The sequence below is a fragment of the Rhyacophila brunnea genome, unplaced genomic scaffold (genome assembly GCF_057557595.1).
Source record: "Rhyacophila brunnea isolate RB1 unplaced genomic scaffold, BYU_Rbru_1.0 scaffold_21, whole genome shotgun sequence".
Classification (NCBI taxonomy): Eukaryota; Metazoa; Arthropoda; class Insecta; order Trichoptera; family Rhyacophilidae; genus Rhyacophila; species Rhyacophila brunnea.
The window spans coordinates 21929469-22073647 of record NW_028232871.1 but is presented as its reverse complement, the minus strand read 5'-3'; the positions used below and the strand labels follow the sequence as shown (position 1 = coordinate 22073647).

General features: G+C 34.8%; 8 protein-coding genes and 1 long non-coding RNA gene across 12 annotated transcripts; 2 read left to right on the top strand and 7 right to left on the bottom strand.

Annotated features, from left to right (window-relative positions):
* Positions 1 to 8446: 8446 nt before the first annotated feature.
* LOC147070846 (Golgi resident protein GCP60) lies at positions 8447 to 21290 on the top strand. The gene is made up of 10 exons (XM_085948960.1): positions 8447 to 8657; positions 8753 to 8966; positions 13871 to 13939; positions 14968 to 15072; positions 15295 to 15540; positions 16323 to 16417; positions 17278 to 17475; positions 18536 to 18649; positions 18961 to 19082; positions 21028 to 21290. Exons 1-10 carry the CDS (start codon positions 8513 to 8515, stop codon positions 21142 to 21144), a joined length of 1425 nt encoding a protein of 474 aa, XP_085805086.1. The 5' UTR covers positions 8447 to 8512; the 3' UTR covers positions 21145 to 21290.
* A 9097-nt stretch (positions 21291 to 30387) lies between these two features.
* mRpL17 (mitochondrial ribosomal protein L17) lies at positions 30388 to 34124 on the bottom strand. The gene is made up of 2 exons (XM_085948968.1): positions 33838 to 34124; positions 30388 to 31902 (listed from the first exon to the last, which is right to left on the bottom strand). The coding sequence occupies exons 1-2, from the start codon at positions 34033 to 34035 to the stop codon at positions 31492 to 31494; spliced, it is 609 nt and encodes a 202-aa protein (XP_085805094.1). The 5' UTR covers positions 34036 to 34124; the 3' UTR covers positions 30388 to 31491.
* A 2409-nt stretch (positions 34125 to 36533) lies between these two features.
* arg (arginase) lies at positions 36534 to 47654 on the bottom strand. Its single transcript, XM_085948966.1, has 6 exons — positions 47438 to 47654; positions 46680 to 46871; positions 43245 to 43431; positions 42077 to 42187; positions 41401 to 41528; positions 36534 to 39234 (listed from the first exon to the last, which is right to left on the bottom strand). The coding sequence occupies exons 1-6, from the start codon at positions 47598 to 47600 to the stop codon at positions 39014 to 39016; spliced, it is 1002 nt and encodes a 333-aa protein (XP_085805092.1). The 5' UTR covers positions 47601 to 47654; the 3' UTR covers positions 36534 to 39013.
* Positions 47655 to 58033: 10379 nt separating this feature from the next.
* On the bottom strand, positions 58034 to 67156 carry LOC147070843 (uncharacterized). Its single transcript, XM_085948716.1, has 6 exons — positions 66868 to 67156; positions 65035 to 65893; positions 63618 to 63779; positions 62542 to 62698; positions 60337 to 60483; positions 58034 to 59417 (listed from the first exon to the last, which is right to left on the bottom strand). Exons 1-6 carry the CDS (start codon positions 67030 to 67032, stop codon positions 59216 to 59218), a joined length of 1692 nt encoding a protein of 563 aa, XP_085804842.1. The 5' UTR covers positions 67033 to 67156; the 3' UTR covers positions 58034 to 59215.
* Positions 67157 to 69328: 2172 nt separating this feature from the next.
* Positions 69329 to 111139, bottom strand: LOC147070842 (uncharacterized). The gene is made up of 14 exons (XM_085949257.1): positions 111022 to 111139; positions 101507 to 101647; positions 100094 to 100236; positions 95117 to 95466; positions 89513 to 89682; positions 87990 to 88126; positions 87383 to 87533; positions 83991 to 84157; positions 77324 to 77460; positions 76613 to 76844; positions 75463 to 75649; positions 71878 to 71996; positions 71096 to 71152; positions 69329 to 69751 (listed from the first exon to the last, which is right to left on the bottom strand). Exons 1-14 carry the CDS (start codon positions 111137 to 111139, stop codon positions 69329 to 69331), a joined length of 2532 nt encoding a protein of 843 aa, XP_085805383.1.
* An 8899-nt stretch (positions 111140 to 120038) lies between these two features.
* Positions 120039 to 121505, bottom strand: LOC147070841 (uncharacterized). 4 transcript variants are annotated; one of them, XM_085948888.1, is made up of 4 exons: positions 121362 to 121505; positions 120791 to 120902; positions 120553 to 120696; positions 120039 to 120316 (listed from the first exon to the last, which is right to left on the bottom strand). In XM_085948888.1, the coding sequence occupies exons 1-4, from the start codon at positions 121370 to 121372 to the stop codon at positions 120269 to 120271; spliced, it is 315 nt and encodes a 104-aa protein (XP_085805014.1). In that variant the 5' UTR covers positions 121373 to 121505; the 3' UTR covers positions 120039 to 120268. The 4 variants fall into 4 exon arrangements, 1 of the variants encoding a protein (XP_085805014.1); XR_015070877.1 differs by having other exon boundaries at positions 120039 to 120902; positions 121283 to 121505; XR_015070878.1 differs by lacking the exon at positions 120791 to 120902 and having other exon boundaries at positions 120039 to 120696; positions 121283 to 121505.
* Positions 121506 to 122485: 980 nt separating this feature from the next.
* Positions 122486 to 126722, top strand: LOC147070840 (uncharacterized). The gene is made up of 4 exons (XR_015070895.1): positions 122486 to 122619; positions 122734 to 122921; positions 123811 to 123899; positions 124534 to 126722. It is a non-coding gene; the product is annotated as an uncharacterized LOC147070840 (long non-coding RNA).
* A 567-nt stretch (positions 126723 to 127289) lies between these two features.
* Positions 127290 to 127697, bottom strand: LOC147070839 (uncharacterized). Its single transcript, XM_085949256.1, has one exon. It carries the CDS (start codon positions 127695 to 127697, stop codon positions 127290 to 127292), a length of 408 nt encoding a protein of 135 aa, XP_085805382.1.
* Positions 127698 to 134708: 7011 nt separating this feature from the next.
* Positions 134709 to 137765, bottom strand: LOC147070838 (zinc finger CCCH-type antiviral protein 1-like). The gene is made up of 2 exons (XM_085949255.1): positions 137456 to 137765; positions 134709 to 134980 (listed from the first exon to the last, which is right to left on the bottom strand). The coding sequence occupies exons 1-2, from the start codon at positions 137763 to 137765 to the stop codon at positions 134709 to 134711; spliced, it is 582 nt and encodes a 193-aa protein (XP_085805381.1).
* Positions 137766 to 144179: the final 6414 nt, after the last annotated feature.

The window sequence follows — 144179 nt, the reverse complement described above, 5'->3', positions numbered from 1 at the left end:
ACAAAAATTTGCAAGTTATCGAGACACTTGTTTTCATAACAAACATCTTATAATACGACAATATAATATGATTCTTTCAAAAGATAGACGTGTTTCTGTGAATATTAAGATTTTTTTTTATATATGTATTTGTCCAATTTTCAGTAATTGTGCAGCAGATGTCGTCATGAGCTTTTATAATTTTTTTTTACAAAAACAGTATACCATGTAGACAATTATAACAAATATCTTTTTCTGTCAGCGCATAGACTTTTCGATCCAATAATTTAAAATTTGAAATTTTCATACATTTTGATGCATCATTATCACAAACTAAGATTATATTAGGTTGGGGTAGGTTTGGTTTGGTTTGGTCTAGTCTAAAAAGAAAGTTATAAAATCTCATGACGGCAACTGCGGCACATTTACCAAAGTTTGCATCGAATTATAGAGGCAATTGAAAGAAAATGGTAAACAGGTCTTGGTCAGATTATTTAATTCTACCTACGACCAAGCTGTTAGATTGTTTAAAGTCGACATTTATCACAATAGGTAGATACCTAAAAAAACCAATGCCAAAGAATGTAGTAAACACTATGTTCAACTACGTAGGTAAGTGGACAGAAACAATCCATTTTGTTAAATGGGAAACTTTCAAGTGACGATATGTCAAAAAATATTTGACAGGTACCAAATGACACTACCTAACTAAGTACTGAAATTCATACTGCAAGTTAGATAATCAACCTGTATATTAGGTATGAACACTTACATGGTTTAAATGCCTTATTTTTGGGGAAGGGGTGGTTGTGCAAAAAATATAAGTAGATTTTAATAATTTATAATAATCCATTAATGTTACTAATAGGTACATACTATTATGTACTGTTTCTAATTTGTAATTTTTTTGCCAATATTAGCCGTTCATATGTCGCCCATTATTATTTTATTTTTTAGGTTTTTAGCATGTAATCATAAAAGGGTTCACCATCGCTGGTCTAGGGATTAAATAGGCTTTTTTTAGCATACCGGTTCTCATACGACAATGCCGATATGTTAACTTGAATGAAAATTGGAAAGTTTACATACTTTGGCCACATCATGCGGCATCCTGAGAGATATCAAAATTCTGCATCTTATTATTCAAGGGAAAATCTTCGGTAACCAGAGGAAGAAGAAAAATACCCTTACTCAAACATCTCGGAGATTCGTATTCGTTTGAGCTCAGCACACCATCTTTATTTAGAGCAGCAGTGACACAGGGAAAAATAATTGACGTTTGATAACCAATATGGCACAGAATGAAGAAGATCGAAGAAATAAAAGCGGTAATCGTCTAGTTTTTTATACCTACCATATCATAGTAATATTTTTTGTTTCATAAAATATGCTGTAATGATTTCAGTAACTTACAATATAAATATTACTCTGCGAGGTGTCTGTTCAATCATCTTAGATTCATCAATCATGCGACGTCTCGTCAAGTTGCATGATGTTGATTCGACATGCATTTTTATGTGTCTGATAGTAATTTTGAAACAGAGTTACTAAATGAACATAAAATCGCCTTTCTTTATTAAATAAAAATATATAGCCACAGCATGGCCCCCACATGCTGAAGCGGCCCCCCTACATATCACTAAGGATAAAGGCAGTGTGACACTACTTTTTCAGCGTTTTCCAAAATGGTGTACGCGGTAAAATTAATGTGTATATTTAGTATATTTTAATACATTCATTTGAATTATGGAGTTGTCGAGTATTGACACAATTAAAAATTGTATCGTACAACCACATTAATTACACGTACAACACATAATTTAAAATAAAAATATTATTGAAGGAGAATAGCACCGCAGGCGACTTTTTTTACTATTCTACCAAATTTGTGATGTGTGTTTATCTCGCTTATCTGGCGACTCGCAACATTGATGATCACTCGACTTGCTAGCAGTACCACATAGAATGAGCATTACTAGAGTTGTCGCGGCACGCAGAACAGATTGATGAGATAGAAATGCAAAGCGCAGTTGCCATGAGTCAAGGCTTTGAAACCCGATTCAGTTTACGAATTGATGATGGTCAGGCCACACAAAGCCCGCCTGGATGTTCTCAAAATTTTATACGCATTTTGTTTACATGACAAACTAATGCATTTTATGATATAGACATTATGTACGAAAATAACATTCTTTTTTTAACACATGTTTCAGTTTATCCCATATTTCTCCACAGAAAAATTAACCCTTGTTACAGCCTCACCAATAAGGCAACCCACCCATTATTTTCATTTTCCCTGTCACAGCTTTATAATTAACTTCGTTTTCTTAATTCTTTGTTATTTACCTACACCAATAGTAATCTACTTCCTGTATTTGTTCCACATGAATAAATAATATACTAAAAAAGACTCTTGTTTTATTTTGACATTTGGAAACAACTATATTACAGTGGTGTAGCTACCATATTCCAGGGGAACCCGAATAAGTGGCCCTTTTCTCAGGTCGATGGATATTAATGAATTTTCTATGTTATACAGTTAGTAAAAATATAGATTAAAAACAAATCACATGGAAATCTAAAAAATAGATCAGGAAAAGCTAAAAAACTGTCTCAAAATTGATCTTGGGTGTTTTTTATTGGGAACACTGAGGGGGCCCTTGCGTGATTTTTGCATGGGGTTCTAATATTTCTAGCAACACCCTTGATACATGAAGCCTGAAAACAACTCGGTATGAAGAGTTATTGAATGGGTAAACAGACCAGCTATACATCAGTGGCGAGGGGTGGAGGTAGGCTGTTAAGAATAAATAGTACTACCTACACCTTTTGCCACTGCTATACCCAGGGCTTTTTTTTGAAAAATAAAGGTGTCGGAACTCACTCATTGCCAAACTTCTTACCTACTGAAGAAAATTATGTTCGAATTCCAAAAACCAAATCCTGAAACGGTCCCCCAGTCCAGGATCTTTGGCAGGCCCCCTACCTATCACTAAGATTAAAGGCAGTGTGACGCTATATAGTAGCGTTTTTCAAATGGTGTTCGAGGTAAAATTAAGGGTGTTCAGTGTATTAACAATCATTAACCAAAAAATGCAATTACACAACCATATATTTTAAAATGTTAATACGCCTGAAGGAAATTAGCGCCGCAGGCGATTTTTTTACGTTTAGAGCAAATTTGTGATGTGCGTTTATATCACTTATCTAGTCGATCCCCCAGGCTAGAGCCCTGTCAGCCCCCCTTTGTGGTGGCAATGGTGATTTCCAAAGTTCAGTCCAATTCTCGTCTGGCAATTTGTCTCGATTCCTTTTATTAGTGTTAGAGTCTATGGTCGAATGTCTTCCACTGAGTAACCACCGATCAACGTATTTTGATAGGATCGAAAAGTATCAAGGGTGGTCTGACGAGTTCGATAAACAAAAGTACCGAAACTGTTTTGGTCTTCAACGAAGCTCTTAATGGGGTAATAATTAAATTCATTTCCGAAAATTCGCATACACATTCACTTGAAGAAATGGTAATGGAATTCAATGCATATATCAAACAAGATAGTTTTTCAGGATATGTTTTTTCAAGAGATGATTCAGGAAAATTAACTTGTACTATGTAAGCGCGAACATTGTTTCGTCTAATTGCTTTTGAAACATTAAAAATAAGTACCATGAAAAAAGGTGCCGGGACGCCGTTCCACCGCGTTACATTACAAAAAAGCCCATGCTGTACCCATATCACTGGTTTTAGGATAGATCAATTGACTTAATAAAGCCTAAAAATAAAGATTGGCTGTGTAGCAGATATTCACATTTGGAGTTGTGATAATAATTGTATGTAGGTACAGAGTGTGTAATAATCCTGACAATAAAATTGGTGTAAGTATGCCTATTGTGGATGCATATTATCGTTCATTAATTACAACATATTTGCCTCTTGATCAGTGTTTTAACTATTTAATTTCTAAGCTCTTAATATAAAAATCTAGTATTTTTTTGAATTCTTGTCCAGTGTCCTGTTACCTATAACTCGAAAACTACTATTGTATGAAACTTGCACAGCTTACTAAGATTTTTTTAAAGGTCTTCCAGGTCTATGGCGCCATAACCGCCTTGCTCGGAGGTTGGCGGTATCTTAATATCGCCGCCTTCAGATCTTGGGTCCATGGGTCGGTGCGCTTGAATAGTTATTGTACGCGATCTGGCGTATGAGACCACGCTACGTGCATGGCAGGGGCGATGGACCTCCTCTTCCAGGGGCTGATAAACGCATTTGTCTTTTACAAATATAAAGTGGCGCATGGAGATAACCAGATTGACACCATTGGACTTGTCAGTTCTTTATTGGACACGGAGGTTTTGCCTCTAAGCTCTGTCAGCTTGACCTAATAGAAGCTCCGGTTTGTGTATGTGGCGAATTGCAGGATGCTGATCACATCCTCTGGGAGTGTCCCCATATGTCGATTGAAAGGGAAAAGCTTCTCAGGTCGGTCCGATCCTCAGTTGGACTGGTCGCCCATTGCGACTTAGTAATTACGAGGGGAAATTTCTTAGCCTTTAAAAAGTTTGCGTAATTTTATAGCGAGCGATCGCATCTCATCAAGAATTGACCGTAGTACATTATATCGAAGTAGGAGTCACGCACACTCTAGTGCATGCCAACCAAGGTCTTAGGAAGTTGCTCCTGGGACACCTGTTACACCATGGTATATGCTTGCATAATGAATCTGGAGACGTGGCAGCGGGTGGTGGAAGGAAAAGCAAGTTCCTCTAATTATTATTGCTCGGTGTATAAATAATGCTATGATTATTTGTATTTGGTACGATGCAGAGCATGCTGAATTTCCATGCTTTAAAAAATCAATAAACTCGCAAAATGCCGCCCTTAGACAGACTGAAAATGCTGTCCCCGCCGATATTCATATATTGGTTGAATTATTGATTGTTTTATTGATTTCATCAGTTTTCAACTTTTAGTAGGTAACATAAGTACCTACCTACCTTAATAACAAAATTATTGAACATTGCTGCTGAAATTCGTATTTTGCACTTTTTTTTAAATCACAAATGTTCTAATGCAATGAAAAAATACACTTCCATAGATTTAGTAAACACTTTTTATTTTATTAGTCAGGGAACATAATATCCTATTTCAGAATAATTATACTTGGAACGGTCAATATTTTTTGTACACATAACAGAAGCCTGTAAAAGTACCTATGTAATAAACCACTTGCTAAGCCGACCCTAAGTTAGTCATTCTATCTATACAATATCGTCAACACCTGGATGCATTTTATTTTCATTTAATGAATGCATTTACTGGAGTAGTCTATTTCACCAAAACAAAAAGGCTTTGAGTTATCGTATTCATTTCCAGTAGTACCTACCCAAAAGGTACGCTGGATCGACGAAATAGTTAAGTTATGCGTGGTAAGTACATGGCAAAGGACCGAGAGAAGTTTAATCAGCTTGGAGAGGACTTTATTCAGCAGTGGACTGGGTAGATTCAGGCTGATGATGATGATTCATTTCAAAATACCATATGCGTTATTAATTATATTTTAATTTTATTTAGGACTTGCTGTTTTGCACAGAAGATTATTTAAAAATCAGAGCTACCTACCTACTCTACCAGTAAACTGAATTTATTTTTTAATCAAAAAATATTTAATTTTATATAATATGTAATTTAAATAAACCGATTCACTCCTCGGGTGTACCGCCTTTTGGATAACTGCCGCCCTTGCAGGTCGCATAGACTGCCTGTCCCCACGGGACGTCACTGAGTTGGCGAGACAATAGGTAATTACACCATACATATTTTTAAGATAAATTTTATTGATATGCAGTGAATCAGTGGCGCACCCAGGATTTAATATTGGGGGGGGCCCAAGGAGGAGAATGTAAATTAGTCCCATAGGCTCTTTTTCTTCTTCACAGCCTAATTTCTTGTTGTCTATTGCACTTAGTGTACCTACACCATGGTCCCTACATCCTGAAACGGGCCCTCAGGCTAGGATATTTGGCGGGCCCCCTACCTACCGCTAAGATTAAAGGCAGTGTGAAACACTACATTAACGTTTTTCAAATTGTGTTTTAGTTCAAATTAAGGGTACTTATACAGTGAATTATTGGCGATTTTCAATACATCCACTTTAATAATGGAGCTGTCGAGTATCGACACATAATAATCAAAAATATATTTCACAAGTAATTGAAAATGTTCATGGACATGAAGTATAATAGCGCCGCAGGCGACTTTTTTTACTGTTAAAGCTAATTTATGATGTGTGTTTATCTCACTTAGCTCGTCAACCCGACACGCCGGGTACCCCACAGCCCGGGCCCCCAGGCAAGAGCCCTGTCAGCTCTCCCCAGCTATGACCTATACCACTCCGGAATTCGGGGAATTTCGACACCGAGAATTTCTTGACAGTTCCATTAGGGATTGGGTCTCTTAAAAAACCTGACATTAGTGTTTCGAAATTTTTGTGTTAGAAAATAAAATCTAAGAAATTGTTCTAAAAAGGGTGCTGGAGAATTACAAATCATTTTTTTGCCAGTGTTTTTATTTGTCTAAGCCCAAAGGTTTATTGGCTTTCAATTTCAATGGTAAAAATCATTCTGATAATTTTCATGTTTGGGGGGTGTCAGGGCCCCTTGCCGCCCCTGGGTGCGCATCTGTAACCACCTCACTTCAGTGTGAAAAAGCAAACATTCGTACTTAGCTTCCATAGAAATGCAAAGTTTTTTTTAAAAAATGCCTGTTTTTACAGGTCTGGATTTAATGAAATTTACCATATTGGTCTAGTACAGGTTTTAGCACTGCGGTAATGTTTTCGAAACTATAGATTCCTGTGTAAATAAAACAGTGCGAAGATATAATGTTAGGGTTTCTTGTCTTTGCGAGGGTAACAAATCGTTTAAATGAGCCTAACATTGACGGAGCACCATCCATACAAATTCCTTCAAGATATTTTAGATTGTTCTAAATATGAAGAAATACAATCAAAAACATCTTGTCATGTCGTACGCTTGGTGAGTTCTTTGCAGCATAGATATTGATCCACTATTTTGTTTTCATTTATGAAACGAAAACCTGTGAGGCCAACGGTAGACGCGTGCGATCGATTCGGCAACATAGAAATCACATTAGATCTTTCATAATTTCACGAAGGACTTTTTCGGTTTTCGCTATTTCGCGGATTTTTCTGCTTTTATCATTATTTTCGCGGTGCACTTGCAACAAGCCAGCGGTGCACCGGTTAAGAACCACTGGTCTAGAGCCACAATATTTATGCTGAATTCCACGGAAAAAAATGATTTTTTTAAATTTACACCACCACCGACTGTGGTGGGCATGGCCCCCACATCATGAATGTTTGGCGGGCCCCCTTACCTATCACCAGGGTTAAGGGGAATGTGATGTTCTACAGTAGTGTTCCCAAATGGTATTCCGTGAATTTATCTATATTGTTAAATAATTCCCTTGAATTCTTAATTTGTCGGACCTCATATCATATTATCGATCGTTATCATACTATGAACCACTGGTCGCGACCCCCTCTTGTGGTAGCCAAATAGCATTCGACCCTTCAATATTGGATAAATAATAACCATTTTTATTTTTCTATGAACACTAAAAATAATTGTAATATAAAATGATACACGTGAATTATTATCATGTAGTTACGTATATCATATTTTCATCATACTTCATATTTTTTATGTTAATTTTGATGAAGTAGTATAGCGCCACATGCGATTTTTTTATGATATAACAAATTTCTGGTGTGTGTTTATCTCACAATTAGACGAGCCGCCACGCCGGGCCCTCTTAAGCCCGGGCCCCCAGGTTGTAGCTCTGTCAGCCATGCTGGTGGGTGTAGTCGTACTTTTCGCCGAATTTTTATCGTCGATTTTGGGTTTTTTAATAGTGAAGTTCCAAAATATTAATTGAAAATAGAAAATAAAGTATTATTGCATTTAACTTATAGGCACACAAACCTACCCAACAGAACACAGCCTAATTTCTCGTTTATCGGACTTTTGTCTATTACACTCGGTGTACACCACTCCGAAATTCGGGTGGACACCGAGAATTTTTTGACATTTCCATCAGAGATTGAGTTTCTAAAAAAACCCGACATTAGTGTTTCGAAATTTTTGTGTTAGAAATTAAAATCTAAGAAATTTTTCTGGAGGGTGCTGGAGAATTTCAAATCATATTTTTGCCGTGTTTTTATTTGTCTATTGGCTTTCAATTTCAATATTTTTGGGGGGGCCAAGGCCCCTTGGCCCCCCCCCTGGGTGCGCCACTGCAGTGAATGTTTGTACGTGAAAGAGATAATATTTAATTGAAAATATTTTTATTTATTTATTAAAATTTTACGCAACCGTTTCGAAATGCACTCAGTAGCAGTATAATAGTCTGACAAAGGTAGTTTGTTTTGTTGACGTTTCTGTTTGACACCGCAGACCGCTTGTGCCTTCGCTCAATCGGCTTTACAGTCTACGGTCAATTTATTTGTCAAAGATGGCTGTAACCGCGGATAGCGGTGTCAAAGTCAGATTAGAAAAATTATCTTTGGACACTGACCAGGGAATATTAGAGAGCGAGAGACAGAAATGGGGTTTAACACTCAAAGAAGTATACAGACTGAGTCTTACTTTTTACAAAGGTACTCGAAATTATTCGTTTTAACTGTTGCCATTTTCCAGTGAGTGAACTGTCACTCGACATGTTTCGATCTTAAAAACCGATGTTTCTTTTTAGATAAGGAAGGAAAGGCGCTTCATTTGAGCTATGAAGATAAATTGAAATTAATCGCTTATACCCAACAAGCTTCTCACGGAGCCTTTAATGAAAAAACTGCCCCTCCGTTGGGTGTATTAGACGTCATAGGCAGGGATCGACGCTCGGCATGGTTGGAATTAGGCAACATGTCCCAAACGCAGGCTATGGTGGGATTTATTCACATGTTAGATAGGTAAGCATACATTTGCAACGTGATTTTTATACTAATCATGCGAAGTTCATAAATTGTTCAATACTTTCGACACCATTGACGTGGACGTACTTAAGTTGCTATATTTAGTTTTTACTGTCGTGTACTAGCAGGTAGTTGAATTGTGTCCGTTTGTGGCATGTGGTTTTTGTCATCAGAAAGGGATAATATGTCAGTGTTGCGCATAAACATGGCATGAGCGACTAATCCAGACAACCTTGGTTTTATCAATCGAATTTTTTACAAAAATTATTCGTACTTAGTGTTTACTTGTGTACGATTGCTAAAATGCTAAAATGATTGAAATGGTTACAATACTCACGCATAGAGTTTACCTTACGGGTGTGTAGGGTAAATATTCAGTTATGCAGCGTTGGAACTCGAACAGAGAGACATACAGCCGCCTGTGCGCGGAAAAAAATGGTGCCCTGTGTTGAAAATAGTCTACTAATTAACAAAATAGGTATGTGTGTGTGGCATGCAGATGGCGGAAATCAGGACACTCAGAAATAATGGGAACTGAAATACCTAATGGGTAAGGAAAAGCAGGCAACCAATCTCGGGTAAGGAAGAATACGGGATAAATTTAAACACATGTCAAGAATACGTCATACATCGAATGAATACTGACAACTGCTCTCGTTTTATGCATTGACGCTCATTTAATATTAATGTATTACACACACTTGCGCGTCTATAATGCATGGTTCATTTTTGTAGGACACTCACACATTCAAAACACTGCGTCAAAATTTACAGTATTAGTAGGTATATAGCCTATCGGAATTCTATTTATTATCTGTTCTGTGGTAGAAGTGTTTTCATTCTCAGACTTGCTGTTGTCCTCTTTTTCTGAGTTTTAGAAGGTGCTTTCACACATTTTTTACGCAATACACTCTCAATTGTTGTGCGGCAGATTTTACCATTATCAAATAGAACAAAACTTAACAGTCGACACAGAAAATAATTTCGTATAAGGAAATGTAGTCTGCTTACTGGCGTATTTCAAATTCAATTTTTTTTTATTTAGGAACATAATTATTGTCCACTTTACAAATTACAAATTCAAGACGTTCCTAACATTACATTTAAAAACATGGAGATAATATTAAAACAATATTGTTTTACAAAGAAATGCGGTATTAGAAAAATAGTATAAAGAGTAAGTACAGAAATTATAAAGTAGATACATGGAAGTACACCGAATGAGCCCTATTTTAAGAATTTATAAAATAATGCACACCTAATAATCATCGTAATTTAGTTGGAATATATCGTCACTGTTCTGGCAGAAGACACTAATTCGAAAAAATGACATATTGAGTTAATTATACCAAAATGTTCCTTATTTCAAACTTTACCGTCTGGAAAAACACACTAATTTTTATAAAATATACATTTACTTAAAAACAGTTTTGTGCAAACGCACTAAATGAAAAATTGCGAAATGTTGCCTGAAATAACAACTAATTGAGTTAGTGTTTTCTGCCAGAACCATTTTTGCTTTTTACCTTATACTGGCAAGCGACTTAGTGTCTATAGTCTCTAAAACAATATGATCTGAGAGATTGACAGAGCCTGATTAGCAATTATTAATATTGCTTGTAATCATCACTGTCCTTTTATTTATTCATTTATTGTTTTATAATCAAAATCGACAACAAGCTACTGATGTATAAAATATATTAAAAAGATTATTTACATGTAGTCCAGGTGCGTTACCTAACAACCCGTATACATAATCAGAGAGACATACTTTCTTCTGTGATTTGTCTACTTGAGATGATAGTATACACGAAAAGTCATGGTACCAGGTCGGGAAGTGGTCGTGACTCCCAATCCTCACCTCCGTAACTTAGTACTTGATGAGAATCCCGCGCGTACACCGGATTCGTCGGAATCATATAAAGTTTGTTTTGCAATTTGTCTACCTGAGACGACAGTATACACGAAAAGATATAGCACCATGCCAAGGAGTCGACGTGGCTCTCACTTCTCACATCCTCGATGGGCACCGCGAGCGCGCCTCTGATCCACCTGCACAATATGATATACCTACATGGTCTATTTTGTCATTCGTCTACCTAAGACGATAGCAAGTAATATACGAAAAGTCACGGTAGCAGCATCGGAAGTAGTCGTGAATCCAAGTCCTCACTACTTAACTTGGAACTACAATTACACTGTGTGAGCATCTTAGTTTCGTATGCATATGAGAGACGCAGTATGACTTTGTATATTATTTAACGCTGGCCATTGTTTTCAAGAATATAGGCATGGTGCCATTGTATCCAGCCAGTGTATTGGTTACTTTGGTGTTAGCATCATTCTTTTTCTTCATAGTAGGAACCTCATGGCCTAAGATCGTGACTCGTATGGGCTCCACCCCTCTGTATACCCAACTTCGTGTTCGAATTAACTACAAATTCAATATGTGCTTCTACTAATAAAGCTCACGTGACTCTTCTAACATGAAAGACGGAATTGTTTCATTTGTGATATATCTACCCGAGGCAATAGGAAACCAGGAAAGTCATGTTTCTAGTCGTAGAAGTGGTCATGCCTTTCACGAATCACCACCTAACTTGACTACATGCACATGGTTAATTTTCTATTAAGCCACTGTTGAAACACTTTTTTGAAGCTGGGCTGAAAAACTTTTGACCATCTGAATAATGTCTTCAAAAATGACCCGTGCCTTAAGCGCAAAATGTTAAACCAGTGTGTGCTTCCCGTAATCACAAGTGCGTGTGAAACATGGACCCTAAGTTAAAGAGAGACCCAGAAACTTATAGTAGCACAGCGTGGTATAGATAGGTGCATGCTGGGCATAACGCGAAATGACAAAAAGCGGAATGATTGTATAAGAAAACAGACAAGGGTTTGTGATGTAATAGTGTTTTGGTGGTGTGGTTTCTTTGTGATGTAGAAATGGGCTGGATACATAGCTCGAAAAAGGGACAACCGATGGACAATTGTAGTCATCCAGTGGTACCCAAGAGGTACAAAACGTACGCAAAATAGACCTATCGGATGAAATGGTTAAGTACTGCGGAAGTACGTGACAACGCAACGCACAGAACCGAGAGAAGTGGAATCAGCTTGGAGAGGGCTTCATCCAGCAGTGTATTGATTCAGACTGATGATGATGACTCTAACGATGCTACTTTTCCACCATGATAGTTACTTTGAAATTCCCTCTATTAATATGTCTTCTATTTGTCATTATTTACACATATACCTACTTATAATCTCTACGCTCTATAAGAATATACTATGCAGTATGTATCTATCTCATTTCTTTTATAAAAATACGTAGATAATTTTACGTACTAAAATTTTACCCTAAAACTATGACAATGGCTTTAGATTATTCTGCATTTTTCTCCTGGCAGAAAACACTAAATAACACTTAGTATAATCAGTACCGCTGAAAAAGACAAAATGTGTTCTGGCAAAAAACACTAATTCGTTTTTTTATAAACAAATAAGAAAATAAACATAAAAAAAGAAAATTTTACTTTATTTTTTACTTTAACCTTCTAAATAAATAAACAAGTCTTTATTTTAAAGTCATCCTTTTAACGATTACTTAATAAACTCACATGATAGACCATTTTAAACATTTTAAAAACTTCAAAGTCAAATTACTCGAAATTAGTATTCTCCAATTAGTGTATTTTGCCAGAACAGAGACGATATTAACATCCAAAGTGATTTGGTTGAACAGAGTTATCGCCTTCTCAATTGGCATCACCAATGACAGGTTAGTTCTGCACCTCGGGAGAAAAAACAATTGATGCTCGCAATTTCTAAGATAGTTATCAGGTACACAGGTCAATACTAGTCTGTATCAGTGGCGAAGGGTGGAGGTAGGCTGTTAAGATCCGCCATAAATAGTGCACATTAAACTTTTTCAGACATACATATTTTTTTTCATTGAAATAAGACTACAATTCACAGAAAGTGTTGGTTAGTTTTTAAAATTAAATTAAGCCCTGAGAAACCAAGCGATATTAGATAATAGTCAAAAAATACATGTCTATCTATAAAATATCTAAAATTATGCAATTAAATCATACATAACTTTGAATATTTTATAGATAGAATAATATTTTTTATTTATTATAGTTTGGTTTAGGCAGGGCTTAATGAAATAAAAAAAATGAACCAACAATATGTGTAATATGTATTTTTAATCCAACGAAAACAAATAACTATGAATGAAAAAGTGTGCACAATTTTGTCGTATCGACCAAATTAGGCCAAAACTATTATGGTTTCGTTTGGGCAGGGTTTAATTGATTTTCAAAAACTAACTAACACCATCTGTAAATTGTAGTCTTAGTTCAATAAAAACAAATACATATGACTAACAAAGTTTAGTGTGCACTATTTATAGCGAATCTTAACAGCCTACCTCCACCCTTCGCCACTGGTCTGTATGAGCGTGTCCACAGCCATACTATATATGTTTACTGGCCGGGTGCCGAATAGCGTATACCGATGGTTGTAGCGTCTATTTTGTAAGAAATTTTCGTGTCAAACTTCATAACTTTTAATTAAATATAATAAATCTTCCCAAAAAATTTATTAAAATAAAAGTAGTAATTGCAAATTTTTATTTACGGCGAACTGTATATTAGGTACCATTCAAAGTTAACAATGAAAATTTGTACAAACAGAAGACACTATTCGGCACCGGTATGTAGTATGACTGTGGAGGCACCGTACGCGAGGCAGTGATGTAAATCAGCGGAATTCATTCTACTGTACATGATTATATGTATGTATCATGACATCATTGATAGCGTGCTTGGGTGTGCTCTTATAGTACAAACCTGTTTGAGTTCATAAAATATTATGGTTTATTTTTATTTTTTCAGATTGTGTCCTCTGTTCACACCGTATGTGGAAGCTAATAGGAAAGATAGTGATGATAAAAATAATAAAAAGTAAGTAAAATCTTCGTAACTTTAAACTATTCATTTATTCCGCTTTCTCTCTTAATACTTCTATTTTCATACCTAGACAGTATACACTACGCGAACTACAGCTGTGTGAATGTCCACCCATTAGCCGTTGCAATGTATTGACTTGTTGCATCTAACGCGAGCTGCTGGAATAAGTCTGTTACTAGATGTTGTAAAAACATGAATGTTAAATTTTCAATATACAGTAGAACCTCGAAATAACACGATATTTCCGGTCAAATGTGAAAATTATTAAGAACATCCTGTTAATGTTATAGATGTTATCATGTCATACCTGTCACACTCGAAATCGAGTCATAATGCCGCCCTGCTCGTAGCACTGACGTTTGCAACGCTGGCCGCTAATTCACACAGCTGCACAGCAGTTTAATTTGTTTACTCGAATTGAATGGATGCATTTATTACTCCATTCAATTCCATTCTGTGGTTAGAAGGAGATGAAGGTGACCCTGGGTATCATATCACGACTGAAAGTGAAATAGTAGATGAAGTTATGATCTTGGAAAATGAGGATATAAGTGAAGATAGCGAGGAAGAAGAAAAACAATGTTATCAGTGATAAGATCGCATCTTGACGATATAATAACATTTATTGACTATTCATCAGATATTGAAATTGAACTATATTAATTTTAGAGAGTTGATTATAAAAAAACAGCAGACTTCAAAAATACAAACAAAACTTAATCCTTATTTCAAAACAGTATTACCGAAACCAAGTGCGTCGACATCGAACATTAACATCACTCCACAATTTGGTGTGTCCGGATATATCATCTTAGGCGAATAAACAGGATTTTGTTTGTGTTTTTCTATACCTAACGTATTTTCGGGTTTAACGGACACTTCCTCATTCGCATTAGTCTGTTATATCGAAGTTCTACTGTACATCGTTTTGCAATAATTAATGCCTTGATTCTTTTTTTAACATCGAAGATATGTATTAATTGAGTATAGAATTTACTTCATGTGTATTTTTGTATATATAGGCAAAAAGAAGAAGCCGAGTTCAAAGAGTATGAAGAATTGCAAAGGCATGCGGAAATAGAACAGAGAAAAGTCCAGCAACAAAGAGCTACCGAAGAGGAGCATGTGTATGTATATTTCAAGTCAATTGGTCATGTCGAAATTCAAATAATCTCTCCGCAAAGAAAAACATTGTCAGTTCAAGAGTAAAGGGACATTCTCTACAAGGTTTTGTATAATATGTACCAATTTGTATAATTTTTTTAAAATTTTAAATTTACGTTTTCTCTTTTCTGTCAGTCCTTTCAAATGTAAAATCGAGGTTTCACTGTATTTAAATTTCATCTCAGGCGGCGTATCAAAGATGCCCTGAACGAGCAAACGTATGAGCAGTTCCTGCAGTACGCTCGGCAACAGCTGCCCGGCAACCCTGATCAGCAGGGAGTGCTGGTGCGACAGCTGCAAGACCAGCACTACCACCAGTACGTGCAGCAGCTCGCCATCAACAGGGAAGCCGCCAGACACAACGCCGACAACAGACTTAGTGAGAAACAGACCGCCACTGACCAGCACGATCCTGTCATATTAGACAAAGGGTAAATAATTTATTTTTCAATAATTCAAAATTTCATTCATTGCTGAAACACCTTTGCATACGTACTGAAGAATGTCTTAAAAATTAGTAAATTTTCAGTTAAATTAATTAAGTTCTGTTTCATTTTCAAATGTAAGCATGTGTAATAACGTATTATAGACCTCCGCAGAGTGGGTGGTGAATTAACAGATTTTTTAATGAAAAATGGTTGCAAGCAATTCACCCTACCTATTGGAGTCCTCGCACTGGATCAGAAACATATTGGGAAAAACGACATGCATTTTTACAGCAGTATTGAACCAATAACTCACGACTTCGCAGACCGTCACTCTACCAACTTAACTACCGTCGGTGTAGGTAAAATTAATTTTAACTACATAGTGTGATATGTATTTTTCTTGGTCGCAGTCAACCATAGACTGAGATTGGGGAATATGACAATAACAATATTAAGACATGTACACAGATTTGTCCTGTAGCTCTGCCCCACACATAACTTAAAAAAAAAACCTCAGAAATATACCCATTAGGAAAATAGGATTCAAACACACGTCCTCAACTTGCATGAATGGCTCTAATTACTGAGCTGCTGACCCGGGTATCTTGCGCATTTTTTAATACCCACAATAACTGAGGAAGAGTCATCTAGGTACATCACTATTAAATAATTTGAAGCCTTAAATCTCTAGATAAACTTTTCATATTCCGTGAGAAAAGAGCGGCAAATGAATGCAAGTCAATTCTTTACTGATATATTTTGTTTTAATATTACTTAAATTACAGAAATGACGACTTCTCGTCAGAAAAACATGAGAATGAACCGAATGAAGAGAGCTCGCAAGACCAAGCTGACGACAGTCAATCAGAGGAAGGGGAAGGTCGGTTACATGTGAATCATTTTCTTGTGTTTTGGATATTAAACATGTTTACCTGCAGTGATGGCCCTGTTACTCTGTTTGTAAAAAATGATCATTTTGTTTTATATAATACATCTTCACGATTGGAGACTAATTAGGATATAATCAAAGATTTTTGACAGTACGTGTACATTCGACAATTAACAAAATTAAATGATTGAATCAATCAATTAGTATATGTATTAAAAACAAAGATGTTGAAAAAATCTTGTCTAAAAGATGAAAGTTGAGCTGAAAAGTTACTAAAAAATCATAAGTGGCCCATCCCAATCCAGTATCCTAGTATCCTCCAAGAAGTTCCTCCATCTCCGTCTTTCCTGGGGCAGTGGTCTCCAGGTGTCCAACATTCTGATCAGTATTGGTCGGATTAGCGTCTTGTACATTTGTTGGATTTTTGTGCGATAGAGAGGATGTGAGACTTTAGCTGATTTTTTAGACCAAATTATCACCCGTTCGCGCCTATGACCGTCTGTTTTATTTCCTCACTTATAACATTCTTGTTGGTTACCAAGAAGCCAAGGTCAACAAAATTAACGACACACTCAAAGAGGTTGTCGTTGATTTGGAGATCTGGGGTATTATGTACATGGTTGCTCGGAATGGGCATATACTTTGTTTTTGTCTCATTGATCTTCAATCGTATGTTTTTGCGGATGCCTCCAGAATGGTGAAAGCTTCTGCTAGCAGATATCTGGATCCAGCAATTATGTCTATGTCATCCGCATAGGCAAGAATCTGTACTGGTTTACTAAATATATTTCGCTTCACTCTGTTTTGTGTGACTTCATCTGCATAGGAAATATTTGTTTATTTGATAACAGACGGCTTCCCGTCGATGGGCTCAGCCAGTATGTGGACGCGGGGCGGAGCGACGCAGTTTAAACAATCCATCCGAAGTGCCAATGGCAGCGGGGGAGTATTACAGGTGGGGCACGGCGAAACTCTCACTGTCCGGGTGCCCACGCACGACGGAGGGCGCTGCCTCTTCTGGGAGTTTGCCACTGATAATTTTGATATAGGTAAGACAAGTATGTTTATTAAGAATTCTGTACATCGCACAGTGTGGATGCACCAAGGATGTTGAAAAAATATTCTGTTATCGAGATGAACCCTACATGTATGAAATTGAAAAATTGACTTCAGCAGGCCTATGTTATAACTGGTGATAAGAAGTCACCCGACGACATGACGTAATTGTGACGTAAGCCAATACACGCTCGAGGCAAGCCGCCCAACGCACACTGCTTACCATAGATATTATTATGCTGAAACACCTATTTGTGTATGGGGACAATGGATAACGCCAGTATATTAGTAGCGTTAATTTCTCGAATGCTATTATCACTCCGGTAGTACATCACAATGATGTCATATGACGTCATGTCGACCGGGCGACTTCAACTCGCAAGTTCTAACATAAGGCCCCTGGTATACTGATTAAGTTAGCTACAAGTGACCGCATTGTTCATAGATATATTTAAAGAGAACTTCACATCATTACTATGATATTCCACTATAATTTTAGATTCACCCAATTATTTAGTTACATACACGATTCTTTGCGCAGATATTTCCTAAACAACCCTTGAATAGTTAAATTCATAGAATTGGGTAGTGTATAGTTAAATTTGACATTTCACGTATCTCACATATTGCCGTATCAAAGCAGTAGACATTTGAAAATAAAATTTATTTATAAATACCTATGTAAAGATACTCCCTCGTCAAATGTATGTAGGCAACCAAAAGCAATACATTGATCATTACTTTTAAGGTGAATAATCATATGAATCATCGAGTAATGCATACGTAGGTTTTTTAAACAAAGTAACAGACATAAAACCAGAATGCGAGCTGCCATTTTATTTTTAGGGCTGCCAATAGAAGAAGATAATAATGAACTTGTTACCAATAAAACCACACATACAGTTGTTTGATTCGAAAATGAACTGCCTTCAAAATTCCTAATACAAAATGTGTACAAGACTCCTAGTTAGAGTCCAAATTCTTTTGGCCGGACTTGAAATCTCTAATTTCTAATGCTATTTTATATATCATAATATCATTTTCATTTTGCAGGATTTGGGGTATATTTTGAATGGGCTAAGTCTCTGACGAATCAGGTGACCATCCACGTGGCCGAAAGTGACGAGGAAGCAGATATTGAAACTTTTGACTTTGAAGATGATGAAGGTATGTAATTGCATTCTCATCCATATTACAACACTCTTTCTAGATTGCAAGCTTGTATGTTAATTTTATATTAAAGATTCACTACTAAATCCAGTATACAATCAAGGCATAATATTTGAATTAATTATTCCAGTAAAGCACATAAGTGTATTATATTTCACATTAACTTCATTGGGATAGGGAAGTGATAGTATATATAGTGTTCTAGAGACGCATAGCTACTGTCGCAGTTGTATGATGTTAAAGATGTTTTGTCCGTATTTGTGTGAAATATTAATTTAACTGATATTGTCACTGTTGATCAAAAATAGTTGGCGGAGACGACCTAGAGAGTGGTTCCGGCATGGAAGGCACCAGTCCGTCGGCCATATCGATGCTGAAGCCCCCCACAAGCATAGTCATTCCAATATATAGAAGAGACAGTCATCTGGAGGTGCGTAATATACTTGTTAATTACTGTATTTCATCAATAATTATAGGATGCTATCCATTAAAGCAACCGACAATGTTTTCTTTAGAGAAATTATTTGAACGGGTGTAAACAAAAAATAAACACAAAAAACTTATACAATCGCATTGTTTAACCTTGGTCTTGGGCACTGCAGACATGTCTATAAATAAAAATGCATACATGCGTCTGGAATTCATTAAATGAATGAATTTGAATGTCTTTAAATAAATTGGATTTTTAATTTTAATATAAGTTTTTGACTTTTGAATATTTTAGATGTAAATTATGTGATTTAAATACTGTAAATTAAATGTACTAAAATGAAACAGAACTGCAGAATCTACATGCAAATACAGTAGAACCGTTGTTAATCTGGACCTCGATATTCCAGATTTCTTTTTGATTTTGTATGATTGTATGAAAAATGTACAATTTAAAATACATGATCAGTAAAAAATGTGAATTTTTTTAAAAGTTGGTGTCAAAAAAGTTTTTCGATTATCCGGATTACCCAATGACATTAATATGGACGAAGCATCTAGAAAATAAAATGACACTCACTTTGTGTCGGGTCTGCCAAATTCATATTTTAATATCGGTATCCTACGCTCAAATGAACATTCTGCTTGCAAGCGGTCTGGCGACACCGCTGGGTCTGCCCGTACAAAATTTCTGACTGTCAGGTTTCGACTCCACCGTTATTATTGTGTTACAAAATGCCAATGTGCCTAGTTAAAAATTGTAAAAAAAATCTACTAAACACTCCAAGAAAGATGGGATATCACTTTTCATGTGTTAGTATTATTTATTATTTATAAAATGCCATTTTAAGATAATGTTTATTCAATGCAATTGAATGACAGAAACCATTGGACAGTCGCCTGTGATGCGCTGGGCTCACTTGCGTCTAATCTCCGAAAAGTCGCAAGTAACCGAGAATCTGTTTCTAACGCAATGAGTCATGATACTAATACACCATTACAATAAAGGTTATATTACTATAAATTCTCGAAGCTTGTAACGCATAATGGAAATGGATACGTCATATGGTCACGTGACATCTACCTATACATCTGTGAATGACTTTCATGCACAATTTCTCGTGCGCGCCGGTATGAAGTGAGTTGTCCATTTAATATGTCATTGGGATTACCCATCACCAATTAGTAGGATAATCAAGATTCTACTGTAGCAGGAAAATGTGAATTCCGGGCACGTACAATCAGGATTCCACTGTATTGGCTTAGTAACGGACAAGCATGTGAAGAATAAATAGGCCGTCATAAATGAGTCTGGTCATAGTCATATGACAATGACAAATTTCATTCTTTTATAAACAGATAAAACAGATGAATATGATTGAAAAATCAACTGTGTACATACAATACTACTACTACATTGCGATAAGAGTGTACAAATTCACTTTCATGTCTTTGACATATTCTGCTAATGTGTCCACTTTAATATTGAAATTTTTATGAGTCAAAATATTTATTGGTGAAAATTATCTTATTTTTGTAGGCATGTTTTATATGCAATTTCAACTTTAAAATTTATGGATGTTTAATTACAGCGCGACAGCTGTTGTGTCCTGATTAGGGGGCCATTAGACATAATTAGAATGTTATTTAAATGTGGTAATTAGAAAGTAATCAAATGCTTCGCAGTGAATTGGTTAATAAGCCGTCATTCAGATCACCTTTTGAGCAGAGTTTACATTCGTCCATCTAACAGTTTACCACTCTTGTCTCTTGTGAACCATCCGAAATGTTGAGAAAGTAGGAAGGGATATCAACATGGCAACAAGTCTATTATAAAGGAACACAAGAAAGATTTAAGGACATAGGTGGCGTGTTCTGAGATATTCAATTATAAAGTTGTTGAAGTCTCAAGCGATATGTAATATATATATATATTTTCCTTTCAGGTATACGCCGGATCGCACACATATCCTGGCGAGGGAGTGTATCTTCTTAAATTCGACAATACCTTCAGTCTGTGGAGATCAAAAACATTATATTATAGAGTATATTACACCCGTTAAAAAATATGTTTATTCAATACAATATATAAACATTATATATATGATTATATTTATATTATGTAACTGTTTGTGTCCTATAATTAAAATAAATTATTTTATCTACCTTGTAATGTAAAAAAAATGATAGCAATGTATTCAGAAGCCGAATCATATTGCAGATTAACCACAGATATGTATAGACAATATGCCTTTACCCGGAATATAGCATGCCAGGGGCCTATTCTAGCACTTGCATTAACTACTGTTAAAGGAAACTTTAGCAAGTATCTATTCTCTACATCTTACTATGGTTGTGCGTGAAATGGTGGTACTTTTAACTTTAACTGTAAATGCTCTAGAATAAGCTTATAGTATCTGTTATTTTGTACATCAGAAACACATGCGTCATGTCACTATTTTAATCCCAAATATGTCAAAAATACTATAATTTTGAAAGATTCAAAACCAAAAGTGTTCCGTGTACTATAGTTTTTCAAAAATGCTATAATTTATACCATGGCCCCCCACATCCTGAAGCGGGCCCCCAGGCTAGGATCTTTGACGGCCCCCTACCTATCGCTAAAGATAAAGGCAGTGTGACGCTCTACAGTAGCGTTTTCCAAATGGTGTATGTGGTAAAATTAATGTGTATATTAAGTGTTTTTTGTGTATCTAAATTCATCTATTTGAATTATGGAGTTGTCGAGTACTTATCGATATACAATTAAAAATTGTATCGTACAACCACATCATTTTAAATAATAATATTGAAGATAAATAGCGCGCAGCCGACTTTTTTTTTTACTATTCGAGGGAATTGGTGATGTGTGTTTAAACTTATCTGGTCAACTCACCACGCCGGGCCCTTCCTGAGCCCGGGCCCCAGGGTAGAGCCCTGTCAGCCCCCCCCTTTGTGGGGGCCATGATTTATACACTTTCATTGTATAATCAACACAGAAAAGTATGGTAAAACTGATTAGTTTACGGTTACTGGTTTTCTGAAGTCAGGTGTAGTGGATATAATATATTGACCATCGTGTACTTCAGTCTTCCGGATGGAAATATCTGTCATCCAAACTCGGATTGGTCCGTGGAAAAATGCCGTAATCAGGAATAAAATGCTACATAATAACTTTTCGTACAAAGCAGTTGCATATCTGAATCTCTTTTTATTTGTTGCTTGTAATCCTTTGGTCCTAGCAAGTCAATTATCATTTTCACAATGGCCAACCATATTGATGTGAAAGATTTTCAAAAAATAGCACACCTTCCTATTCTTAGTGTTGCTATTCAGATTTTTCAACCACCATTTGACAGTTGTAAATCAGTCTTCATAATAAGTGCATTCTCATAGTCTGTTATGCGAGTAGGTGATAGTCCAGGTACTCATTACTGTCATGCTTTTTCACGGGTATATATTTCAGCTGCATTATTGTTTTGTGCCAGTCTTATAGTTTTTACACGCAATATATAAATGTTAGTCATTTTATTTATTGTGCGTGTCCCCTATTCGCACAAATTTTAATGAATTAAAAAAAATCATTTTTTAATTTTTTAAACATTGTAACAATTCAAAAAAATCTGATGTATGGTGTCTACTGTTAATGGTCATAATCAATGTTCCCTCTAATTTTTATTTGTGTGTATGAATTATTTTGTACAAAATTATGTGTGGAAATATTCACCATCGTCCTTGCTTAGATAAATGTACTTGTCAAATTATTGTACCGCTAAGTAAGTAATTATTTTTATGTAAAAATTTCTATATGCGGAGATTGTGAACATTTTTGAGGATTTTTTCAAAAGCATGCGTATGCACACTTATTTACCCTAGAGGGAGCCTTGATAATAATAATTATGTATGCGTTTGTGTGATTTTTTTAATGCCGGTGATTTGGTTATTAATATTTATAATTTTGCTAAATATTGTTACGTGAACTAATGTACCACGACACCTTAACCTGCACTGCTTGTTTCTAAACCAACATTGTGATGGACTTGTAGCCAATATAACAACAAAAACTGCGGTGAATAGTTGATGGGTGCATCCTTACATCCACAACTTGACATAGCATAGATTTTGATGAATGCTATGATAATCATTGTACCGAACTGAACATTCTCACCTCATTAGATAAACCTCTAAGAATATAGTATTTTTTAAATGGATTATTTTTATCTCTTTATGTTATGTTTGTAAAATTTTGATTGGACACGGTCCGTGTTACGCTAAATATAGACTGGGGCGCATTTTTGTCATGTTGAGATTATTAGCTTTATTTTTTTTTTGTTTTCTGCAATTGGTGCAATGGCGCTTGATCCACAATTATTATCTCAAAGAAACATGAACCAATATTTTGAGCTGCGTAAATGTTTCTTGTTTATTCCGACTCTTATACTAGTGGTTGTCAATCAAAATATATTTTTTTGGATCGATATGTTTTGTTTTTAATGTTAATGCACGGGATTCCCAACCCTTGGGTTGAGACCAGCAGGATAATAATTATATTGCAGTCGAACTCGGTTATTATGCAATTTATACTTTTTGCAATTTCACTATTTAGCAATAAAATCTGACCGGACAGGGTGCCGCCGGGATCGGATTACGTTTATGACACTAGTTTAAGTACCTATCTAATTAGTGTTTTCGCCGACAATTTTGAAAAAGTATACACGCATATGGTTGAAATTGCATGTAAAAAATCCAAGGTTTGTGAAGTCAGTAGGTACCTACCAGCGTTCATTACAATAAACAACTTCTTTTGTAGTTTATGAATGCCATTTTTGTTTCGGGGAAAAATTCTAATTGTATATTTTTTTTTGAATTGCGACTTTTTGTGTTATGACGTGACCGCTCATTTAAAAATACCTATTCTCTGATATAACGAGTAACGCTTATAACGAGCAAAGTCAGTCGGTCCCATCTTCCATGTAATAACCAAGTTCGACTGTACTAATAAATTATTGACTATGATACAAAATTCACTTTTAATTGAACGTAGTTATGCAGAATGTACATGTCCTAATAGTACTAATAAGTACTTATATCACATGAAAAAAAACAGTGGTACAATGTGATGATTGTGATTTCACTTGTAAATATTATAGACAATGTTAGTGTGAACACTTCGCACCGTGAGTGTAAAACCAAGGCATCTGCAAAAGACATATTTTGGATATATTAGGGTTTGAAGTCTTCGTTTTGTTAGGAGAAATAGTTTCTAAAAAAAAAACCATAATAGTATTTGGTTTATATCTACATTATATTGCATGTTCTTTCAGTTACTTCACTTTTACATTATCAAGTTCACAACTTTTGCAGTGCATTTAATCTCGAAATTGAAAAATTTGCAGATGCCTTGGTTTTACACGCACGGTGCGACTTGATGACTCCATAGATAATCCACTTCAAAAATGACTTATGTTTTTTTGTATTTTCTTCACATTCAAAAATGCCTTTTTTATGTAAATGTGGGTCACTGGTTATTTGGCTATTATAAAAAAGGATAGTGACTCAAATAAGGTTGGGAACCCGTGTATGCATAACCTAGGCAACATGTTAATTAAAAATTAATATGTTTGTGTTAATTATTATTTATACTTACATATATATTTGTCTCATAAAGTTTTGATAACATAACTGTTTATTATGATGTGAGGAATGCAGTTAGGAGTTGGGGATGCTGACAGGCTGTCACAACTGTCAACATCACCTGCTGTGTGAAGTTAACAATGAAGTTTGTTTCATACAATTTTGATGGACTTATACCACAAACACTCAATAGTTGAATCAATAATAATTATTCATGTGCATACATCGCAAAGTAAAGGGATTGGTGTTTAGCAATCAATTGTTGAGTATATTCAGTATTGCAATAAATGTTAAAGTCAAAGTTGTCAGTGTTGACTATGAAATAAGTTATTTTCCCAATAAATAAGTGCAAATAAAAATTATTTATAAATTTAAGTATTGAGGGTCTGTCTACACTGTGCGGAATTTGGCTGCAATGTCCATACCAGCTAAGGATTTTCAGAATTTCCAAACGACAGAATCACAGTAGTCCTGTCAGTAACTGCAGAGCAGTTTAAGACTATTTGGCAATAGCCGCACATTCAAAATGTCTTTGATGTTGCTCCTCAGTACACTACAGAAGCAAGCAGGAACCCAGTCCGGCAGCTTCGTGTCTTCGGGACAGAAGGATCGATATCGTCGTTGAGTTAATCTGTCTTGCTTGCTTGATTTAGTTTCCCAATATTTGAGACGACAATATCGCTTTTTGCAATTAATTATTGAAAGTGCTGCCATCTTTAAAATTGCCAAATTATGAAAAGTACGCTTTGAATAATTTAATGGTTATATTTGTCAGTGGTGTTATAATTGTATAAATAAGTACACACACTGCAGAGAGCTTGCTTCTTCTTCCAATCCAATGCTCCATCTTCAATTGAAGGTTGGTGATCAACTTGCAGTACATTTCCCTATCCTGGGCCAGTATTATCAGATCTCAGCCACTTATGAAGGTTGCATAAGCAAGAGGATCTATTTCTACCTACACTTCTGCTGCCTCTATCTTCCCCTGCATTATGAGTTGAAGTAATTCACACTTCTCATTGTGGAAAATTTGGCTGAAATATGTAGATTTTCTGCGCTTTATGGTAGTTCTAAGTTGTCTTGTCTTGTCTTATTGGCTCATCTTAAAACCTGATCAGCCAACGATATCTTCATGGCACGCCGATACAGCCACATCTCAAAAGCCTTCGGTCTTTTTATTATCCATTTATTTAACATCCAGACTTCGTAGACCAGTACGTGAGTGATTTAGCATCTGATTGCCCAGACCTATGTCGGATAGAAAAGAATGTTTCATTTTTTGTTTATTGACAACCATTAAAACAGTTTAAATAAACACAACACTGATGACAAGCCTTCGTCAATCATGCTGACACTGGCGATCACTTTTATTTACAAATATTATACGGCTGCGATTGATATATAGAATCGGATTGAACGCGTCTGTATCGATAATTTTTACTCAATACAATTTTCTTTTTCTGTGACTCAATTATTTTGGCAGCTGCTACTCAAATTTTTATATTCTGACATCAAGTGTCGTGGTGCTGTCACTATATTACCGATTTCGGCTGCCTAAGTATGCAATGGGCCCTTAGACATTCCGTCCCGGAGTAATTTGATATTGTCCATATCAATCTGCAGAAAAACAACAATTATTCCGTTTTCGCAGTGTGGCTGGACCCTAAAAGATGACCATTTTAATTCAGTATTATGTATGTTTTTGCTACAATCATTATAATAATTAGGAAACATGTACAAATCACATTTTGTCAAAATAAGATGTTCTGATGTAACTATCCTTAATTGGAACGCTTTGTGCAATAATGGTTCACGTATCATAAAGAAGGTGTTCTATTTTAAAGAGCATGTTGATACTTTTTGCTATAAAATTAGTTTTGTCCAATATCTGCTAACTTCATAAATAAGACAAAAAAATGTAGTTTTTTAATGGTTCACGTATCATAAAGAAGGTGTTCTATTTTAAAGAGCATGTTGATACTTTTTGCTATAAAATTAGTTTTGTCCAATATCTGCTAACTTCATAAATAAGACAAAAAAAATGTAGTTTTTTGGTTTCATGTCTCCGGGCAGAATAGGAGTATTTATTTATTTCATTCCTGAATACGTTAAGCTCAACAAAAATGACTGATACTTTTTGAGTTATTCCAAGTCTTTTCATTCGTTGCCCCATTGAGGATCGTGGTCTTCTTGAGCTGTTCACGATTCCGATTCCCCTCCAGCTGTTCCCGGACTCACCTGCCGACACCGATTGAGTCGTGTTGCATTGTTGATTTGATCGGTCCAGCTTGCGGTTATTCCTCTTCCTATTTACTACCAACCAATATAACCCAAAAAGATCACAAAGTGACTGTTTGTGAAGTTTGCAGGTATTAGAAATAGATAATTATTCATATAATACTACACCAATACTATAAAAAAAGTAATTTTCTGTACTGATTATATACATATATAGCAGGAAGCTTTCATACCAAACTACGTTCCATATTGATAATCTTACAATATTTCTATTCATCGGTATAATTTTTTTCCTCTGGTCTAGAATTATTCACACCCACGATGGCCGCGTGGCTTAAATGCCGGCCTATAGAGTCGAGGGTCCCAGGTTCGAATCCTGGGTCTGGCAAGTACACATATTGTTTTTCAATTTGTGTATGAGTCAGAGTATGGACCTAATAGGTTGAGCAAGTGGCTGACATCCATTTCTCGTAAAAATAAAATCTGTTAATACAAACTTCCACTCTGTGGAGGCCCATATGATCCTATTAGGATCGGACATGGTCGAAAGAAAAGAAGAATTATTAACTTTTGAAACTTGGCGACTGCGACATGCGACAACACCAGACTCTAGCAATAGGAAAAATGTATCAATATTTTCAGCATCTATATTTAAGGATACTTTTTCCTTGTTGGAATTTTTAAACATCGATTGTCAATTATTACCCTCCACGAAAATATTTTCATCTAGTTTGTTTTTTGACATGTTTGCTCCAAATGTAGTGTGTGTTTTTTTACTTCTTTGTTCGCCAATAAATAAATGTAGGTAAATAATATCGATCAATAAACACACCGTTTTGAAGTAAATAATTCGACAGTTATTTTGTGTGGAAGTGTCAAAATCATCCAACTGTGTGATCAGTAACATGGATCATTTTATTCAATGCATAACAAAATAAATTAAATATCTACCATGAAATGTGGTGAGATTAGACCAATGCTATTGTTAAAACCTTTTGTACCTAATTAAAATTTTAAACCTCAAATTTTGTCAAATATCCACCTATATTTAGGATTTGTCATAAAAATACTACATTTTTTATGATATTCAATACTTTTTCTTTCAATGACAACCGTGATCGGTGTATAGTCAATAGTGAGCCCTATATTTTGTCACTTGCTACAATATATTTATAAAATTCTAACACAGTGAAAAGTAGGTGGACTAGGTAGGGTGTTATCTCCATTAAAGCAATTTGAAGCCATTTTCAAACAAAATTACGTTGTTGATCATCTAACGCTAGTGATACTACTCAAGAGGCGTAGTCATTCAACTCAAAATTGATGGCAACTGGCCTAGCCAGGGAACACAAAATTAACCTCTTTTCCGTGAAGTATTTCCTCCCATACACTGACTCATGCGCGTTGTGATTTTTACGATTCATAAATCATATTGAAACGTCATTAAAACTGTACCTAAAAATCCAGAGTGGCTCTAGGGTTCATAAAACATTCCTTCTAATTTTAAAGCATGTGAAAATAAACAAAATGATCGTAAATTAAGCAACAGGGCTTTAATGGGAGCTGGCTTACCCTACTGGGTAAGTGGTAAAACAGGCTAAATATCTCGAGTGGAAAAATATGGGATAAACTTAAACACGTGGTTAAAGAATATACTATTTTCAATTGTTAATAATATGCATTTTAGTTTGTCACATGCTTTCAATCTTTGGGAACAATTTATGCGGTCAGGCCATAAACTACCCTGCTTCAGAACTTTGGTCCATGACAATGGCTTCTACATTTCTATTTATTAATCTGTTCTGTGGGCTTACCCTGCTGGATGTGGTATAATAGGCTACAGATTTCTAGTGTGGAATAAACTGACGGAAAAATGTTATTTTCAATAGTTACGTCTGTATCAAAATAATGTGCATTATAGTTTGTCACGTACTTTCCATATTTGGGGATAGTCGGGTGCACCTTTTTTGCACCTGACCGTCATAAAGTACCCTGCTTCAAAATATATGTCCATGCGATGGCTTTTACATTAATTTTTATGCAGTGTCATTACAAATGTCGTGTGACCCATTTCTAACTGACTCACATTCAATTACGTTAGGTCAGTGTGTATGAGACCTGCCGCTGTCGTATGTCACGGTCACCTAGTTCAAATGACTTGTTCCTGTTTTTGGCAGCAAAATTATTTTCTTTTTGCCCCTAATTAATTTGTCGCTTAGCATGGCCGGTAGATGCCAAGTTTATTGTATGACTAAAAAAATATTATTGCTTGTCAAAATGGAACCAATTTTCTATATTGTGCGTGGTAAAATATAACCTAAACTAACTACGTATTATGTACTAGTATCTAGATGAGCTCGTAGAGTATCAAGATCATTGTATTATGATAATAATATGTTTACAAGTGCAATTTCTCGCAGGCAGCATGATAATATAACAATAAAATAGACACCAGTTAATACGAAGGCTCTATAAACTGTTAACTAGGCATAGTCGGGCTTATAGAATATTATTAATTTCCCAGTACGCCAGGTGTATAGCAGAATTCATCGATGAATTGATAATGTTATATGTTTTGAAAAATTTTAATAAAAGATTTATTACATATCAGCTTTTATTTATTCTCCAGAGATGGTGATATACTTAACCATGTTACTTTTATTATATTATGCAATTTATATAATATACTATAAATTTTGTCATTGTGTTTGTCCTACAAAAACTCATAAATGGCAACCTTTGCTCGTGGTGTGGTCTATTCATGAACTACAGATATTTAAAGGTGCCAACAATTCAACTTATCACAAAAAACAGTGAATTGGAATCAAATAGAGTTTAACTTTATTGATGTACTCATATTTATATTTATTCATCATTGAGCATTGCAAATAACAGTACATACATAATTTGGAAATAGTTCAGAAGCAATACTGCATTTCAGTTGCTTGACTACTAGTTAATTTCGCCGTAGGTAGGGTTATACATATTGGTAAAACACAAATTGTATGCATTTGACCATGGGATAAGTTATTTTTTGTGCACCGGGACACCTGCCCATCTATTCTATACACAAGGCTCTGCTATCGAGGGTAGTTTATCATATTTATTTATTGAGGAAGTTAATTATCACAATAAGTTAACCGTCTAAACTGTCAAAGTGCCATGTTTTAACAGCACCTCTCTTGGCTGCATTAACTTTTAGAGCGAGATTAGATGGCCAACAATTATAAAACATAAATAATATGATAAACTACTCTCGATAGCAGCTTTGCGGATAGAATAGATGCGCTGGGCTATAGTCCACTTAAATCCAGTAATCATGGTAAATCTGGCTCTGCCTAACTCCATTGTTTAAACTGCATATAGCCTTGATCTTCTGGTCCATCTATCTATCTATGAGTATATATATAGGAGATTTAATAAAACACAATAGATATATTTCATAACAATAAATAATATATTATTACGAAATTTATACAAATCTAGTCGTTACACAATTTCTAAAAATACAACAATATGAGGTACACATTCCCTTTACTACGATCAGAAACATTTCCGCTAATTGGTGATCTACGGTTAAAATAAATGCAATATAAAAGCTACTACAGAAGCGGCACTGAAGTATATTTTTTACATCTCATTCTGTACATTTGATGCTACATTTTGCACTTACGATTATAGGCGTTCAGTGAAACTTAATTGAATAGAAGCAATTCATAGATTGCTTTTGATCAGGTATGAGGTTCTGTTATAGAATGATGATTGACCAATGTTGTGTATTTATTGTTTGACTGACTTATCCAAAAGAGGTTTGATGTAAGTGCAGTCGAACAATAGCAACCGTATTTCAACCGATATTCACATTCACCTTTCCTACTTGGTTCGGACTGGAAGAAGTTGTATCTCCACATAGTCAAACGTAAATTGTTTCAATATAATAGCATCAATCGATTTTATTTTTACCTAAGTTGAATGCTTCACTAGAATTTATAACAATTTGTTTTGGATATGTTATGTTGGTAGGTCTGCAATACAATTATCTCAAAAACCATCTGCCTTATAAAAGTCAAGTAATATTTTCACAATAAATTGAACCAGGATCCACTGTACACCTATGATAGATTATTAATATGTGTGTAAGCTTATAATAATACAGTAAAACCCCGTTAATTCGAAATCAATAAAACAAAATCTAAAAAAGAATTTAATTACTAAATACAAAATGTATGGTAAAAAACTTTTTTTTGTTCCAATTTTGTAAAACTGTTTGAAATCACTATAAATAGATTTTATGAATTTTCGCGAAAACTTTTGACTTACGGCGAATTTCAAATTAACCGTGTTCGTATTAACGGGATTTTACTGTATAATTATGGAAAACAAGTTAGTCAATACATTAGACTGATATTACGGCGAATTTCAAATTAACCGTGTTCGTATTAACGGGATTTTACTGTATAATTATGGAAAACAAGTTAGTCAATACATTAGACTGATATCCCTCTTCATACGAAGTATAGAATATCAGTTTTTCTAAATCAAGAAGTAGGCTCTTCAGTCTTAGGTTTCTGTTGTGATTCTGTCGCATCTATTAATGTACTGCCGCCTTCGGCAATTTCTTTCGCCATTTCTGCGTACTTCTGCTGTCTAAACTCATATTTGGCCGCATTCAATAACACGTTGTGAATTAAATATTTGTTTGCTGACGTCTTCGATGTGAGATCCGGGTACGGGTTTCCTCTGAGTTCGAGGACTGCCACTTCGTAAGTGGGGCCAGGATAAGGCTTGGGCGCTTTGAACATTCTTGTGTATGAGACTTCATAGTTTTCGAAGCGTGGTACGAGAACTTTGAATAGTTTATGGACCAGTTGTTTTTCGAGGAGCCAAAAGTCTGCGACTTCCATGGTAGTTGTGTGACGGTCTCCATAGCGAATAGCATCCGATATTAACTAAAATCATAAGACACCACCATTTAAGTCAGTTAGAGAGACTCTCATCATAAAATTGAAGTCATCAATGGCGGTTTTATATATGCAGAGCACCGAGGCACTGACAGGTTTTGAGACCCCCTACGAAAACATTGACTACTTAGTGTTAAAAGTACAGCAATAGATATATCAAGAGGATTGAAAATGTGAACATTGATTGTGGGCACCATGTCCCGAAGAAGCGACCGGCTCATTTGTCTCATGAAAAACCGCTATTCGATAAAAAAAACTCGCACAGATTACAATAATTAATATAAGTACAACAAAAAATAATATACTAATGTACTTGAGCTGCATAATTATTATGATCGGTTTGTCCACTCAGAGCAGTAATTTTCTCATGTTTGAGTTGCTCATTCAATTCAATTTATTTATTTTACATATTGTGGACATTACAAATTATAAGTTTAAGACGTTCACAACATGACATGAAACAGTATTATAAAGAAGAAAGAATAATAAAAGGGATAACAATGAAAATATAAAAAGAGAACATAATATAAACATACAAATGTAATGAAAATACAATTATACATCTATAGTAGAGTTTGCGAAGGAGACCCTATTTTAAGAATTTATAAAATAACGTCCACCTAACTCACCTCACGCAAGTGGAATATATCAACACCCGAAGCAATTTAGTTGAACATAGTTATCACCCTGCCAATTGGCATTACCAGTGGCAGGTTGGTTCTGCACCTTGGGAGAATAAACTGATGCTACCTATTTCTAAGATAGTTATCAGGGACACAGAGGTCAACACTGCTCAGAATGGCAGAGTTCTCATTTAATGGTTACATTACAGATAACCCTCATTTACTGCTACACCAGCGAGTGTGAATTCGTCAATTGTCCCGTACTTATTTTGACATGTGCCACATATCATTATAGTGCAGATTATTTACTACGAACGGGTGACGTGTCGGCCTATGTTGTGGGTCTTGGGTCCGGCAACAAAAACATCACATGTTGTTTTTCAATGTGTGTTTGGAGCCAGAGTAAGGACCTAATAAGTTAACTGAGTGTCTAACATCCATGTATCGTAAAAAACCATTAATACAATGTTCACTTCGTCAAGACCCATTTGATTTTCTTTGGGTTGGATATGAATAAAAAAAATACAGTCATTGACAATTTAAAATTTAGTTACCAGCATAATAAGTACTGACAGGGCAAAGTGATATTTTATGCATGACATTTATTTTGTTTTTTATTGGCCCATCAATAAATCAACATAATTATGGAGTATTTTGAAAGTTTAGTTTAGATATTCGCATGATAGTTATTATTGAAAAACTTTATTCAAAACAATTAATATATAAACATAAAATTGTTAAAAAACACATATAGGTATATATAAATACTTGTTGAAACTTTTGATAAAGATACATTAAACATAGAACTACATAAAACCAAATCAAAACACCTAAAACAACCTTGTTATTTTTGGATTACATATTTTACCAGTTTTTTTTTTTTTTGATAATTCTGATATATGAATAAATGCCCATGAAAACTCAAAACAGGCAAACAAAGCATGGAAATCTGCTACCGTGGATGGATGAAGACTGGTGTCGTCCCGTGGGGATAGGCAGGTCATGACATGTAAGTATGCACCCAACAGTTTTGCACAAAATTTGAGACTAAAAATGAAAGGCGACGTAGAATTGGAGATCAGTCAACAAAATAATATAAGTATTAAGTCCGAAAACAGCTAATTAATCTATAACTTCACATCATTTTTTATCTAAATAAAAAGCATAAAAGGTATTAACCATACCGATTTCTCGATAAGAGTGGTGTTTTTCATCTCTACGAAATCATCTGGAAATTTCATTTCCAAGTATCTTTGACATACTAGAAGTTTTATACAAATATAATTAACGAAAATATTACCCTTTCTGCATACTGTCTTGCTTCGTCTGCTCTGTTATAATATAATTCTATTCTTTCGTGTTTGATTAAGGCTGTAACAGTCTTGCGTAGTTTATTCATGCGGCCTTCGGGTCCATCAGGATTCTTTAATCTCCTATGGGTATCAGGGATTTTTATTCTCAGTTTAGACACTACTTTTGATACATTTGCTTGGTTCATTTTGAAATTGATCTATATTACGTCAAATTAGTACAATACAACCATTCAAAATTTAGAGGTTATGATCATATCATAGACTATAAAAGTATACTATATTCCCATAGACCAATATCACTTCCAGTCAGTGTTGCCATATTTTGAAAGTGGAATTATAGTAGGTACAGAGCCTCTAAAATTATAGTATTTGGGGATAAAATATAGTACGCGTTGTCATCAGCTGTTGAAAATGTATGGGTTTTTTGTTTCTCAGAAAAAAATAACGGACAATTTAGTAGAATGTGTAGCGCCGCGTGCCGTCGGCTTGTTTTTTTTAGAAGAAATATTTCACCGCGGGCCGCATGTTCCCTATTTTTCATGGTCGGCTAGTAAAATTTCAGATTCCCAAATTTTTCAAAAAGACGGCTCGTTTTTAGAAAATGAAGTTTTACGGAATTTTGTAGAATGAAGAAATATCAGTAGATTCCAGAAAATATCAGTAGATTCAGTATATTGCCAAAATTATCAAAAAATATCAGTAGACATGGCAATTACGAAATTATAGTACTTTTTACATATTTTTTCCGAAATTCAAAATTATAGTATTTTGGGCGTACTATACTTATTTTATATCGTACATAGTACGCGGACCAAAATTATAGTACAAATACTATAATAATACTACATACAATTAGGCTACCAAGTAAGGACCTGTCCACATGGGGCGTTTTTACACGCGAGTGACAAATCGCGCGTTCTCCAGGTACATGTGATCCAATTCAGCTGTCCACAAGCATTGGCGCGTGACGATTCTCGCGCAACGATCGCCTACAAACGCCAGACTCTGGACAATCGCGGCGTTTACAGCCATTGCAAAATGAAATACGACCGCTTGGCCCTCGAACGCAAGACTTTTTATTGCTACTCCCAAATAAATTACGTCACCTAGCTTGTAAAGTGCCGAGAATAGCTATGGGAAGTAATCGCAAAATACAAAATCTCTTAGAATCTGACTATTACCATCGAGTTGTGCTTTTTTCTACACTAGCGTTTATTTTTGTATCCCGATTCAAAAATAAATTACGTCACCTAAGAGCCTGTCCACATGGCGCGATTCCCACCGCGATTTACGCTCGAGAACCAGAATGTCATCCGTCCAAATGCGGCGTAGTTTGCGCGTTTGAAACAATTAGAGCCTGTCCACATGGCGCGTTTTTACGCGCGAGTGACAAATCGCGCGTTCTCCAGGTACATGTGACCCAATTCAGCTGTCCACAAGCACTCGCGCGTGACGACTCTCGCGCAACGATCGCCTGCAAACGCCAGACTCTGGACTTTTGTTTTTCGCGATTACTTCCAATACCTATTCTCGGCACTTTACAGCCTAGGTGACGTAATTTATTTGGGAGTAGCAATAAAAAGTCTCGCGTTCGAGCGCCAAGCGGTCGTATTTCATTTTGTAATGGCTGTATACGCCGCGATTGTCCAGAGTTTGGCGTTTGCAGGCGATCGTTGCGCGAGAATCGTCACGCGCGAGTGCTTGTGGACAGCTGAATTGGATCACATGTACCTGGAGAACGCGCGATTTGTCACTCGCGCGTAAAAACGCGCCATGTGGACAGGCTCTTAGGCAAGTTAGAATGTACAAAATAGACCAGGCTAATAAGGGAGAAGTGCTTTTCTCTGTGCTGTGAGATATTCAATTTAGTGAAAAAAAATCAAATGCTAGTCACAGTTTTATTTAAAACACCATACTATGATGGCTTAATTCCAATGAAAGGAGCTAAGAAAAAAGTTATTTTAAAATTAACTTAATAGGTATTTACAAAACCCAACAAATGCATTATTTTATGAAAATTTGCCTTATGACAATAATACGAATGATAACCTTGAAGAGGATAATGAAGGTGTGAGTGACGAAGACTAATCAGTATGAACCTGCACATGATTGAAAACATTTTTTTAAATATTTAGTTCCAGATTTTTTAAAAATATGAAAATAGTTGGATAATTGTTTACCTTACATATTAATAATTAATGTTGCATTATGATTAAAAAATAATAGAAATATAATATATTCTTTATTTTATTTACTTAATAAAATTATAATTTTAGTCATATTACTTATTTGCTTTTCCATGTTTTCAATTTTGCAATAAAAACAAAAAAAAGGCAATTATGCCACAGATGCCCGCATGAGCTTTCATAATATTTTTTTACGAAAACAGTTATTCCATGTAGACAGTCATATTTAATATCTTTTTCTGTCAGCGCAGATGCTTTTTGATCCAATAATTGTTAATTTAAAATTTGAAATTTTCATTCATTTTTATGCATCATTATCAGAAACTAAGAGTATTAAGTTGGGATAGGTTAGGTTTGGTCTAAAAAGAAAGTTATAAAATCTTATGCGGGCATCTGCGGCATATTTACCCAAAAATGGTCCACACATTCTGTAAAAATAGCAAATGTCACACCCAGTGGCGGCGGGTGGTCTTCAAAATAGCATTTTCTGTTAGTGCGCAATGGTTTACCTTCTATAAAGAGAAGATCTTCTACTTTCACCCTGTCACGACCCAGCATTGGAGCATAGGGCAAGCACAAGTTTGTGCCACTACCCTCGGTCCATCGCCAACTCTTGCGCCTCCCGCCATGTCAGACCTGCAGCACGTAGGTCGCTTTTGTGGCACCGCTGCAGGGTGAGGGAGGGCCGGCCATGACAACGGAACCCTTGAGGCTGTGCCATAAGGGTACGAAGTGTCACACTCTTTGGCGGCATCAGGAACACGTGTCCTAGCCACGTAGAGGTCGTAAAGCGTCTCTTCATGATTACCTTAATTATAGAAGGCCATAAGCTAAGATAATATCTTAGTGTTAAAAGACTGAAACGTCGAACTTCTCAGAAGGTGAATTAAATATGTCTTTGTTTATTTATTCTATTTCTGAAAAAAGTTTTTCAACACTTAATGATTTAATATCAATAAAGAAATATAAATATCACCGTTTATGGCTTTACGCTCCGCACAATGCGTCAGCCAAACGTCTGGGTAATTCACTTTGTTAAAAGTGGATAGCAGTATGTTTATTTTTTAAATCTCACATTATTATTAATTTATGTGAAATTATAAAATGAACTAACATTACGTGGGTAATATTTATATTGTAAATCAACGTTCGTTCGAACTCAGTTTTATTTCTGATGTATTTATATGGCATTAAAAGTATGTTTCTCTTATATTATCATTCTTATTTAATATTCAGCTACGACCTACTACTCATGTAGTGCTGTTGTGTTTTTTTTTATTATATTGAATGTATTTGAGTGGTTTAGAAATAAATGCGGTGGTTCGTATTTTCGTAAAATGTTGGCGATTCATTAAATTTTAAATGTAAAAATGTTAAAAATTAACTCGTCAACATTGTTATAAAATAGAAACTTTCGTAAAGTGTGTAAAAAATGCTACACAAAACGCTACTACAGGAATATTGGACCACGGTTTAAGAAGTATACAATAACCTCATTGTAATCCTGTGCAAACTGAAAATGTATTTGGATCGCAATCGCTTTGCGCCCATGAACGTAGTATTGTTCATAATACTGCTACATGTTCTACTTCGCGAAGTGAGTGATACACATATGAATAGCAATGACAAGTTGAGCGATGTCTTCAAAAGTGCAGGCAGTGCGTAGCACTTGCATGGTATTAGAGGTATTCTTTTAAATACTTATCTATTTAACCGAAATAAATTTAATATTTTTTATACTCATATAGTGCATATTATAAAGCTTATCCATGATTCCTCATTGTCAAATTAATAAAAATGCATTTTACAACCTAGATTATGTTTTTACCCTCTCCTGAAAAAAATAAGTTTTGTGACATTTGTTGTTTTTATGCCAAGGTCTTCAATTATAATTATCGACGGAATTACAACGTCTGATTGAACGATATCGATCAATGTGATTTTAGGTTTACCTCTTCTAACCAAAAAAAATCTAGACTTCAGAGTAATAATATGAAGAGAGTGTGTATTATTCAGCTATATGAAGCTGTGTTTCTTGCGTATAACACACAGTAGAACCTCAATTTTATTATTCTTAACTTAACTATGAAACGTTATACCGTCATGTTGCTTCTCAGTACGGTTACCAAATTTAAACACAACATAGTTAACCATATTTATATTAAATTAACTAAAAATAATTACCACTAACTAATACAAAAAAAAATTAATTCAATCGTAGAAATTCTATCTTACTCTATTAATGTATGTCTGATGAGATTGCTCGCAGAACCAAACTGGTATGGAGTGAATTTAGATGCCTGAATAGTATCTTCAAAAGTGACCTCCCATTGTGTCTTAAGCGTGAAGTGTTCAACCAATGTGTGCTATCAATACTCACGTATGCATTTGAATGATGGACTGTTAATGTACGAAAAATTTACGAGTAGCGCAATGTGGCAAGGAAAGGTGCATGTTGGGCATAATGCGTAAAGATCAAAAAAGAAACCAATGGATAAGGAAGCAGAGAAGAGTACTCGATGTGACAGGTCACTAAGCAGATGAAATGGCAATGGGTCTGACATGTCGCTCGGAGAGTGGACAAATGCTGTCATTACAGTGGTACCTAAGGGGCACTAAATGCTCACAGGGTCGCCCTACAACCCACTGGATAGACGAGCTCATAAAGACAGAAGAGTTTAGAGAAATAGGGGAGGCCTTCATCCGATGATGATGAAATCTATAATCTTATAATAATATAGGAGTCATCACCTTGTCGTAGTCTGACAGGTATATACATATGATAGAAAATTCGAGCTTGTAATGGTCCGTGAAATACTTCATGATAAGCTTTTCTCGCTTCCTGTACATGGAGATGCTCACTGTATAAGATCTGTTGAGTTTAATGGAATTCAGACACACCTTTTAATCTTTTTATTCTAAAAATAATGATAAAATTTGATGTACATATCTATTTAATAGGTATGCCTAAAAGTGCTTATTTAGGTAAATCTTTGACGCCATCAATCATAAGGCCTCTTCTACTAAAACCAAGACCAGCTTTTATAATAGAAATGGCAGCATCCACAGTGTATTTGACGTCTCTTTCTGATCCTATGAGGGGGTTCACCTCGACGAGATCGATCCCTCTCAGCCGTCCAGTTTTATAAACTTGTTCCATCAAGTAAATTCCTTCGCGAAGAGTGAGACCTCCACGGACTGCAATTATTCAATCAACACTTTAAAATAAATATTATCAAGGAAGGAGAGGCAATAACTTATTACTTATCGACCATGTCCGATCCTAATAGGATCATATGGGCCTCCACAGAGTAGAGGTTTGTATTAACAGATTTTTGTTTTTTACGAGAAATGGATGTAAGCCACTTGCTCAACCTATTAGGTCCATACCCTGACTCACGCACAAATTGAAAAACAATATGTGTACTTGCCAGACCCAGGATTTGAACCTGAGACCCATGGCGTGATCCAACGCTTAAGCCGTGCGGCCATCGTGGGTGTCGAAGAGACGATAAAACATTAATTATAATAATATAATATATTCACCAGGTTTAGTATTTATACACCACCTTTGAACCAATAATTTGAGTTTTATTATGGAATTACCTAATAATGTCTTCTCTGACATTCTTTACATTTTTTATAAATTTTACGTGGATTAACAAAATATTTGATTTCAAAACCATATTAAGTTGGCAGTTAATTAAGGAAAGAATGTGAAACATACAACATTTCAAAGCAGATTCCGTCAAGATGACAAAACATTGTTGAAGCAAAAATATTTACGGCTGTGTAGACTTTATACGAAGAAAGTAAGCGACGTGAAATAATAAAATGTAGAATGTACAATGTGTTCCGCGAAATAACAAAAGATTGAGAATCACTGAAGGCCATTAAAAATGAATGAGTACCTACTCGAAGTATATTGATTGCACCGATTTAAGAAATGTACATTTAAGATTGATGCGGCTTTTCGTTTTTTAGTTTTTTCCATGGGAGATCCCAATTCTTACTGCAAATGGGGCATCTGAACGGTTAAATCTGCCCGTGGTCATATTGCATAAAAAGTATTTAATATATCGACTGCTTAATCTTCAAACCAGCTAACTGCACTTTTGACCAAAAATGAGATTTTGATGGCATTTTGTTATAAAGCATGTTTTCTATGCTCACACAAAATTTCAAATTCCTAAACCTATAAATAAATGCGTTATCATTATTCACACAAAACAGCCGACTACAGGTGCCAAATTTCCAATATGTATCATAAATTGAACTCCGCTTTTTATATATGTTACGCCAAATGTGCGAAATTGACTATTACATGAAATGGGCTAAATTTTGGCTAATTCATGTAATAGTCAAGCCTGTTGCCTTATTCATGAATTAGGTAAATTTTCTGCCGAGTACATGAATTTGCCAGGGCATGGAATTCTTAAAGTGTCAACATGACAGTAGGAAAAGTAAATTTAATACGGATGGTTTTATTAGTTATAATTGGACATAATATAATATTATTATTATTAGGTTAGGTTAGGTTGGGTTGGGTTAGGTTAGGTTAGGTTAGGTTAGGTTTTGAAATTCTGAATTATTCAACTGAATGTCCATTTTGAGGTTAGCTAACAAGTGTCAACAAACTATCAAAAACATACAATCGACTATTGCACGATCGATACCCAAGCACGAATCAAATCGCGAAAATACCTTTTAATAAAATTAATCCGTTATCATATTATAGTTCTAGTTTTTTTGCGCATAGTAAATGGATATGAACGTCATTGTATGTATTGATTGGTATATTTTTATATTATAATCAATGACATTTGACACATTTGGTTAGTTTGATTAGTTGCAAAAAACACCACCGTAGCGCGACCATCTATTTTGACCATATATAATATACGTACATTTTGACCAATCCATGAGCATTTCACACATTTAGTTTAGTTGCAAAAAATACCACCGTAGCGCTACTATCTAATTTGTTCAATGCATGAACAAGGCAGAAAAATTACTGGCGAATTCACGCACTCACCAGATATTTTGTCTAATTCATGAATAAGGCAACGGGCTTGCATTTTTCATGATTTAGGCAAAATTTAGCCCATTTCATGTAATAGTCAATTTCGCACATTCGGCTTAACATATATAAAAGGGAAGCTAAAATAGTGTATTAATTCATAGTATAGCTTATTTGCAAAAAAAAAAAAAATTCCACGTGTATTTTTGAAATAATTGTTAAATTCCACTCGCTAGTTAAATTACATATTAAGTTTTTTCTCCTTCCTGAACAATTTTCCCAAATGGAGTTAGCCGGTTTGGAGATTAAGCAGTCATATGTAAGTATGTAAGTAAAAAACAAACCACATGTTCCTGTACTCGGGGCTTCCAATGCATCTAATGAATCAATATCAAAGCTTACGTGAATCGGTTTTTCCTGTCTCGGATCCAAATGTTGTAAGGCCATTTGAACAACTGTAGAAATTCCAAATCTGAAAAAATTGGAACACAGCCATCATTATTATTATTTTTTTTTTTCCGACCATGTCCGATCCTAATAGGACCATATGGACCTCCACAGGGTAGAGGTTTATATTAACAGATTTTGTTTTTTTTACGAGAAATGGATGTCAGCCACTTGCTCAACCAATTAGGTCCGTACCCTGACTTACACACAATTTGAAAAACAATATGTGTACCTACTTGCCAGACCCATTCGAACCTGGGACCCACGGCGTGATAGTCCAACGCTTAAGCCGCGCGGCCACCGTGGGCGTATATATATCATTATTATCTGGTCGTATTTTTTCTTTCTTGCAATTTGCAACATTCTCAATAGTTACAGGCTGTTACAAAGTAGGTACTTATTGTGTCATGAATCTCCAGGTGAACCACTTTTTGGATTGCTCCCAGTAGGTGAACAATTCCCTGGTTCCCCCCAGTTGTTTCATCAGGGTATGTGTGTCTATGCCAGTGTGTTACTCCTCATAATATTATGTTACTAAACTTATAAACTATGAACACGTGCAGAGTATGTTACCTTTGGATATCTTCCATGCCAAAGGCAGGTATGCCATATTTGTCGATAACTAGTCTTTCATATTTGTCTACAGAGCGTAAGCCAATATACGCCAAATTTCTTATTGAGAATCTGGAAAAATATATTAATTATACAGCTGTTGTAATAGAGTAGTAAATTAATATGAGAATCTTACAGGCATTGTTTTGAAAGATTAAAAACAAAACTAGATTTATGAATTAATTATCAATGTTAACAATTATTTTGGACTATCTACCCTAAGTTTAATTCTGAATGGTCCAAAGACAACTAAATGTTTATTCTCAATCGTACCGGAGTGAAGAGAGGGTGTTGTCATAATGTAGTGACGGGGGGTGGAGGTAGGCTGTTAAGATTCAACAAATAGTGCACACAAAACTTTGTCAGTCATACTTATTTGTTTTCATTGAACTAAGAATACAATTTTCAGATGGTGCTGGTAAGTTTTTAAAATTCAATTAAACCCTCCCTAAACCATATCATAACAGTTTAGGTATGCTATCGGCGATCCGACAAAATTAGTGCACACTTTTTCAGTCATACTTATTTGTTTTTGTTCAATTAAGAATACATATTAATATTTTATTACAGATGGTGTTGGTTAGTTTTTTAAACATCATAAAGTCCTGCCTAACAAAACCATAATCAATAAAAAATATTCTTCTATCTATAAAATATCTAAAATTATCTTATTGTTTAATGGAATAATTTTAGACATTTTATAGATGACACAAATATTTTTTAACTATTACCTACTATGGTTTGGATTAGGCAGGGTTTCATTGATTTTTTAAAACTATCTACACATTTTAGTTTAGTTCAATGAAAACAAATATGTTTGACTGACAAAGTTTAGTGTACACTATTTATGTCAAATCTTATCAGCCTACCTCCATCCTTCGACACTGTCATAATGTAGTTATACCACATAAATGCCAGTTAAATTAATAGACTTATAAACTTTACTATTATATATTAAAAATTTTACTAAACATCTTGAATCAAATATTTAAAAAAAATTGTTGAGATGGTTATATTGTGCTGCAAGGGTTGCCTTAGCTAAGCATGCTTTTACTGAAATAAATTGTTCATATAAACGTCATTTCAATTATTAAATGACAGAGTATCACTAAAATAGCACATGGCCTACCTCGGCACTTGCCAATCCATGGTTGGAAGGTAAGGCCAATAGTCAGCCAGCTCTTTCACCAATAGAGCAACTGGCATGCCGTGTACGGATCCACTTTCCGAGGTTTTATTGGTGTTAAGATCAGCATGAGCATCCACCCACAGGAGTACAACATCCTCATTCTTATTAAAGTGACCATCTACAGTTCCTGAAAATCAAAATGAGAGATATAAACAAAAAATAAAAGTTTAAAAGACGAGAACCAAAGATTTTGAAGATTTTTTTTGAAGTTATACTTCTTTAGGCGCGTTTGGAAAATCAGATTAGATTGTATTTTTGGCGTGTGACATGTAACACATAATTTATTTTTTCACATAAAAAAAACGCAATCCATTGGATTCGAACCAATGATTGTTTGGTTATCAGCTGAACGCACTACCTTTACGCCACAGTATGATACGCAATCGTGATGATTATACAGTATAATATTATAGGCTGCGAATTTATTATTTACGACAACTTGCAATTCCTTACATAAACAAACAATTAAACATCAGAGTGACAGTTGGTACTTTAAAAATAAACACAACGATAAATAATTATATAATACGACCAATAAGCGGTCCTTTTTGTTGAGTGTGTAATTTAACAAGATAATTAAGGGCTAGTCGAAGAATCTAGGTTATCACAAGTTTTGTTTTTGTTTTGTTACGCCAAATAAGTATAACTTGTAACGCGCATACATAAGTACACACACAGATTTTTTAAAACAGTTTTATTTGTCTCCTAAACATTATGGTTTTGTACTCATAGCAGGTATTGTAGAATCAACGATGATATTTAAAAAAATATATATTAGGTTCTCATAAGACCCCTGCAGGTAGATTGTTTATGAAAAATGGCAATGCCTTCTAGAATTTTCACCTATTTATTACTACTGTACAAAAACATCTTCTTGGCTACGCTTCCAGGCGCTGTTATTTACTAAATGGGAGGAGCTTATAATAGAATTGAGGTTAAAATGGGCGGAGCATGTTAGTTCACAGTTTTAAAACATAGCTAAGAATTTTTTTCGTACAGTAAGCTTAAAATAATATAGATATTAGATATTTAAAAAAAATATGCTAGGCTCTCATAAGACCCCTTCAGGTAGATTGTTTGTGAAAAAATATAAAATTATCATATTTACTTTTCAAATATTCACTACATTCTTATTGATGCACTGGAAAATCTATTAGGCACTCATAAACTTATGTAGGTGTATATTGCTTTATAATCGATTAAAGAAAATTGTTTTTGATTATTTTTTAATAGTACCTACATGGTAATGGCAATTCCTTTTAGAATTTTCGCATTCTTACTAAATTTAAATGAGGCGTAGAGTTACAAAACCCGCTCTGGGCGATTTTTCAATAAAAATAGTTTTGAGTGTACGCAGGAGCTCTTTCGTAAGATCTATCTTCTGTTCTAGGCGAGAGTTTTAAATTCCTCTTTGTTTCTTCAATTACTATTCAATTCAATTACTATTACTAAGGCTAATAATTCAATTACCTGCTAGTCATTACGCATTGCAGGTTCTTTTGTATAAACTTTACACTTATTCAAATGCCACATTGAGACAAAAACGCCTTAAATTAGTGTTAATGTTCTAAAATATTTTTTTTATGGAATGAACCAATCATTTAGATGAAAAATTACATAAAATTTAAAATAACACTTTATAAGTAAGTATGTAGTCAAAGGAAAACGTCAATCATACTCTGCCATTCTTAATTTTATTTATAAACAATGTAGCTATACTGTGCTATCAAGGCAGTAAATTTAATTTTTCTGTGGTTACTACTAACTATACTAAAAACATTCTGGAATCGCTACCTAATGTTGTGATCAAAATAAGATAAGTTTATATTATTGTCTCTATCAGTAGTTCAATCTGTTTGTTGAAAACATAATAGTCCCCCTTGAGCAAGCATGTAGCTCGAGCATGTTTTTTTAAATACTGAGAGTGTGACTGGGTCCATAAGACATATCCGCTGCACGAATAACATGGTAAGAGACTTCGGGGGAATCTTCTGAAACCCTATTTTTGCCAAATGCTCTGAGGAATAAATGTGGATTATTGAATCTTATTTATTAGGATTATCAGCATATTATCCTCAATTATAATATGTCCAAGATACTCAAAACTTCTCGTGTAATGATGATATAACTTGACATAATATATTATAATATTATGTTAGTTTACAGAATAATGGGGTAGACATTTCATCACATATGAGAATTGAGTGCAATGAAATAGCGGATGATTTAGCAAAAGCAGCTGGTGAACCAGGGATGCCTCCCAGAATGTTTGGCTGATATGAGTCACGGGAAGAAGCGATTTGCAGTTCTACAAAGAATGTGATGTCCAAGAGGAATATTTTACATAATATAAGCGGTACAATCTCTCAAATTTGAGCGACATAGACTATATCTACGACTTGCAGATACGAGAAGTGATATGTGCCTTGACATTGGGGAATTGTCCTGTCTGGAAAAGCTTTGTAAAATCGTTAAGTAATTACAGTAGAACCTTGATATTACAGACTAATGCGGGTGAGTTGGTGTCCGTTAAACCCGAAAATCCGTTATGTATATAAAACACAAACAAAATCCTGTGTATTCGTCCTCGGATGATATATCCAGACGCACCCATTGTGGAGTGACGTTAATGTTCAATGTCGACACACTTGGTCTCGGTAATACTGCTTTGAAATAAGGATCAAGTTGCTGTTTTTTTATAATCAACTCTCTAAAATTAATATAGTTGAATTTCGAATCTGATGAATAGTCAATAAATGTTATTAGATTGGTGAGATGCGATCTAATCACTGATAACTTTGTTTTTGGGGGTGCTGTTCCTTCTTCCTGGCTATATTCACTTTCATCTTCATTTTCTAAGATCGTAACTTCATCTGCTATTTCACTTTCAGTCATTATGTGATACCCACACGGTCACCTTTATCTATTTCTAACCATTGTAAACTTATTGAATGGAGTAATAAATGCATCCATTCACTTTGAGTAAACAAATTAAACTGCTGTGCAGCTGTGTGAATTAGCAGCCAGCGTTGCAAACGTCAGTGCTACATTCAGTCTACGAGCAGGACGGCATTATGACTTGAATTCCAGTGCGAGAGGTGTGATGTGATTATGATGCGCAGAACATTGTTTGGAAGTGGTAACACTAGGATTTAAACATGCATAATATTGATATTATGGATGTTTTTAACAATTTTCACATTTGGCCGTATATTTTGTCCGTTATATCCGAAGTCTGTTATATCGAGGCTTTACTCTAGGACTAGATTCAAGAATTTTAATGACGTATTCTTACTCAAATGAGAAGAGGGGATATGACATTGGGTCGGAGTCAAAGCCTCGGTATAATTTTATTATAAAAAAAAAATATGTTACCAATTCCAATGGAATGATCTCCTCCAAGAGTGACGCACACCCTGTCATCGTTGAGCACGGTAGTCACCATTGAGGAGAGTTCTTGATTGCACGCCGATACCAGAGCCAGGGCGTGCATGTTGTCCACTTGTCCCTCAAGGGGGGGTTTTTCATGAATTTTTACATCGCCAAAGTCTTTCACATCCAAACCATCTGCAATTATTTTTACATTCATACTTATTTGTTTTCAACCACAATTATTAATTATAAAAGAAATATACATATAAAATTATGTATAGTTTAATAGCATAATTTTAGATATTTTCTAAATAAACAAATATTTTTTGACTATTATCTACTATGGCAAGGGATGAAGAAGAGTCTAATTGAATTTTAAAAACAAACACACACCATCTACACAATGTAGTCTCAGTTCAATAAAATGAATATGTTTGAGTGACAAAGTTTAGTGTGCACTATTTATGTCAGATCTTAACAGCCTACCCCCACCTTTCGCCGCTCCAAGGCGGCCCACATAGCCCAGTACATAAGGCACTGGCTGGGGGCTCGTGAGGTCACAATACATTTATGCGATTTTATGAAACCCTGGTTGTTTCACTTGTACTACTGCGATAATTTTTCACTACACTACTGTCATTAATAATTATTCGTTTTCTAGATATACCTAATTTATAAATATAAAATGGTAGGTAGGTATTAGCATCGTTTCATTTTGATATTATGTAGAATTTAATAATAATTATTATCGAGTGACTTACCTATCTCTTGTAACTGTTCTATCAGACCGCCATCTCGAAGCTTTGAAGGTCCCAAAGATACCCCGGGTTTTTTTTGACCTTTATCAAACGGGACTCCGATAATTCCTGCCCGTTGGTACCGCTTGAGTCCGGTATTTAGAGCGCGGATCGATGACTTCAACATTTCAGTACAGGAATAAACTCACAGACTTCTTTGCAAAATTTTGAAAACAAAACTGAGAGCGAACAGTAAAAATATTGTTTTGTTTATGGGAAATAGCGATTTATTTTTTATATAGATGACGCAAGAGCCTCTCAATAGCATATTTTATTATTAATTATCTCAATAAATGGCTTTGCACAATTCATAACAATAATCAAACTTCTTTTTGAGATCTAATTAATAATAATTCACTGTTTTATCGGACGTATTTATTAAATGAGTGTCTTATCACCAGAAGCAGGGGTTTTAAAATTATCAATTTAAAATCAAATTTATCATCGCTAGTAGACTCAGTACAAATTTATAAGACGGTTTTGTGTAGCTTTTTGTGCTCCAAAATAATAGTTTAAACTAAAAGATTATATACAATAAAATTTAATTAAAATAACTGATAATACTGACTGTTTATATCGGCCAATGGGTAGCCATATAAAGCAAATTCTATTGTATAACAAATATTATGTTAGTGTTATTGACCGTCTTAAATATTAAATTCACCTCTACCTACCTACTGATTTTGTTCATTAGAATAATCAAATTTGTTTTTTATGTACCTACCGAGGTTTCCCGGTTACATATAAATTGTACATATTACATTTTACCGTGAGTTATCTTATTGGAAAGAGATATACTATACAGTCATCTCTATTTTCATAGCCGATTTTGCAAAATTCATGAATTCAAGAATGAAAAGCTAACCTAACCTAACAATTAATAATCCAGTACATCAGCTATTTTCAAAATTTGTTTGCCACTGGCTTCCTGTAAACCGACAAGAACCGTGTTTTATTTAGACATGAATTTTATCTCAGTACTATATGACTTTGGATGGTCTTTAATATACAGCCATTTATATTTCCGATACAATATTTCACGGTGAAGTGTGATACGGCGAACTGCATACGTACAAATTTCCGGACACGAGGATTTCCAATCTTTTCTATACCCCGCACCCCTAGAAATGTTGTTACTTAACTTGAACTTAATGGTGTCAATTATTTGTAGAAACACATTATATTAATTAAAATAAAATATTAATAGAGTATTGTATTATTCCGGCATCCTAATGCACTATGCGCACTCAGTAATATGTAGCTGGTTTATAGTGCACATAATATGGAATGAGTGAGTATACGGAGTGTATTCCATATATTTTGGCAGCAGTCCAGAACACACCAAAACTCCTACAAGTCTTGCTTTCAAATTCTATTCGAAGAGCTCAATTTGTCACAAATCAATAATTTCTATCTTCAGTACCCTATGAAATGTCATTTCGCAACCCAGATTGAGAAGCCCTGTTAGATAGCCTTACCGCTCCATATTTAACATTGAAGTTAAAACTATGTTTGTATAATACAGAGGTTGGCAACTTTGTTAAATGCAAAAGAAAAAGCCGACCTTAAGATTTCATTGTATTTATCTTGTAAATTCTAATAAAAAGTCATACAGATGAGTTAAAGCGTTATTTTATGCAGGAAGGCAATGAAGGTAGCCTACATCTGCACTGAATACCTGTGCTGATTTTGTAGAAGTGAGCACTTATAAAAACAAAAGACAGGTTACACTTTTTGCTTGCATTTTTGCAGAATTAAATTGTATATACCTACCTACTATAGAAATAAATATTTTTCATTATCATGTGACCTTCGGCGATTCTCAAATTTGTATCGCGCCCTCTTCGGACAAAAAGTTGCCGACCTCTGCTGTAAATAAATATCTATTTTTCTTGCTTCTTCTATAGCAGTGCTCCGCAACCTTTTATCACCCACGGCACACCAAAGGTCTTCTCAGAATTCCGCGGCACACCACACGTAAAACAATCTGATATATTTTTTAAGAATTATTTGATTTATAAAACTGATACCTACACAAACTTTTTATCTACGTCATTTTATTTTAAAAAAAGGCTAAAAAAACTATATTCGATATGTTTTCTTGATTCCACTGATAAGCAAAGTTATTTTAAAATATAAATAAATAATAAAAGAACTTAATACCTATAAATATTTCAAATATTTATTTGAATTAAATGAATAATAAATGAGTTATATCAATTTAGTGTGCTTTTTTAAGTGATCCTGAAAAATTCACCCGTCTCCAGTGGGTTAACCTTGTCTAAACATTAGAAAAATTTGTATTTTGAAACTCAATTTAAAACAAAAATCAGACGATTTTCATTGCTGTCTCCTAAAAAAAAAATGTTTTGGATTTATAAGGTTTACAAGATATAGAATGTTGATATCATGCGTTTTCCCAAAAGAGAAAATTACATATACAATTGATTCAGATGCAAAAAATCTGTCAGTCAAAATTTGCCACCGTTCAAATGAATAAATAATAATGTTGAAATCACCAGTGAGAAACCGTCTGGAATCATTCATCTCAGCTAACCTTGACCTTTTGATATTTTTTACAACTCTCATATATTGTTTACGTTAATTAGTTTATGATGAAAAATTATGATACGTAGTTATTTTTATTGCTTTTTTTCCTCCACAGTAATTGAAGCTTCAATAAATTTATTAATGCGTATTTGGCCATTTTATTTTATACAACAGTTCATTGACTACATGGTAGATATTATATTATCTACAGACATTATCTATTCTTTACATAAATCTTTCATAGGATAAGTACAAAAATGTATAAGCATTAGAGAACTTTTGACTAGAGAATAATTTACATAGTATAACCTCCAGAGGGAGGGAGCTTTAGGTACTCCCTCTCGCTTGGTGTTGCTGGCATATAAGATCATCGGCTATTTGTGTACTTTGGGTGATAAAAAACAGGGATGGTGGCTTAGAAAATAGCAAGATTTATTTGTAGAACAAAGATTACTGTGGTTACATTGATTGTTTCCAAAGATCTGCGGCCGCACCGTGAAAAAAATGTTGTCACCGGTTTCGTATCTGTGCAAGCTCTGTTTGAATTCCAGACAAACTCGACGCTTTCTGGCCGAGCAAACATGCACTCATCTAAAAATAGACACAAAGGGTCTCACTGCAGCCAATCGGCAAAGAGAGGATCAATTGACTCATCAGCGCCAAAAAAAGATAACTACCCCAACACATTGCGGATATGAAAACAAAATTTGAATTATTGCATTAATTACATTTTTGGCATAAAAATTCCTGTTTCATAGTCAACGATGCTCATATTTCTGAGACTGTCTGATAATGATTCCGGCCTCTTTGGGTTCCATGAAATTAGATCCTTAGGGTATGACACCCTTTGGCAATGTTATTTACGTATGAATTTATATTTCCAAAGACAAACGATCCCTGCAAAGTTATTTCAAAAATGTCTGTAATAAGGGGACGTTCTACAGAATTGGCCTTGAGAATTGAAAATATGATTTTTTTACATATGGTCCATAATATCTGGTCTAGTTAGTATAAAAAGGTCGCGTCAAAGTTTTTTGTGTCAATAAACTTGCTCCACGACTCGATCGACTCATATTTATTTCATCAGGGCTGTCGAAGACGTAATTCGTTAATATTTATACTTTTAAAATTTTATTTATAATATGTATTATTTAAGTTTTGTGCATCTAATGCCGGGTCCACAGTGGCAACAAGTTGCTGGCAACCTCGTTAGATTGTACAATAATTATGATAATTATCGTAAAATTTATTAAACAATTATGATAAGTATCGTAAAATTTAATGAGGTTGTCAGTAGGGATTCCAATCCCGGGATCCCGAATCCCGAGCTATTTTCGATACCTATGAATCCCGGAATTTCGGGATTGATTTTTTTATCAATTTTTATGGAAAATAAAAAAAAAGCGAAAATATAACAAAAAATACTTTTAATAAAAAATAACTACATTAGAAATAAACTGAGTTTGAATGAAGTTTGATTTATACCCATGTGTAGGTTGCCGATTCATTTGATTTTTTTCACATAAATTATTAATAATGAGAAAGATTGGAACAAAACAATGCTTCGCACTTTTAACAAAGTAATTCCACCATGATATCATACGTTTTACGGCAGTTTCATATTTGGCTGACTAATTAGATTTATGAAGCGGAAAGGCCATAAGTACGCCATGATTATTTGCTTTACTATTTTAAATCTCGCTAATCCATTCATTATGTCTTTATTATCAGAAACAGCAATCTCATATTAAATTCACATTATTATTTATATTACAATATTATTTACTCCATTAAACTTATGTACGTCCGAGATTGAACGTATACAATATCAACAATAAATGTCTTAAATGGTATAAATTATACTAGATTTATTTTTGACCGATTTTATCAATGTTATTTGTAAATATAAAAATTTTATAATAACAATGGAAAAAAATGTCAATCCCGGGACCAGTCCCGGGATCCCGGGATTGTCAAATTGTAATCCCGAAATCCCGGGATCAGAATTTTGGCTCGGGATTGGATTCCCTAGTTGTCAGCAACTTTTTGCCAGTGTGAAAAAAAACTCAATCTACTATAATGCGTTCAATCTACTATAAATCGAACAAAAACAAAAAATGCTTTTCATTTATAGACTGCAAACTTTATAGGCAGCTAAACGATCCTAATATTTGAATACCTACATTTTGTAAGAATGTGATTTAAAAACTTCATGTTGTGTATCTGTATTGGGGTAGAAGAGTAGTTATCTTCATCATCTGAAATAGTGTACATGATGAAATACTCAAATGGTGTCAACATGAGGACTCTCCAAATCTTGTATTTGAAATTAGGTCTGTCATGTCAGAAGATACCTACTTATCTCATAAAGATAGTCCATAAACCTTTTATCCCCCAGTTTAAATTACCTACCTCAAGTTTTTAACCTCTTCCGTTTTACTAAAAAATAAATTCATTAAGTTGATTTCAGTTTATTAAAACTAACATTCACACACAATATTGTATTCTCACAGTGAGTTCCTACTTGTTTGGATTTGTGATAATGTCACATTTGTCCCCACCATGTCATAAATCATCATATTATTATGTGTCCTATCCTGAGGAATATTACGGATGACCAGAGCGTTGGAGTGGAGCTCGGAGCAGTGTAGCAATGGGATTTTACCCGGAGCAGGAGTGGAGCCGGAGCACCAACAATTTGTAATGCTTCACTGCTCCAGATGTTTTTTTTATTATTATTAAATTTTTGCCCTAAAATTAATTCTAAGTGAGAAGAAGCAGATAATGAAAGACAATTTGCTGTCGGAATTTTGTTAAATAGGATTAATAATGAAAAATATGAATAATATACCTTATTTCAAAACGACTTATTTTTAAAAATTTTTAACATATACCTGCATATAATACATATTTACCCGGAGTGGAGCAAGTATTAGGTCACGGAGCGGAGCAACTCAAAAAGGGTCCGTTCCAACCCTCTGTGGATGACTCCTACTTGTGAAAATACAATATAACCCTTTTGTCTCATTATTATAGGGTGAGATGATAATTATTGTATACTTCAGTTGAGTTCAATTTAATTGAACAAGCAGTCATAAGTTGTAAAAGAATCACTCGGGCAACGTGTTATAAACAGTAACGAGCGGTAATTCAATTGAGTTTCTTAGTAGTTTTCTTGCGCCATATGGATGAATGTATCGATGCTGTAAATCAGCCTACCCCAACCCCCACAGGATGTCATATTTTGTAATAATTATAAACAGAAAGATAAAGTAATAAAACTTTATTCAAGAAAATATAATATATGTGTACAATGTTGTAAATGACGTCAAGAGTACAATAGCGTTGGCATAACATTGTAACAGATGTGTTATGACTTTTTTAACAAGGGGGAATAAATTTAACTTATATAAAAACAAAAATATATTTCCCTTAAATAAAAACAACAATGATTATGATTGCATGCGATCACCGTACAAGTAGAATCACTGCCATTTGAATGTCAATTCTGTTGCAATGATCGCATAATTAAAATCACACCATAAGGCTTCGGCCACATAGGCAGATGCTTCGCTAGTCAGGAGCTAGATGCTATGCTTGTCTACTAAAAACACTACTGCCACATTTCACGCTACGTGCTTAAGTACAAATTCATTTGACATTTGGGAGCGCTCAAGTCAACAACAATATGTCACTCTCAAAACTAACCAGAAAGCTCCTTCTCACAGAAAATTTAATTCGAACTTGTTGCGTGCGTACTGTCAATTATTCATCCCATGCATCATTATTCATAGCCTCAAAATATACAGTGTTTGACGTTTGTCATACTGAAGAAACATCCGCCATCTTGCAAAATCCATAGACAATGGAAAAATCACTAGATGACACAATAAAAATAACTAACACGTTTGTTCGCCGGGAGACTCACGAGGTGACTCATAATCACGTAGCAAGGCGCGAAGCGTGCAGTGTGGCCATTTCAATAGAATAGTGTGCGTTCGTTCACTAGGATATGTCACCTAGCACGTAGTCACCAAGCAAGGCACCTGCCTATGTGGCCGAAGCCTCAGGGTTTATAATATTTTTTTTTCCGACCATGACCGATCCTAATAAGATCATATGGGTCTCCACGGAGTGGAGGTTTGAACAGATTTTGTTTTTATGATAAATGGATGTCAGCCACTTTGTCAATCTATGATCCATAGACAAATTGGAAAACAATATGTGTTTGTCAGACCCAGGATTCGAACCTGGGACCCACGACGTTATAGGACGACGCTTAAGCCGCGCGGCCATCGTGGGTGTAATACTAAGATTACATTTTATTCGAAAAAGATTATTTGGAGTAAAATTCAGATATGAAAAAATTTACCCTTATAATTTTTAATTGTGACTTTTGAAATAAGACAATTTTGATTACTCTCCTGGGGCAATCATCAAACTTTTATACGGTGCACTAATAAAAATCAGTTTTCTAAAAATACTCACATTTTATATAGTTTTTGTTAACTAAGGTAAGTACTTAAAATAAAAGTATATTTTTATAATGCATGTGTAGCAGTAGCGAAGGGTGGAGGTAGGCTGTTAAGATACGCCATAAAGTGTGCATATTAAAATTTGTTAGTCATACGTATTCGTTTTTATTGAACTAAGACTACAATCTACAGATGGTAATGGTTAGTTTATAAAATAAATTAAACCCTGCCCAACCAAACCATAATAGTTTTGGTATATTTTGGGCGATATGACAAAATTGTGCACACTTTTTCATTCATATCTATTTGTTTTCGTTTGATTAAGAATACATATTACACATATTGGTGGTTCATTTTTTAAATTCATTAAGCCCTGCGTAACCAAACTATAGTAGATAAAAAACATATTATTCTACTTATAAAATATTCAAAGTTATTTATGATTTAATTGCATAGATATTTTAGTAGATGAGTATTTTTTGACTATTATGGCTTTATAGAGTTTTCGCAAGGTTTAATTGAATTTAAAAAACTAACCAACACCATCTGTAAATTGAGCCAAGGAGAAGTCGAGTGAGCCAACCAACATTTTTGAAAAAAATGAGTTAGGTGCGTTATGGTATTCTACATGACTGTCATAAACTATCATAAAAGTGAAGTGAGCTAAGTAAATATATACTAAAATAGTGTTTTATTGTTAAAATAAAAATATTCATTAAGCTATCATATTATATTGTCAAATGGTGAAGTGAGCCAGTCATTAGCTCACTTCACCGTTCTCACCAACTGGGTAACGTGTTGTTATCCTATAGAAGTGAACACGGCTAACACGCATGTTGCTATGGTAACATGCTTGTTAGCTGTGTTCACTTCTATGCATTCATGCAAGTTTCCCACGTAATGGTGAACATGACTAACTTATCTAACTAACATAGGCTAAAGTGAGCCAAGTGACATTAATAAGTAAAGGTGAAGTAAATTTACCCCTTTTATTATCTTATTACAATCAATATTATCCATAAATACTTTTTTTCTATTTGTTTATGTAATAAACTTCCATTTCATATAAAAAAATTAATACAGCTCCACACAAAAAAATTATGTAAAAAGTTCATTAAAACCTTCAATAAGAAAGTTTCACCATTTTGTCACATGGCCTACTTCACTTCTTTAGGGCTCATTTGTAGTCTTATCTCAATGAAAACAAATACTATTTCTTTTATTACACATAATATTACGAATAAGTCACAAGATTTAAGAATAAATCATTCTGATTATTGAACATATATAATTTTGAAAAACACTTTCTGAGAGAGTATTTATTATAACCAATAGAAAAAATCTTTTTTGGAAAAAAGTAAGTCACCCCGACGGGGAATCGAACCCTGGATCTCCAGAGTTTACGCCTCATCCGTCACATTTAACCATTATGCTACGGCGTGACATACTAATAGCAACAAATTTTAACTATTGGTCAATTTTAATATCTACTCATCAGTGTTCTTCCAAATGTAGCTTGATAGCTTGAAAATTATATATGAAAACAAATACGTATGACTGACAAAGTTTAGTGTGTACTATTTACGACGGATCTTAACAGCCTACCTCCACCCTTCACCACTGATGTGTAGGTACACATTATGCAGGAAAAAACAAAGCACTTTAAATTAAAGCATGCACATTGTATTTATATAAATATGCATTTACATAATATTATTTATTTCTTAAAAATAATACTAAAAAAATTGTGAGAAAATGTGTGTAAAAATATTAATATGATTACAATGTTTTGCAAAATTGAAAACTAACAAAAATACTACAATAATAATTCTTTGCTACATTAATTAAAATTATACCTATTATCTGATTGGTGGAATAATAAGATGTTGATTAGGTACTGAAGATTGAAGAACAATCCGCAACTTCCGAAAGTAACATGATACTAAATCATTGTTGTGGCGAAGGGTGGAGGTAGGCCGCGGAGATCCGACATCAATAGTACTCATTAAACTTTGTCAGTCAGACTTATTCATCCCTGTCTAACCAGACCATAATAGATATTAGATAACAAATATTCTTCAGTCTATAAAATATCTAAAATTATGCCATTGTATTCATCTATGGCGTGAATATGTTGATAAGTTTAAATACATCAATTCTCAGGGCAGCTCTTTGAAAATTAGATTATATGTTGTTAGATGACTTTAAATTTTAGTATAATGCTTGAAAATTCTCAACAAACTAAAATTTAAGAACATTCCTGATTTACCACAGAATACTAATCATACAAAGAGCTGCCCTGAGAAATGTTATTTTTAGACTTATCAACATATTCACGCCATACACTGATATTATCAATACACAATTTTAGATATTTTAGAGATAGAAGAATAATTTTTATCTATAATGGTTTGGATTGGCAGGGTTTAATCGTAATTTAAAAATCATTTGCAGTTTGTATTCTCAGTTCCATGAAAATAAATAAGTATGACTGACAAAGTGTGCATTATTTATGTCGGATCTCCAAAGCCTACCTCTACGATTATTGTTTGGTTTAGGCAATGTTAAATTGAATTTTAAAAACCATTTGCAATGTGTATTCTTAGTTGAATGAAGTCGGACCTTCACAGCCTACCTCCACCCTTCGCCGCTGAGATATTGTACACTAATACTTTCAATTTATTTTCGTTCCATGTTATCAGTTAAAATAATACCTAGGTATGTATCTGGCTACCTATCTGTAGGATTTATTTTCTCCGAAGACAAATTACGTCAGCTGAATGCAGAACTATTCTAACTCACATTTATTTATTATTTATATAGACAAGTCTCTTAGTGTATGCACCATTTTTTTCATCAATAGTCCTACTAAAATATGATGCATACATTTATCTATAAAAATAATAAATAACTTCTCGATGGTCTTAATGCCAATACTTCATATCTAACCTATATGACGAAAATGACTTTTTGATGTAGGTACTAAAAACAACAAAAATACTGCCCACTGACTGCGAAATTGCCATATCTGTAGTTATTTGAATAAAAATGATACAGCCATTTTAGTAATTTCCCGTATCTGAACTTTGCAGGAATAAACCTGTAATAAATAGCCTCTATATAATAATCTTGCCTCTAAGCTGTCAAACGTGTTGCATGTCGTGTGTTGAATTCAGCTTCAAAATGTCACCTTCGAATTATTTAAAAGGTAAAACAGTAAGTAATATAACGAATATGGATGTTTATCTTTATAATACATAACACATTTTATTGGATGTTATCATTATATTAGGCGTCATGTGTTTTGCTTTACCACGTTTTACGTTGTTTGTTATCCCAAGGTGCAGAACTAGCCTGCCATTAGTAATGCCAATTGGGAGGGCAATAACCATGTTTAATGAAATCGCTTCGGATATTGATATATTCCACTTACGTGAGGGTGAATTTAGGTGGACGTTGTTTTATAAGTTTTTAAGATAGGGTCTATAAAAGTTCACTCTGTGTGCTTCCATCTATTTTTATTTCTTATTTTATTACTTATTGTATTATTAACTCACATTTCTCTGTATTTTTATTTTTAAAAATTGTTAACACATATTTTATGTCATGTCGTGAACGCTTTGAATTTATAATTTATTATGTTCATCACATGTAAAATAAATAAATTTGATTTGATTTGACCACTATTTACGTTACGGGTTATTGGCATGCTATGTAGTTACAACATGAAATGTGAACTATTAACAGTCAGATACGGGATATTAAATATTTAGTCTTATTAACTTCCTGCACAATTTGTAGAAAGTCACTTACAGGATATTAACATTAGGCCATCGTAATCTGTAAGTTGTTTCAAAGAACTTTCTCGTAAAAAAATTCAAATGCAAGTTAGAATAATAGTTCTACATTCAGCTAACGAATAGGTAAAACTTATTTACACCTTATTACTCAGCAAGTGCACATGTGGTGTGAACCAAGCTAAGTATATCGGATTTAGGGAAATTACAGTTGTATATAAAAAAGGTTTGATTAGTTGCCACTATGCTAGATTGCTAGAGCAATAATAATAATGATTATCAGTTATTTGTAGGGTAGTAAACAAATTTAAATATGTAGATGATAGTATATAGTTTGAAATGCTGTGCTGTGCATTCATTGATATTAATTTTAACATAATTCTATTTATTAACCATTTTCCTTCAAATACTCACAAAGAATTCAGTCGGTTAACTGAGTAAAACTAAGCGGTTTTTGATTATTTTGAAAACGGAATGTTACCAGTTAACCGGTTTGGATTCTCTACCCGTGATATAAACCTCCATATAGTGGATGTTTTCTAAGCAGACTTTTTTATGAGTAATAAATAGTTGATAGCTTTTTGCCAAACTATGGCGCTGATGCTCTGGGTCCAAAAACATATTCAAAAAAATAGCAGTGATTCAAGCCAGCAACATATGAATTTGGAAGCTTTCAATCCACTACTACGAGGTTGGTTCGTTCAAAAAAGTTCTGTGATTTAGTGTTTGTTTAATGAATCAAATCTGCGATCTGCTACTTAAGAAGTGAATATTCTGTCAATTGTGTGATAACTGTACTGTAATTAGTGAAGCTTTTAGGGATCTGCAACTAAATGAACACTAGTACCTATTCCATATAATTTAATAAAGATGACAATTGATTTCATTTGCTTCAATGAGAAATTCTCAAAAACTAAGACTTATTCTTCATTATTCTTATCAATAATATCTTCATCAGTCGTCTTACTGGGGTTCTTGAGTTTATTGTTGACCAATTCATTGAATTGGGTTCCGAAGAAAGGATTCTCCGCTATCGGCTTGCCATCTTTGTCGACGTAATGACTGGGATAATGATTATTCAAATCTCGAACAAAGCGGAATTTTTCTTTGCATATGGTGCACCTGAAATATTTAAAGTACAAGGCCAGTTTAAAAAGTATCCAACCTTTGATTTTCGTGCAGAAACCAATGACGCAAGAGAGATCTCTTTTGTTGGGAAGTCAAGGGTACCCACATGTGTGAATTTTTTCTTGCGCCCGTCGATTTGTCATTTCACGCAAAACAGCCGGACAACTCGAGCAGCGGTATCGCATCAAGCTTGGTGATACTGAGAAGATTCAGTGGGCTTTCGACGATGATGTCATTAGCATCATGCAAATTAAAGAGTGGTAAAACAGGTTCAAAGATGGCCGCACGTTGGCGTAGACCTACTCATCTGCTAAAATGAAGGTTTTTGACCGTGTGCGGATTTCGGTCATGCAGGACCTCTGTATCACCGTCCAAGAATTTGCGGATAAGAACTAGTTTAATACATTCAATTTTGAGCGAGGAATCCGGAGAGTATCTGCTAAATTCATACCGATTTGTCAGGCACCCTACTCTGTCAACATGGTTTAATTTTACTTTAATTTAAAGTATATAACTTTGTTTCAAATGAGATATTACTCGTTCATAAATGTATAGGCACACTTATGCGGCGGTTACATTATGAACACGTCACATGCTGGTATGGCGACAAATTTAATGTATGGTTTTGTCATTCCACAGAATATTTCGAATGGTCACTATCTCTATAAATTCAATTGTGGAAAGTGCCAACTCTAATTTATTAGTATTTTGAATTATTGTTCATTATTCATGGTAATTTCAATTAATTTTAACATTTTCTACATGTGCGTACGTTAAAATTACTTGCGATATCGCATACATAGGTAATATTTTGAACAGAACCCAATCAGAAGATCATAATGTAAACATCGGACATAGATATTATTAAAAGATAAATAAATATAAGTTTGGTAAACATTAAAAAAAGACTCACTCATAAGGTTTTTCTCCGAGGTGAATCTTTTTATGCTTAGCGACTTCATGCCATTGTGCGAAGGATTCATCACAATAACTGCATTTGTAAGGCTTTTCCCCCGTGTGGTATCTCAAATGGCGGGTCAAGATTGTCTTTGAACTAAAGCTGAAACCAAACTTAAATATGTAATCAACTGTTGACGATCCGTGTTATTGTGTTATAGTTAACTTTTAAACCAAAGTGCTTGCGGCCAATTAGAATAAGTGGTGACGTCACCAAATAGTGGCCGACTTTATAAACGCATGTGGTATCTGATGAAACTGTCCAGCATATCTGCACACGAAAATCGAACGAATATAGCATTGTATTTAGTTTATTTGTATGCATGGTAAAATTAACATAAATTTCAATCGAAATTCAACAATATACTTATATGATAAAGCTGACCATTCTGATTTTAGTTCTCCGACTATTTACCGGTGTCGTCATCCAATATCTAATAAAGAATGTTACATTCTCAAATCATGCGAATTATTCGTTGAATAAAATAAATAGTATATTATTATGTATTAAATTTATATTCTGCTGTTGGCATACATCTCATGTGACAATTAAAAATGATTCGGGATGCGATATTGCCCTATTATCTTCCTACATTCGCAGCTGTTACTGTATTTTGATCTATATGTGTACTTTTTATGTAATTTCGATTTAACATAATAGCGCCTGTACACGAGCATGGATTTACTGGCAGCAATAGTGTGTATTTTAAACTATCGTGACAATAACTGTTTGTAAGTCCTGGCTGTCTCTCCAATCTCATTCCTCAAGGGTAAGCGAGTCGCGATGTCAGTGGCGAAGGGTGGAGGTAGGCTGTCAAGATCCGACATAAATAGTGCACATTAAACTTTGTCAGTCATTCGTATTAGTTTTTATTGAACTAAGACTACAATTTACACAGGGTGTTAGTTAGTTTTTAAAAATCCATTAAACCTTGCCTAACCAAACCATAATAGTTTTGGTATGCTATAGGCGATTCGATAAAATAGTGCATACTTTTTCATTCATACTTATTTGTTTTCGTTGAATTAAGAATACATAATATTATTACACATGTTTTTTTAAATTCAATAAGCCCTGCCTAACCAAACCATAGTCAATGACATTATTAATGGACGACGCACTCAGTACAGTAGCTAGCAAGTAAATTCGCCCATAGCAACATTCGCACGTGCATAGGTAGACGTCACGCAATATCCATTATGCGATATCACGCATCGAGAATTTATAGCAATATCACCTTTATTAGCATTAGAACAGTGTTTCTAGTATCAATATACATTTGAGCGAACCCGTTCGAACCGAACCATGCGGCAGACCCGATAAAAAGCATTGGGAATTTATAGCAATATCACCTTTATCGTAATGGCGTTAGAACAGATTATGCCATTCGGCAGACCCGACAAAAAAGAGTGTCATTTTTTTTCCAGATTCTTCGTCCATATTAATGTCATTGACCATAGTAGATAAAAAATATTATACATCTATAAAATATCCAAAATTATGTATGGTTTAATGGTATAATTTTAGATATTTTATAGATAGACGATTATTTTTTGTCTATTACAGTTATAATATCTATTATGACTTGGTTTTCGCAAAAACTAATTAACACCATCTGTAAATTGTTGACTTAGTTCAATGAAAACGAATACATATGACTAACAAAGTTTATTGTGAACTATTTATGTCGCATCTTAACAGCCTACCTCCATCCTTCGCCACTGCGCGATGTTATCATTTTATGTTACTATTTGACAGGCATGCAATCTTGCAACTGCAGGATAATACATGTTTACAGGTAAGTACATTTTATTGTTATGGCTGCGATAATACGTACTGTCAGCAGTAAATACATGCATGTGTAAAAACTCAACATTCTATGCAGATTTGTGAACTAAGTGAAGAAGTGGGAACCATATTTTAATAAACTTGATCAACTCATAGGTTGAATTGAACGAAGTCAACGGTTGCCTAGAGTAATGAAGGAATTAACAACTCGAATCGCCATTTCAAACTTGTTTGCTTCACATGACGCCATCTTGATTACGACTATCGATTCAACTTAAATGGATAAACGAAAACATTCCTGTTGATGTCTAATTCAACATTCTACAGACAGTTGAACAACAACCAAGCATTAGACATATTTAATGTTATTACCTAGAATCACAGATGTGACATTTAAATTCTTTGATTCCGGAGTGGAGCTTCCTGTGAACTTTCATCTGAGATGCGACATGGAAACCGCGATTGCAAATATCACACACATATTTACGAGGGACATCTAGGTGAAGCATCATATGAGCTTTAAGAACAGCTGAAAATGGAAAATTAACATGAACCACATAATTGTTAAATACAATAAACTAAACTTTAATTGTTGTACAGGATACAATTAGTGGTGCAGACAGTGGCAGCTGCTCTAAAGAACTAACTTTCTTCTTCTTCTTCGGCCATATCCGCCCCTTAGTTGGAGCATATGGACACCACGCGGCGCCTCCAAGAATCCCTGTCGCTCGCCAGTCTTCTTGCATGTTGTTGTATTTCTTGGTATTCTTTTATTTTTATTAAAATGTCTCATTAAATGTCGATTTTTAAAACAAAAGTGTTATTCGTAAGTAATCCACCTAAAGAGGAGGCGGAGGCTTGCTTGCATATGCATAACTTTGGTTTCCAAGAGCTACTGTCGCCATCTTGGAAAACAGTGACTTTTTTTAAAATGTTCAGTCATTTAATTTAAATAGTGCATGGGATGCATGCACAGTGAATTCAAAAGTGTCGTAACATAATCGTCATATAAATAAATATTTGTATTTTTAAAATGTGTATTTTTCTCATTTAAAATGTTTTAATATTTTTAGCCATTAAGCAATAAGATATAGCTGAAAAAATAAAAATCGTTTGACATTTTCCAAGATGGCGGCTGCAGCATAGTATATATGAGTGATGATGTATTTTGAAAGTCTCACCTTTAGCGGAATTATATCCAGGTATAACTAGATATGACTGGACTATAACGGCAAGGAAAATTGAGACAAAACAACTGACTTTATACAAAACATGACATATTTCTTTTCGACCGTTGATTAGACAATATAAATTTTCCTCAAGTAGACATTGGCAAGATGACTAAAGAGTGAAATTTAAAAAAGGTTTATCCCCGCACAAGGGTACAAAGACACTGAGGCCTGTTTACTTGATATCCACCCGCGTTATTAAAAGACTGTCATAAATACCTTTAGTCTTTAATTTTTTTGGACAGAGATGACAGGCGTAAACGTTCATACTATCGGTGTGCTTTTCGAGATGTGAATTTAGGTAATTTCTATTGCTTAACATTTCGCCACAGTATGAGCAGAGGAAAGACTCGTCTTTTGATTTACTATTCTTCCTAAAACCTGAAATTAAAATTAAATATTATGAGAGAAAGTGTTTGAAGGTGAGTAAAAATTAACAAAAAAGTGAAGATGGAGTGTCAGATTTAGCAGTACTTTAGTTGCATGTCAGAGGAGGATCCCAGTAGCGAGTTATCTCATCGCAACATCTCAGTCCAATAGATGTTTATGAGTTTTCTATTTTATTATTATACCGTTAAAAGATGTGTATTAAAAATAAATCTCACAGATATTCGAGGCTGAAGGTGATCTTAAAAAAAGCTCTGCATGAAGATTTTGGACGGAAAAGCCATTTAGATTGAATGGAAAAAATTGGAAAGAGCTATAGAACGACATCAGAGTTCAAGCTACGACTGAAGCACAAATTTTATGTAAAAGGCCAAGATGACGAACTTTTATTATTGGTGTTGCAATCGTTTAGCTGCTTGTGTGAGAGAAGGCCGAGCAAAGAAGGTTGATTTTGAGATGGCCGGCATTTTAGCAATTTTCAAGATTTTCGATGATTCATTTTTTAGAGAGTAAGCATAGTCCTCAGTCGAATTAGATGCGGAGCACTAACGCGAATGTCTGGCACTGTGGTGATCCCCTATGTGTACCAAAAATGTAAGCTGGTTTACCGCAAAAAAACTCTCAACTTAAATTTTGGACAACTAACTACTATTACTATTAACTTTTAACAAAAACACTTGGCATGATTTTTGCATATAGACAAATCACTGAGTCACGCTGACAAGCGGCTCCCAATTCAAAAAATATAAAATACTACAAAGCAAAGATGGTAGATATTAAATTTTAAGAGTGTAACTTACTATAAGAATGTAAAATACTTTATTGAATATGTATATATAATTTGAAACAATCTAGGACACATACCAATTACACAAAATCCTAGAAGAAAAAATCTTCCGAATCGACCTTAAAGCTATATTTATGGCAATCCATATGGAGAGCTTTACCGATACCATTGCTATCCATGCAGAGATTTTCCTAATAACTATGCACTTAAGGTGCTATTTGAAATTCAGTTGATTAAAATAATTTGATTTAAAAATTACAAAGATGGCTGCCGATATTAGCTGAATTTGAAATATCACCTCAATTGCATTATTAGGATATTTCTGCACACATAGCAATTGTATCGGTAAAGCTCGCTGCTCAGATTGCAATGGATGTGGGTTCAAATCACATTCGGTACAAAGTTTTTATGTATTTTTCCTAATATATATTTATGTTTCTGAGGTTGTTCCGAATCGAATACCTTTTTTATCCTTCTTTTTGTAATTCTGTCTAACATTATCGAGTCCGAGTTGCTCCGCTATCGCTTCACGGTGTTTCATATGAATATGAGTTAGAAGGAAGTCTCTCCTGCTGAATGTTTTGTCGCACATGATGCATTTGTGAGCTTTATCGGTAGCGTGTGATTTCATATGCCGTGACAGATTATCCGCCGCAAAACACCTGCCGCAAATCTTGCACGAAACGATGCCATTTTCTTTTTTCTCATTATGCATGTGTTCGTGAGATCTGAGCGAAGAAGCCGATGGGAATTCAATGTTGCATCCGTTGCAAACATGTTTATCTACGGGTCTATTAGCATCGAGAAGATGTGAAATACTATGTCGAGCGAGATTGTCATAGCTTTTGAACACTTTATGACATTTCAAGCATTCGAACATTTCACTCACATCGCCGTGAATTTCACTATGCTCGTCAAGTTGAACACTATTAAGAAACACTTTGTAGCATACGGCACATTTGAATTTTAAATTGTGGAATCTTCTTAAATGCCCTTTTAACAACTTCACATTTTTGAAATCTTTCCCGCAATGTTCGCAGGGAAATTCTGTTCCAGTTTCAAACGAGAAGTCGTCTGATATTGAATTTTTGTCTATGGTTTCCGATTCATCTGAACTACTGTCATCAAATTTTTCATCAAAAACATCCAGTATTGCATCTTCTTTGTAAGTTGTGGGTGCATAATTTCTTCTGCGGGATGTAACAACGGCCTGAAATATACTGTCAGCGTGTTCACACTTAATACGAAATTCAAATGCGCATCTGAGTGCCGTTGCACATTCATAACAAAGCTTCGGAGGTAATCCATCTTCTACGGAGATCTAAAAAAAAATAAAGCTGCATAGTAACCAATGGTGTTGAAGAAAAAAAACTAAATGTATGAAATTGAAGCAAAAATAGGACCTATGGTCTATTGACTAAGTTGGCAACGAGTGACTTCATATTGCAGGTTTATTTGAAGAGAACTTCACACTTCTACTATGATATTCTATCTATTCTACTATAATTTCTGATTCACCCAATTATTTAATTACATACATGATTATATGTGCAGATATTGCCAAAATAAACTTTGAACACTTAAATTCATACAGTTGGATAGTGTCTAATTAAAATCGGCTTCAATTTCACATATTTCCGTATCAAAACAGACCTTTCAATATCAAATCTAGCTGTTGAAAGATTCTTCCTTGTTATTTTTATGTAGGCAGTCAAAAGCAATACGTCTACAATAATTTTTAGAATGAATAATTACATAAAACACCGAGAAAGTGTACATAGAGTAAACAAAGCAACAGACTTCAAACCAGAACGTGAGCCGCCATTTCGTTTATGATTTTCGAATCGAACTGCCTTCAAAATTCCCAATATGGAATGTGTATACGACTCCTTCTAGAGACCGACAACTTTAACTTGAGGCTCCGCGGCGTAGTTGCCGTGAAGTTATGGAATCAGAAAAATGTTCCGGCGGGTCCATTTTTTTAATGATTGCTAAAAAAATTTGGCAAGTGTCACTGACTGTGCCATCTGCTACTCATAGCTTCTGCATTGCGTGACGTTTCCACTGATTTAGATAAATGTTCGACAATCCAATCATCCGGGTCACGATCCTCAGCCATGAGGTTTTGATGAAGAATAAGAACAAGTAATATTCCATTTACCTACATGGTGAGTATGTTGACTGATTGACGAAACCTCCCCTCCTTGTGTGCACTGCACGGAATACCTGGGAACTCTAGGGGGGTGGTGATCAACTATGACAGATGGTGAGTGCAATAAGAAAAAAACAGTTAACCTGTAGAGGCGCGCATATTATGCCAAAGATGTCTGCAAATGTCAATGTGCTTTCTAAAGAATTGTTGTCTTGTTCTACTAAATTGAAAATATCGACTGCCAAGTAGTTTTTGTTCATGCAAGCTCTACACATATCGTTTGACATTTCTTTAATTATTGGTTCCATGATAATAATATAATGAGAATTTTTTGTGTAATGAATGCAATTTTTGCAACAAAAAAGTTATAACGAAACGAAATATTATTAAATTTTACATAGAATTTGTTTCTTGAACTGTCAAACTAATGTCAAATGAAAGTTTACATCACAAATGTTGCTATATATCGAAATGTGTTAATTTAATAGTGTTGACATACTTTTCATTGGTGTAAAAAAAATGAAAATCAAATCCTCTATATGTAAAATAGTATTTCATACAAAGAGATTGGACTTCTCCCCATTTCATAATATTAAATCTATCAAAATTATTACACATTTAAATTGTCGTAAAATTACATATTTCTTTACTATACATTTTTCGCGGAATCAAAATTGGACATAGTTATGCAGAAAGAAGCCAGTCCACAAAAAAATAAAAAAAAGAGATATGATATAGATCAGATGCGAGGTATTCTCTACGTTCTGCTATTCTTGAACATACATTTTTAATATCATGTTGTCGCAAAAGTGCCATTATCTCAGCTCGACATTATTGTGGACTGGCTACATTCTGCATAACTACATTCAATTTATATGTATCTACCCATTGCCGAATCAAGATGGCGCTGATCTACCACTAGATTGGACGGTATCTTCCTTCTTCAATCTCTTTGTATTGTTAGTTGATTAGTTAGATAAATAATAATTTATCATAAATTATATTTTATGAAAATTAGTACTTACCCATTTAGGCGCGTATCGAAAAATGATTTGGGTTCATTTAATAAAAAAATCAGTAATGGTATTTTTATTTATCTATTATAATGGTATGAGGATCACCTCATTTATTACTTACAGTTCCTAATTGTTCTACTTTTCCATACACATTCCCCATACCCAGAAACTCTGTACTTTGATTCTAGACTCTAGTGGCGAATACCTGGCCTGCAGTTATAAACTACTGGCGGGATACTCAACAAGTTGCAGTCATCTGTCACATCCACAAGCAATTATGAAGTGCGCGTGGCTAACAATCCTAATTATGAGGACTGTTTTTGTCTGGTTGTATCGTCGACGCCGCATTGTTCTGCCTTTTAAACATACCGTATGAGAATATTAAAAGTAAACATTCCTTTTAATATCATCGCAGTTATATGAAAACACACAAGTGGATTTAACCATTCGGTGGCCCCACTCGCCATCCTTTTGAGGCCCCCTATAGAAAAAATATATTTTCAACTATTTTAATTATTTAGGAACCTACCTACCTAAAAAGGGAATAAAGACCTGGAGCTGTTTCACATGAGACACTGCATATAGACATAAATGAATGGGCACGGACACAGTGTTCCGTCGGTGACTCACTCCTTAAGCCGAACAGACACATTTTTGTTTTTTTAAATTTTGCCTACCCAAAATGTTCATGGACTCATGTGATACTGAGGCGTTCATAGAAATAATTTGAAAAAGGTCTCCTATAATGATTATGTTGAGTGTACAGAATACTCAGATAAAGACCGAAATCTTTTACAGCATGAAAGGGAGTTTTGAAAACCTAACATAAAAATTTAAGAGTATGAAAATTTTGTTATTTAATGTAAGTAAATTACCACGTTCGATTCTATCGTAGGAAATGGGCCTCCGCAGAGTGGAGGTTGTATTAACAGATTTTTGTTTTTAGGAAAAATGGTTGTTAACCACTCGCTATTAGGTTCATACTCTGGGTAAAAACAAAATGCAAATTTTCCAGACCCGGGATTCGAACCTGAGGCCTGCGATTTTACAAGTCGACACGGTACCACTCGGCCGGGCGATGTTGCCAATGTTCTGACCATTTCCAATCCTAAAAGGATCATATGGGAATCCATAGAGTGGAGGTTTACATTAACAAATTTTTGTTTTTAGGAGAAATGGATGTTAGTCATTTGCTCAACTTATTAGGCCCAAACACAAATTGAAAAACAATATGTGTATTTGCCAGACCCAGGATTCGAACCTGGGACCCACCACATTATAAGCCAACTCGTAAGCCGCTCGGCCTCGTGGGCGTAAATGGCAATGTACCAAATAAATATTTACAATTATTTCTATGCATTTATATGTATCAATTTAATAATATCCGTCGTATCTACATACAATACTTAAAAATCTCGATTCTTCAAATTATGACTCGTCATAAACGTGGATCGGTTTAGGTACCTATGGAATTGCGACTGATGTCAGAGACAGTGGCTTTGCCGTAAATTCCACACCACTGCAGTGTCGAGTGGTAGACACCTGTGTCCCATGTATAAACGGCTTACATTTCATATTTACTAATTTCCTAAATTAAGCAGTATCTCCAGAATTCACACATGCTTTCATTCCATAATTGAACATCACAGATCAGGATCTTAAATGGCGCTACTGCCAGGCGTTGCCGCCTTCCTAATGCAGTAGCCCAGGTGGTAGTAGTAGGAGATGCATTCATGGTACGCTCCTTGTGAATTTGTAAAGTGGCAGTTTTGAGAGTTTTCGCCCGTTCTCTCAAATCAGCAATGGCCAGGTATTTATTTTCTATATTTGATTGCCTGTCACGAAGTTGTATCTGCAGGCCTTTAATCTCGCATTCCTGTGACGCCATTTTAGTTTCCAGCCTGGTCAAGCACAAATTCTTCCTTTCAACGGCCTCGGAAAGGCTTTGGGTGGCATTATGTAGCTTTTCTTTAGAGTCAGCCTGTTTGCCCTTAAGGGAGGAGTGCACTTCCTGTAAGCACGTTTTAATTTCATCGTAGATGACATCATTGTCTTGTCAGACTCAGTAGTAGTGTCCGACGCTGCTGCATCTATAACGTACCAGGGGGTGCAGACTGGTGACTTTTTTGTTTCGTTCTGTTGCTTTGGCACTCTTTCCCCATCTTCAGCGTTAGAGGCCTTGTCTTTTTGTGAATAAGGGCTCTTCGGCGGGCGTTCTTTTTTGAGTGCTCGCGAACGCGTATTCCAATTCCAGAAGCAGTGTTTCCAGGGCTTTGGAATGTCCGTTAGTGATTCCCCGCGAGGAAGGTTATGTTTTTGCTGCCAATATGGATCAAGTGTCTATAGTTGGTACCTAAGTTGATTTTAGTGCAAGAGCACTTAGTTTCACCGGAATGAAGATCGTTATCACTTAACACAAATTACGTTGTTACCTCAATCCATAATAATAATAAGAAATTACACAATCAGAATATTAAACTATTATATTTGGTAAACTAAGAAATAATTAAACTAAGAATAAACTAAAGTACTGTAATATATTTAAAAAATCGTTGGTATAATATATTCATACAAATACATTAAGGATATTTTGGTGACATTTCACAATTTATATTGCATAACCATTCTAAACGAAACATTTAATAAATCAAGCACAAATTTAATATATACATAAAACAATGGACAGAGTAAAACATGTTTTTAGTTATCAGAAGAGTGTTACAATGTCGACGCTAGTGTTTCAAGTATTACTGTAAAATTCAATAAAACTATGTTTGGTAATTATTCCCCAGTCATCTACATTTCATAAAAATATACTTTAAACCTAATATGTATTATAAAAAACAATTTTTAGTCAATTGGGATGAGTTTTAAGGATTTGTCAATCCCCAAATTGTCACCAATTGCGGGATGTCCTCTGGGGGTCTAGAGGCCAGAACCATTTTTGAACTGACTTATAATAATGGTTGATTACGAAAAAAAAAAAATATTCGACAACGTTTTAAGTCCCCGCCATTAAAAAAATATCTGCAACGTTGCAATTGTACACCGCTTTCTGTGTGGGAGACTGCTTGCAGCGGAAGAGGTAATGCTGAAAGCGCTTCTCGCTGAAAGCGAAATGGAAAACATGATTTTGGTGGGAAGACGCTCCTACACATCCAAATTGTAAACAGATACATCTCCTCCTCCGCAAAAATTATATAAAATTTAGTAACCTAATAGTATAACCAAATAAAAATCGCCGTTTTCGACCATTCCAAAGTGTTATTTGTTCACTCCCAAGTCTCAAATGACAGACGATGACCAGCAACCAGCATACTGAGCGAGAAGAGTAATGCTTCTACCGCTCTCAGACTTGACGGGAGATGACAGATTCCAGATAGTCCTCATCCTCTGAAACTTCTTCCTCATCCTGAAATTGTATGGCAATTAAATATTATATCAAATAAACATCTCTATACAAAATTAATACTATGTATTGACTAAGGGTAATTTATAGAATTTGAATTAAAATCCTAATTGATGAAAGTATTCCTTAGAAATCAGTTTCAGTGATCTGGGTTTTGCCTTTTGGAATCTTTAGGCAGTAGCTATGGTATAGAACCAGCAAAGATAAAGTACAAACACATTACAAAATTGTAAAAATTATAATATTTATAAGCAGCTTCAAATTTCCCTATTCCCAACCAAATGTGTGAGAATTCACATGTTTTGGAAAAGGCGTAAAATCATCCTTGTAATACAGCAAAAATAATATGACCAATTTTTAAACAATGAAGCGTTTTGAAAATATTGTGTCATAAATATTATTGTAGTACATAGCGAGATTTTACTTGGGAGAGAAATTTTTGTAGCAGAAGATAATGAAGAAATTTGGTTTTCAGTAATGAATGTTACCAGCTACTATGTAATGTTTACCTCATTTCTGTCAGTGTCATACAATTAAAAAATAATGCAGGTACGAAATTTGTCATCGCTTAAAAAATATTGCATGTTACATTTTTATTTCGTTGGAAAGGTAAATAAAAGACCAGATGCAAATTTTGTAAGCTTATTCAAAAATGCTGACTCTGGCAAGAAAAATGCCAAGTTGGCAACGGAATATACCAGTTATTTTTTTACAGATATAATAATTACCTTTACATCAAAACCAAAGCAGTTTTCGATGTCCTTCTCTGATGTAATATGTTTTATTTGAGCCGTGTCTGACTTCTCTAAGCGTAGTGAGGATTCATTGCTTGATTCATCCAAATCACCTAATAAAAAACAAAATGTACAATGTACGAGGGTGGGTCAATAAGTCCTTAGAAAAGCCGACAAGTGGCGCGACTAGTACTGTAAGCGGTTTGTTTTCATGCAGCGGCACTACCGATTCAGTATGCTGCGAAGTTTCAATCAGATTGGTCGGGTTGTTGTGTGTTTTTCGTACATTTAAAAAAAAAATTTGCTTGTGGAAAATAGAAAAATGGAAAATGGAGAAAATTGAGTTTAGAGCTGTTATTAAACATTTTAATATAAAAGGGTTAACAGCAAAGGAAATAAAAAATGAGTTGGATTTAGTTCACGGCATATCTGCTCCTTCACTTGCAACTATTTATAACTGGTTAAATGAATTTAAACGTGGTCGTACATCAACAAAGGATGAACCACGCTCAGGACGTCCTGTAGAGGTGACTACACCAGAAATGATCAATAAAATCCACGATATGGTGTTAAGTGACCGAAGATTAAAGTTGAGTGAGATAATTGAGGTTACAGGGATCTCAAAAGGTAGCGTCATTTCTATTTTACATGACAAATTGGGCATGAAAAATATTTCTGCAAGATGGGTGCCGCGTTTGCTCACAGTCGACAATAAACGCAATAGGGTGGTGGCCTCTAAAGCCCTGTTGTCGCTCATGCAACGCAATCCGGATGAATTTTTTCGCCGCTTTGTGACTGTAGATGAAACATAGATACACCACTATACTCCCGAGACGAAAGAACAGTCAAAGCAGTGGATTGCGAAGACAAACCATGTCCAAAGAAGGCGAAAACCGTAAAATCAGCTGGTAAGGTTATGGCTACTGTATTTTGGGATGCACGTGAAATTATTTTCGTTGACTATTTGGAAAAAGGAAAAACAATAACAGGGGATTATTATGCATCTTTATTGGACCAGCTAAAAAACGAAATTGAAGAAAAATGGCCTCATTTAAACAGGAAAAAAATCCTCTTTCATCAGAACAATGCCCGTGTTCACACATGTTTACGATCAATGGCTAAAATTGAAGAATTGAAGTTCGAATTGGTCGACCACCCACCGTATTCGCCAGATTTAGCCTCCAGTGACTTTTTCCTTTTCCCAAACTTAAAAAAATGGCTAAGTGGACAAGGTTTTTTTGCAAATGAAGAAGTCATCGATCGGACAAATGCTTATTTTGAGGACCTTCCGAAAACTTATTTTTCTGACGGTTTAAAAAAAATTGAGAAACGTCTAACCAAGTGTATTGAGCTCCAAGGAGATTATGTTGAGAAATAAAAAAAAAATACAAAAATAAAAACTGTTTTAATGCTTTTTTCTAAGGAATTATTGACCCACCCTCGTAGTAAGAACAGTGGAAAAATTATCTAGATTGCGCGACACAACTTTCTTGGTTACATTGTGCCATTCTCTCTTTTTAATTCAAACTTTACATACCACTCCCGCCACTGTGGCGTTCTGTTGTAGCCAGACACAAAGAACATGTGCAATTTTGTCATTCAAATTCGATATGTCCCATCGAACCCTCATCGGGCGTAATGTTCATACAGTAAGAAATAATATTTTTTTAGTATGGTCGTAAATAATGGCAAGTAAAATGGATGTTATATCATATCGAGGGTATACTGACAGAACGCACTAACTCAGTTTTTGCTGTTTTTCTGTTTGAAATGCCAAAAGGTATACAATTTTACGCTCTACGTCCTGGTAAAACGCACAAAGGCATAGGATATAATGGTGAGAAAATAGAAACATTATTAAATCATATTGTTATTTTTTTATTCTGATAGAAAGCATGATAATGACCTAATACGTTCTGCGTCTACAAAATACAGGACTTATAACATTTCGTATATTGTGTTTGCCATAAAGGTTAGTCTTTATAATTTAGAAAAAATGTTTTTAAATCATAAAAAAATCTACGTGGGAGAACGCGTTGAAAAAAAAATTAAAGTCCTTTTTGCGATTATCTCAGAACTTGTTTTAATGATTTAATGCTTTCTGTCAGTATACCCTCGATATACTAAAACTGTTGTTCTTTCCATGAATAGAACTTGTTATAAAATCTTTGATTGTTTGTTTTATTATATCACAGTAATAACTTTATTTGGTAGATTAGTGACAATACATAAGTATTTAAAATTTCATTGAAATTAATCGGGTGGTTTAAGTTTTGTAATTTTTAATTTAGCGATCAAAATTTGCTGATTTTTATCAAAAACACTACCAGCATATTATGCAATTTTCACGGTAGGTGATGTATTAATGGAAATATTTTGCATCTATATACTTACATAATTTGATACGACTATGAAAAGAACAAAGCAAATGTCATCAATATTATAAGTGGCAAGATTACGATGCAAAATTGAAATGAATAAATAAATAGGTTAAAATAATGCTCTACACACTTTTCATTCTGTGGCACAGTTTGAGATACCTACTTTGAATTGATGCAAAATATGCTACTCTATAATGTGTTAACATCAAAAGGTGACAAATTTACAACTTAAAAAAAGAGCAATTTGAAATAAGGATTTAAATGGTTTCGTCATATATTTTTCAATACCCTACCAAAAAAATAGTTCTAACTTCATCACAAAATAACTCTTGTCGGTACAGTTTTGGGACGCTGAAGATGACATTTTAAACAATCTAACCCAATAATTTACTTACCATATGCCCTGCCCTTTTGAATTAGTGCCCTCGATATATGGAAACACTAGCAGTATCACCCGCCGCTGCCCGGGAGTGGAATGGTTTGAAAATTAAAAATTCTAAATTTAATTCGTAGAGTGCAAAGGATTGAATTTAAAAAATACCGAAACGCGATGGAAATGTTTACGTCAAATCATCAGATAATCTATATGCAATCTGTCAGAGCTGAAAATTGCACGTAGGGTGAGTCTCGCTGAGTTTTTTTGAATTGGATTCATTAGAAAATTTGGCAGCACTGCGTCGGCCACGCCGTGCCGGCTCGGTTGGCGATTCTAATAATACAATTATTTGCATCTAACTTTGCCATTTGACCTCCGATCGAGCTGAAATAAACGCCAATATTTTTTAAATGTACACATTCTAGCAAAATTTTCAATAAAAATGGGGTTGCAGCATTAACTTCCGCGTTTCAAGGACCTGTACGCGGTGGCCTTTTTCCGCAAAAACCGTAAAACTGTCCCCGGGGTGCAACGGGTTAAATCTGAAATTCGATACCCCGACCACGCACTCCGGCTCATCGGCCTCCGTCTACTGTCCAAATTTTGAAGAAATCTGACTGCGCGTGTGGATTTGTATATAGAAAAACCGACGCGACGGTACATAACCACATCCAAATATATTCTTCAAATTATAGTATAGATACGCTTAAATTTATACAAAATCAGTACAAAATTTTAACAAAATTTAATGAAAGATAAATTACCTATGGCAAATCAACCTAGAAATTCTCTCATTAAAATGTATACGACAGATTAACTTACCATGGATGAAATTTTCTTTGCCATAATTATTGGAGACCACTGCCATCTGCTCTTCCCCGCCTTCTCCCGTAAATTTAATAACCTCCAGAATGACAGATTGCTGCATGCCACTTGATGACATAGCTGTACCACTGTCGGGATCCATCTCTTCTTCTTCAAATTTCAACCCGCTCTGCATCACTTCAACCTACAAACATAATCACGATGCGTAACAAAAATCTATCACAAATTAAAAATCGAAAAACAAAAAATGTTTATGGTTGCCCTCAAACCAACAACCTTTCGGTTAAGGTGACGCATCAGTGAAACGCCAAATAATGTTCAACTGTACGCGCGACGAAAATTTGTACTTGCTTCGCATTCATTGAGAGAACGTGGAGTCGGACGCACGTCACTTTGCTGCGTGATGGCGACGGGCCAATTAATTCTAAAATCGTGTAAAGATGACTAAAAACTTTACCCATTTACTTTAAAAAGCAAACATGTCAATGAATATATTATTATTGATACTAATAGAATAATAAACATAACATAAAATGGACGTATGTTGGATTTATATGAGAAATAATATTTCGTTTGACAGGCGTCATTTTCACCCGCGACCCGCAATCCGCACATCGCCTAGCAACGATCTTTTTAGACCGTGCCTCAACTAATGCATGGCCTTAATAGCGGGAATGCACACACCATCGCACACAAGAGTGCATAGAGCGACAATTTAAAAAAAAAATACATAAAACTGTTCTGCTTTACAAGGTACAATGGTTTAATATTGCTATATAATATGTACATCAGGAAAATAGCAGTGTGTTACACATATTTCTGCGATAGCTTGAACGTTTAGAGATATCTAGTGTATCTGTCTGCCATTAAGTAATACACATCCATATGGGGAGATATAAAACCATAATTTTTTCACCACCTACTTAAAGATGTTTCACTTCTATCATGCATGCCATGCACACACGACACACTCATATCAGAAAGACAATCTAATTCGCATCCATCTTCCAATGGTACCTAATTGTTAATGTCATCAAGTTTTATTATTTATACATAAAGTTTCCTGTGATTTCTTGCATTAGTTTATTTTTCATGGAAAGCGACTACGAGACAGCTTAATAGAATTGGGATGCGAACGAATACACACCGATTGTCCATCAATGATGAGAATCTTCTTCTGACGCCCACGCTTAATAGCGAGACTCTTCTCGTGTATGGCAGACTCAGGGTCATGTACACGTAAGTGCCGGATCAGGTTACCCTTGTGCCGGAACTGCTTCCTGCACTCCACGCATTCATGGCTTTTCTCTTTTGGACTAGGCGGAATGTACTCGGGGTTGTGGTTGAGGTTCTGATGACGCTTCAATAACTGCTTCTGTCTATTAAGAAAAAATTAATATTAGAATTAAATCAGATACATAGAAGTCTTACTTAAATAACATGCAATAACACAATATTTTATATTGAATCTGTAAAAATACCAATTTATTAATCTGCGTCATCATAAATAAAACAGCAATAATAAAAGTCAAAATTTACTTTTAACCGGTTAACTGCCGAAAACGAACCTATTCACCGTAATTACACCAATTCTTACGTTAATTACTACCAATTAACTAATTGCGGCTTAGAAGAGGTTAATAAAGAAACTAAGATACAGAAAGATTCAATCAACATATTATTATGTAACAAACTGAAAATTAAAAAAATATTTCTAAACACATTTAATACCAGAAATTTTCAATAGATGCCCAATACGGTGTAAAACTAACATGAGAATTTCTCGTGCCCGGTCATAACTGGGTTACCAGATCTGGTTACGTGAAAAGTGACATAAAAAATTTCAAGTAATTGTTACCTGAATTTTTGATCGCACTCTTCACATGCAAATGGTTTCTCATCAGTGTGGGTGAGCATATGCGAGTTGAGGTGGCGCATTGATTCTGATGCGTAAGGACACATTTCACACTTGAAGCACTTCTCCCCTTCGTGAGTCTACCGACAAACAAGAATAACATTTTGACTTATGGTAAAAAATGTAGAAGAAATATGTAGATGTAATATTACAATGTCTTTCTAATACCACCATAAACTGAAATGATGATAACATTTTTGAGCAAGACCTTTTTAAATGGAAAATATAAATCAGAAACATATGAGGGCATCAGATGCAAAACCGCCACTGGTTAGTTTTTGTCAATTCCACGTTAAATACTGAAAGTCTCCAGAGCCGGGGTCAGGGAATAAGGTTAAATTACCCAAAATAGGGTACACATGTTTTTATTATTTATATTTGTGTTTACAGAGTGTGATTTTTAATTCTTGACCTTGAGATGTTTCTTTTTCGGCCATATCCGCCCCTTAGTTGGAGCATATGGACACCACGGGGCGCCTCCAAGATTCCCTGTCACTCGCCAGTCTTCTTGCATCGTTCCATGTCAAACCACCATCCCATAGCTCCGCCGTATACACTCTATAGATAGTATTTAGCCGCCTTCCAGGACGCCGGAATCCGGTTGGCTTGAAGAACAGGCAAGCCAGGTTGAAATTCTCTTCTGGCATCCGCAGCACGTGGCCGAGCCAGGTCCAACGTCGCCTCTTCACTCTCAGCGTGATGAGAGGCTGCTTGGTGCGCTCTCTTATCTCCTCGTTGCTCCTAGAGTCACATTAAATGCACACCCAGTAGCTGTCGCTAACATCTGTTTTCGAAGCTCAGTATACGGTTGCTCTGAGCCTTCGTAAGGTGCCATTCGGAGATGTTTATTCTTTACATTAAGGCTCAGCTGCATTACAGTGGTGTTTTTCCCTGCCGAATGGGTTCTATATCTATGTATTATGGCAGAAGGGTCGACAGGCGAACGGGGGTCAATCACTACACTCAGTGATTCATGTCAAAGGAGACTCTAAGAGAAATTACCTATTTTTGAACATTTTTGATACTATTTTATTAACAGTAGCTAACTCAGAATCAACAAAAACTGAACAATGGCAATTTTGTATGTAATTGTAATGCCTTCATATAAATTGCAATAAAATTGTTTTGCATTCAGATACACTGTTGAAATGTTGATATATTTATAATGATTACCCGTTAGAACAGCATCAGACCAGACCAGACCAGACATAGAATTTAATAGCACTTACGCATTGCTAATAGTATTAGTCTGATCGGCAGCCCATACAAACGTAGCATGATCTGGTATTGTCGGAGGCCAAAGGTTTTTTAACTGATTCTGACCCAGTTTTTTTTTGTCGATTACCCTTGGTCAAACGACGTTATCTTGGTAAAATGGTGGCCAAAAACGGTTTATGGGTAATATTTCATTAACCATTATCCTCACAGAATTTTTATTTCGAGATGAAATCATTTTATCACTCATCGCTAAACTGCAATATAATTTTTTTTGATCATGGGCGGCCTCAAAATAATTCAATGCGTAGGGCTTCCACACCCCTAATTTTTTCTTTTTTTATCCGAACATGTCCGATCCTAATAGGATCATATGGGCCTCCACAGGGTAGAGGTTTGTATTAACAGATTTTGTTTTTTTACGAGGAATGGATGTCAGCCACTTGCTCAACCTATTAGGTCCATACCTGACTCACACACAAATTGAAAAAAAAAACAATATGTGTACTTGCCAGACCCAGGATTCGAACCTGAGACCCATGGCGTGATAGTCCAATGCTTAAGCCGCGGGACCACCACACCCCTAAACTGATACAAATGATTTCATAATGACCCAATACCCAAGAATTGTTTTTCTTATAAAAAGTTTGTTGTTTTCTGAGAAATGAATAAATTTCGTGACAGCAATAGCTGTCTGTACCTGGATTTACTACCAGCAATAACATGTAATTTAAACTATTACGATAACTGTTTACACACAAAAATACAAATTGTCACGTTTACCTCATTTTCCAAGGTTAGTTTCCTTGGTTGTTGTTGCGTGCATGTTCGCCACTATTGTTCTACTACGCTTGCGCAAATATCGCTCAATTTGCAACTATCATGTGTAAATTCAAAAACGGCTAAACTTTTTTGATCCATCCATGCAGTCTTGCAACTTGCATGATAATACGTATTTACAATTGCATTTTATTGTTAAGATTGCAATAGTACGTACTGCCAGCAGTAAATCCATGCCCCTCCCTTGTAAGCAGGTTATAATGGAACACTGCACTGCATAGTTGCATAGAGAGGAAATTCCCAGAAATAAAACAAGACTCATTGACCAATGACAGGTTACTAATCGATCGTTCGGATCGATCCATCTTAATAAATCAAAATAGGTTACAGGTAAAATATTCTAAACTTTTTCCATAACTTCATTCTGTTTAAATTCAAATAGATTTAAAGTTTTCTACTATTCTATTAGAATTTAAATTCAAATTCTATCAAATACCCTCGGTCGATAGTATTAATGTCATTCAGTTTTTTTGAAAGTAGAGTTAAAAACAATTTCGACTGTGAAGCATTTTTAAGTCAGATTTGACCATTTTTAAATTACACGATTATTTGTTACTACGAGGGTGGGTCAATAATTCCTTAGAAAAAAGCATTAAAACAGTTTTTATTTTTGTATTTTTTTTTTATTTCTCAACATAATCTCCTTGGAGCTCAATACACTTGGTTAGACGTTTCTCAATTTTTTTTAAACCGTCAGAAAAATAAGTTTTCGGAAGGTCCTCAAAATAAGCATTTTTCCGATCGATGACTTTTTCATTTGAAAAAAAACGTTGTCCACTTAGCCATTTTTTTAAGTTTGGGAAAAGGATAAAGTCACTGGGGGCTAAATCTGGCGAATACGGTGGGTGGTCGACCAATTCGAACTTCAATTCTTCAATTTTAGCCATTGATCGTAAACATGTGTGAACACGGGCATTGTCCTGATGAAAGAGGATTTTTTTCCTGTTTAAATGAGGCCGTTTTTCTTCAATTTTGTTTTTTAGCTGGTCCAATAAAGATGCATAATAATCCCCTGTTATTTTTTTTCCTTTTTCCAAATAGTCAACGAAAATAATTTCACGTGCATCCCAAAATACAGTAGCCATAACCTTACCAGCTGATTTTACGGTTTTCGCCTTCTTTGGACATGGTTTGCCTTCGCAATCCACTGCTTTGACTGTTCTTTCGTCTCGGGAGTATAGTGGTGTATCCATGTTTCATCTACAGTCACAAAGCGACGAAAAAATTCATCCGGATTGCGTTGCATGAGCGACAACAGGCTTTAGAGGCCACCACCCTATTGCGTTTATTGTCGACTGTGAGCAAACGCGGCACTCATCTTGCAGAAATATTTTTCATGCCCAATTTGTCATGTAAAATAGAAATGACGCTATATTTTGAGATCCCTGTAACTTCAATTATCTCACTCAACTTTAATCTTCGGTCACTTGACACCATATCGTGGATTTTATTGATCATTTCTGGTGTAGTCACCTCTACAGGACGTCCTGAGCGTGGTTCATCCTTTGTTGATGTACGACCACGCTTAAATTCATTTAACCAGTTATAAATAGTTGCAAGTGAAGGAGCAGATATGCCGTGAACTAAATCCAACTCATTTTTTATTTCCTTTGCTGTTAACCCTTTTATATTAAAATGTTTAATAACAGCTCTAAACTCAATTTTCTCCATTTTTGTAAACAAGCAATTTTTTTTTTTAAATGTACGAAAATAAAAAACAACAACCCGACCAATCTGATTGAAACTTCGCAGCATACTGAATCGGTAGTGCCGCTGCATGAAAACAAACCGCTTACAGTACTAGTCGCGCCACCTGTCGGCTTTTCTAAGGACTTATTGACCCACCCTCGTATTATTACAGCCCTACGTATAAAGTTCACAAGGGGCGACGAGAGACGAATGCCTATTTTTAAAGTAGCACAACCAGTCAACCAAAATAGAATGTGATGTAATATAGCAGAGCCCATTCATTAAGTGACAGGATTCGCTCAGTTTTCACTGCTAGAGGCTTGGTTATGCGGCGACCCCATCCGTGACACTAGTCTATCTTTTATATTAGTGGTCCTATCGATCCGAAATTATAAATGATATAAATGTATGGATCGAAATGGGGATATGATGATAATAAAAATAATATCAATTTAGCAATATATTCCAATTATATTAATAGGAAATAATAAAATAATAAATCATACTGAAGTCATGCTTAGCAAACAATAAATCTGACAATGGATGCAATTAATAGTATAACAAATGATATTAACGTCTTCAATTGTTTCCTGTCAATTACGCAACGCATTATGCAAAATTCTAATAACCAAGAGATATTACAACAATCGCCACTCATAAGCGGATATTAAATTTGCAACCTTCCCAAGCCTCTGAAACCATAGGGTGAAATAGTTACAAAATTATAATAGTAAAGTGGACACACTAGGGACCGTCCATATATGATGTCACGCTCTAGGGATGGGAGGGGTTCTGATATAATGTGATGATTTGTGACGAACGGGGAAGGGGGGGTCAGAGAAAATGTCACAACAAAGTAAACAAAAAATATAAAATGATCTGAAAAGACAATATAGGGGATCAGGGATTTAAGGGTAAATATATTTTTTAACGTTTGGGGGGAGGGGGGGTTAAAAAATTTACTGTTCCAAAAGTTTCCTGGGTGTCTATTCTTCTATTCTTCCTTGACACTCTTAATTACATGGTCTTCTCAATGTTAATCTTTAGATATATTTGTTTTGCCGCATTAAATAGGAGTAAAAATATCCCGTATATGCGTTTCTTTTTTCGAGAGTATCACCAGATCATCGGCACAGCCTAATACTTTGTGGGATCCGTTTAGGACAGCTCTGTCTCCTACTTTGAGAGCCTGCCTTACAGCTTTCTCTAGAGCAAGATTAAAAAGAATAGCTGATAAGGAGTCGCCCTCCTCCAGTTTAGTTATTACCTCGAAAGATTCCAATACATTCCCCTGTATATAAATCCTGCTTCTGGATCCCTCTGCGAATAAATACCCTTACTATATCGATCGTTTCCTTGGGATTTGGAATTCTTTCAATATGCTCCAAAGAGCTTCTATATGCAGTCACATGCAGTTTTGAAATCCACGAAGAGACAGTGAACATCTAGTCGCATTACCACTTCTTTTCCAGTATCTATCGTAGCGTGAAAATCTGATCGATAGTGCTATGGTTGCTTCTGATTCCACACTGATAATCCCCAAAACTATTTTCCGCATAATGCAATACCGCTCTAAAATAATGTTTGAGAGGATATTGCTACAGTATAATTTTTCTATCGCAATTGGTGTGTAGCCAGTGAAATAACATGAATTTTTATCTCCCTCGTCTAAAAGCAAACGCACTTTTATTTCACCTTATAATATCACATTACAAATAAAAAGTAGAAACATTACTGCATTTGCCAATACGCCAATCGCATGCCAATAACCGAAAAATATCATTCAAAATAAACTGAAAAACGTAAATTAATATCCAAATGCTGCAATAAAATTGGCCTTATTGATTATAATTCTTAGAATCATTTCCTTAGGTCTTGACCGCCTAATCAGAAAGTTTCTTAAGAGGTTTTTTTATACAATAAATAGTTGTTAGCCATTCAATCAACCTATTAGGATGATCTGGATCCAAGCACAAATTAAAAAAACAATTTGACATTTGCAGACGCTAGCGACCCATGGCTGCAGAAGCGGATATTCTGTCGCTTGTCCTTTGTGGGATACATACATCCTATTATTACACAGAAACAAAAATATTTCCTAACCTTCAGAAACATTCTGGCTCCGCACTAGAGATGGGAAAACTGGTCGATTTTGAAGACTAAGTATACTTACTACCAGTATAAAAAAATACTTAGTATATAAACTTGTTCCAAAATACTTACTAGTATTTGGAATACTATATAGATCGTTTGGCGAGCATATGCGACCAATTCCATATTATTAGTATTTTAAAATACGTATCGACTCAGGGAACTCAGACTGTGTATCGGCTTCAATATAATCGCTAAAAATACGCTGAGCTCCGCTTGTCAAAAAGTCCCATTTATTATTTATTTTTTATTTAAGTACTATAAAATTTTAAATTTATGAGTTGTTTTTCTGTTAGGTTACAATATTATTGTTAACAAAAATGAATAACAGTTTTTTTTTTAATTTTAAACATATACGGTATATAACAAGCCTAAGCCTGTGCATCATCTCACCACTGTGCTGCGACACAAAATTTATGACCTATTATTATTCATACATTCAAACACAATAGACTAATAAATTAAAATATACCTATATTCAAGTGCTATTTCGTTTGTGCACATTTAATGTCAATAGTGTTGAAAGTCTACCAACTGGCGAGTGCACAGAACAGTGACTTGCGATGATATCATCACAAGTTTTTTGGAATAAGTTTATTGGGCCACAAATACTTAGTATGGGTAGTTTCATCCGAAACTTGAGTGCACAAACTGGTGACAGTATTTCCAACTCACCTCGACTCCGCACTAATAAATACGATTTGTATATAAATACCTTATTATGCAGTTTATAACTGTATCTGTCTGGGAATGATTTCCCACATCGTTTGCATGTGAGGGGTTTCTCCGATGTATGCAGCTTTTTTACATGTATTCTCAAATCCGTCTTCCGACCACAGGTTGCTGGGCACAGTTCACACGGGAATATCGGCTTCTCGCCAGCTGCAATACAATAAAACCGTTAGTGTCAATTCGGGTAGACAACTATGGTGACTCCTTATGTGTCCGGAAACTTGTACGTATGGAGTTCGCCATGTCACACTTCACAGTGAAATGTTATATCGGAAATATATGGCCGTATATTAAAGACCGTCCAACCTCTGGGATAAACACGGTTCTTGTCGGTTTACAGGAAGCCAGCAGCAAACTAAATTTTGAAAATAGCCGATATACCGGATTATTTGTTAGGTTAGGTTAGGTTTTCATTCTTGAATTCATGAATTTTGCCAAAACCACCCATGAAAATTGAATTAATGTTCATATTGAATCTGTAGGGGACGTCGATGTGAGGGCCAATGGTGTTGAGGCGAGGAGAGATGAGAAATCGTTGTCGTGATTATGGAAGAGTGACAGTTTATTTCATTTGCCTAAGTACAGGGGCCCGATTTCCTAACTATCGTCTGGTGCCACACGAGACGATAGTTAGGAAATCGCGGTGCAGGGGTACAATTTTTACAATAATGTGAATCACAGCACAGAGCGATGTGCTTCTATCGAAAACTTATGATCGAATAATTCTCTTTCGATCAATCGTGATGTACTGATTATTATTTTATCAACTTATAATTATGTAATAATTAGTCAGCTATTAACTAACTAAGTGAGAACAGATATACAAAGATTATTGTCGCAGTCATCGATTTACAAAGTTTGCTATAACTTGATACTATGGAAATGCCTATTAATTCAATTTGTAATATGTAATATCGCCATAAATCTAATAAAATTGGAGACCGTATAGTATACGGTCATCTCTTTCCGATAGAGAGCTCACGGCAAACTGTGCCACGGTGAAATGTTTTACGTACAATTTACATGTAACTGACTCCTTATCGGTTATATTGTTTTTAATTTTGCTTAAGATAAGGCTGTAAGAGAAGCTTGAATAAATCCATAGGTTAATGTTGAAAAGACCGTGTACTTAAACGTCAAGGAAGAATAGAATAAAATATTTTGGTGGGTAACTCGACACTCGAAAGCACCGCTGTTATTAAGTACTTGGGAACCAATGACATGAATGGGTAAGGCCATCCTCTCACGCAGAAACTAAAATCCGACAAACTGGTTGCTGATGGAACTCATAAACTGGCCAGTGACTGATGCTTCGCACACGTCGCTACTGAAACCTAATAATCTCCCACAAACTGTCAAATCCATTGTATTTCCTACTTCATTCTAATGGTACGTTTACATTTGACACTAATATCGTCATATTTATGTATGACACCATATTCACTTAAGTGTAAACAGTAAGTATATTTGTATCTGCCACTTATTTTGCGTGTGTCGACTCTCACCTACCACTTATTCAATCTACTTATATACGCAAATGTAAACACCGCGTATTCGACAAGTTCGAACTTGGAGCGATATATCACCGAAGTTGGACCACCGTCTACTTTTATGTCAAGTACCTGACACAATATTCGTAGTTTGACAGGTACCTAGTGAATTGCATATATATATTTCTAAAACAACGGACAATCAATAATCATAGGTAAACCATGAATGTATGCCCAACGTTTACGTTAATAAATGTACTGTAGCGATCTGTCAAAAATCATAGACAATGAGAAATAAATCGGATGTGCCGTGTTCTATGGATTTTGTTCGAAAATAAAATATCGCTTGTTCTCGGCACATACGATTAATTCTGATGCACTCTGTGAAGAAAAAATGCGCTTCAAATGGTATTACCTAATTCATTTTGGCCCACACCTGCACTCGTATTAGGTACGATAATATTATATTGAATATGCAATGACGATCAAGTGCTAGATATCGCAATGTTACTGTTAATCGTTCTTCTACGCATTTCTGAATTGTGTGTCTTGTTTTTTGGCAAAAGGTCCAATCTTGCAAACTAAAGTTCACAAATTGAGTTGGATCTTCGATTTTAAACTCTGACATTAAACGGAAGGCACCTAGTTCTTCTCGTCGCTGAATCCATTCCCGCACCCATCTAGACCATTTTTTCCTCCTTTTTGTTGCCAAAAGACTTAAAATAATAACACTCGCTGCTTTCTTTTTTAACATTCCCATATTGACAACTGACATAACGTTTTTGAGAAGTATACAAAATAAGTGTCCGAATAAATTACAATATCATATGTAAACACCGCATATATTTATTCCAATGTTGCCATTGAATAAAGTGTCGAGACTTTATTTCAACGAGAAGTATACCAGAATTTTATGTCATGCAGGTGTAAACAGTAAATGAAATTTTATGTCCGACACATAAAATAAGTATAACGGTATAAGTGTCAGATGTAAACGTACCATAAGCTTTTTCCGTAATATCTTTACGGGAATATTCTGGCAGCCTGTAAATATACAGGCAGGAGTATTTCTCAACATCTGCTACATATTTTAAATTAAAAATCTGTTCGCACATCTTTGACTTTTGACGTCGAAGATTTGAAGATGCCGAAAGGCGAAAGCTGGGTCGCAAAAACGACTCAAATGGAATAGTCATCATCATCATCAGGGGCGCGACAACACGGTGTGGGTCCTGGCCTCCTCCAACAGCTCCCTCCACCTGTCCCTATCCAGTATGGCCGCTTTCCAATTTGGTACCCCCAGAATACGGCAGTCACTGGCAGCTCCATCCAACCAGCGAATCTTTGGCCTCCCTCTTCTTCTACGTCCATAGTACAAAACTTAAATCCATTAGAATTTTAATTCAAATTCCATCAAGTACCTTTGGTCGATAGTATTAATATTATAAACTTATGTTCTTAATGTCATACTGTTAAAATAAACTGTATCTAACATGAAATATTCTTTTATTTACCTATGCCACAATTTCGATTTTATATTTATGAATAATTTTTTGAGCTCTGTGGCTCACATAATCAAAATGAGACAAGCGAAGGCTATCCAAGTATTGAAAACAAAATTCTTCGAAGAATACTTTTATCGGTTAAAGAAAACCAAAAGTGACATATCCGTATGAATGCTGTGCTCTGTGAAAAATTTAAGCCCAATATAGTCAATGACTTGAGGGCGCACATTGTTATATGCAATGGATCTAGAGCTCTCCATAAAGTTTAGATAGGAACATCTGTAAGTAGACCCGTGGGTCGCCCCGGAGGAGATGGGCGGATAACATAAATCGTGTGTAGCGTCAGCTTAAGTAAGTAAGATGAAAGAATTTATGCATACCATTGTGGGTGAGTTTGTGTGACTTTAGGGAGTTTGACTGGGTGAAACACATGTGACAAGCGTCACATTTGTAGGGTTTTTCTCCGGTGTGAATTCTCTGATGACGCTTTAATTTGAAAGTATCAGTTGACGCATATGTGCAATTCTGACACTGTAATAATATAGAAAGATATGTTATAACATTTGCATAATAAGAATGTATGTAATATAGTCTGATTCATCATTCAAATTTACATCTTCAGATAATTGAACGGTTTGCACACCACAAAACATCTTAATCCATCTGTTAGTACCAGACAGTCTACATAAACAAAGAAATTCAATTTTATCCTGTGTTATCAGGCACAATTTATTTTATTGTTTGGTCGAGGATTCATTACTTTTCTTTATATTCCAAAGTAATGCCATCCATATCACTCACCATTTCCTCAATGCACAAACGTACAGTAGGTCACAATGACTTAAATACTTTTGCATTATGGATGTTGACGAGAGCCTTATAGATGGCATTGTTGGGTTCCCAAGAACAAATTTATTGTAGATTAAGCTTTTGAGAGTTAAATAAAAATAGAAGTGTAATATAAAAAATCTGGTCCTAAAGAATTACCTGGTAGGGTCGTTCACCGGTGTGGCAGCGTACGTGGCGTTTAAGCTTGGATAGTTCCACCGAAGCGTAGTCACACTCATCGCATTTGTGTGGTCTTTCATGGGTGTGACGGTACCGTACATGTCTCACAAGTTCTCCTGTCAACCAATAAACAAACAGTTTGATTATCATTCATAATAAAAATACATGTTGGTTATAGATGTACTGTAAAACTTCGTCCATATAAAAAATAGTGATTTATTGTATTATTTAGTATGAAAAGGGTGTTACTTCAATATAAATAATAATAAACACCATCGTTGTGCATTACATAAGGTCTATAAGACTTCATATTGGTGGATATTTTGGTGGCAAAATGACTTTCTGTTAAAAAACTGGGCGAAGTTAGGGGGTTTGACGGTAACAATATAAATTGAATGACACAGTTTGGGTGCAGAGCCGTTATTTGGCAGCCAACTTATGGCCAATCTATATTTCCCTCATTACAGAATTAAACGCAGCACTAAAAGCCTATAAAAATAGCTCATGGAGTATTGTCACCGGCTGTATTGCGCTATATGCAATATTGCTAACCAAACGACATTGACAAATGCCAAGAAGCGGGGGTGGAGGAACAGAAACGCATGTTGTAGAGACAGATGTTTATTTTTACGATATGTTTACAGAGTATCATCAAGCATTCAAGTCAAGGCTAGTTGTAGGGAAGTCAAAACCACCACGAGGCAAGCTGTTACCCATGGTAAAGCAGAGACCTGGAGTACGATGATAACACTGTCCCATTTGACAACTTAACAGAGGGCTTTCACGAGACAAAAACCTGTCTGCTCAACAGTTCGTATTTGTGAAATATGTAGCATCTGTTGCGATCTAGATTCCCCCGATTAGTGACGGCCTTACATACCTGTAAATGAACATCATAGGAGATAGCACTTGGCTAAGAAAGCTCACATTTCAAACAAGAATGGCTGGTGAAACATCAAACTCAATGCGGAATATCTAGGACTCATGGCTGTACTAGGTCAATCTTACATTCCAACGATGATGCTTTACAGTAATGAGTCATGACACCTTACGGAGGTTCAGAGCAGACGCATACTCAGCTTCGGGAACAGATACAGATACTTAGGGTGGATAGATAGATACTGGGTGTGCGATATGACTTAGTAATGAGGATTTATAGCTATTCGGATTACCTTCATTTCCAATAAGTCTGGATAATCAAGGTTATACTGTATAATTATATTACGCTTTCAATTATCAATATAATTATGTTGAACCCTTGTTCACCTACCTACCTAAGAATAAATCTATAGCTAAGAGGTGAAGACAGCAGTGGTGAAAGATGAAGGTAGGCTGTGGAAATTCGACAAAAATAGTGCACACTAAACTTTGTCAATCATACTTATTTGTTTTCATTGAATTAAGAATACAAATTGTAGGACAGTAAAATGAAGCTAATACCTCGTCAATAAAGTAATAATGCATAGTGATGGATGCTATGATAGAAATAAATAATTATTTACCTGATGTTGTGAAGGCGCTTTCGCAAGACCTGCACTTGTGGGGTTTGGTCCCATTGTGAGTGTTCACATGGTTTTGCAGGGACACCATCTTTTTGAACCCCCTCTCGCAAACTGAACATTTGTGTGGCCTTTCTTCTGAGTGGCACTTCATGTGTCTAGATAGCATGTACCTGCGGGAAAGAATGTGAATTTAGTTTGCAGCCGCAAAGAACATCTCGTCACTGTTCTGGCAGAAGACACTAATTCGAAAAAATGACATATTGAGTTAGTACCAAAATGTTCCTTATTTCAAACTTTACCGTCTGGAAACCTTCTTAATAAATAAACAGTCTTTATTTTAAAGTCATCCTTTTTACGATTACTTAATAAACTCACATGATAGACCATTATTTCAAACTTTTTAACAACTTCAAAGTCAAACTACTCAAAACTAGTATTCTCCAGTTAGTGTGTTCTGCCAGAACAGAGACGCTGTTAAAGTGACTAAGCGTATCGGGATTCAGGAAACATGAGCAATGCAGAAATTGAAATGATTGTTACATATCTACCAGTATGTAGTATGATACAAATAGTAATGATCTCTCTTTCTTCATATCCTTTGCTTCATTAGTGAGGATGGTTATCGACGTTAATGACGCCCTTGACAGCGCGCCTTCGGTCGATACGTGTGAGTCAAGCGACCAGCTTCCACCCTTCGACTAGCTCAGTGATGTAAATTGTTCAGGGCGGTCAATCGAAGCTGACTTTGGGTTAGTAGAGCACGTTCAGTGTAAGGTTAGGTCTTGACAGTTGGGTTAAGATGTAGGATTGACGATGGTGGATATTCAAAATGAAACACACGTTGTTCGTATCACAAATCTTAGCAGAAAGTTTTATTTTTAACAGTTTAGGTTCACAAAAAAGGTTACCGCTATACACACAGATACACAATATCAATACACATGAATAATTTTACAACAGCCCTAAATTTGTTAACGATGGGCGCCGTGGGCTGCGGCAATTAAAATTTTAGGATCTATGAATCACTTGGTTCGTAACACTAGCGAATTCTTCCTCAACGTACGTAGCACGCGAACTCTGAAATTATTTTACAATTCAGCGAAAAGTATCACTAGGAGCGGTGCGCGGGGACACTGTGTCCATCACGGATCGAAAGGCTACGGCGTACTGCCTGCCAGATTGGTTATGTCCCCCTTTTTTGGCTTTATCGCTGTCCCTCTCGATCTACCCCTGAACGCTCATCCCTCTCTGTCGTTCTCGCCTGCGGCAGAATGCTTGGCCTTTACCTGGGTTTTACCATAAGGGTCGTCCAAGTCACCTTTTTGCCAGGTAGTCGAAAGTTACAGCGATTTCGGAGGAATTGAGCCCAAAAGAAACAACATTAGGTATCTTAATACAAATACGATTTAAAAACTAAAATTATTTCCTTCGAGTCTCGATCATACCAATCTCGCATGACCAACTTTTATCTCCCTATCTAGCAATTTTTACATTTTTTTTTAGTTAATAAATAAAAGTACAGAGCATTCTACTTGATCGAGCGGCGATGGACGGAAATTTGGCTTGGCGGACTATAAGAAACATGAATGTGGCATCCATAGCTTCGCTCGTACTTTTCCCTTAAGGGGTCTTCCATACACGTAGAAACGTGGAGGTATCAAACTTATCCTGCAATATTGACATTTGCAGCCATTCGTTTTTAAAGATCCCAACACATATTTCGTTTAAAAAAAAACAACTGGTTATTACTGATTCATTTTTACAACATTTTTATTAGCTCGTATTCTTGTTTGTCCGGTGGTTGTCTGTCCAGTACAAATCTTGCAATCGATTTTTAACTAACTTCCCGACTAGCTAGACATTTGAAACTTTTAGAATATATCAGTTCACGATGCCAATACATTCTTTTAATACTTTTAGCCATCTTTAAGCAGAATTGAATTCATTTTCAGTTAATTCTGTTTTGTATGGAAAGTTATTTCAGAAAAATCCGTAAAAAGTAAGACTATTATTGGTTGCTAAGGGGGTGATCCTAGCAACTAAATTATTAATATATACATGCGTTACTATGGAAATCAAAATGACATTTCAGTATTCTCTATTTGTTTGTTTGTTTTTTATTTACTTCATATCAAGTACAAGTTTGAGCACATTGAGCGTAATAATTCAACAGAAAATTTAAAAATGTTGTATATAAAAAGTTCTTTTTGTCTTGTAATTATTCTTATTCAATTTTATAAAATAAATTTCGAATATATACTAGATTATCATCATCATCATCATCGCCGGGGTCAATCCACTGCTGGATGAAGGCTTCCCCAAGCTTCTTCCAACTCTCTCGGTCCTGTGTCATTCGCTGCCACGTATTTCCGCCGAACTTTACCATTCGTCAATCCAGTGACTTTTAGGGCGACTAGGTGGCCGTTTCGTGCCCCTTGGGTACCACTGAATCACGGCATTTGTCCAGCGGCCGCCCTTTCGGCGAACAATGTGCCCCGCCCATCTCTATTTCAGCTTTTGGCAACGTCTATTACATCGCGTACTCCTGTCTGCTTCCTAACCCAATCGTTTCTCTTACGGGTCTTTCCCGTGATGCCCAACATACACCTCTCCATGTCTCACTGTACGACTCTTAGCCTTTGGACATCTCTCGTGTTGAGGGTCCACATCTCGCAGCCATATGTGAGCACGGGTAGCACACATTGGTTGAACACCCTACGCTTAAGACATAATGGTAGGTCACTCTTGAAGATACTATTCAGATGTCCAAAAGCACTCCATCCCAGCTTTGTTCTTCGAGCAATTTCATCGTGCATGCTGTCGATGGGTACCTGCTGTCCGAGATAGACGTAGCTGCTGACTTGCTCGAGTTGGGTGCCATTAATACAGATAATCGCAGGGTCCGAAAAATAGTTCCTCATCACTTTTGTCTTTGAGACATTTATCTTTTGGCCGACCGTTTGACTGACATCCGCGAGTTCTTGCATTCTACCTTGGAGGTATTTAGGGTCTTGTGAGAGTATAACAATATCATCTGCAAAGCGCAGGTGACTGAGGTGCTCCCCATTAATTGGAACACCTTTTTCCTACCAATCAAGTTTCCTGAATAAGTCCTCAAGAGTAGCGGTGAATAGTTTCGGTGAAATGGTATCACCTTGCCGGACACCTTTGTTGATTGGGAATTTACACGACTGTTTGTGGAGTTTCACGCATGCTGTGGCATCACTGTATATACTGTTCAATATGTTTATGTAGCGTCTGGAAATTCCTTGGTTGCTAAGGCGTCAATAATTGAGAATTTTTTGATGGAATCAAACACGTTTCCATAGTCTATAAAACCAAGATATAATGGCAGTTTGTTAGGCTTGCTCTCTTGGTTGGTTTGAGAGTATTTTCGTGAAAACCTTGTACAGAATTGGCGGTAGACTAATTGGTCGATAGTTTTTAAAATCCTTAGTGTCTCCTTTCTTATGGAGAATAATAATGATAATGATTATAGAATGTTTAATTATTATTATTGAAAATACGTAATTTCAAAAACAAATTAGAAAAAATCCAGGAAAAAAAATTGTTTAGACTTGATATGTCAACTATGCTAACTACTTGTCATAGCTTTGACACATACAATAATGCAAGCACAAATTGCATCGATGAATCTGCCTTCCATAAGCCGGCAGCTGCCATTTTTAAACTGAATATAATTTAATCTGTTTCATTTGATTAATTTGATATAATATGTAACATGATCTCATAATTTTAAATGGAATTAAACATCAAATGTTGAATTAACATATTTTTGTTTTTATAATAAACAAGCTGAAGTACCCAGGGTCGCTTCGTGGATAAATTTATCTTAGATATTCAAAAAATAATAATAAGTAATTATCTTTTTAATATTAAAATATCTGTGTAATACAATATGGCAATATGAAAGTAATTCTAATAGGAGTAAAGGTCAAACAAAAGAACACTAAATTAAAATCGAATCCAAAATATGCAAACGTTATTACATAATAGTATTAATATGTAGTAAAAAATTCAAAATTGGATGGAACAAACAAACAAACTTTGTATTTTATATAGTACTAATTTAGAAACCTTTGCAGGTGTGCGCACAAGAACTGACAAAAGTTTCATCGCAATCGGATGAATGGTATAGGAACGCATACGAATAGAAGAACGTGATTTTCTAATTCAGAAATCTTCGCGGGTGTGCGCACAACTGACGAAAGTTTCGTCGCAATCGGATGAATGGTATAGGAACCATACGAATAAATGAAGATAGAATGAAGAAGAAGATGATTTTTCTAATTCAGAAACCTTCGCGGGTGTGCACACAACAACTCACCAGAGTTTCATCGCAATCGAATGAATGGTATAGGAACGCATACGGGACAGACAGACAGACAGATATTCATTTTTATATATAAGACATAGCCTATAACCTTCGCGCAAGTGCAAGCAATAAGTTGACAAGTTTTATCGCAATCGGATGAACGGTATAGCAGCGCATAAAATACAAACAAACAAACAAATATTGATTTTTATATATAAGATGGATCTTAGCCACTTGCTCAACCTATTATGTACATACTCCAAACACACATTGAAAAACAACATGTGAATTTGCCTTGTATTCAAACTCCGGAACTCAGGAACCACAAAGTTATAAACTGGCTCGGCCATCGTAGGCATACATTAATTTAGTGAATACATAGTGAATTCAAATTACACTCAGTCCAACTTTATTTCTAGGATGTTTTTTTCATAATCATGTATTTTCAACAAAAAGAATCTTACATTCTTAATCTTATGTATATTCAGTAGATATTGGATAAAAAAACATTGAATTACTATTATTACTATATTTCTAAGAACTGCTAAATCACTGTCGGGTATGACTGTAAATGTTCAAATAGTGCAGTGAACTTGACTAAGAATATTATGATTTCGGCAGTTTTCAATATTATAGAATTTGGATTAACCAAGAAATTGACATTAGATTTTCCTATCTACCCTGGTAAATCAAGAGTTAGTTTTAGATTCAATGTTGTAAAGCAGTGGTCTGCCAAATTTTTTGATTGCATACCCTTAAGGTGATTTATCAGTGAAACGGCAAATAATTTTCAACCATAGGCGCGACGAAATTTTACACTCGCTCCCATTCGGAGAGAGAATGTAGATCTGGAAGCACGTCATTTTGCTTCGTGATGGCGACGGCCGTAATAATTCTTAAATTGTGTAAAGATGACTTAAAACGCTACCCATTTACTTTAAAAAGAAAACATGTCAATGAATATATTATTATTGTTACTGATAAAACAATAAACAGAACATTAAATGGACACATGTTGGATTTATAAGACAAATTATATTTGGTTTGACATGCCTCATTTGCACCCGCGACCCGCAATCCGCGCATCGCCTAGCGACAATCTTTTTAGACTGTGTCTCAACTAAGGTATGGCCTTAAAGGACAAAAAATAAATAACGTGTACCACAGTGTAATATTATGTATATGCGATTTAATCGAGTAGAAATCTACTTTGGCGTATGCCCACGGATCAACTATAGGGACCACTATTCTGAAGAAAAAATACCAACCTTCTGGGACTGGTGTAATTGCAATAATTGCACATGTGCTGCGTTGCAACTGTTTGGGCTTTTTTCAAAGGTATTCTAATAATTTTGGATTTATCATCCTCTGCTCCAGAATCCAACTCCTGTGGTTCCTCCATCTCCTCATTCTGACCGAAGTCGTACACTGTCATGTTGGCATCTCCGTCAGGAAGAACCTTTTCTTCATGACCCTGTTCCTTGGCGTCTGGCTGCTGCACAATCAAGACATAACAGACTTCCCCATTCGAGGTTTCTGACGGTATTATGGTTACCGTTCGAAAAAATTCACCATTGTTAGTGATAATTTGCCCACTACCATCCTCGGGTAGAGTGATCTGAAAACAATTCAAAAACTTATTGTATACAGCCGAAATAACTATTACATATTAACATATTTTCTATTCAATCTCTATGCATAAGCGTTGGACTATAAAGCCGTGGGTCCCAGGTTTGAATCCTGGGTCTGGCAAGTACACATATTGTTTTTCAATTTGTGTGTGTCAGGGTATGGACCTAATAGGTTGAGCAAGTGGCTGACATCCATTTCTCGTGAAAAAACAAAATCTGTCAATACAAACCTCCACTCTGTGGAGGCCCATATGATCCTATCAGGATCGGACATGGTCGAAAAAAAAAAAAAAAAAAAATATCCATTATATTATTTCCCCTTTTCCGGGTTTAAGCCTGAACCAACTTCGGATGATCTTATAACTATGAGCAGCATAAATTTGATATGTATTTAATTTGATAAAATGTAAAAATGTAACAGACAATTCTTTGCTGAGATAAATTGTTCTGCCCGTTAGTCATTCCGAAAGGGGCAGACGACAACTCAGTCGATGGATGTATCATAATTCAAACATTTGTCAAAGCAGGTAGCACCCAGTCTTCTCGGAATCGACTGGGCCATGTCGGTAAAATGTTTGTTACAACATACTTCTTAAATATACAACTAAATCAAATATAAAATACCATAAGTAACTGTTAATATGATAACATTTTATATTTAAGCTCAATCCTATTTACAAGATCACCCAAAGTCAGTTACGGCTTAATTCCAGAAGGGGAATCAATATAGTGGATGTTAACACATGCATAATTTGAAATACCTCAGAGAAACACACCTAGATTTTTTTTTAAATATTTTTACTGACGGGGTATTGGACCCACATACATAGCAATGCTATCCAGTCAATGTGTTTTACCAATTATTAAGCTATCAACCCAGTGATGTCCCGTGGGGGTAGGCAGATTGAGCGTCGCTTGGGGGCAGAAGTTACTTGAAGGGCGGCAAATCGAGGAGAATCATTTGGTATATATAGAAATAGCTACCTAAACTAAGAATTTAATAACGAAAATATCTTTCCTTTAAAGAGATCAGCTCACTGGTTGGAAACAAAATGTATTAATTAACATAAAAGGTTTAACAGGACTGTAATTTTTTGTCGGGTTCGCGATGTCTAGTTTACTTCCGTTGCCCTTTGACGTCCTTGGTGACCAGAAACGACACGAATACGGATGATAAAAAATAATGTATAAGAAAATGGGGCGGCATTTTGTTTAGGGACATCACTGTATCAACCCAATCTGTGGGGGCTTTACGACTTTTTATGTCATGGGGTTTAACAATTAATTATTAACATATTAAATGCCGGGAGTTAATAGCATGGCGGTGCCTGGCAGGCCGCGAATATCTATGGAAAAAAAACCATATAAACATATCTTTTTTGGAATTATATTAAAAGTATACCATAAAGACCATGATTCTACGAGATGGCAGTTTGTGTAAAATAAATTAAATTATTTAAAACAATCTACGGGGCATGAGTGTATACACGCTCATTCTCTATGACCGGCCTTGTAGCATACATCAGGTTAATATATTATTATCTACCTACTTTCTCATAATATTATACATTATGTATCAAGCTACTTATAATATTGTGATTTTTATATATGCGAAGAGGGTAATTTAATATGTTAAATGAGGCGTCTAATTCCAAAAAGCGATAAGTCCACATTTGGATAAAATCGAGAAAAAAATACGCACATATTCTTTGTGTAATTTTACACATGTATTGATCGAAAAATTCTAAAACGCGACAAAACCCTACGAAAAAAAATATTTTAAGTCTCGATTTATTACAAAAAGGGCCACATCCGTGTTTCATATTATTTAAAGTTTGGTTGATTTCGAGCGTGTTAAGTCAACCAATAAGGGAATGTTTAATATTAAAAATGGCGTCAATGGGGTAAATTCATAACAGTGCCACGGAAATATGTGCCTTATGCGGAAAAAAATAAAAAGTGAGGTACAAGTAGCGCTACGTCCAATTTTATTTTGCCTATATTTATTACATTTAAGAGTTTATCGGCTGATATGAATTGCCATTTCGTTCTAATTTCGACATAGAATACAACGGAAAAAATTATCTCACATTAAAACAAATAATTGAAGCTTGAAACATAAAAACGTTGTTTCCCGATAATATGGAATTGTGGACATGTCACTTTTCGTAATTAAACGCCTCTGCTATCTACTTCCCACTGGAATTGAATGAAGTATTTCCCAACAAACCAACAAAAGGATAATAATATAATTTTATAATTATGTACTATTCATCAAACCACGTTCATAACTTAATTATGTATAATATAAATTGAATAACAATATAATATAATATATTAAATCGAATAACAACATAATTTTAATATTTTTTTCAAAATCTCAGGAATTAAATTAAAATATAATATTTAATATAGCAGTGGCGTTTTCCTCATACATTTCATATTTCATATTTCGTAATTCGAATTTTTTTCAATTTTCGGTCCTGTAGAATTTATATTAATGAGGTTTTACTGTATGTGTTGCGTGAGGAGGAGGCGGATGTCGGTGACTTTCATTTTACGCCGCCTCCCCGCCTTGCTAGTGAAAAACTATTCATAAGAAAGCGAACTATCCGTCTAATGACACTGGATGCGGCGTTAAAAACCTGGCAGAAAAAATAGGATGCCTTAACTAAAGGCAGGATATAACCGCTTTGACTCCAGATCATTACACCAGTCAATTCTTGATTGGACATGGTGGCTTCGCTGGCAGGCTCTTTGAGCTTGGTCTTGTTACCCGCTCAACATGTCCAAGTGGCGGAAAAATACAGGATGCAAACCATATCCTCTGGGAATGTCCTAAAATGCGTACGGAAAGGGAAGAGCTGCTCAAGTCGGTTCAACCAGCTGTTAGGCCGATCGGACCATCCAACCTGGTCGCCACAAAGGCCAATTTTATTGCATTTAGAAAATTTGCGGCGTCATACTACCAACGTGAAGATCTCTTGACTAATGCGTCAATGACATTAAGCTACTCGTACTTTACGAGCTGCTTATTGGCGAATTTACAATCTGCCTGTAAAGTCGCCCAGTGTCATCATCGAACAAGCTAACAAGCAGACTGTAAACAATCTACCGAGAAAAGTTGAAAGCCAGTCAACTTTACACGCTACACGCCGGCGTGTGGGCCTACTGCGTCTGCGCAGTAGAGCGTAGTAGCGACTTCCCGGTAAAAAACAAACTACGTTCTGTCAAAATAGTCGTTAGCTTGTTGGCTCTCAGCAAATGGAAAGTTTTGTGTGTCATCATCACAATCGCAGTAGCTGAATCGCCCGCTTTTAAATTCGCCAACTTCAATGTATGTGTTGCGTTTAAGTGACAAACTTTAATGCATATTATAATACAGTCGAACTCAGTTATTACGATCACGGACATAGTGAGATCTCGGATATAATGAAGAAACATTCGTTAACATTTTAGTTTATGATTTTCTCCATACATTTATTCACTTTTAATTCGAGCTACTAACCAAGCAAAAATATCGTCAAAGATTTACTTAAAACTCTTAATGTACCGATCGTTTAAAAACATTTTCGACCCTAAGCAATAAAATCTGACCGTAGATCGATGTCGCCGGGATCGGATTACGTTTATGACACTAGTTAAGTGTCTTAGTACCTACCTAATTGGTGTTTTCGCCGACAATATTGAAAAGTATACACGCATATGGTTGAAATTGCATGTAAAAAATCCAAGGCTTGTGAAGTCACTAGGTACCTACCAGCGTTCATTAGAATAAACAACTTCTTTTGTAGTTTATGAATGCCATGCTTGTTTCGGGGAAAAATTCTAATTGTGTATTTTTGTTTGAATTGCGACTTTTTGTGTTATGTGACTGCTCATTTAAAAATACCTATTCTCTGATATAACGAGTAATGCTTATAATGAGAAAATTCCTTCGGTCCCATCTTCCTCGTAATAACCAAGTTCGATTGTATACGTAAATAATGAAAAATAACATATTTTTTAATGTGTTTCCAACCAGTCCGATCATAATAGATCATATGGGCCTCCACAGGGTGGAGGTTTGTATTAACAGATTTTTGTTTTTACGAGAAATGGATGTCTGCAACTTGCACAACCTATTAGGCTGCAGACACACGGCATTGCAGTGGAAGTGTGTCGACACAGTTCTTATTTGATTCCAATTTCATCTGATTAGAATCACCAATTAGATTTCTTTTATCCAATTGGTGATTCTATTGGGATGAAATTGGATTCAAATAAGACCTGCGTCGACGCACGTTCATTGCAATGCCGTGTGTGTCTGCAGCCTTAGGTCCATACTCTGACTCAAACACAAATTGGAAAATAATATGTGTATTTGTCAGACCCAGGATTCGTACCTGGGACCCACGATGCTATAGGCCGACGCTTAAACTGCGCGGACATTGTTTACTACGTGTTTAAGTTAATCTTATTACTCCACACGAGAGCCATATCTTCTTACAATCACATCCAGAAGTACTGTACTTCCCATTATTTGTGTTCCTTATAACTACCTCAGATCACGAAGCAGTAAGCCCACATTCTTACTGTAAGTGATCATTAGTTGTAATAAATTAAAATAGGTACCTCATTGTCCTGGATTACCGCCTCGCTAACTGTAGTCATGACAGGCTGGGAATCGGCAGATGTCTGGAAGCAATAGTGGCCTTGTTGGTCTACATAATAGGTTCCTTCGTCGTAACCCATCTCCTCTTCCACTTGCTCCATTTCTGTAACACGGAATCATATTTTAAAAAAATGACTCGAGACAGTTACCTATATATATATTAATTAGGATCTTAACCGTAGTTTCAAGACTATTTATAGTTAAGACTGGTTTTTTTGATCTTTTCTCGAGTTGAGACTTGGACCATAAAAGAATAACAGAGTCCCTTGGTTGACGCCGAGCAAGTGAAGAATACTACGTACCTTTCAATACCTTCAGCTGTGGAGGCAGCAGAATATGGGGATCGCTGGAGAAACATAACTAGTGCATTTAAAAGAAGACAAAAGTAAAGGACATGCAATCGAAGGTGCAATATCGACTCTATCATGTAACAAGAAAAGCTGAACCTTTTCAGTCAAGATTTGTGTGTTTTGCGTTACATCACATTTTTATGTCCAACTTTTGTCCACTTCCGTATACCATAGGACTTCAAATTCGGTACACAGGTGCCAATGTGGTGATATAATCTATTAAAATTTGGGGGTGGTACTATATTCCAAACACGGGGTGGGGTCTCCATACGGCATTCTTAAAAAAATCAAATTTTTGTTACTAAATCTATACCTACCATAAAAATAATGACCGAATTCCCCATAGGAAACCTCAAAATAATCAGAACCAGTTTAAAAATATCTGTAATACAAAATAAGACATTATTCCAGAGCGTTGAAGCGGAGCTCGGAGCACTGGACCAATGGGATTTTACCCGGAGCACCAAAAATCTGTAGTGCTCCAGATGTTTTTTTTTTATTATCAAATTTTCGTCCTAAAATCCAATGAAATTTTTTTTTACAATAAAATGAAATTATTTTGACACTTTGCAACACTGGAATTATTTGAAAAATGGCAACACTGCTGAGTGATAATTATCCTCACTTTTTTAACAGAAGAGGCAAATAATGAGAGACGATTTGCTGCCGGTAAATTTTGTTTAATAGAATCAATAATGAATATTTTAAAATTTCAAAACTACTTATTTTTTTATTTTTTTAACATTTCTATACATATAATACTTCCTGGAGCGGAGCCGGAGCAAATATTAGGTCCTGGAGCGGAGCAACTTAAAAAAGGGTACGCTCCAACACTATGCATTATTCTGACGAAAAACGTTCACACGCATAGTGTGCTGCGTTAAAAACAATAGGTAGTCATTCAGTGTTGGACACGGGGGCTGAAGCTCTCAGCTAAAGTACCTAGTTAGATGCAATGATGCAAACTCTGACAGCCACTGGTTGTATGTTTGCGATTGGCGATAATAATACAATTTCACTCACCAGCCATTTGAACAGTCACATCGTTCCCTTCAATTTCTTTGTTGAAGGTCTGAATGAGAGTATTGCCTTCAACACACTCTGGCTTCGTCTTCTCGTCGATTATAATAGGCACCGACATTATTATATTTTCTATGTCGAACCCTGAAACAATGTTAAGAAAAAATATTTTTTTGGTTCATATTAAGCAGTCTTGAGATTTCGCAAGTGCTTGTTAGCCAACAAAATGTGTGATTTTGAGTTTACCACTGAGTATCAATGGCTACGAATTTACAAAAGTCGATAAATTAGTACCTATATTATCTTGTAATCACACATCACTCCTCAAAAGAACATCAACCAAACAGTTCAACCATAGACTAGGGTTCATCTCAATCAAGAGGGTTCTCATGCTCCTCTTCAAGGAAAATGACGGTTGGAAGCAGTGTTGCCATCTTTCAAAGTGGAGTTATAGTACAGAGCCTAGAAAATTATAGTATTTGGGGAAAAAGTATAGGACGCGTTGTTATGTGTTGAAAATGTATAGGTTTTTTTGTTTTTCAGAAAAAAAAATAACCGAGAATTTGAGAAACTCCGAGATCCCTTTTTATTTAGATACCTCTTCCGACCAAAAATGTACCGAAGAATTCAAGAAATTTCATTTTAAACCTAAGTCAAGGGACTTTTTTATGTTTTTCGAGCATTTTTTTTCCAAGTTCTCCAAATCTTTTTATATTGCGAAATTATAGTACTTTGAACTAATTTATCGAAATATTAATACATTTTACATATTTTTTCCTATATTCAAAATTATAGTATTTTGGGCGTACTGTTTTATATCGTACATAGTACGCGGGCCAAAATTATAGTACAAATAATATATAGTATTCCGCGTACTATGTACGATATAAAACAGGTATAGTAGGTACTTAAGTTATAGAAGGTACGCCCAAAATACCATAATTTTTAATATCGGAAAAATATTTAAAAAGTAATAAAATTTCGATATTTCCGTTCGATAAATTGGTGAAAAGTATTATAGGTAATTTGGCAATATAAGAAGATTTGGAGGACATCAAAAAAAAATTGCTCGAAAAACGTAAAAAAATCCCTTGACTTTGGTTTAAAATGATTTTTTTTAAATTCTTCGGTAAGCATTTTTCGTTAGAAGAGGTACATACATAAATAAAAAGAGGTCTCGGAGTTTCTCAAATTCTCCGTTATTCTTTTTCTGAGAAGACAAAAAATCTATACATTTTCAACAGATAACAACGCGTACTATACTTTTCCCCCAAATACTATAATTTTGGAGGCTCTGGATATTAGAAGATATAGAAAATATTAGTCTATGCTTGGAGTCATAGATTAATATAATTCATGGAGTAATCAGTTAATAATCAGTAAAAACAGCCACACTTTCTTTCATTTCGAGCAAGTCATGATAATTTCACAATACGGTTTGTAATTTACAAATGAAAGAAATTTGAACCCACAACCGGCGGCGACCTTGTTAATTCAACACTGGCACTAAGTATTTCTTATCATCGACTGTACACTGCATTCTGCAAAGTTGCATTTTGTCAAATACCCATGTACCTATTATAAACTCAGAACGGTTGACAATGAAAAATTGAAATTAGAATAGCAATGCCTTACCAGCTGTTGAATAATAGATAGATGGTACATCGTACATCTCGTTTGATATAAATACAAAGCTCATGGAAATCTTTGAATGGTTTTATAAATTGAGAATTTGCAATTTGAATTGAGCAGCGTGACATTGAATTTTATTTAATGTCACAAGAACATTTTAAGCTTGGTAGGTAGGTACTTAGCGTTTGATATAGTATCTATGGTGAGAGGTTGTGTCAGCCCCCGCGAGCAAGGCATGGAAAATTTACTCAAAGGTAGATTTAAAAAAAATGTGATTCAAGTAATTTCCCTGATACGACCTTGCGAATGCCATGACTAATACTGTAATACAGTAGTTATTCTACTACGAGCCAAATGCTAGTAACACTCTGTGATTACCTACTGTCATGTTATTAGTTAGTTTTTTGTATTCGCAATCAAACTTTTATCAGATCTCTATCTGTTATACCTATCTAGGTAGGTAATGTAAGATTTAAAAATTAATAAAGAAATTACAATATAAATAACTGTTTTTCATTCTGCATTACCAGTGCGCGAAATATGTCTCCTTTTTGTCACTGGTTTGCAGATGTGAAAAGGTTGGATTAACACTGGTGTAGAGGATTGGAGCAGAATACAGACGCCTGGATACTGAAGATGACTGACGAGGGATAGGAAACAGCAGTGCTCGAAATGGAAAATTTCACGAACAGGAACGCTGTATAATTTTCCGAAACTAAGTACTTATGCTAATCCTTTCTTTACGTACGTACGTACTTTTGATATAAAAATGCAACAATAAACTTTAAACTTCTTACGTAGATCTATATTGGGCAGGTTGGTAAGGATTGTCAGCGCCGCAGGCGAAATAATCTTGTTTTAACAAAGTATACCGTCAAAAATTGTATTATTCTTTATTCTTACTTTATCTACCACTATAACCAGTGCATGATACCTCTACCACCACTCGTCACTGATTATAACTTATATTACTGTCTCATTTGGGATAGATAAGTTTGTAATTAATTAGTCATAACAAACAACATATCCACATAAGTACCTTATAGATTCAAATTAAAAATTTATTTACGTACTTATAGAAAATTTTACAAATTCCATTTAAATACGAGCACAGAATATCAAACATCAACAAATAGTATTTAGTGTTTAAAAAATAAAGAAATAGTATTAGAAAAAACAGTAAGTGCCTACCTATACCAAGAATTTATAAAACAACGTTCACATAAACTCGTTCTCACGGAGGTGGAATATACGATTATCCGAAGCGATTTGGTTGAACATAGTTATTTCCTGCCCAATTATCATTAGCAATTATTGCACCTTGGCAGAACAAACAACTTAGATTATCAAGAAACTTATAAAATAATATATAATAAAATCAATACTAAGTACCAATAATGGCAGAGTTCTCATTTGTACTGGGTAGATATAAGTTGGAAAAAGTACGTAGCCTAAATACCTAGTTCTCTTTTAACTTTCAGAATACAGTATGTAAGCATACGTCTTGAGAAATCAATCGGATAAAACCATGGATAGTATCCACTATCCACACAGCTTTAAAGGATTCTCAAAGATTTATTTTGAACCTTCTCCACTATAAGGGGGCATAAGGCCGTACCTACATCTAATAAAAGTTTCAAGTCATCCAAACAACGTAAACATAGCATTATTTGTAATTAAATTACCAATGGTGTGTCATTTTCATTTATATAAGATAAAACATGACGGAAGGTGAAACTCAGGTTGCTAAGCGCGATTCTTATAGAATAATATAAAATTGTCATTAATTAGTACCTACTATATTCAACATTATAAGGACTAATATTGTATTGTATGCATGTTATGTTACAATGGTGATGCTTTGGTTACCATTATTGTAATATACATCTACCACCGTATTTATTTAATAATCTATGACTTAACACCACCTAAAATAATTAGATGTCCGCACTGGACACATAGGTACCTAATTTGTTAGTACCTACTTATTCTAAACGATTTAATCTATGTTGTTTGTCCTTCCCTACTCACATTATTATTGCCATGGAAATGATAATAGGTACCTACATACAGTACAGATATTATGATAGTCGTACATTTTTATTGCAGGATATTCCTATTTTTTTTTTTAACAAATTTATAAACAAAAATTAAGTAAAAGTTCTCTACACACTACCTATGTATTATTTCTATTATTTTTAAAGTCACAAGCTACAATGCATGTAATAATAATTGTAATACAATAGGAACGTCCCAAATAAATAAACTCTGCAGAAGGCTATTCAATATTTTCTGCCCAAACCGTCAATGGCCCAAAATCATATTATTCATTGTAAAAATTGGGGTTTACGACTTTCATAAATATTTTTTTAACACGAGTCAAGTTGTTGAGATGATAATAATTATTGAATCACAGAACAGATGTTGCCACTGTATTGTCCACCGGAAAGAATTCCTAATGTTTTAGCAGATTTACACGAAGTACCTACTACGTAATTAAGCCTTCATTATTTTTATAAATATCCAAAAAATTATCAAATTGTGCGTGTGGCCAGAATTATCTTAAATAAGTTTGGATACCAGCGACAATAGTATATAGGTATATAATATGTAATAATATAATTATGTAAAAATGGCGAATTTGTATCCCACAGGAAAGTACTTATTAAAAACGATAATTGTAAGGGTGATTATCCACTTAGTGTTACGAATAAAAAGCGAATTTAACATAATAGGCTTTTTAAAATATTATATTATAAAGCCTATTATAAGGACAGTATTCATCCACAGGTAATTAATAAATAAATGTCAAAGGTTAAAAATCCTCCTACTGTAAAATAGTATTTTGGTTAATTCGCCCATTTTACAATACACCGACGATATAAAGGTATTCCTATCGCCTGCTGAGAATTTTAACCAACTTTTAAGAGAACAAATTGTTGTTAAAAAATATGTTCAACACAAAGTTAAAATTAGAACACAAAACTTACCAGAAGCAACAAAATTCACTTACAAAAAAGTATACTCATCATGACCTATGGCAAATAAATGAATGAATGTAGTAGTTATATCACAAGATTTATTGTACTATAGTCGCAATTCAACAATAATGTAAATTACAAAACAAATATTTTAAAGATCGTAAAAATAGGGGTTTACGACACGTCATAAACTTTTTTTAACAAAAGTCAATTGTTGAGATGAATACCATCTGTTGCCACGTCAATGGTTATTGGAGTGAATTCCTAATGTAATGTGGTTTTAGCAGATTTACACGAATTACCTACTACTTTATTATACCTTCATTATTTTTATAAATAACCACTCAATATCATTTTTTAAATGATCAAATTGTGTAGGTATGTGGCCAGCGTTACGTTACCTGCGACAAAATATTTTTCAATAGTTTCGGTTAACACGTTTCGCCTGATGACATTTTTGACCAACTTTTAGAACATTTTTTTATTAAAAAATCAAGTTAAACACACAGTTAAAATTAAAACACAAAACTTACTAGAATGTAGCAAAAAAAAACACCAAACTAATAATATAAACAATTTTGTTTAGAAACGTATTTATATCTTAAATAATACAAAATATTTTAAAAGGCAACTAATAGGAATATTATAGCGTAATTGCACGAGTCAAATTATCAAACTTTTTTGTATTAATTTATCCACCGACAACACAATTCATTGACCCGAAAATAAATGGCGAAGTAATATTTTTTGTCACTCCGAATAAAATAATATAATAAATTAGTAGGCAAGTAAATTAACAATGCGTAATAGTCAAAGGCAAGATTGTATTGAGATTTGAAATGTTTCATCCTTTAGAAATTATTAAACAATGTATACTTTATTTTTTAAGAGTTTTCAAATAGTGTCAGCAAGGCACATTTTTTTGGGTAATAAAGTAATTTACGCTTGCAGCTGGTTGTTTCTTGTTATTTAGACAATGCATTTAGGCATGGACATATCGACACAAAATAAGAAGGTTGAAAGAAATTTAGGGATGTCATAATTTTTATTTTTAACCCTTGCACGCCCGGCATAACATAACTTCGTAAATTTTTAATTTTGAGAAAAACTTTAAAAGATACATTCATATATAATTATCTCAATCTAACGAACCGCAACGCAATTTTAAATGAATCCACGAGCCGGAACGGTATATTTTGGAATTCCACGAACCACAACGGCACTCCGGTGCGTTCCTGTCCATTCCGAGCGCTGGGAAACAGTGACTTAGGCCAAAACCACCCTGGCATATAGAGGTGAGGAGAAGAAGCGTTATAATAAAGATTGTTAAAAAAACTTCAATGCAAAAGGACAGACACAGCTTGAACAAGACACAATCGCTGGAATTATCCGGTGGTTACAAGAAGTACAAAAAAAACTTCTGAAAGGTAGACCTACGCGACAACACACAGGACCGAGAGGCCTTCGCCCAGCAATGATGACAAAATACTATTTACCACTATACTATACTGTTGTTCATTTCCCATGCACGATGAAGAATAAGCCCCATTATTATGTTCGTGTAAAAGATTTTCTGGCAGGTAGGTTGTACTTATATGAATAAAAAAATATGCTTGCGGTGGATACTGAATGTGCGAAGTAATGACTCCAAAAGTAATGAAGAGATAATACAGACAACAGACATAAAAGTAAAACAAATAAGTTACCATGTTCACTCTTAAGCGGAGTTCATCATGGACTTCCACAGAGCGGAAGCTATATCTACTAACAGACTTTTATTACAAAGAATGGTTAATTAATTATTCGCCTGACCCATTGTGTCATTGCACTGGATCAAACACGAAAAGCAACAAGTATTTTTCGTGCCCAGCACCCCAATTAGACCAGTGACCCACGGCTTCAGAGATGGCCACTCTACCAGCCAGGCCATGTAGATTTCAATTTTCAATTTTTGGTGTATTAAATTCAGATCCACCACAGAACATACTTTAAGGCTAGTACCTCAGCTGAGGCATGGTCTAAAAAGATCGTAACTAATGCGACGCGCGGATTGTGCTAATGACGCGTGCCGAACGGAACATAATTTATCATAAAAATTTAGTGAAATGTTTATTGTTATATTAGTAATAATAATAATATATTCATTGACATGTTTTCTTTTTCGAGTACAGGCATAACGTTTTTAGTCATCTTTCCACGATATAAGAATATATTCTTACAACGCCATCACAAAAAAACGACGTGCTCTCACCTCGAATGCCGCTCGGTGATTTGGTGACGAATGCGAAATTTCGTCCCACCTATTGTTGAAAATTATTTGCCGTTTCACTTGGCAACGATGTAGGTAGTGAAATATCTAGGGGGTGTCGGGTAGCTCAGGTGGTGGTGTTTAGCACCCCTCGATAGTACATCATTAAAATTATTATTTTGGTTAGTAAGTTGTTATTTCTAGTCGTTCTCGTTTATTAGGTATACCCGGGTGTGTAACAGAGTTTTATTTTATTTCCAGTAATAAGACGCTCAGAACTTTTTGAGTTATTGTTTATTCAGAACACAAGTACACATTAACATTGTTTTCTCATTTATTTTGATAGTCACAAACCACAAAAAGTTAGGGCCACTTTCAGTGAACCCCTGGTTTAATTATAGTTCATTTCTAACTTCAAACGGTAAAGTTAATTTTATTTAAATTAAACTTCATTAATATTGGCAATTAAATTTAGGGTCCCCATTGGAGTACCTCTGGTTTAGTATATTGTTTGCTCATCAACGTATTTTAATATTTGTTAAATTTTAAACTATGTTTATCCACAATAAAATTAACTCTTTCAGAATATTGAATAAAGTTGGAAACCACCGGTTAATATTATTATATTGTTGCTCATCAACGTAGCTTAATATTTATTAAATTTGAAATTATGTTCATCCACAATAAAATTAACTCCTTCAGAATATTGAACTAAGTTGGAAACCACTGGTTAATATTATATTGTTTGCTCGTCAGCGTATTTTAATATTTATTAAATTTGAAACCATATCATACGATCATAGGTTTTTCTACTCCGCTAATAATTGACTTAGGAAGTCAAGAGCCGCTTTTTAGGCCTACAAAACCTTATTTCCGACTTCCCATTTAAGATGGGAAATCCATGGGCATGTCAGTAGGAATATAAAGGGATAGATAATTTCTATATCCAAGATCTATCCCAAACGTTGAAAACAAGATAGCAGAAGAATTAAATATTCACAGAATAGGAAGAAACTAATGCGTGATACACCAGTGAGAAACTTCTGGTGTTTCTTCTAGTCATCTAGTCTATCGCGAATTCACAGATCGAGATAGGTAGGTAGGTAGAATATGAGTAGAATTCATACTAGATGGAGTCACCGAGGCGCAATATTTTCGTTTTGCAGGCCACCAACTTGCGGTAGGTTGAAATAAGATCACTTGCTTTTTCCCTCCACCACCCGCCACGTCTCTACACCCATTATGGAGGCGTATACGTGACATAATGAACGTTAGGCGCCCTTCTAAGTTGTGCTGAAAGTTGTTTTTTGAGAGAAAAATCTTTCAACCCAGATTAGGAAATATAATCACAGAATAAAGATGAACCATAAACAGGATAACCGAACGGTAACTGAAACCATTGGTAGATTTTTTGAGTCCCAGAACGACAGGACACCAAAAAATATCCAGGCCATGCAGAGAGGTACCTAAAAGTATATTAGTCTATGGTCTATGACAGTGGTCGGCAAACTCATTAGTCAACAGAGCCAACTATCAATAGTACAACGATTGAGATTTCTTTTAAGAGCCAAATTTCTTATACTTAAACTATATAATATGTATGTAGGTACACTGCTTATTAACTTAATAAACTTTAATTAAAGTTTCAAATCTTAATTAAACTATAAGTAGGTACCTACTCTGAATAAAACTTCATATCATACTTAATAATGATCGCATTTATTGATAAAAATTAAATTGTAAGTAAGGTATCCATCAAATTAAATCACGACAAACCACAGAAAAGAAATTCTGTGTTCCCTGCGACAAACACTAACTTAATATCCGTGTCCTTGAAAAGTTTGGGTAAGTCAGGTTTATATGTTGTTGTTTTTAATTTTAGGCACGATTCCAGGTTCTCATCAATAAGACGACTTCTCAGTTTACTCTTGATAAGGTTCATGCATGAAAAAGATTGTTCGCATGAATATGTAGAACCGGAAAGGGAAAGAACAGCAAACGCTAGTTTTTTCAATTGATCATAATATGAGTCAGGAATACTATTCAGGTGTTAAAAATTCTTCCTTATCCGGGTCTTTCGAAGCAGGCTACTTGTGCTGTGCACCATGTCCATATTATTTGTTTTTCTCCAATATGTCCATATCAGCACAGAGACGTTCAAATTTAGAGATCCATAATTCTTTATTTTTTAAATCCAGCAATTGCATTTCAAAGTTGCCCATGTCAATATTCTTCTTCTTCTTCTTCCACCCTGTCACGTCCCAACATTGGGGCATAGGGCAAGCACAAGTTGGCGCCACTTCCCTCGGTCCATTGCCAACTCTTGCGCCTCCCACCATATCAGACCTGCAGCACGCAGGTCGCTCTTGTAGCACCGCTGCAGGGCGAGCGAGGGCCGGCCACGGCGACGGAACCCTTGAAGCTATGCGACAAGGGTACGAAGTGCCGCACTCTTTGGCGGCATCCGGAATACGTGTCCGGAATACCGCGAATTGCTCTGGTGCTGCGGAAGAGAGCACTTGGATTATTCTTGGACGCAGCAGATTCCGCATCCCGAATGAGGTCATCCAGGCGTCAGTGCTTATCGCGGTGGGCAGAACGCTTTACCACGCGGTCCATTGTCTGGTATTTCGCGCTGCGCTTTGGGTCGTATGTACCATTGTCCCGCAATTCTTTCAGGAGCTTCCTCTTCTCAATCATTTCCCATGTATGAGGTGACATCCAGTCCGGCCTGTGCGCATGCCGCTCTCCTAAGGCAGTAGTTGCGGAGCTCATTATAGCATCCCGGAATAATGTCCATTTTCCTTCCAAGGGATCCGAGGCGATGGAAGACGTACCAGAAAGAATCCGAGCATCATAATAAGCGCTTCTGCAACTCCAGCTCATAGGTTGCACGCACACGGGTACTTTTCAGTTTTTCCACATCGAGTCTGACCGTCTTTTTGGGCTTTAGGACTCGTTTAAGGTCTATACGGGATTTCCCCAAGAGTTCAAGAGAGAATGTCAACATTAAAGGGAGAAAAAACTAATTCTGTTACCGCAACATTGAGATTTTTTTTAACGAAGACTAACGTCGCTTTGCTGTTTCTGAATTCCTGAAACCAGTTGAGAAAAGCTTCTCTCATATTTAAAATTGTTGTTTTGAAATAGAAATTTTCAATATCAGAATGATTTTCTTGGCGATGTTTCAGCAGGCTTAGTTAGCGAAGAGTCTCTTTCGAAATCTTGAGCAAAAAGGGATAATTTGTTTTCGAATGAAATAGCTTCTTCTAACATCGAACAAAATGTGTTTCCTTCCCCCCGCAGTTTCAAATTAAGCTGATTTAGATGAGACGTAACATCTACCATGAATTTTTTTTTTGGATCAACTGATCGTCCGTTTCAACTAAAAAATCTTTAAATTGGCGATGATAAGAGCTTTAGCTATAATGAAATTGATAATCTGAATCACAAATTCCATAACTTTGCAAATTTCTTCTGGAAATGTCTGCGCACAAAGCGCTTCTTGACGAATGATGCAATGGTAAGCAATTATCTCGTTATTTTTTTTATTTTTGAAAGAGTAATAAACCATTTTCTTACGCCGGTCATACTTTTCGCCCTGTCTGTTGAAATTTACATAATTTTATCGATTGGAATACGATGTTTTTCCATGCACCCAATTACAGCATTTGCAATATCGTCTTCACGTGCTTGATGCTGAAGTGGAAATAATCCTCATAAGTTGTTCTTTAAGACCAGCAGATGAAATAAATCGTACAAATTTGTGCTGTATCATTATGTTACAAGACTCGTCAACTGCTATTGACTGCTGAAGTTGAAACTAATTTAAGATCTTCGACTTACTGGTTGGTTATATTCGAAGACATTTTGACTGTTCTATCTTTCACTGTTTTAGTCCTTACGTGGTCATTTGCGGTAGAGCCATACTCAAGGGGCCAAAGAGCCACATGCGGCTCGCGAGCTGCGGCTTAGCGACCACTGGTCTATGTTGGGTTCTCTGTTAAGAAAACTAGCAATCTCCACTTTTGACCATAGACAACCACGGCTAAATATTTGAAATGAATAAAATTCAATCATTTTAAATTAATAAAATTGGTCATTTTCATAAATCAGATGTAACGTAACATAACGCAGTAGATACTTAAAAATGTTTTTGTATTATAGAGTGGAGAAAAATTAAACCAACTAGGTACAATAGGTACATAGTTTTTATAGCCAGATTGTGTGCAATCCTACAATAGTGGATTAGTTTCCAAGATATCAATTAAGTAATTAAATTAATAACAGTTTCATCCGTCCATTCAACCACGATTTTGTGAACTCTTTTCACAGTTGTATCCATTTCATTACTGTTTATATAGGTACTTAAAATTTGTATTATTTCGTGTACCTACCTGTTTCTACTGCGGCAAGTTTAACGTGAAGCGTGGCCGTTTCGAGAACTACAATACTGACAATCCTTTCATAATATATCGCAGCGCCACGACGGCGGCCATGACACTTCAATTTATATTTTTTGCACCCTAGTGTCAAGATGACGTTCGAAATAGACAGAAAAAACACTTTCCGCGCGATATATGTCCCATAAACAATAGGTAATAAATTATGACAACACGTTTGACAGACGTCACAGACAAGGAACGAGTGTCACATAAATTATTAATTGAGGCGCTGAGTCGCTAAACTAGCTCCTGGCGATTTTTCGATAAAATTAGTTTCGAATGTACATAATTATCGATGTGTTCTCACAAGTTGTCTATGCTACAAACTTATCTTAAAATTCTTAAAGAACGGTCGAAAATGGAATACGAACTACCATATGGACGCCATTATGAAAAGGTCATTCGAATGACGGATTCTGTCCAGTTGCGAGTCTTGAATCTTGATTGGGTAGTTTTCAACTTTCCATTCTTTATATACTTAAGTTTGTGGGTCTGTACTTGTAGCCGAAAAACTGACATTGAAAGGTTCGTTTCATTGAAACTGGATTCAACCAATCAATTTCGACCATATACAATAAACGCAGAAATTGTATGCGTAGAAATATGCGTATGAAATCTAAGAAATCTACTGTGGATGATGATCAAAATTACCTTCGAGATCTCTTATAACATTGTGTAAAATGCATGTAGCTAGTCCATTAGACAAGCATGTTCCACGTTCGTTTCTATTATTATAAACTCCCAAAAACACATTCAATACACTTCCATGCGCGAGAGAGACGGTTATTAAAATTTTCACTCTGGCTAAACGCTCCAAACGCTGCACCAAGGCCAGATCAGAGAACTTCGCACGCTGCGCTGCACGCAACGCCCACTGAGGCCGTACACTCAACCGGAAACAGTTTGAGATTTTGACGTTTTGTTGACTGTTCCACTGAAATCAAACCGTTCTCGGACCGTCAGAAATGGTTTAGATTAAGAATTTTTTTTTTAATTCAGAAGATAAGCATTATTCGGCATTTGTAAATCGTGAGATGTTCATATTAATATTTTAGACATTTACACCATAGGAGTTCAACTTGAATTACCTATGTATATTATAGCTTAATAATCACTACCTATTATTCATAAGTAACTATACGCGAACAAGAAACCGCTTTTAGTCTTATTATCTCAAAATTCCAGCCATATTTTCTATGCAGAGTTAGATTTTATATCATTACATACATATTATATTATCATGTCAGACCAACAATTATTTATTTATATTTTGTAATGGAGATTCTAAACTACAAACTGTGTTGAATCAACCCGGAATGATCAGGTTTTATATTATCTAACGAATTTTATCAATAATTTATGTTCGATTGTCTCTAAGTCTAAGTTACACTATCATATTGTCGACATGAAAACAATCAAACAAGTGGGCGATTATGAAAATCTTTGTGATACCTATAAATCTTATAAATTAACTAAATGGCTAGGTAGCTATTCATGAAGCATTATTTGTATTTCGTACGTTTAAAATAAATGAATACGAAAGTTAAATTTGATTTATTATAGACGACGAGCTATAGGAGGTTAGAATTTCATAACAAGTTGAAATTTCAATAAATGTGTTGCTGTCTAGAGAAAAATAAGTAATTGAATTAATTTAAGTACTGGCAACACTATAAGTCGTCAAAAATCGCGTTCCCCTGAAAATTCTGTCAAATGGTACGACATACAACGGATCCAACCATCCGTTTGGTTTGTTTGTTTCGGTTTCAATGGAACGAACCAATGTAGATTTCTATAGACATCTTATTTACATTCTGTGATAGGACGACAACATAAAAAACGGGTTTTTCGGCATTTATGTGACGGATCGTCATTGTGTGTAATCTCACCAATAGGAACATAATAAATAATACAAAATATAAAAATGATTTGGGAATCACAAAATATTAACCAATAGTGGCCTGAACACACACAATCTTGTCTGCGTGATAGCCTCGTGTGCGCGATATCGCACGGGAATGATCGTGTGTCTAAAGTCGCGTGGCGAACAGCGGAAAGAGGGGGTTAGTCGCGTCCAATCTTTCACGCGTACCGTACGTCAAGTCGTTTTTTTAACACATTTTACCACGTTTAATCTTTCACGTGTGCCGTACGTCAAATCGTTTTACTACGTTCGTCACAAATGGACGTTCGCAATTTCTCTCGTCAATTTATTACGGACCTTATGGACATGTATAAAATATTCCTATGTTTGTGGAAAATCAAATCGCCGGCATATGAAAATAGAAATTTACGCGATGTGGCGTATGCAAAAATAATTAATTTCTTCAAATTGAGAGGATTTCCCGAGGATAATAGAGACTTTGTAGTAAAAAAAATTCAAAGCCTTATGGGTTCTTTTCGGAAAGAGTTAAAAAAGTAGAGGAAAGTCGACGTAGCGGTGGCGGAAGAGATGAAGTAGGTATATGAGCCATCATTGCGGTATTACGATCTGCTGCTCTTCACGAAGGACCAAAAGCTTCCAACGGCAAACATGTCAAATATGGATTAGGATATCGGTGATATTGAGGATGAATCTGTAATCAAATGATGAACTACTGTTAATTCTTAAATAATTTTTAAAATCATCGGGATAATTTTCACGTAATTCACGAATTCAGGGTAGGTGATCAAAACACCGTCTACAGTGTTTTCGTTTTTTGTTTTGACTTAAACTTATACTTGCGCCTGCATAAGCTCAGCTAGTACCTATAATATTTCTTCTTTATACCTATATCCATTTATAATGTACACATTTAGTGTTTACAGATGCCTTCTTGTATAAAAATAAAGCTAAACTTGTTCACACGTTATATTTTGGGTATGTTGTGTGCGGAAAGATTTGATTGAATTGTTTTATCCCAAGAATGGTTTATTTACGAAACTGTGTTTGAGCTAAATGTCAAAATGTAGTGTGTCAAAATAACACACTCACACACTCTCTTACTAAAACCGTTGAATTGTTGTACGCTCCAACGACTTCCACGATCACGCCGTAACGAACGCGCGATATGCCTTTACACTCAATCCCGGCGCGCGCTCCTCAAAACATGCGCAAAACGTTGTGCTATTAAGCAGGATATAGTTGACATGTAAATTGTAGCAGCAGACATCTGACACGTGTGATATTACGCGCTCAATATCGGGTTCCGGCGCGTAACCTCCTGAGCATGCGGTAAAGAATGTGTGTGTAAAGGCCGCTAATAAAGTAGAAAAGAAAGTTTGTTGTAAATATTAAAGTAAAATGATTAAAAAAATTAAAAATTTTACCTGTTTAACACTTAATTATTATTTATATTGCAATTTTTAATAATAGTTTAGTTGATGGACAACGGCAAAAATATTTTTTTTCTTACATGGCCATGTTGTATTTATTATCTACAGCCATTTACCTACGACATGGCAACACAGCACCTGTCAAAAATTGAGATGTAATCAGTGTTGCCAACCGTACTATAATTATAGTATTTGTACTATAAATTTTGTCTGCGTACTATGTACGATATAAAACAGGTATAGTACGCCCAAAATACTATAATTTTGAGAAATCAGAAAAAAAGTTGCGAATAGAAGAAAAACAACGTCAAAATAATCCGTGAGAAGCAAAAAAAATAAATAATCCCCATGTCTAAAAAAGGTGACGTTAATTACTCAACACAGCGATTTCCAAACTGGGTGGAGCGGAGTGTTGCAAAGAGAGGCGCGAAAAGTTTAACACAATTAATGTAACCACAGGTTTGCAGTTTGCAAATGCATAGTTCATAAAACGGCCGCTAGTTATAAACTACACAAAAAAACAGTCCTATAAAAGGTTGTTTGCAAACCTTTTTGCAAATATGGAGACTAATTTTATAATCCCTCGCTTCTATACTATTGTGAAGCGCAATGACTATCTCGTAAAAAATGAAATAAAAGGGTCAAATTATTCATAATGTTGAAATTTGAGGCAAATTTGTTTAGGAACAATAATTGTGTTGTTAAACTTGTCTATTTGACTAAATCAATCCAAGTGGGTCTATTCTATACTTATCGAACACTAAATTGATAAATAGTATCAAACTTAGGGTAGGTTTGTATCAAAATATTAGCACTTATTGTAACAATTACACGAAGCCGGTTTTTATTGTTGCAATAAGTGCGATATTTTAACAGCAGCAAGATAGGTGCTGTTAAAATATAGCACTTATTGCAACAATAAAAACCGGCTTCGTGTAATTGTTACAATAAGTGCTAATATTTTGATACAAACCTACCCTAAGTTTGATAATATTTTTCACTTTATCACTTTAGCGGTCGATAAGCATAGAATAGACCCCAAGGACCACTAAAGGTCTCCACACACCAAAGCGAATATTCGCGGCGAATATTCGCAGCGAATTATTCGCCAATCAAGCTCGTATTGGCTTACGGGACAGAGCACGCTTGCGCGACCGCCTTGCGTCTTGAGTGCGAATTTGCAGCGAATATTCGCTGCGATTTTCGGGAACTCTGTCGACAGCGAATTTATTCGCGGCGGACAGATTTCGCCAAGCGAATTAGTAAAATCAAAATGGCGAAGATATTGAGCAGCTGATCGAGTTGGTCCGGAAATATCCAATCCTTTATGATTTCTCTGACAGTGATCTAGTCATAGATAAGATACTTACAGTGACTACAAAACATAAGAAAGAAAGATAAGATATGGGATGAAATTGGCAGGGAAATTGTTGAAAATGGTATGAAGGTCGTCATATAATATTATGTAGGTATCTTTGTCTAACCAAAGTATGTAAAGTTTTTTGACAGGATGAATACGCTATTATAAATAAATAACTTTAATCTAAGGTCCCGATATTTAAAAAATACATATTATTAATTTGCGTCATGCACAGCCTTTAATAACAGAAACTTTATAACTTTGATTGTTAGTGCACTGACAGTTGTAACTTATGGCGATCGTTTGACGTTTTGGTTTCGACTTTCGAGCAGTCATATCAATAATGTTATAATTAGGTATCATTTACAATACCTACTTCAATCATATTCGGTATCGGTCACGTAAATACCCATTTTATATTCGTCGATAATATCTTGATAATATTTTTTTAGGTTAGATACTTAGGTAGTCTTTAAGATTATTTTTTTGCATCTAACATTATGCAGCATAGCATTTCTATTGTAGCTAAAGATATAATATACATATAGGTAGATAAGTAGGTACTCCATGTCGTCATTGTGGTATTTTGTAAGGTTTTAGACCAAAAACCTTACATACTACTTACTATCGGGTTATTTACAGTAGGACATACCTAGGTTGTGTTTGTTTTTTGATCTCAAGAGACCTCAATCACAAAAACGATATTATGTACATATATACCTACTATATATTTCCTTCATTATGTATATGTATATTGAGCTAATAAACTGGTTTTGCCCAGTGCCGACCCCGAACCAAGATAATATCTACATGTTCCATGTACCTACCTAACATAACCAATGTTTTCTGTTTCACATTAATTTGTATACCTACAAACATTTTAAACTTAATTGAGATGTTCTTAAACTTCTGTTCATGTAATATTACGTAGGTAGGTATATCTTGGTCTGCATTAGGCAATAAGATTAATAATTTTATGTGCATGTAAATATAAAGGTCAGGTACCTCCTCTAAGTACATAATATTATATTACCATCATGGATACCTACCTGAATGATGTTGGAGATATACTAATGCTTTGTGATGAATTTAATTTTAGCAAAGATTTTCAACCTTTCAACGTAGGTACAAAGCACCAGAAGAAATTAAAAATGAAACCCCCGGCATTAACAGGAATAAAATAATATTTCATCATCAACATCAGTCGGGGTCATTCCACTGCTAGATGAAAGCCTCTTCTAGCTCCTTCCACTATTTTCGGTCTCTAGTTCTTCGCTGCTACATACTTTTATTGTACTTCATGTGAACAAAGAGATCAACTAAGTGAAGTGTCAATCAACAAAAGTGGCAATTGTGCACAATGTTAATGAATTTTCCAAAACATTAAGTGTGATAATATAATATACAAGGATGAATAAGGCGAGGGCCAAGGTCCATTTTATGATTCCTCTATTGATGTACCTATTTTTATTAAGAAAAATGTTTGCCGTAGAATGGGGTGAATACTGAATAGACCCTTTTTAAAATTTCTATTTTTCTGCTACACATTATTCGGACAAACATGAATGACTTAAAACCTGTTTCTATGGACATAATCATACTCTAAAATATTTTTCAACTACCATTTATTATCAAACAGCCAATTTTGTGTGATGTCTCTTTCTATCCAGCGTTGGGGTGATTATAGACATGGCGGGTGGATAGAATCGAATAATGGTAATTTCTTAATGTTAAAAATGTAATTAAGTACCTACTGTACATTACAAATTTATGTAGGTACATTTAAGTATGTAAATCAAAATCAAAAATATAAATTTAAATGCTATACAACACAGTATCATGTAAGTATTTAAAAAAACATATACTTACATAAACATCTATTTATCCAAGAATTATTTGATACTTGAATCTGTATTTTAGATACCATATTCGATGGATGTATGTGGTGTATTTTGTAAAATATTTGGTACGTATTTATTATTTAACTAAGCGTATTTAATTTGCTACGTGACCTGTAGCTCTTTTATAATCACAAATTATTGTTGAATGTTCCGAAAATGAGTTTATGTGCCGAAACAGCTGTCAAGGTAAATGACTCAGTTAAAGTAGAATTAACAAAATAACTATATTTCAAAACCATTATAACCCATCTACCATGTAAACACCATTTCAAGTAATAAAGAAATAAAAAGTCACCTAATTAAATAATATTATACTAGAAAAAATAAACTATCTATATACCCACTTAATTTTCATTTAAAGTTGTAAAACGCCCGGTTACTAAATAGAGGAAGGACAGATTCTTCTGGCACGACCGAATCACATTGGAACGGTGTTATTGTCATTTGAAAGTAACAATACTGACACCTAAATGAGTCGCCTACACTGCCAGAATCATCTGAACCCTGTCTACCTATCTATATACAATTTATTGTTATTTTTTTTCATGTTTGTCCATTTTATTACAATATCGTGTTACTTTTAAAGCTCATTGTAATTCTAATAATTATATAAATATTTTTCTTGTATTCTGTGCAAAAATGATTATTAAAACTTTCTTAACCTAAACCAAGTATTTTTTATTGAATGATCCTGCAAAAATATTCAAGTACAGTTAAGTGACATATTTTGTTTTGGTGTATAAGCCATAAATAAATATACATAAATTATATTTAATATATACATGTATACTGTATGTATAGCCACGGTTGGTCTTGCACTTGTTGCTGTAGCTATGCGATCTGGTGTGGTCCATTATCCAAAAACACTCAATCACATCCCTGGTCAAACAGCGGGCAGCCGTGTAGTGAGTCTGGCTGGCCTATGGTGGCACTAGAATGATTTCAATATACACAGTCTGTTAATTTGAATATGTTTTCGACTGAAAGTTGTAAAAATATTAGAAATCAGGATTTAAATAATTAAAAAAACTGTTTCATTAAATATCATATTCATACCTATGCAAAATTTTGATTCCTTTGAAGTACCTATACAAAATACGGATGAATATAAACCAAACAAAAATATTTGTTACTGGTACTGCCATAGTAAAGTAAAGTTTAACATACTTCCCTAATAGAACAAAATTCCCAATTCTTGTCGTTCTGTAGATGTTTCATTTCAGTTTTTACCAACGATCCACTAAATATGAATTGGTCATAAACACTCAAAGGAAATCTGGCACTCACTGCCAGAATGTCCATGTCAGATACCTGCATAAAAATAAATGTCATGTTATGATATTATACGTAATGAATATGAATGTATCAGAAACAACATAGATTTTATTACGAATTTCACATTTACAGAAAATTTTCTGCGCTCATTTTTGAAAGTCTCCAAGTATGATGGGTATATTCGCACATGGGTGCAGTTAATGCGCCCAATGATTTTCGGGAAACCTGCCCTTTCTTGAAGTCTGAAATTAAAAAATATTTTTACCGATACAAAATAATATTCCCGTTAAATTCTTATTGAGTAGGTAATTTACTTGTTGTGTCTATGCGCAGTTACTCTAGTTACACGACATGTACATTGTGATATTGTATAAATTGATCAGAGGGTATCAACACAACACTAAAGACTGTCAGCGCTGTATGGCGACTGTATGTAAGTATTACTAAGCACTGCTATTATAGCATCGGACACGTTTCCTATGCATCTGCTTACTGATGCCTGGCTCATTGCGCAGAAGACTTGGCCTACCCGTTTTTGGTACGCTCCCTCTGCGTAGAAACGCAAAATAGTCAAAACCTACAATTCAAATAAAGGAGACATGTTATTTCAATAGCATATTACCTTCAAATCCTGTTAACCCTTCATGGTAAATGCTTATTTATAATATGTGCAGTTATGAAACTGAGTAAATCTATCTTACCTATGAGCCATGGCAATCTTGCCCGGTCATAAAGTAAGGTTATATTAAATGTCGATGTAATTTGTCGCACGCCATCTCATTATATCTTCAGCGTGTAATAAGCATTCAGAGGACGTGTACATTTTGTCAACAAACAACTGTCACTTTGACATTCGTATATGTATTTAGTCTATGGCTGCATCCAATGCTGCAACCTTGTTTCAGATAATTAAAATACATTTTACGCAAAGTGGGTAAAAGTTGTAGCAATTCTGAAAGCGCTATAGTGTACGTATATTTTTCATATTTAATTCATAAAAATTATAGAATATTTGGCGTAAAATATTAATATTATTAACAATTTTAAATCTGGCGCGTAAAAAAAATTATTTAGTTTATGGCTGCGTCACTGACGCTTTGGTGTGGGGCCAAACGCGAAATTCGCATCAAATCCAAGCGGTAGCGACAGCGACAGCGAGGGCGTTGCGAATTCGCTGCGAATATTCGCTTTGGTTTGGGGAGGCTTTAGCATTCACTGATTTAGAACGACAAAGTGAAGGCATTCATAACAAATTGGAGCTTAGGAAATCAAAATGACAAAAAAAAAAGTTCGCGATGTCTCCACTTTTAAATGATTTCTACGCCAGATATATTGAAGCAAACAAAAATCTATTTACTGAGTTCTTGGTTAGTTTGCTAATGCACTTTTCACATAATTTTATTAATAGCAAAAAAAAGTTTGGATTGACTACTATTGAAATTGATTGTGCTAATAAACAAGCACATTCGTCAATAAATAATGTAATATAAGTAGTTTAACCTTGTTTATTTTTTTTTTCATTTTTGTATTCTTAAGTAGGTACATTGTTGACTATTTAAAAAGGTGTCTGTATTATTTAATGAAATAAGGGGGGGGCGTCTAGATTAGATTTTTAAAAGGGAGGCGTAGTAACATAAAGATTGGAAACCACTGACTTAACATTCGAATTTTGTCTAAAAAAACAATTTGAAAATGCAGAAAATTATTGGTCATTCAACGCGTACTATATTTTTTGCCGAAATACTATAATTTTGAAGTCACTGTACTATAATTACAGTTTCAAAATATGGCAACACTGGATGTAAAGCATATTATTTATAATATTATTATTATGACGTGTAAGTAGCCGCATAAAATGCTCAGGCAAGCCGCTCTGATTTCGTGACATATTTTAAAATTTTATTGAAAATATGGATAGTTATGTGACTTGATATTGACGTTTAGAAGTCTTCTTCCAACGTAAGTCTACAGACAAAAGTTTTGCGATGTAATTGTGCTTTATTTTTTGACGAAAAATATCGTTCGAAATAATTTACTACACTGTTAATCATGTGATTATCTCTCTTTTTATAGGCAACGGAACGGAAAAAGGAACACTGGAAATGAAAAGTCAATCTAGGAACGTATAATTCCAACCCGAATTGGCAAGTACTTCATGATTCTCGAATTGGACAGAATGTACGATTATTTACTGATGGCGGATTTCATCACAAACCAGAAGTGTTTGAAGACGCGGGATTCCTGTAGGAGGAAAATCCAAGGTAGAATTGAATAGAATAGAAAATTGTCAAAGATCATGACATGAGACCATATTATGAATACAATATACATGCTATTGTCATATTAATGAGATGTATCTCACGTGCAACAGGCGACCTTTCTGCTTGTTTATTAGTAATGTCACATCGCTTCAACGACTTTTAGTAACTTTTGCTACCTTCGGAGTAATAGCCAGTTTATACGTGCATGGATTTACTGCTGACAGTATAATATATAATGGCGTCCACAAGAAAATGTGAATGTAAACATGTAGTTGCAAGACTGCATGCATGGATTGAAGAAGCTCAGCAATTTTAATTATCATGCAATAGTTGGAACTTGCATGGCGCAGTAGAATGATAGTGGCAAACCTACCATAATAAAACGAACAATACTGCGCAGCGCAATTCTGACGTTTACCAATTTTCACAACATCCGAATAGCACCATACAATGACAACAATGCGTCCCGTTTCAGCATTTTTACGTGTTCACACATTCGCGGACACAATATGTCAGCTCATACATGTTAGTGATACATATTGAAACTTTAATTTTTCGATTTAGATAATATATAGAAATGAGTATGTCTTAAGATACGACACAATCTAATGGAAATATGTTTGCACCATGACACAAGTAGATAGGGAACATAATGTTTTAATCCAAAATACGGCTTCTATACATGTCGTGTCGTATTACGTTCCACAGCACAGGATGTCTATAGACGTTCTGTCATATCACACTTAAAAAAACGACGTCTATAGATGTATCAGTTATTATAACACACCATTGGTGCCAGTAAATTCATTAAATATACAGTCGTTATAATGACATTTTGCAGGTATAATTTGTTAGATAAATTCAAATGTCATTCATTATGTGATTTCAGGTTGACAAATTCCGAAATCATGGATCTTATTCACACGATTATTCCTACGTCTATCGGCGGTGAAGTTCGATGCTTTGTTCAACCACAAGGTACATACCTACAAACTTATCTGAAGAATGGGATGGGGGAGCCATTGTCGAAAACTACCCAATCAAGACTCGTAACTGGACAAAATCTGACATTTTCAAAATGGCGTCCTATGGTAGTTCGTAGTTCCATTTTTGGCCATTCTACAGATAAGTTTGTAGGTCTATAAATACATATTTTTAATGGTATGAATCTGTTCTAATTTCAAACTTTTAAAACAGTATTTTACACAAATCCAGTTATAAATCAACGATAATAATATTATATTGGTTATGATTAGTCAGTGATGCCAATTAGTACTTAGGTACATGGGTTCTCATTTTTAAGCGGATGAGGATTACATATTATCTATCTACGCTTGTAAATTAAATTCTATAGTTAATTCATTTCAGTATTGTTGTAATGGCCTACTTACATGTAACGAATCGATCGTGTTGACCCTTGCTTATGACTGGTTTACAATGAACATGGTGTTGCTATTAAAAATATTAGTTTTGGCACTGATTCTTGCATAGTTCAAGATAGTTAATATTAATTTATAAAAATTGTTAGTGAAATACATTAATCCAAATTTGTAAACTAAAAGATGTTAATTCTTAAATTATAATTAATATTTTGTAATTGTGAATGTTTCAGATAAATCGTTTGACAGCATTTGGCGTATGTCCACTGTTCACCCTATCGATTAACGCACTCCCAAGGCGAAGGAATAGCAATTAACAGTCAAAATCCGGTACTTAATCGTAATATATTGCATTTATATAATATTGTAAAATATTGTTTCGGTGAATCGATAAAATACACGACATTAGAGAAACCATGACTTATTTTATCAATGTTAATTAATCTGTTGTACTGTATGAAAATATATACGAAAAATTGAGAATAGGTAAATAATAATCAGTAAAAAATCACACTTTTTTGCAAAATATTAGTAAAGTACTGTAAAATAGATTTTCAAAATTCACGGCCACTATTTTTTTTTCATTATAAGGAATGTGAAGATTAAAATTCCTCCCATTTCAGTCGAATAAAGAACTAAGATTAAAATGTAATATATGTTTATTGAAATTATTTATTGTAAATTTGCGTAAAACTACATAATTTATATTTTTGCATCAAATGAAAAGATCCAAAGTTTATATTATTGTGTAGTTAATTAAAACTTTAAATTTTCTCAAAACTGTTAAATTATAATATATATTTAGTGTTTGTATTTCATTTCATTCATAAAAATGTCTATTATCTCTGATGTTGACTGCATGGATTCCGACTATGAAATGGAAAGTGATAATGAAGAAGCTGCCCTGGTAGAATATCCCGACAATGTTGACGAGCTTTCCAATATAGACAGTGATGAAGGAGTGGCTGAACCGTCTAGCAGTGCAGCACCAGACAGTTTACTTCAATCGTGGACTGCGGGTCCCTTCGTGCCGATCACATACGATTTTGACAGTTTTAACTCAGGCGTTAACCCTAGTGTGCATTTGAATGAAAATTCAACAGAAATGGATTTTTTTTGTCATTTTCTTAACCAAACAATAATGAATACTATAGTAAACCACACAAATAATTACCACAACCACATGCTCAAGACACAGGCCCACACTCCGAATGCAAGGATCCATGCCTGGTATGATACATGCCCAGAAGAGCTGTATGTTTTTTATGCTGTATCTATGTTGATGACGAGAAATCGCCATCTCACAATAGAAGAACATTGGAGTGCCGATCCATTAATGAATTCTAAAATATTTGGCCAAACTATGGTAAGAGATCGATATGAGGTGATTCTACAAATGCTACATTACTCTGATACCGAAACTCCTACGGGAGATCGCCTTTATAAAGTGCGCTCACTCCTTGACCACTGTAGAAAAATATTTAAAGAAACAATGCTACCAAACGAAAATCTCTGCATCGACGAAAGTATTATTGTTTTTAAAGGGAGATTAATATTCAAACAGTTCATACCGTCAAAAAGGCATAGGTTTGGTATTAAATTATTTGTGATTTGTGATGTGGAAACCGGTTATATTTTAGACTTTATTATTTATTGTGGCGTAGAAACCGAAATAAGTGATAGTGAACTTTTAGGAATATCTGGGGCTGCTGTCACCACTTTGATGAAGGATTATTTTGGTAAAGGGCATAAACTATTTTGTGATAATTGGTACAGCAGCCCAGAATTATTTCAGTTTCTACACAAACAAAAGACAAATGCTTGCGGCACGGTACGTGGAACACGAATGTCGATGCCGAAATTTGATAAACTAAAGAAAGGTGAAATAAAATCTTTTAGTTGTGGCCCATTGCTCGCGTTAAAATGGCATGATAAGCGGGAAGTGCATATGATCAGTACTATGCACGATGACTCCATGGTACCGACAGATAAAATTAATAGGGCCACAGGGCAACCCATTATAAAACCAAAATGCGTTGTGGATTATAATAAAAATATGGGCACGGTAGACAAAGCTGACATGATGTTGAGCAGCCTTACATGTATGCGTAAGAGTCTAAAGTGGTACAAAAAGGTTGGATTCCACATCATAGATTTATTTTTATTAAATAGTAGTATTCTTTACAAAGTTGTAACAGGTAAAAAAATTAATTTAGCTGTCTTTCAATTAAACGTAATCCGTCAATTAATCCAAACATATGGTAGTGCCTCAAGACCATCAACATTACAATACACTCGTGTTGCTAATAACCCAAAAAGAATGCTTAAAACAGAACTCTTAAAACATTTGCCTCGTAAAATTCCTCCAACAGAAAATAAAACAAAACCATATCGAAGATGTCGTGTATGTGCTTCAACCCCTAAAGATAAAAAAAGAAAAATGACGAATATTATGTGTGAAGCATGTGATGTCGCTTTATGCTCTGCGCCCTGTTTTTATGACTACCATGAGAAAATCAATTTTTGAATTATAGTTGAGCCACAAACATTAATTAAGTGTGACTAAAATATGTGACTGTTTCTATAAGGTAATAACTATTACAATTGTGTGTGTTCTGTGTTGCGTTAAAAAAGTCTGAACATTAATGAACACATGGCGCGTTTATGCGCACGAGTAACAAATCGTGTGTTCTCCAGGTACATGTGACCTAATTCACCTGTCCACAAGCGCTCGTGCGTGACGACTCTCGCGCAACGATCGCCTGCAAACGCCAGACTCTGGGCAATCACGGCGTTTACAGCCATTCCAAAATTAAATACGACCGCTTGGCGCTCGAACGCGAGACTTTATTGTTACTCCCAAATAAATTACGTCACCTAGGTTGTGCCGGGAATAGGTATTGAAAGTAATCGCGAAATACAAAATCTCATAGAAACCGATTAACACCATCGAGTTGTTGTGCTTTTTTCTACACTCGCGTTTGTTTTTTTATGCCGATTCAAAAATGCGATATTGGAGGGCTAAGTTGAACAACATGGGAGCCAATCCGTCTCCCTGCTTTAGACCCCAAGATACTTCAAAGCCCTCCATCAGTTGGCCATTCACCTTCACCTGGGAGTGTGTATTCTGCAGTGTGATTCTAACAAGCCTGACTAGTTTCGGTGGGATCTCAAAGTCCAGAAGGGCAGTGAATAGTTTTTCCCGATCAATGCTGTCATACGCCTGCTTAAAATCAACAAAGAGCTGATAAATGTCCACATCAAATTCCCAGCATTTTTCCAGTATTTGGCGAACTGTGAAGAGCTGATCCGTTGTAGACCTTCCTGCCCTGAAGCCAGCTTGGTATTCACTTACTATTTTTTCCACGTAACCTTCCAGTTTTGTCTTCAGGATCATTGTGAATACCTTATAACTTGTGCTCAGGAGTGATATCCCTCTGAAATTTTCACATCGCAGTCTGTTTTCTTTTTTATATATTGGACAGATAACGCTGATCCGCCAATCCGCTGGAATGCTTTCAGACTCCCAGATTTTAAGCATTAACTCATGCAAAACTGCATATTTAACTCAACACATTTTTTGTCGTTCATATTGTGCATATATTTTTGTAGTTTAAGATAATCAGCTTCTGTAAATATTTTAATCATCTAAACAAACAATCAAAGTTAAGAGTAATTTACCTTTTATTTCTACATAATAATGTATTCTGTACTTACATAATAACTTGTAGATAACCATAACGAGACTATATCCGAAATCCTCAGTAGGTCCAGATGGCATTCCGCCATGGCTATTGAAAGGATGCAAAAAACTTTCAAATGATCCTTTGTTGCATATTTTCAATCTATGTTTAAGTAAATCTACTTTCCCTGATTGGAGCTTAACTCGTATAAGACTGGTGCATAAAAATGGTCTCTGAAATAACTAACTTTCGCCCTGTGGCTGTTCTACTGCACCGGTCAAACTATTCGAGTCCATTTTACATAAATATATATATAAACATGTGGATGGTCAGCTGACTGACGCTCAACATGGTTTTCGATCTACTCGATCAACAGTTGCCAACCTCATAGAGTACACTGAATACATATCTCCTTTTCTAAAGTCTAGACTCTGGACAAACATTGCCAAGTTTTTGCAATCTATACGGATATGTCGAAAGCTTTCGATCGAGTTGATCATGATATTCTTTTAACTAAACTGAGTGCAGTAGGCGGATCTATTAATTTTGTAAATATTCTCAAATCTTATTTTTAGCAACGTTGTCAATATGTTGAGTACCCTGGGTGTGCATCTGAAGTCTTTCAGAAGTTTCACTCTCTTGAATCTCTTCTGGTCTTGAAACGAGCTTTCGCGAGGGATGGTTTCCAATCCTGGTGTCCTAATAAATTTGAATTTACATGCGCCTGTCAATTACCTACGTGGTCGCAGCCATGATTTATTCTGGATCGGAACCGTTATGTCAAACCTATCAGGCACCATTAACGAGAGGTGCTAGATTAGTAAATGCGCTCTCCGAAGACATAGACATTTTCAATGATGTACTTCGCATTTTGTTTTTGAAACTTTATTTATCTGTATAAAATTGTAGGTTTTTTGTTTTCAAAATTTTATTTTTCAGTATTAAATTATCGTAGTTAAATATGTTTTGATTTAATTTTTTTCTGTTATTATTATTATTATATTCTATATTCTCTTCTCTCTTGTGAGGGTAATATTTGTTATGTAATGTAAATCTCATGTTGTGTACGTCTTGAATTTAGATTTGTTATGTCCACAATGTTTTGTATGCTCAAATAAATAAACATGTAAATTTATAAACAATTTCTTTTATTCAACAGTTTGAGAATGTAACATTATTTATATTGATAATTTGAAAACATTTACTTGCTAGATTTTTTTTAATGCGCCCGACGGGACTTGAACTTATAACCACTGGTTTCGTGCTTATGTGCTTTACCAATTAAGCTACGGGCATCCTATTTAATTATGACGAATTATATTTGTTATAATGTAAATCTTATGTTGTGGACGTTTTGAATTTAGATTTGTAATGTCCACAATGTTTTGTTTTCTTAAATAAATAAACTTTTCTCGAGGTATTGACAATATATAAAATTTACGTTGCAATGTTTTCCGACCAGCTGTAGATTTATGATGGTGTAATCTATTATTCAACTATTACAAATGTCTGTAACTAAATATAGTCATAGTTAATTACCTTTGTCATAATTTGGTTTATAAATTTTCTGTGATCTGATCGCATTATTTTGCTTTGTTATCATGTATATCGTCTCTGTTCTGGCAGAATACACTAACTGGAGAATACTAGTTTTGAGTAATTTGACTTTGAAGTTGTTAAAATGTTTGAAATGGTCTATCCATATGAGTTTATTAACTAATCGTAAAAAGGATGACTTTAAAATAAAGACTGTTTTTTTATTAAGAAGATTTCCAGACGGTAAAGTTTGAAATAAGGAACATTTTGGTATAACTAACTCAATGTCATATTTTCTAATTAGTGTCTTCTGCTAGAACAGTGATGATATCATGTCTGGATTTAATTTTTTGTTTTTTATTTGTATTTCTGCAATAAAAACAATAATTATATTAATTTAATGGCTTTTTTTATTACCATTATGCCTCATCCCGGATTATACAAAAAAAAGGACATAAGCTACACCAATTTAAAAAGATATTTAATATTTTTACTGTGAACCACTTCGGTATATGGGAGTGACCGATCTAGTGATTGACATCATGAGTAACGACACACTACCGCTCGGCCGGGCGATGTTTCCAATGTTCTGATTATGTCCGATCCTAATTGGATCATATGGGTATCCATAGAGTGGAGGTTTACATAAACAGATTTTAGTTTTTACAAGAAATGGATGTTCGACACTTGCTCAATCTATTAGGCCTAAATTCTGACTAAACACAAATTGAAAAACAATATGTGTATTTACCAGACCTAGGATTCGAACCTGCGACTCTCCACATTATAAGCCAACTCGTAAGACTCTCGGCGCCGTGGGCGTAAATGGCAAAAATTACCGAATCAAAAAAAAAAAATCTTTTTTTCAGTTAGGTAGGTACATGTTCAATCACGCGCGTTCACATGATCTTACTCCCTACTTCATTTATTGTCTGTCAATTTATGTCTACGGCCGTGTGTTGTAGCTTAACCACTTACAACACCATTAGGTCAATAATTATTATAAAACAATCATTATTCGTAGTATGTTTTATCACATTTGAATGGTCAAAGATATTTTAGTGTTATCTTCAGATGTGTTAGTCGTGCCCATTTTTTGAATAATAAAATGCCTAATTCTCAAATTTGGGATCACAGCGATTAAAAATATATTTTTTTATCGTAAATATTTCACTATATAATGTTAACATTAATTTGCATTAAATGCGTTTAAAAATAAATTAATATAAAAAATCTTAACACCACTGCACATGGATGTACTGAAATATGACTATATTTTAGAACATTAGATCGAGAGGTTTAAAAGAATACTATTTTATGTAATAAAAATACTTTATGCAGTCATCAAATGTTTAAAATAAATATAAAGGATAATAAGGCTTCAAAATTATATAAACAGAATATCTACAATGTTTAAGGAATGTCCTGGCGTATGCTCTGAAAATACCATAAAAGCTCCATTTTGACCTACGTGGCGCACGTGGGCTGTTAACGCTCTCAATGTTTTGCAGGTTGCTAATTAGGGGGAAGACATTGGTTATATTCGCGTTGATTTTTCAAACGAACGCGAGATGATTGGTTATACAGCCTTTTGGTTGTCTCCTGAATGCATGAAATAGATAAATCATAGGTAAATCCATCCTTCAAAAATGTTGTAAATGTCTGCCGACTGATAGAGGCCGTATTATACATGTTGATAATTATATTGCTAAAATAATTCCTGTGCGTGTATTCTATACACAAGACTGCTATCGGCGGTTATCGAGGGTAGTTAAATCATATTTTGTATTGACGTATTATAATTGTTACAATAAATTAGCCATCTAAACAGTCTATCTCGCTCTAAAATTTAGCACAGTCAAGAGGTGCTGTTAAAACCTGGCACTTATTGTAAAAATTACAACTAACGTATTGTAAAAATTATAATCCTGATACAAAAATCTGAAGAACTACCCTCGATTGCAGTCACAGGTATAGAATAGATCCGCTGAATAACTTTCAATCTGCATTAGTGATGGTAAAAAAATGATACCATAATTTTATGAGAAAAACCATTTATTAATTAAAATAATTTATGCATTCACATATTATTACAAGCAAAAGAACAATTTTATAACAAGGAAATATATTCTTTTTTTCTCCTACTAAAATACATGGGTATATTTACAATATATCTTATTTTTCACACACATGACAAAGCGGGAACACAAATTTTTAGTTACCCGACCCGTTTAGTAATCCGGCCTCAACACATTATTCACAAATAAACTATAACGAATGTCAAAAATTATTTAGAGAAGTTGATATTGTACGTAATAAAAATTCAATTTACAGTTTTTATCTATACGAAAACGAAACAGAGAATCGGACATGGATTTTGATATACTTATGGAATTTTTATTTACAGAAAACTTTACAGTTATCAAAACATTGTTATAAAAGAAGAGTTAATAAGTGTGGTAGAAAATATGTAGGCATGTGAAACTGTACACCAGCAGTGCATGACCGGAGGCCCAGCAAACTATTTATTGCGTACAACCGGCTAAATGTAATAATAATTACGCAAAAAAAATAATAATCAAGGATTATAACCTACAGGCTAGGATGGCAAACCTTTTTACGTACACATGCCAAAATTTCCCAAATAATATTAAGAATTTTATTAAAATGGCTTAAAAATTACAATTAGGTTCTTGATATTCTATTTTTCATCGTATTTCTAGCCGAAGGCATATCTTTTATTCTTTGAATATTTTGTTCTTTGTTTTCAAAATTCCTGGAAAGAGATCGTGGAAGCATTTAAACCACTCTTCTCTGATATTATATTCTCCATCACTGGACGGTTTTCCATTTTTATAGATTATGTTTGAGGCAAAATAACAAGCAGTTATTATATTTGATAATTAATTTCATAAGGTCTGGTGATTGAATATTTTTATTTTTAATTGCCCGATCTTAAGGACCGACCTATGTAATTGTATATTTACATCAAGCATGATTATTCTTGAAAAGAATTTGCCTGCTATTTTTTATACAATGCGATTTGTCATTTATGCATAAATTTTGACGTTTCCATTTGCACATTGATTGGTAAACACAATATGAAATATGAAAATACGTATGACTATGTCGTCACTATTTTTTTATATTATACTATGTAAGTACCTACTCATATTTATTTGTAAAACTTTTTTTATATACATCTTTTTGAAATAATAATACTTATATAAAATAGTAATTTATTTTCTCTTCAAAATGAAACATTCGCGTGTCATGGAAAATCATCTCGCGTGCCACTAGGCCATAGGTTCGCCATCCCTGCTATAGGCTATAAAATAAAGTCAAGAGTTTCAAAAAATACTGTTCAGGTTATATAACCTGTGGGTCTATTCTATACACAAAGCGGCTATTGATGGTAGTTTATCATATTTACGTATTGAGGTTGGTAATTGTTACAATAAATAAACCGTCTAAACCAGTGGTTCTCATGTGAAATTTAACTGTGGCCGCACAATTATTGACATTGACAGTTCTATGGAAAAGTCTAGTGGCCGCACCAAATTTCACTTTTGTTGTGATTGAAAAAATTAAAGCTAAATTTTATTTACTAAAAAAATGGATCAATTTATTTATAGACAAGTCCACTTAATAAGACATATATATATTTATTAAAAAATAATGCAAATGGAAATTCCTCAATACTTCTTTTTTCCAATGGGAGCCGCATGGTTGCTTTTAAGTTTACATCTCGTCGCTGTAGGACTGGTTTCCCGAATAGACCAAATGTTTCAAATTTCATAATCCTATATTTAAATACATGGAGATATTTAAATTGTTATTTTTACAGCATATGAATGATGTATTCATTACCATTACAAAGTAATTTAAAGAGAGGGACAGTTCTAGTCCAATTAGATACAAAAAAACATTCTGCATTAAAAGGTCGATTTCGACAAAAACGGATATTCGGGAAATCAATCCTATAGCGACGATCTGTCAACTGGCTTCGATATCTGTTTTTTATGAAGTGCATTACACTGAATGATCTTTCACAGTATACAGTAGTAGGAAAAATCGACAATATTAATAAAGCAATTGTTGCCAATTCTTTGAATTGACTTGATTCTTGGTCAATGCATAACTTCGACCAAAATATTTCAACCGTGGTATTATTGAAATGGTTTTTAAGTATTTGCTCATGACTCATTTCCAATAACGCATATTTAACGTTAGCCCGGTTAATTAAATTAAATACTGAAAATGATGTTGGTGGCCACATGTGGTCACCAGGGCCGCAGATGAGAACTACTGGTCTAAACTGTCAAAAAGTGCTACGTTTTCAACACCCCCTCTCTTGGCTGTGTTAACTTTTAGAGCACGATGGACAGTCTTGATAGTTTAGATGGCTAACTTATTGTAACAATTATAATACTCAATAAATAAATATGATAAACTACTGTTGATAGCCGCCATGTGTATAGAATAGACCCACTGAAGTTTGCATTGTTAGTCTTTTAGGAAGCACATTTGTGAGTAAACATTTTCCTCAATGTATCTAAAAAAACCTCAACACAAAAACCGCTTGAACCTTAGTGATATTCTGAGGATAGCGATTACAAATCTGTAATTACAAACGTGAGAGGTAAACTACGGTAAGTCCAAATTTGGTAAAAATGGGTTGTTATTGTGATGATTTTTCATCGTAATAGTAGAAACTCATGTGTAATAATATTAGAGAAAAAAATGTCTTTGGAGGTATACTTAAAAAAAAACTCCCGTTGCGGCATAATAGATGTTAAAAAGTATAATTCTTATCATATAAAAATACCAGATATTATTTTGGTTGTATGACTTTATATGAATAATGATATAAGACTGAAGCTTTTTGTCACAGGGTGAAGAACTGATCTTGAACCTGGCTTGGTTACAGATGCCGCAAGAGTGTTAACACGACTTGCCCTTTTTTTCAATCTAACCAGATTCTGACGTCCTGTAAGGCTGTTAACTACCATCCAAAGAGTGTATGGTGTATATGGCAGATTGACAGGATTCTATGATGACTTGGGAAGATGTAAAATAACTGAAGAGCAATGGAGATTCTTCGAGGCGCCGTGTGGTTTCCATATACTCCGACTGAGTGGACATGGAAGAATAATGAAAAAGAAATTATAAATCAAGGTATCTAGCCTTTAATGAAATCCGAAAAGTCCATGGCGCATCTTCCTGGTTTTAGTCGGTCCTGTATAATGAACCACATATTTGGGGTAGAATTCGTTATCGCTGTATTTGACGAGAACATTGCTATCATAGCTCTTCGTAGTGTCATAATCGGCATGAGGAAAGTCGCTCGAGTGACGCATCGTCTTTTCTACCAGCACGTCGGCCACGATCATCGCCTTACTCGTGTTGAATCCATTGCTGTACTTATTGGCATATCTCGCAGTTGTTGCAAAGCTCACACCTGTAAAGAGAATGCAATAAACTTGTTGAATGGAAACTTAAAATGCAAAAAAATGCAATATTTCGGATAGCATAATATGTAGTAAATTAAATAAAAAGCATAAATGTTTTAATATACAGGTATATTTATTGTGAAGTGGCCTTGAATCATGTCCAGTCCAAGATTATATTGAGGATATTTATAATAGGTATGCTTATAAGGCTGAAACTAGTGCACCTAAATCTGTTTGGGGCGTCACAAAATCATAATTGGTTTTGAACTATGCCGCCAATTCAAAAAGGTTGATAAACACTGATAGAAGGTCAATATCGCAAGTTATATTAAATGATTTTGTTAATTCTTCAATTGACAAAAATTCGATTTTCATGTTTGGTTTTAAGATTCATCAGTGAAACGGCAAATAATTTTCAACTATAGGCGCGATAAAATTTTGGAATCGCTGGCATTCGGAGAGCGAACGTGGAGGTGTGAATACATCAATTTGTTTCGTGATGGCGACGGGGGTATTAATTCTTAAATCGTGTAAAGATGACTAAAAACGTTACCCATTTACTTGAAAAAGAAAACATGTCAATGAATATATTATTATTGTCACTAATAGAACAATAAACAGAACATTAAATGGACGCATGTTGGATTCATATGACAAATTATATTTCGTTCGGCATGCGTCATTTGCACCCGCGATCCGCGCATCGCCTAGCCACGATCTTTTTAGACCATGCCTCAACTGAGGTATAGCCTTAATGACAAGACTTTGTACATACACAACTTTTGTTAAGTCGGGATTTTCAGAGACAATGCGGGAATCGGGATTTGTCTGTTGCAGTCCCACTCAAATAGTGACGTCTGGCAACCCTGAACCGGTCTCTCATTCACTACACAATCACCCCAAAGTGGTGACCCTGATGTCATATTATATTTCCTAATATGTAGGTACATCATATAACAGAAAATTTAAGTCCTCCATCTCAGTTCATAAACAAAAAGTTAACCGAAAAAAGTGTTTCAATATAAAAAAAGTGATACCTACTGAATATAAATATAGTTAATGTACATAAACAAGTGAAATAGTTGTACTAGTAGTAAAATAATCACAGAATCATTCAGACTTTGATGAAATTACAAATTTATTGAATACCGTGAGCTCAACTTCGACCAACAAAAAAAATCGTAAAAAAAAATCCATTTTCAAAAGTTTTTGTCACCCTGTCTGCACATAAGATGTAGCATCAATTGCAATTAAAAAAATTAGACTCGGACACCGATAGATCTTCGAAGGTACAACCGCCTCATTCAGCAAGCACTTGCCTGTTATAATGAAATTCGACTAATGACTCAGGAGGCGTAATGGAACCCCGTCGTAATTCGAGAACTCACTGTAGATGTTGAAATGATTAATGGTGATGATAAGATGATAGGTATTTAAAGCAGACAATATCTTCTAATATCCGAATAATATTTTGCTCTGAAGTGCTAAACCTGCTTAGCGGCATATATCGGATAAACAATATTATATATAAATATAGGGATATAACAATATTTTTGCACCATAAATGTATGATGCAGATGGGTGTTGTATATATTATGTTACGCCGAATGTGCGAAATTGACTATTACATGAAATCGGCAAAATTTTGCCTAAATCATGAAAAATGCAAGCCCGTTGCCTTATTCATGAATTAGACAAAATATTAGGCGAGTGCGTGAATTCGGCAGTAATTTATCTGCCTAGTTCATGCATTGGACAAATTAGATAGTAGCGCTACGGTGGTATTTTTTGCAACTTAACTAAATGTGTCAAATGCTCACGCATTGGTCAAAATGTACGTATATTATCTATGGTCAAAATAGATGATCGCGCTCCGGTGGTGTTTTTTGCAACTAATCAAACTAACCAAATGTCATTGATTATAATATAAAAATATACCAATCAATAACTACAATGACGTTCATATCCATTTACAATGCGCAAAAAAAATCTAGAACTATAATATGATAACAGAAGAATTTTATTGAAAGGTATTTTCCTGATTTCATTCGTGCTTGGGTATCAATCGTGCAATGGTCGATTGTATGTTTGTGATAGTTTTTTGATACTTGTTAGCTAACCTCAAAATGGATATTCAGATGAATTCAGAATTAAAAAACCAAACCTAACCTAATAATATTATATTATGTCCAATTATAACTAATAAAACCATCCGTATTAAATTTACTTTTTCTACTGTCATGTTGACAGTTTAAGAATTTCATACCCTGGCGAATTCACGCACTCGGCAGATAATTTACCTAATTCATGAATAAGCCAACGGGCTTGACTATTACATGAATTAGCCAAAATTTTGCCCATTTCATGTAATAGTCAATTTCGCACATTCGGCGTAACATATAATATATAACAACTTAATTTTCATAAACACTGAACATACAACATCTGTGCAATAATTCATTGATATAATATAATCAAGTCACCTTTGCCATATTTGGCTCGTGAAACACGACGCCAATCTAGATTAGACGTCATTATCGATGGTATATTATAAATCTCTGTATCATGGTACAGTTCAAGAATCTCTGGATTACGATACTGCGCTTTCTTCAGTAAGAATTTTGCATACAGTTTTGGATTTTGCACTTCATAAATCGTCGACACCGGGAACGGTATCACACAGTTGATACGCGAATAGTTGGAATTATACACCGGGAGTTCAACAAGAACAGGAAAAGCGCTAGTCCAATCCGGGTGATCGCTGGCCTCCACAACGTCTCTCCAGATAGGCATCTTTCCTGAAATATAACAGGCATAGATTTTAATAATCAATAATTATGGCTATATCTTATTATTTTCTGGATTTAGATGATCAAGAGATGCAGAAGATCGCTGCATTTCAGGTTGGTTACGATCCTCAGCCATGAGGGAATGACCAAGAGAGAAATTAGTCCTGAACAGGGGTGAAGAAAGTATATAGTTTTTCAATTGAAATTTGGCTCATGTTTTAAGTTTCTTATAAATCTTCAGAACTGGAACACCTCTAGAATTGTTGTCTCAATTCAATTCATCAATTAATAGCATGTAATTTGAATGATATAAAGGATTTGATGATCACTGATTCCTACATCAGAAAGATGACGCGTGTAGGTAGGTATATTATTCATGGGCCCCACATCGTGAAGCGGACCCCAGGCTAGGATCAGTGTGACGCTCTACAGTAGCGTTTTCCAAATGATGTACGCGGTAAAATTAATGTCTATGTTTAGTGTTTTATTGTATATTTTAATACATCCATTTGAATTATGGAGATGTCGAGTATTGATACACAATTAAAAATTGTATCGTACAACCAGATAATTTTAAATAATATTACGGCGACTTTTTTTTACTATTAAAGCAAATTTTTGATGTGTGTTTATCTCACTTATTTGGTCGTTTCACCTCGTCGGGCCCCTCCTGAGCCCGGGCCCCCAGACTAGAGCCCTGACAGCCCTCCCTTGTGGGGGCCATGATATTATTGTTAGAGTTTTTAGGAAACATTGACATTCGGTCGATACATACATTCCGGTACTGTAAGAACCTAGGTACAAAATGAAATAAGAGTACAATATAGGTACCTAATTCTCTCATTTTTGACACAAGGGCATGACATTAGATGCTATCCTTTGAACCACACCTACATCACCCATTAGTGTGTACAAATGTTATACAATTGACAGCTTCGTTCATTTTGGTCCTCTCTTAATCTGACAATTAACATTTTGATAATCACAGAAAATTAGTAAGAGAATCATGTCAGCGAATAAATTCTACTTCGGTCTGTTAAGGGTTAAAACCATAGAAAGTCAAGACATTTCAAATCCAGTTTATCAATGAATAACAATTCTCTTGGGCTAAGGCCACATAGGCAGGTCGCGAGCCTAATACTACAGGGTTCTAAGTGTGTGTCAAGGACAAACACTTAGAACCTTGTAGTTCTCCACTCGTGAGGTGCCTAGCTTGGTGGCTACGTGCTAGGTGACATATCCTAGCGAACGGACGCACACTATACTATCGCAATGGCCACACTGTGCGCTTCGCGCCTTGCTACGTGGTTATTAGTCACCTTGTGAGTCTTCCAGCGAACAAACGTGTTGGTTATTTTATTGTGTCACCTGGTGGATTTGCAAGATGGCGGATATTTCTTCAGTATGACAAATGTCAAACACCGTATATTTTGAGGTTATGAATAATGACGCATTGGATGAATTGACATTATGCACCCAACAATCTCGAATTTGAGACTTTCGAAATTTTAAACTTAAATTCTCTGTGAGAAGTATCTTTCAGGTTAGTTTTGAGAGTGACATATCGTTGTTGACTTGAGTGCTCCCAAATCTCAAATGAATTTATAACTAAACACGTAGTGTGCAATGTGCAAGTAGTGTTTTTAGTAGACAAGCATAGCACCTAGCTCTGCACTAGCGAAGCACCTGCTGGCCGAAGCCTTAGGTTTCCATTAAATTAATATCTACAAATCACTAGGTAGGTACCTACATCAATGTGTCGATTACCTATGTTCTAGTACTCCATATCGTCGGAAAGACACATTTCTTGAGTATGTAGAAATCACAATGACTATTTTTACACCAATTTAATATACTGCGTAAGACAATACATAGTGAATGCAATTTGATTTTTATGAAAAATCTTTACCTACCCAATAATACTTGCAGCGGGCAGTAACTCCAAGTTTCGAGAGTTTCGACCGAAATTTACAGATTTTACGAGGTAGTATATCAACACTAAATACCTCGGTATTTAATAGGTAGGTACTATTTAAACTCACTGAGGCCCTTGAATGATATATGTAGGTATTATTAGTGAATAATCCTGAGAATATGACAAAACACTACGAATACAAAATGCACACCAAGATCTGGCCAACGCCTAATCTAGAGAAAGAAGTAATTAGAGACGTATTATACAAATAATGGTAAGAAACATCCGGCACGATTATAAACAGCCGATCCGGCAGAGCAGGAATGTATACAGCACAACAATGACTAACAATAGATAATAGTATCAGTGTTGCCATATTTTGAAAGTGGAATTATAGTACAAAGCCTCCAAAATTATAGTATTTGGGGATAAAATATAGTACGCGTTGTCATCAGCTGTTGAAAATGAAAATTTTCCCAATTTTTTACAGTCGACTCGTTTTTATTAGGTGAAATATTTCGTCGCGGGCCGCAGGTTCCCAATTTTTCATGGTCGGCTTGTTTTTTTTAGGAAAAATATTTCGCCGCGGGCCGCAAATTTCCAAATTTCCGAAGACCACTCGATTGCGAAATTATAGTACTTTTATGTAAAATTATAGTACGATTTTCAAAATTATAGTATTTTGGGCGTACTATACCTATTTTATATCGTACATAGTACGCGGATCAAAATTATAGTACAAATACTATAATTATAGTACGGTTGGCAACACTGAGTATTGAATAATGAAAGAGGAATTACCGTTTCCGCTTTCTTCAGTGCTGCCATCTTTTTGTGACCGAAGTATGTGGTATTTTATTAAAAAATAATATCATTGTCGTCGATTAAAAATAAATAGGTTTTGTAACAAATTTTTACCTGCGAGTCTGACAACATCTTTCCTTCCAAAGACTTTTAATAGGTTCGTTCCATTTAAATTGAATCAAATCGAACCATAGATAATATACGTACAAATTGTATGAGTAGAAAATAAACCGAAAACGGTTTGAGATTTTACGTTTTTTGGTTCCTTGAGGTCCATTTACCTGGATCACCCAATGTTAAAACTCCAACTTTTTTTGGGTGCATTTGTTTGTGCATCGTTAGTGCACGTTTGTGCACGATTTTCTTTCGTTTGTGCACATATAATAACAGAAAAATTCCAATTTCAAATTGGGTGTTCCAGCTAAACGTTTGGTCTCTAGTGACTTGATACTTGAACCATTAAATTACCCTTAATTTTTTTTCGTTAAATGCTTCTGATTAGGTATATTTATGTTAACTTTGAACACGATTTTTTAAATTTTTATCTCTTATATTAATCTAGTAATTTGATTTTGAGCGGCCGTCAAGTTTTAAAACCAAACATTTTTTTCCACATTTTTTAATTACACACCTTTGAGTAATTTAATTACATGATTTTTCATGAAGTTTTTGTTGTTTTTTCATTTAAATTACGCGAAAAATTCGCATTTTTCCATTTTCACTAAGTACCCCGTGAAAATATCCCGAACAAAAACGACCGCATCCGTTTGGAACATCCAGTCAAAAGAGTCTATACAAAATAGCCAAAACGGTGTAATGCTCACTAAATAATTATGTCAATAGACTACCTTAAAATTGATATTTTGATTACACAAAAGTGTCAAAATTACAAAAACATTCAACATTCTTAACATTTATCTTTTTATTTATGATTTTGAATAGATCAATGTCAGTTGCATACGGGAAAAGCAGTAATTAATAATTATTCTTACCTACTGTTTTTTAACAATATGATCCGTAATAAAAATAAATAAGTTATTAGAATACAATTAGGTATGCATATTTTTGAAAAATGCAATATATTTTTATCCAACGATATTTTCTTCAAAAGATAATATTGGAATGACATTTATATTTATTTTGTATAAAGGAGTTACCTTGCAGGCACTTAACTCTTCCTAATAATATTTGCATAGGTATTATGATTTTTTTCTTTTTCTCTGTTTCTCCAGATGGTGCAACGTATGCTTGTAGTTCTGGTAGGTATTATGTTAGGAGAGAAGTGTTAGACAAAAACTTCATATTATGCTCTTCAGAATCGATATCAAATGAAGTTATGTAGGTACTTTAAAAAGTTATTGCCTCTGACGGCTTCGACAATTGTTTCACGCAAATGGTTTTCTTCTGAATGTGTGAGTTTATGAGTTCTTAAACAACGTACATTTATATTTAAATTCATCACGTTTATGAGTTTTTAAATGACATATTTGTTTACATTTAAAATGAAATAGATCACACGCAAATGGTTTTTCTCCTGTTTCGTTTTATGAACTTTAAGATAATGTTGTGCCGAGGCTCCGTATAGGTAGTCAATTTATTTAAAAGGTTATTCACCATTAAGTATCTTTATATGTGTTTGAAGATTACTCCGTCGCGAGCATCCAAATGAACATACATTGCATTTGTAAGATTTTTCACGAGTATGTTCTATATATGTATATATTCATTTCATGTGTTTTAAGACAACTAAGTCGCACGCATTTATATGAATATACATCGCATTTTAAAGGTTTTACACCAGAATTTGTCATTTGTTTGTTTTTAAGATGACTATGTTGCGAGCATCTATATGAGCATACATTGCATTTAAAAGGTTTTTCACCAGTCACCAAAAATGCCGGCGCGGCTTAAGAGTTAGCCTATTGCGTCGAGGGTCTCAGGTTCTAATCCTCGGTCTGGCAAGTACGCATACTATTCGCGAGAATCTATATGAACATACATTGCATTTATTAGATTTTCTTCAGAATGCGTCATTGTGTCTTTTTAAAATTTAATTCGCGAGCATCTATATGAACACAAATCGCATTTGTGAGGGTGTGCACCAGTATTAATTGTCATTCAACATATTATAAGACTACAGGGTGTTTTCAAATGACATATTTGATTACATTTCAAATCACAATCATCACACGCAACTGGTTTTTCTCCTGAATGTGTAAGTTTATGAGTTCTTAAACAACGTATTCAATACGTTGCTGCCAAAAGTTGGTAAGTCGATAGTTTAGGTATTTTGAGCTTACCACGGATAAGATGTCTATACTTATATACGTTTGCTAGAAAAAAAAATCAAGATCATCCGATTTTTAGAACATTGTATTTTTAGCTATTCATTATGTTGATAAAAATACGTAACTCTTGATTTTTCAATTTCCCAACATCAAAAGACTGTAGAGATGTTTACAGTATTAATCTAGAATAATGTAATTACATTATTTTCAACAGAAGGTATATCGAAGAAATATCAGAAACATTATCAAATTACATAAACTTATTCAATGAAAGAACTTAAAGTTCTAATGTGTAAGTTCATAATATGAAATTACACATTCAGGAGAAAATCCATTTGCGTGTGATGAATGTGATTTCCAATATAATCAAATATTAAATGGCTTCTCAGCGAATGGAAAGTTTTGTCACAATCGCAGTAGCTGAATCGCCCGCTTTTAAATTTGCCAACAAACAGCTCGTAAAGTAGCTCAATGTAATTGACGCTTTATATTTTTCTTTACTTATACTTCTAAGTAGGTAGGTACCTGCTACATAATTTATATAGCAAATATGTTTGAATCGTTAATTGAATGTATTATTTGATTAATAATAAATAAAATTTTATGAAAACATGTTTTTTTTATTTCTCCGAACACTATAGGAATGTAATAAATATTAATCGTATTTTTGAGATTGTGTGTTACCTAAATATATTTCGTTTTACCAAAATTCACTCTGCTAATATTTATTAATATAATATAAAAATAAATCGCCTGTAAAATCATTCAAAATCTGGCAACACTAAGCCAAGAAAATGTTCACGCATACTGTCACGTATTTCCGAAAAACCCTTGAAAGGGGCGTGAAGGACGCGTGGTGGGGTCGACCCAAGCGCTAGAAAAATTTGTCATCTGTTCAGGAACAAACACTCACTATCGCTCTATCTATATTTTTCTATAATCTAAGATCACAAGTTATATTGATTCAGCATGCCAAAACTTCACAAAAAACATAACAAAAACAAATTAAAATCTGTCATGCGGCGCTGAAAAAGTTGCCTGCCGAAATAGAAGTGCGTAACTTTATATAAAACTACCTACTTCAATATTTTAATTTAAAAAGTTAGTATTTTTTCGAGTGCTTTATATCCACTTTCAAATATCAGTTAAATATTGATTTTACTTATGCAGTCAAGCAACAAGATCGAATGCATAGATTTAAATGGCAGTGATAATGTACAACAATAATTAATATTGCTTTGCAGCATTGTTTTCCGAACGATAATTGAATTTTTATTTATTATAATTTAACCGCTGTTTTCCATTGAGATGGATTGAGTAATCGCTTTCTTATTTTATCAAGAGAAACTTCCACAATATTTTGTTCCATTTTAATACTTTAATAAACATGTACTCAACTACAATATATTTT

Coding starts and splice junctions, on each gene's coding strand:
- mRpL17 (XM_085948968.1), bottom strand. CDS start 34,035: ATGAACCAAGCAAATGTATCAAAAGTAGTGTCTAAACTGAGAATAAAA. Junction 31,903..33,837: donor CAAGACAGTATGCAGAAAGG/GTAATATTTTCG, acceptor TTATGATTTTAG/TTAATATCGGATGCTATTCG.
- LOC147070841 (XM_085948888.1), bottom strand. Junction 120,697..120,790: donor ATGAGCGCAGAAAATTTTCT/GTAAATGTGAAA, acceptor ATTTTTATGCAG/GTATCTGACATGGACATTCT. Junction 120,317..120,552: donor AATTTTGTTCTATTAGGGAA/GTATGTTAAACT, acceptor AAATCATTCTAG/TGCCACCATAGGCCAGCCAG.
- LOC147070846 (XM_085948960.1), top strand. CDS start 8,513: ATGGCTGTAACCGCGGATAGCGGTGTCAAAGTCAGATTAGAAAAATTA. Junction 15,073..15,294: donor GCTACCGAAGAGGAGCATGT/GTATGTATATTT, acceptor ATTTCATCTCAG/GCGGCGTATCAAAGATGCCC. Junction 18,650..18,960: donor TGACTTTGAAGATGATGAAG/GTATGTAATTGC, acceptor GATCAAAAATAG/TTGGCGGAGACGACCTAGAG.
- LOC147070843 (XM_085948716.1), bottom strand. CDS start 67,032: ATGGAACCAATAATTAAAGAAATGTCAAACGATATGTGTAGAGCTTGC. Junction 60,484..62,541: donor TGTCACATCTGTGATTCTAG/GTAATAACATTA, acceptor GTTTGGTTTCAG/CTTTAGTTCAAAGACAATCT. Junction 59,418..60,336: donor CTCGGAGAAAAACCTTATGA/GTGAGTCTTTTT, acceptor TAAATATTTCAG/GTGCACCATATGCAAAGAAA.
- arg (XM_085948966.1), bottom strand. CDS start 47,600: ATGTTGAAGTCATCGATCCGCGCTCTAAATACCGGACTCAAGCGGTAC. Junction 46,872..47,437: donor AGAACAGTTACAAGAGATAG/GTAAGTCACTCG, acceptor AAATAATTGCAG/ATGGTTTGGATGTGAAAGAC. Junction 39,235..41,400: donor CCCGAGTACAGGAACATGTG/GTTTGTTTTTTA, acceptor GAATAATTGCAG/TCCGTGGAGGTCTCACTCTT.
- LOC147070838 (XM_085949255.1), bottom strand. CDS start 137,765: ATGCCTATCTGGAGAGACGTTGTGGAGGCCAGCGATCACCCGGATTGG. Junction 134,981..137,455: donor ACGAGCCAAATATGGCAAAG/GTGACTTGATTA, acceptor TTCTCTTTACAG/GTGTGAGCTTTGCAACAACT.
- LOC147070839 (XM_085949256.1), bottom strand. CDS start 127,697: ATGATCCTGAAGACAAAACTGGAAGGTTACGTGGAAAAAATAGTAAGT.
- LOC147070842 (XM_085949257.1), bottom strand. CDS start 111,139: ATGAGCTCCGCAACTACTGCCTTAGGAGAGCGGCATGCGCACAGGCCG. Junction 89,683..95,116: donor AATTACACCAGTCCCAGAAG/GTTGGTATTTTT, acceptor TCTTTCCCGCAG/GTACATGCTATCTAGACACA. Junction 71,997..75,462: donor CAAAGAAAATTTCATCCATG/GTAAGTTAATCT, acceptor GTTTTTTATTAG/GTGATTTGGATGAATCAAGC.